We start from the raw sequence: 109462 nt of genomic DNA, 5'->3' as shown, positions 1-109462 counted from the left end.
TATATATATATATATATATATATATATATATTAAGTGGTAGAACATCAAAATTCCAATATGGAGAGGGAGCATATGTTTTGTCGGGCATCACCTAGAAATATATAAGATCATGGAATATTTTTAAAGATTCAAGGGCCACCGATGCTATATATAGTATTTTTTTTCATTTAAAATGAATATATGTAATCGATATATGGTGTGCGTTTGATAATATAATTTAAAGGGTGATTTCAAAATATTTTTTATATAAAATAAATTATTTTAAAATGATATAAAGATTGGGGAATGAGAATAACAGGGAAAAAAAACAAGAAGAAGAAAATAAAAAATGATAATTGAACATAATGATATTATTTTATTATGATTAAGAATGAAATTAAGAGATTTTGAATTTAATTAATGATAATATTTGCTCAAGAGATTTTAAGCTTGATATATATAATGGAAATTTTTATATAAAAATCTCTTTGCAAAAATAAAAAAGAGTGGCTAACATCGATCTTCATTCTCTTCCACTATTGTTCAGACGATTTTTAATGCTTTTTGAATCAATTCTTATTTAAAATTTCAATTTTCACCGTTAATATTGTCGAGATCTTTTTCAAATAGCTAGATCCCTCACGCTTGCTATACTTTCTATAACTATAATGTGCTAATAATGTTGTATTTGTGTTGTCTTGTATTAATGAAATACTATTTTTTATACTTAAAAAAATTAACGATGGTGTGTGTGTGTGTGTGTATATATATATATATATATATATATATATATATATATATATATATATATATATATAAAAGTTACATATGTCCGAAACAACTAAAATTAACATATAATTAAGATAGTGGGCGATGAACTTTTATCAAGCTGTTAAACACGGGAATTACTCTTAAATAATTAACTCATGAGGCTTCTATATAGTCTATTGTATGCAACGATCGAGTACTCTTCTTTATTTTAAAATTTCTGTTCTCAACGGAACCATACTACCAGAACAAGTTTGATAACTTATTGACATAATGCCACTTGAAAAGGAAAAAAATTAAGAAGGAAAGTTGATTGAAGATTCATCACGTCATATAGTTATTAAACTTAAATCTAGTAAATGAGTTGGCTTGATAATTTATCAATTCAAAGCCTGTGTCAAGATGAGTTTATTTTTAAATTAAAATGAGAGTTGATTTAGTTAAATATAGATATTTAATTCGGTTAAAACAAAATAACTTAAATTGTCATGACCAACCTACAATATATATAACTCTTAGACCGCGACTAAAATTATGTTTGTGAGTGAATGCATAGCTAAGTTTTCTATTTCGTGAGACACACCTCTTAGTGAAAGCAACATTTTTCATAAGAGAACATTAAAAATCATAAGAAAAGTGATGTGGTGGAAACTAAAAACAACAATAAACAAAGAAAAAACGTAGAAATTTTAATGAGTGTAAGGGATTGAAGATGTGAACCTCAAGTTTGTAGGTTTTATTTTCTTTAGAATAGCAATCCTTCAGTTCCTTCTTTAAGAGATTTATAAAGTCTTAAATGGATTAGAAATTCTACCACAATTAGAAAACAAAATAAAAATATAAAATTATCGAGTAAAGAAGCGTGAAATTCAAAAATAACAAGAAAAACTACAAAAACAGCATCTGGAAACTCCTATAAATATTTGAGCACGATCCAACGATCGGATTAAAAGTTATGACATTTTTAAGTCGTTATTCTAGTATGACGTGACCAAACTTTTTCTTGAAACTAGATCCATCTCACTCGTCTATAAATATATTTGCTAGGCTATCTATATAATCTGTTTGGAGTAGATCATTATCTAGTTATGGTAGAATCATATATGTATGTATAAAATCACCGGTTATCACAAACACAATTACATTAAAAAAAAATAAAGAGAGAAATATTGGTAGATATAAATCTTCTTGCAATGATAGATCTTATTTTATGATATGGTGTGTGGACATGGATGTCCATTTTTCATTAAAAAAAATACATTTCTTGTTATTTGGATATAATGAGGGTTGAAACTAGAAAATATTAACTGAAAGTGCCATTATAAAAACTATAAAGTTGGAGTGTAAATATTTTATTTTTGAAGGGACTAAATGCATAACTATTGTGAAAAAATAAAAAATTTAAATACTAAAATGAAATTTGTTTAAAACTTTGGGGGTGCCAAGCTACCCCAAAGCTTAATTGCCGTAGGCCACCGCTAGATACAATATTACTCTATAAAATTTAATTACCTGATTAGCACAATCACTCTTGTTAATCAAAACTGCATGCCATCCAAATCATGACATTTGCTTTTATTTATAGCCTGGTTCCAGTGATGATCAATTATTTCTGTATATGTGTGTGTACATACATAGCAAGTGACTCAATCCCAGCCCAGGATTTCCCTAATTTGTCCACTGGGATTGGCTACGTACAAATATGGTCTCTTTTAAGAAACATGTCTAAACATCGGGTTGATGAGTAGCAGTGCAGTGATGGAGGAAAAATTTGTCTGCAGATTGCTGCAAGAAAATCGGAAACATCTAGACAAGCTTAGTTCCTGGCTTCCGCTTGGTAGCAGGACATTCTGGGCAGTATTTCCTGCTTGGAGGTCATGGGACTAAAATCTGCCAAGGTAGCAATGTATTGGATACCATGTCTTATCCTCAGATTTTTCTCAATTCTTGCCTCAAATTTATTAAACCTGATCCAGCTCTTAATCTGGCCTAATGTTATTGAGTGGATTAATCATGAAAATTAAAATAAAATTGTTTTAAAGTTTTTTTTTATAAAGTTAAATTGGGTTTTGATTAGGTGAGTCGAATCCAAGTTTTTTTATTTTTGAAACCTGAAATGGGCAAGAGTCGGCCGGCTAAGTTCCAAGCCAGCCTTCTACCCGGGCTAAGTTTAATAATTGTATATATAAAAAAACAAATAGAAATGAAAAAAAAGAAGAAGAGGAAGCTTTTGGACTTGGAATTTGTTTACGGGCAAGTGCTGCTGCACATATTGCTTTCATTTTTGGGGCAATGTTCTTCGTTCCATATCTCTAAAAATCTAGGCGCTTGGCAGCCTAAGATTCCAGAGCAGCTGTGAGCTTTAGTCATCTCAACAAAGGCAGAGATGATGTGTTGCCAAAATGTTCCCAAAATATTCACGTACCTTCTTATTAAGCAGACTTCCCTCTTTTCTCTTATTTGAGATTAACCTTATCAAGCAATAAGCCTGCTCACATTGGTAATTTTTTTCATTAAACTTTTGCCGCCCAGGCGGGGCATTGATTTGGACTTCTGCTTTCTAAACTACATGTGTAGGGATAATTAATTAAAAGAGCACATTGATGCTTTATGCTACTACAGGGACCTAAATTAGCTTTAGTTGATTTTCAGTTTCAACTAAACTTTAGTTGATTGAAATGATTAAGCATGATTCCTGCTGTCGACATATATATATATATATATATATATATATATATATATATATATATATATATATATATATAAACACACACAAACACACACAAGTAGTCAAAATAAAGCACTGAAAAATCTTATCATGCAGAAAGGGAAAAAAGGCTTTGATAGATAAAGGAGGGAACAAGCATCAAGTTCCTAGAGCTGGTATTAATTGCATAAATATTTCACATCATAGAAAATCCAAGACTTGACATTAAAAACTTTTCCTGACCATCTCTAAGTTTAAAAAACGCTGAATATTTCCATGGTATCAGGTAAAATTCTCTTAAGTTAGCCTTTTAGAATATACTTTGTTAAGAGCAATTTGTTTTTCCCTATCCCAAGCATAACATATATTACATTAAGCCGCCCAACTTTTACCCATGCACATTTTTAGTGACTCGAGATGAAAAAAGTGGAATCAAAGTTCTTGTCAAGCCCACCTTAATTGTACAGGCATATATGCCCTAATGAGAGCATGTATATATACCTCAGACAATACATAGAATAGAGAGATTTCCAATCAAAATCTCCCTTCCCACTATTCTAGTACTTGTCTGTAATTGTTACTTGCATGGCATGGCAAGTTCAACTAGTAATTATGTGGCACCGACAAGCCACTACAAGCTAGGATAAGCTTGCCATCATTCTAGGCTGGAATCGAAACCTTCGAAATTAAGAACTTCCAGCATGTAATTAAAAGGGCAAGTACTTCGAGACTCTTTAGCTACGATGATATTGCCCCTCAACCAATCAACTCATTCTCTGGAATTTAACTCATCTTGCATTATTTCACTCATTAACATATTAAAGTTTCATTCTTCCAAAATAAAATGTCTTTTTTATTATTTGATGATAGAAAATATATTCAAATTAGTTTATACATTAATCAAAAAAATAAAACAAGTTCAGATTGGAAACATGGTGTAGCCTACCTCAACAAAGTTCACCAATGCAGAAGGTTGGACATATATATATATATATATATATATATATATATATATATATATATATATATATTGGAGAGGGGTGGGGGGCGTAAAAAGGATGGATTTTTGTAGCAAGCTCGAGAACACCAGCTGTCAATATAACTTGTGAAAATCACTGAAGTATGGGATGTCCAGCCCTTTCATTTTTTATTTTTATAATAAAAACTCACTTTTTTTTTATTTGTTTCTTGACTTCTTAAAATATAATAGAAAAATTACATATTTTTGTAAAAACATTCAAATAATAATTCCAGTAGTAAATGTATAAAAAATAGCATTTTTTTATTTTTTCTAATTATTATTAATTTTTTTAACTGAGACTAATAAAAATATGACATGTGTCGCTCCTTGCCTTTAAAAATAAAAATAAAATTAAGTTAACCATGAACAAAGGGACTTTTACTGCCTAACAAAACAAATTATAAGAACTAACTATCCAAAATAAAACCACAAGATGTCTTTATCAAAAAAGCGAGACCACACGAGCCTCTTCTCTTATCAAGCCATAGGCGTGCGGGATTCTGTGGTTTGGGCCAACTGAGACAGAATTACCTCTGTAAAAAAGATCACATGTAAAGTTGAAGCCCAAATAAAACCCATTGGGCTATTTAGAAATTGGGTTGATTTGTAGAATCCAGCCCAGCTTATTTTTCTCAGGTGTTTTTCCTTTAACTAGCGGTCTCTTAAGAGAAACCCACAAAATCACCGTTTTTATGCTAGTGACAGGGGCGAGGGAGAGAGAGAGGACCAGGTTAAGGCGTTGAACTCAACTGCTCAAGCGCACCGCAAGCTACTCTTTCTAGTCTTTTTTAACACACCAACGGCGGCTCTGTATTTCTCCGGTCAGGCTCCTCCGCTTCTTGGTTTTAGACAAGCTTGACACTTTTCTGTGCAACATTTTTAATACTTCGTGGCACAAGCTAAGAACTCCTTTTGGTGCAGCCATCTTCAGCTTGCTGCCACATCCTTGCCTATAACAGGATGGTGTTATGATACCTTAAAAAAAAATTGATTAAATTTTTTTTTAAAAAATAAAAAAATAACCGGATGGTGACATGATTTTGATCCCGTCATGCTTGAATTGACCGGATCAATGTATTAACTTGGTTATTTGACTGGAATTATTTTTTTTCATTTTGACCAGGGGGCCCCGAATCAACCCTCTTGCCCGGTTAAGTTTTTAAACAATGTCTCCATCCACCCAAGTTTTTCCAGACTGAATTGATGCCACTTCTTCCCATCTGCAAATGAATAGATGTGATAAATAATAATAAAAAAAAAAACAGTGCTTGCTGAGATGCATAGCAGAATAGGACATCAAATAGCGAATGTCTCAAAAATGGATAATATATTATACATCACCTACCCAGTAAAGAACTCCTGAGTGGTGCCCTAGGACTGACTGATCTGGTCATGCGCAGATCTTTATTTTCTTCTAGTGCCGCACAACGTTTCTCTGGCCAGGAGTTCATTAAATAACGAAGAAAACTTGTACTAATCTACAAGTGTATTTGCCTCTCAAACAGACAAAATCATCTGAAAGGCACACCTGAAAAGAAAAACTAGACAGAAAATTCATATATTTTCTGGGAAATGTTAGTATAGCATGGTTATAGTACTCGGGGCAGGTATTATCGGCTTGAAATTTGTTTCTCGAGTTAATTAAGTTTAACATGCGGATTACATCAATTAATTTAATTTTTATTGATTAAATTACGTTGTTTTATTTTTAAAATAAAAAACCTTTTATTTTTTTATACAAATTCAAAATGATAGCAACTTGATAAAAAATTAATTTAAAATAAAACTCAATCAAACTCTAAGTAATGATTACTAAATTAATCTACTAGATCTAGTGGGGTACTTCTATAATTGTTAAAGGCAAGTCATACATCTAATTCTCCATTTTTCTTGAAAATGTAAAGGCCACGCAATAATATCTTTCCCGTTGAAACAAATAAAAGTGAGGGTTGATGTCGGCAATTAAATTTGACTTTCATAGTATCTTTGTCCCGTATTGTGGACTTCCTCCATGGAAGTCACCTCCCGGCACTAGATATTTTTTTTCTCGTTTTTTGGATAAGGGTAATGATTTTTTTGCTTACACAAAAATAAAATAAAATAAAAATATTCCAAAGGATTCAACGACGTCGTATTCTCGACTCTCTCCTAGCGATCAAATGACCGCCATAAATCGATAAAGGAAAAACCCGTACCAGTCGTTTCAAGGAAAGAAAGCCAGCCGGAAAGAGCGAGCGAGAGAGTGATGCAATAAATATAATAATGACAATAGAACAAAATAAAAAATAATAATAAAAAAAAGACATCCTAAGTACCTTAACATTTTTCCCATTTTAAATCCTCCAACGAACAATTATTGTCTTTTACTTTCTCTTTACTAAGTCTGTCTGATTCTGATCTCTACCAGATAACGAATCTTGATGCGCTGCAGAAAATCTCAACCATCGTTGACAAAATCACACACACCTACCAGAGATCCAACTCTCACAGCTTCATTAAACCCACCAAGGATCCGTATCCGTGCAAATTATGGCGCGAAAGTGATTAGTGAAGGAGCTGGAACTGTTCAAAATGGGAGAACTTCTTAGTGGTGTTTGAGGGTCAATTTGGAAAGAAATTTGCTTTGTTTCTGCAGAGATTGAGCTGCTTTTGAGGGAGAATTTGAGCTTTGAGATTTTTTTTAATGTGAGCTCTGATGTGGCTTAGCGAATTGTGAAGGAAATTTTTTTCTTCTTTTTTGGACAAGGAAGATCACATAACACCAATAAAGGTAAGTCCTTTTTTAAATGCTCCCTTTTTGTAACTTTAGAATTATTCAAGTTTAGACTTTTTTCTCATGATTTTTCTGATAGTGTTATCGGCAAAGTAAAAATTTAATTGCTCAATAGCTTTGGCGTTTCTAGATAGAGAGTTAGAAACCCATCTTTCTTTGCTGGTGCTTTTGGACCGAAATGATAAGAAGTTGATTTTTTTTGGTGCATTGAATGCTTATCTTTGTAATTGATCTTTACCTGATATTGCGGTTATGCAAAGTGCCCTTATTTTTTTTATGAAGACAGCCTCAATACTCACAAGTTGGGTTAAAATATAATGGCCCATTTTTGGCCTCTGAAGGAATCCCTGTAGTTGAGAATGTTTTTAGTGTTTTTTGAGCGACTCTGGTTGAATTGAATGAATGTATTGCAGGGAATGGCAACACCAGTTGAGCCACCAAATGGGGTTAGGAATCAGGGGAAGCATTACTATTCAATGTGGCAAACTTTGTTTGAGATCGATACAAAGTATGTGCCGATCAAGCCTATAGGTCGAGGGGCTTATGGTATTGTGTGCTCTTCTGTGAATAGAGAAACCACTGAGAAAGTTGCGATTAAAAAGATACACAACGCTTTTGAGAACCGTGTTGATGCGCTGAGAACTTTAAGGGAATTGAAGCTTCTTCGGCATCTTCTACATGAGAATGTGATTGGTTTGAAAGATGTGATGATGCCCATACAAAGGAGAAGCTTTAAGGATGTTTATTTGGTTTATGAACTCATGGATACAGATCTGCATCAAATTATCAAGTCTTCTCAAGCACTTACTAATGAGCACTGCCAATACTTCCTATTTCAGGTATACAAGTACCGTCTAGTAGTGGAACACGTTTTTCTTGTAGTTTAGGTTAGAGTTTGAAAAAAAAAAAGGGGTTAATAAATGCTTTACAGTCTATTATTATAGGTTTGTGGTATTGCAAATCACTTGATGAATTTTTTTTCTAAAAAGCTTGAGTTACCTGGATTTGGGTAAAATTTGCATGCGATTATTTAATAGCTGCAGCAAATGTGGAGTTTTAAGAATTTTCTTTTATGGCCTCTCTCTTCATTATGCCTTGGCTTTGGCCTGTGGAAATTATCTCTGGTCAGATGTAAGCTTTGTATTTTACAACTGGGAAAGGGTATTAGTATGCTTCAATGCATGTTGTTCTTGGTTTAATATCTATCTGTCAACATCATAATTATCCTGCTTACGTTATGTTTTAGCTTATGGGAGTAACAATTAACTCAGTGGTTAGATGTATGTTCACCTGTCGCAACTCAGTATAGAGTGTACTGGGTATTTCTTAACATTTCTCGAGTAGATGTTCTATGTGCTGTGTTTCCTTATTGCCCTTGTGATATTTCACTTAAATGAAGATTTGAATGCTATCCATAGTGCCAGTTTTAATTTTTAAGATATCAATCTTTGAATTTTCTTGGCCGAATACTTTAATCTTGTACAATTGATCGTTATTTTCAGGAGGCTTGCACTTTTAGTGCCTAGGTTCAAACGTTCAGGACCATAGGAGGTCCTACAATATCGTTTCATGTTTCTCATGGTATTGTTATTTTGTTATATTTGGAGAAATCATTATTTTGTCTTGATAACTTTAAGAGGTGACCGCTTGTGTAGTTAGTCCTGTTCCTGCAGTAATGTCTGGCATTAGAGTCCAAGGAATTTGATTTCATGCTGCAAAAATGTGGAATGTTTAAACATTAGCATTTCACTTTGTGTTTCGCCTTCAAAAGTTTTTTTCTACTTCTGGCTTGAATCACCACGCTTTTGTATTATTAGTTTTTTACTGTTTAAATACCTCCCTATTCTTTAGGCTTTTGATTTTCATTTCACGGTGACATATTTTGTGGGCATTCAAATGGTTTGTTTTCTAGGGTCTTTTAGTCTTTATGATTCTCACTTCTCTATGCAGTTGCTTCGTGGTCTGAAATATCTTCACTCAGCAAATATTCTGCATCGTGACTTAAAGCCTGGGAACCTTCTCATTAATGCGAACTGTGAGCTAAAGATCGGTGATTTTGGGCTGGCACGTACTAGCAATGGCAAGAACCAATTCATGACTGAGTATGTTGTCACTCGATGGTATCGAGCTCCAGAGCTCCTTCTCTGCTGTGATAACTATGGGACATCAATTGATGTCTGGTCTGTAGGATGCATCTTTGCGGAGCTTCTTGGTCGGAAGCCTATCTTTCCTGGCACAGAATGTCTCAATCAGCTTAAACTTATCATCAGCATCCTTGGAAGTCAGAGGGAGGAGGATCTTGAATTTATTGATAACCCGAAGGCAAAGAAATATATCAAGTCACTTCCTTATTCTCCTGGGACTCCCCTTTCCTGCCTTTATCCTAATGCACATCCTTTGGCAATTGATCTGCTACAAAAAATGCTTGTTTTTGACCCATCAAAAAGGATTACTGTTACCGGAGCACTGGAACACCCTTACATGTCTCTGCTATATGATCCCAGCAGCAACCCTCCAGCACAGGTCCCAATTGATCTTGACATAGATGAGGAATTAGGGGAAGAGATGATACGAGAGATGATGTGGAAGGAGATGCTTCATTACCATCCTGAAGCCGCGGCAGTCAACGGCGAGGTGCGCTCCTAATCTTGTCTGTTAATTCTGCAGGCCTAAGAGGGTTATTTTTGCTTACACCGAGTTTTTGGTTTGTTGTACTAGCTCTTTTGTTTATGTTCTGTTTCCCTTGTTTTAATAATCTTGAAGAAGCACGCACAAGCCAGCCCCGCTGCCCTGGCATGATATGACTAATTTTTGTTTTAAGAACGTGCTTATGAGCTTGAGCTCTGAAAGGTAGGTGGCCCTTTCAGCTTGTATATAGGTGTGTCTTTGTACGATTCTGGGAAAACTTCATTTGTAAATTTAGTAACTGAAGGTAATTGCGACCTGGTTTCACGAGTGAGAAATCTCACTGCAAGTGTGAACAACTAGTTCTAGCTCGCTCTTTATCCATGTAATAAGCAAACATGTACGAGTAATAAGTTGGTGCGTGACAGCACCTCTTAACATCTTTTTCCTCCTGTCTGCATATTTACTCTTTGTACCACTTTTTTTTCTCAGTTATTGGCTTGAATTTTTATCTCTTTTATCGGTGCTCTCCTAGTGGAGGTCTCCTTTTGAGTCCCATTTTTATCAATGAAAGAAACCTCAAAAAAGGGCAAAAGGTGTGCTCGAATTAAAGGCGATGAGCAGGGGCTTCGATGAACCTTGTTTCAGGCCAGCTGGATGATTTAAGGCCCAAGTCTTGAACCTATTATTGGGCTTCTGTTGTTAATCCGGCGGGTGGGAGTCGGACCTTTTCTTCCTCTCCTCTGGATCAAGGCCTCAAAGGCTCGATTTTTCAGGCCTGTGTTTTCGGAGAAGTTAGCGCCTCTGTATTCCCCCTGCGATTCGGCTATTAGGGTCTTTTACGCAGATTCTAGATGGCATAAACACTTGCAATAGAACACCTTAGAAATGTATATCGCTTTAGTCATGTGAATTTTAAGACAGGCTTCAGTCCTACATGTTATTGGGTCATAAATTGAAAATGTTAATCCTAATGATCCTGTTTTAGGTTTTTTTTTTAAATAAAACAAATCATGTTTTGAACGCCCGGTGAACTTTGAATTGATTTTAAAAAAAAAATTGTTCCAGTTCAGGAGTAGGACCGGTTGGATACTAGAGGTCAATTTGCCGGCCGGCGAGGTTTATTTACTGTGACTGGATTTTGTGGTTTCAAGGCTTCCAAATCAATGCATATATAAAACCGCCTTTCATTTTAATACCTTTAAATCGGCATCACCAGCACTTTTTTTCACCTGCTTGGCACTAGTTTTGCTAAATGCCAGATTCACCAGCTGGGTACCTTTCAAGCTTCAACCATCCACCAAACGTCTTTTTGAGAGGGGCCATCTTTGTCGACCACTTGAATGAAAACTCATCTGAGACGCTGATGACTGATGAGATTTGGGGCGTGCCATGCCACAGTAAATAAACGCAATCATTCATCTGTTGATCGATTCACGCGTGATCAACTAGGAACTAAAAAAATAATAAAAGTAAATTTTGTATTAAAATTTAATTAGAAAAATATTGAGGTATATACTGAAATTGTATAATTTACATGATTTTTAAAATTCAATAACTAAAATGTATTTTTTACAAAATTTATGGTACGCCATCCATTTTTGATATCTTTTTTATTATGATTTCTTTTTTTCAACCTCAATTTTTTATAAAAAATCAAAATCAATTAGTCTTAATTAATTAGTACTAAATAGTAGGATTTGAGTGCCAAATTAAAAGAAGAAAAACTTTTACACAATTCATCCACGACAACATATGATAAAATAAAAAATGGAACCATGTACAGTAAAAAAAAAACCCACATAATTTAGAGTTATACTTAACACGCTGTTAGCTTTATGTCATATTTAACACGCTATATTTATTCAAATGGTATGTAGAAGTTATAGGTGCCATGTGAGTGTGACCACCTTCAGCACCGAGCCACCGACTCTTGACTGCTATACTCACTGGCCACTCCAGTACCACTTTAAGTGAACAGGGCTCGTACCAATTTAAGTGAACAGGGCTCGTACCAATTTAAATGCTAACTGCGGTAGCTTTTAATTATTGTTTCAGAATACAAGAGGAATAGAGTATTTCTTCCTGCACATAAATTTATTCAAAAATATTAAAAAAATAAATTATTTTTATTTTTATTTTTATTTTTTTAATTTAATATATTTCTGTCTTTTATATATTTGTTCCATCTTTTACCGTATTTATTATCCAAATGCAACCCATAACATGGTCCTTTAAAATTTTGTCAAGAAATCTTACATACCGTGAGGATTTTCGAACGAAAAACAACGGCATCTGTTCCAATCTTATCTCACTTTTTGGTCATTTATTATGTGTTTGAACGTGATTTATTTATTACAAAGTTTTCATGTCTGCTAGTCTCTAATTTTTTTTGTTAATCATGATTATCTAAAATTAATGACGATATAAATCTTTCAATAATTCTTATGTTTATAACATTTAAATTAATGATTTTTGAAAAGCAAACTCAGATCTCATCAGTTATTAATCTTTACTTAATAAGGTGATGGATATTTATGTAATTTTAAATAGTGAGTTTTTTATAAATTATATTGGAGTTTTTCCCTCAAGCTAGTTAAAATATATTTTTTTTATTAGAATGAGGGCAGTTTAAATTTCTAACCATTTAGTCATTAGAACTATAATATTAGGTTAAAAAATCCTTTTAACTAAAAAAAACTCTTTAAGTAAAACCAAGTAAATAATTTATAGTATTATATAACACAATGTGAATGCAAATAATTGATAGATTTGGCAGAAAGAGATAAGCTTCTTGGATGACTGCAAAAAGAAATGCATATATATGTATAGTGGGTACGTACGTACGTTCAAGTTTGTGGGATTCTTCGTCAGCTAATTCCAAGCCTTTTCTGCTACCGTACATGCAAATATATAATTTTACAGTAGACAATCACGCATGATTTGCGAGATAGAGCAGCCAATTTTGGATTAACTTTGTTAAAGCTTTCAAGATTTGATTGATAGATTGCCATTACAATGGAAAATGCATGAATCTTGAGTCATCGTTGAATTATTTCCTTTTTGTCTTCCACTGAAACTGTTTAAATGCTTGGAATGTGATTATTCTTGACAATATTAGTTTAAATTTAAATCCAACTCTCTCTCTCTCTCTTTTAATATATATATATATATATATATAAGCACGGGAGAGATACTACAAACTGAAATCAAATCATGATCTTGAATAAAATAACCAAACAGATAGAATTTGAAAACGTTGTTATCTTTTTTCTTTTTTAGAAATTGTATTTCAAATTTAAAATAGCGATGGAGGTTTCCTTCACACCAAAATCAGGGTTTTAAAGTAATTTGACACAAAAACCTATACGTTACTTTTTCCTTGTATTTATATATTCTGTAAGAAATTTTAATTGAAACGTTGAGCAATTTTTTTTTTAAGTAGCATCATAGAATATGGCTTTGGTCGATCGGGGGCATATTGGTTGGTGTATCCATTTTGGGAGAGAACAATTTAAATTGGATAATCGGAGAAGAAAGATTAAAATACCATCTTCTTGCTTTAAGATGTTGGGTTAAAATCATATTTTACCAATAAAAATATTAAATTAATATTTTTATGTAATTAAACAGAGTTGACATATATCAAGTCTTAATTTAAATTGAATATTTACACACATATATCAAGTTTATGTAATTATGTTTATGAGTAGGAGAAAATTATATGAAATGGGTTCATCTAAACCGAAATTCTCTGATTAGTTTAAGGAGAGAATGTTCCGGGTTAATTATTCTCTTAATTTAAAGTTTAGAGCTTGCGTGAATAGGCAGAGCTTGATTATTATTTTTTGGGTGAAATCTAGAGCTTGATTATATATACATACATATATGGCGAGTATTATCATCTTTAATTAAATTTAAATTTTATGCTGAATCGCAAAGTTATCCTCTGTTATGGGCACTAGATAAAATCGACCTAAAAAATGGGTACAAAGGGTACGTATTTTTTTCCTTCGATAAGTAAATAAAGATGGGGATAGGGTACAAGAGCACTTGTCTTGTAAAAAACCTGTATTCAATTGTGTATGTGTGTGTTGTTTTTTTATCTTTTATTTTAAATATTTTTTTAATGATTGATATTTTAAAATAAATTTATTGTTGAATTTATATTCTGATTATTTATATTTAAATATGTATAAAAGTTATGGCAAATTTTAATAGTTATATGTACTTAAAATAGTAATAGTGAACATAAAGAAATGTAATTTTTATTTATTGATAAAGACTCTTCGAACCCGTCGCAAACCTTATGAGTAAATTTTTTTCCTCCCAGCCTGATGAACGCAATTAATATGAGGTGGGTATGGAGGAGCTATAGATAGCTAGCATGTTTAAATACGTTTCATAATTGCCATCCCCACCAACTAGGAGCTTTTCTCACTAAAATCTATTATGTACAAACATGAATATTAATTACACAAACAAGAAAATAAATAAATTTCTATAGCAAAATTATTTTTGATGCTCCTAGCTAGTCTTCAAAGTGAAGGCAAATATAGCAAAAAAATGTCGCGAGGAATCAATATAGGTGCCGAGGAACCCTAGCTAGTCATAGCTAGGGTGGGCACTACGTGCGTACACCAAACAAAGTGATGGTCACTTTAACACTGTTCTTCCATGTACAAGCAAGTTCTTGGGGAGGAAACGCTGTCTGCTTTTGAAGATATATGATGTGATTTTTTGAAAATTTGAAAGCCGTACGAGGATAAAGGTGGAAACTGATGGGGGCTTTTGCCATGCACGCTAAGGCTAAACTTAAAGCATCAAGAGTGTGTGGGTGTGCGAGATATTAAAATTGACGATAGGAAGGGACTGAAGAGTACTCGTGATCAAGACTTGCACTATCCACAAACACAAATGCTTGGCCTAGCATTTTAATTTTTATAATTTTGATGAATTTTTTTTTAACAATATCAATTCAGTTTTAGCGTTGGATTTGGAGTAAAATTGGTTAAATGGAGGGGATTAATCTAATCTCCCATATTATAGAAGGTGCTTCAACTCAAATAAAGGAAGTAACAAAAGAAATCGAAGTTCAAAAGAATTGGGAAAAGTAAAAGCTGATAACACTTGTTTTTCAAGCCCCCTTTTGCAAAAGCTGAAATAAATGGTCACTGGTGATCTGACCAGCTGGCCCTACCAAACCGACCATCATGGTTACAATTTCATGAGCTCCATCGATCTCCTGCTCCCCAACCGCAGCATTCTTGGAATCAAAATAACTTTGAAGAAAACTAGGAAAAGTAAAGTGTGATAAATCTTACGTACGTAGAATTATGCATGGTATTTGGCGCATTTCACGGGCTGTCTTTTCTTACTCCTTTAATTTAAACCACGAAATTTGTTGTTACTTTTGAACCATCACCAATTGAATGCAGATGATGTACAATGAATTCAACTCTAGAAGCAGCAGCAACAATGAAGAAAAGATAGAGGCTGCTATATATTATTATGTGAGGGCCATACAGACAAAAAAAAAGGAGGAGATAAAAGAAAGATGAGATAAGAAGTAGCACCGATGATAATGATAGAGAAAGAACAAAAGTAAAATCAACAAAGGATTTTTGTGGGGCTGTTAAATATTCAACTGCCTGTTGATTTTTCATGTTTAAAAATGCATTCCAGAAGTTGGGATGTAACTTCGTGAATGAGTGAGCTAGGTATTCATGGAAATGGGAATATTCGTTTGGTACCACAAGATTCTAGCCACGTATAAGATGGTGGTCTACCTCAGAGCTATTGTCATGGGTCATGAGTGGGGCTGCTGTTAACTGGCAAACCCTTTTCTTGTGATGGGAAATTGGAGTTGTTTCCTGAAAATCGAGATTTGAGCAAGAAGGGGAGCTGTGCGCAGTAGTTTGGACATAAAAGGCTTCCGCCTTACCAATATCTATATAGAGTTTTCTTCATTTTTTTCTATTGAAGATAAAAATCAAATTAATTAGTCTTCCAATTATCTATTGACTCTCAATATAGTTCCCAAACAAAAAGTTCTCTAAATATGCATTTTAGATTGAAAATATATTTAAAAAAAGTTATGGACTCATCCATGCATGTTGAAAATTAAGATATATGATGGACTCAATTGAGGAATTATGAAAAACAGGGGATTCAAACGAGGAAATTTCTAGTTTGGAGATCAATTGAAAAATAGATAGTTTGGGGATCAGTTTTAGGTTTCCTCTTACTCGAATTACACATGAGCAAAATAAGCAGTAGAAAAGGAAATTTCCTCAGTGGAGGCAAAAGCTCTGTCAATCTCCATACTTGATGGAAAGACTAAATAAATGGGATGCCAAGGGCCAACTAAAGTTGACGTATTAAAGTTTTCCTTGGTCTAGTCTTTGTGCTTTTCAGGAGTAAGAAGTACAATTTTGAATTCTTTAACCTTTCCGACACATGTTGAGCACTTGAGTTTGAACCAAGTTTGGATTCTAACCACATACCTTTGAAAGGACTCTCTGCTTCACCATAGCTTTCATTACTTAATAAATTCTGTAATATCAATAACTTGGTCGAGCAGCTTAATTAAACTCTCGGTGCTTCTAATTTCTTCATTAAGAAAAATCACCATTCTCCTTCTAATATCAAGATTAGCTTAATTCATATGCGCAAGGTAGCTAAGCAACTGACTGGGATCTTTCAAGTTTACAAACCCTGATATCACGACCAACAGAAAGAACAGAACTTTTAAAAGGTTTCCTACCCCAGCATGGAGACTTGCCAAAGTAACCTTAGTGCCTTGCCTCCGAACTAACCCATCAAGAATATCCACCCATGTGTTGTTCTATCTTTAGTTTTCGGACCAAGTTGCCAACAGTGCGACTTTACTTTCAGGCACAAATCTTGCAGTTCTTCTGTGTTGTTCTATCTTAAAAGGGCACATTCCAAATCACCAAGAGAAATACCTAGTAAAGCATTCCCCAAACTTTATGCTACTTCAACAATTATTGAGGAGGATATTGATATTTTCAGTAACCCAATTCGATCCCAATGTCTCTCTCAATTATATATATACAGTGTTTGGACGTTCATAGTGCTATACAGTAAGATCTAAATGTTGTGTACGACGTCGTTCTCTAATGCAATTTTTGTTTTGCCTGACCCTTCTATAACATGGGGTCTATTCTAGCAGGACGTTTCGATAGGTAGGATGCTATTTCACTTTCCATGATTCCATTGGTAAGCCTGTTTTCCAAAGCCACGATCAAATTCTGGTGCTTACAAGGGGAGGTCATTATCAAGATAAAAGTGATCGATCCGACAGGAGTTAAAACGATCCAATATGCAAGTTGTAAGAATAGACATGATACAAGTTACAAAGAAGAATCATAGTTGTTCGAAGGGAGATTTCATAGTCCGGAATAATTTTATATTTCAGGATAAACTCTCTAACTAATCAATTAATTTTCAACTTATTCTATATTGCTTGGCAAGATTAAAAATCTCAAGCATAGATTTGTAGACTTAGATTGTACTCTAATGTGGTCCAATTAGATGATATTTATATTTGTTTTTTATTTATTTTGTACTGAACTCTTTTGCAATTTTGGTAATGTGGCTCTAGCTTTCATATTAATACATCATTAAAAACAAATCATAGTAAGATCAGATGAGATCGTCATCATTGATGCCTTTTCTTCCTTCCCTTTTACTTTAGTGATGGCAGCTGCGCAAGTTTATTGCCCGTCTCTTTTCTTATGTTGGAAGCGAAGAAAGAAAAATCTATCAATACAAGTTAAAAGGTTAGGCCCTCACTCCTTACCAAAAGCATGAAAGATGTTAATATTACCCAATAGAACACCCTGTTCTCCCTTTAATCTGCTTATGAAGGACTTGTGAATGCTTTCACTTTATTGAGGTCAGTTCATCACAAACCCACCAAGTTTCCATGTCCCCCTTTATTGCTCCCTCCTTGAACGGTAAGCCATAATCGTGTACAGCATTTTTATCTTACATGTCCTTAAATTCTCTCTTCCACTTTTGTTCTCTCTTTCACATGCCCCTCTTGATTTGGAACTTCGTAATCACATTACATCTCAGTTCCTTCTTCGCCAAAGCCCTATGTTAAGATGTTAAGACTTGAGTCCCAATTAAAAATATCGTACTCAAGAGCTTGAGAGTCGCAGTGGAAGATTTGGGAAATTGGAGGATTCTTCGTATTCTCTCCTCGTGTGATCCAAATCTCATTAGCATCCAGTTGAAGAAAAAAAATGTTCAATAGAATTGTAGCATGCTTTTTTTATGCGCTAGAGAGTTTAGGTTGACAAATCTTGAAAGTTTGGCATGGAGTTAGGCCTGCTATATACCAACAACAGGAGCACATTTAAGCTCAAATTGACAAAAGGCTCCATTCAAAATAGGGGGCACACTTTAGACAAGACCTATATCCCCATTCCTAATTAGATAATAATCATAACTTAGCCACTGGATCAGAATTATAACCTGGGTACTTTAGACAGAACGAAGAGCCCCAGTGAAAATCTTGCAATAATTGCTTTGTCTGCTAGGCAGATATACAGATTAAGCACCAGTGATGATACGAAGTCTTGCAATCATTAATTTACAACCAACCAGTTCCTTTTAGAAGTCATATTTCATGAGAGGATGAAGAAGTACAAGTGTTTGACTAATAAATCATCATTCGCCAATGCCATTTAATTATGTGCCATTCTATGCTGGCTTGCGTGTCGGACGCTACCTTAATTTGGGGTTACAGCATAACTCTTTAGGTTCTGATCCTGTCAAGTGGCTTGAGCAGCAGCCTGAATGGATAAGCATGAGGGGATCAAGAGACCTTTTCTTTGTTTCGGGTAGGATTGCTTGGGATTTTCGAAGACAAAGTACTGATTGTGACTCTGATTGGGGTAGCAAAGCTTATGACCTTGCCTGAATCTATGAACCTGACAGCGTTGTCAACTGAAACAACCTCACGGAGCAATGAATTTGCAATACCATATCCCACATATTTGTTGAGCCGTGAGATAGCAGTTGAAGATTGTATTCTGTTACAGTTGGTTATAACCAACAGGAATCTTGTATAGATAATACCCAGCTAAGCTCATGTATAAATAGCAACGATTACAAGCAAATAAATAAACTGAATCAGAAATCATTCACTTACCCATTGTTTCTCTTCTCTATTCCTCTCTTCATTATTCTTCTCTGCAAATCTTCTTATTACTTCAACCATATTCTCTGTCACTTCTCAACATATGGTATCAGAGCCATATCACTAAAATCAAATAAAGAACATCAAGAAACTGAGTTTTCTTGAAAAAGAAAAGCAAAGCAGAAAAGATCAATCAATGGCAACATAATCAAACAATTTTGTGCAAGCAGCAATACCAAGATTTGATGGTCATTATGACCATTGGTCTATGCTTATGGAGAACTTTCTTAAGTCCAAAGAATACTGGAGTCTAATAGAAAAAGGGATTGGTGCAGCAAGAGGAGAAGGAGTGCAATCAGCAGCACAACAGAAAGTAATTGAAGAAGAAAAATTGAAGGATTTAAAGGTCAAGAACTACCTATTTCAAGCCATTGACAGAACCATCATTGAAACTATACTCAACAAGGAGACTTCAAAGGCCATCTGGGATTCCATGAAACTGAAATATCAAGGATCCACCAAAGTGAGACGTGCCCAGTTACAAGCACTTAGAAGAGAATTTGAAGTTCTTGGCATGAAAGAAGGGGAAAAAGTTGATGAGTACTTTACAAGAACATTAACTATTGCAAACAAAATGCAAGTGCATGGAGAAAGTATGAAGCAGAATGTAATTGTTGAGAAAATTTTAAGGTCAATGACCTCAAAATTCAATTATGTTGCCTGTTCTATTGAAGAATCTAATGATTCTTCAACCATGTCAATAGATGAACTTCAAAGCAGTCTCCTAGTTCATGAACAGAGGATGCAAGGTCAGAAAGAAGAAGAGCAGGCTTTAAACATTACTAATTCAGAGAAAATAGGAAGAAGAATTGAATACAGAACTGAAGGGAAGGAAAGATTTCGTGGTGGTTTCAGGGAAAGGGGTCGAGGAAGGGGAAGACAGCCCTACAACAAAGCCTTGATCCAGTGCTACAACTACCAAAAACTAGGACATTTTCAATATGAATGTCCTGTTAGAAACAGAAATGACAGGAATGCATATTTTGCAGAAGTAGATGAGGAAGAAGAGATGTTATTAATGGCCTACAAAGATGAAGGGGATCGTGAAGAAGCAAAAGAAGAAGTTGTATGGATTCTTGACTCAGGTTGCAGCAATCACATGTGCAGCAACAAGGAATGGTTTTTTGAATTTGATGACAAGTTTAGAAGAACTGTAAAGCTTGGAGACAATTCAAAAATGATGGCTATGGGAAAGGGACATATCAAGCTAAACATCAAAGGAATTACACAGGTATTCACAGAGGTATACTTCATACCTGAATTAAAGAACAACCTCCTGAGCATAGGCCAGCTGCAAGAAAAACAGTTAGCAATTCTTATCAAAGATGACAAATGTAGGGTTTATCACCCTAAGAAAGGTTTGATTATGCAATCTCAAATGTCATCTAACAGAATATTTCCCATACTTGCTACTGTGATAACTCCTATGGCTAGTTGTCTACAAGCAACATCTGAAGATGTCACTAATCTATGGCACTGTCGAAATGGGCATCTAAGCCTCAAGGGGCTGAAAACCTTGGTTTCAATGGAGATGGTCAAGGGTTTACCTGCACTGAATGACTCATTAAAAGTCTGTCAAGATTGCATAAAAGGAAAGCAGCATAGAGAGACATTGCCAAAGAAAAGTCTGTGGAGAGCATCCAAGAAACTACAACTTGTCCATGCAGATATTTGTGGACCCATTTCACCACAATCAAACAGTGGGAAAAGGTACATAATCATTTTTATAGATGATTATAGTAGAAAAACTTGGGCATATTTTCTATTACACAAATCTGAAGCACTGTCTATATTCAATAAATATAAAGTGAGTGTGGAAAAAGAAAGTGGTGAAAGAATCAGTTGTTTAAGAACTGACAGAGGGGGAGAGTTCACCTCAAGTGAATTCAATGATTTTTGCAGCACACATGGAATCAAGAGACAACTTACCACAGCATACACCCCAAAGCAGAATGGGGTTGCAGAGAGAAAGAATCGCACCATAATGAATATGGTGCGCAACATGTTATCAGGGAAGGAATTACCAAAGCAATTCTGGGCAGAGGCTGTAAATTGGTCCATCTATGTGATAAATAGAAGCCCCACCACAGCTGTTCTCAATACTACTCCTGAAGAAGCTTGGAGTAACATGAAGCCTAGTGTTGAGTGTTTCCGTGTGTTTGGATGTGTGGCTTATGCTCACATACCTGACAATCAACGCAAGAAGTTAGATGACAAAAGTTTCAAATGTGTGTGGTTAGGAGTAAGTGAAGAGTCTAAAGGGTACAGACTTTATGATCCTGTGGGAAAGAAAATCATCACTAGCAGAGATGTAGTATGTGTGGAAAATGAAAAGTGGGAGTGGGACAGAAGTGCAGAAGAGTTGAAGCATAAAGAGTTAGAATGGGCAGACATTAATGAGGAAGAAGACAGTGAGATCAGTGGAGGTTTTGAAGGTGTAAACAATCATCCTGAACATGTTGATGGTGTGCACAATGATAACTCATCAAGTAGTCTTGTAGATAGTCTACCTGATGGAATATCACAGAATGACAAGCAAGAAAGGTGCAGAAGAAAACCAACCTGGTTAACAGATTATGTGACTGATGAAGCACTATCTGAAGGAGAAGAAGAGGGAGGACATAATCTTGCAATGCTCATCTCTATAGAGGACCCTGTCACATTTGAAGAAGCAGTCAAAAGTGAAAAGTGGAGAACAGCAATGGATACAGAGATAAAGGCCATTGAAAAGAACAATACATGGGAATTAACTGTCCTACCAGCTGAAGCAAAACCTATAGGAGTGAAGTGGGTATTCAAGACCAAATTAAATGAAGAGGGAAAGGTGGACAAGCACAAGGCAAGGCTTGTGGCAAAGGGGTACTCCCAAAGACAAGGAATTGACTATAATGAAGTATTCGCACCAGTAGCTAGGTGGGATACAATCAGAACTATCCTAGCATTGGCAGCTCACAAAGGCTGGTATGTTTATCAGCTGGATGTTAAGAGTGCTTTTTTGCATGGAGAGCTAGCTGAAGCCATATTTGTTGAACAACCACAAGGATTTGAGAAACAAGGAGAGGAGCATAAGGTGTACAGACTGAAAAGAGCATTATATGGACTCAAGCAAGCCCCTAGGGCTTGGTACAGCAGAATTGAGACTTACTTTGTCAAAGAGGGCTTTGAAAAATGCTTCTGTGAACATACATTATTCACAAAAACCAGTGACAAAGGCAGTATGCTAATTGTAAGTCTATATGTGGATGATCTTATCTTTACAGGAAATAGTGAATGCATGTTTAAAGGCTTCAAAGACTCAATGATGAGAGAGTTTGACATGTCTGATCTTGGAAGAATGAAGTACTTTTTAGGTGTGGAAGTCATACAAAATGCAGAACTGATATTCATCTGTCAAAAGAAGTATGCTAGAGAGGTGTTGGGAAGATTTGGAATGGAACATAGTAATGCAGTGCAGAATCCAATTGTCCAGGATACAAACTTACAAAGAATGAAGAAAATGCAAAGGGTGTAAATACTATAAAATATAAGCAATTAGTTGGCAGTTTGCTATATTTGACAGCCACTAGACCCGATCTTATGTATGCAGTTGGGTTAGTCAGTAGATATATGGAAAGACCCACTGAAATGCACCTTCAAGCTGTCAAAAGGATACTAAGGTATCTCAGGGGAACTACAGAATTTGGGATTATATACAGAAAAGGGGATGAAGGAAAACTAAGAGCATATGCAGATAGTGATTATGCTGGGGATGTTGATGACAGAAAGAGTACATCTGGGTTTGTGTTTATGCTTGGTACAGGAGTTGTTTCTTGGTCCAGTAAGAAACAACCCGTGGTGACATTATCTACAACAGAGGCAGAGTTTATAGCTGCCGCATCCTGTGCTTGTCAAGGAGTTTGGTTAAGAAGAATTCTGGGCAATATTGGTCTTGAACAAGTGACTAGTACAGTGATCTATTGTGATAATAATTCTGCTATAAAACTTTCAAAAAACCCAGTACTACATGGTCGAAGCAAACACATAGATGTCAGATTTCACTTCCTAAGGGATCTTACAAGAGATGGGGTTGTGGAACTAGTATACTGCAACACACAAGAGCAAATTGCAGATATCATGACGAAACCACTAAAGCTGGAAGCTTTCTTAAAGCTAAGGGACAAATTAGGCATGGGTATGATGCAAAAATTGAACTAATCGACAAATTAGTTCAAGGGAGGATGTTGAGCCGTGAGATAGCAGTTGAAGATTGTATTCTGTTACAGTTGGTTATAACCAACGGGAATCTTGTATAGATAATACCCAGCTAAGCTCATGTATAAATAGCAACGATTACAAGCAAATAAATAAACTGAATCAGAAATCATTCACTTACCCATTGTTTCTCTTCTCTATTCCTCTCTTCATTATTCTTCTCTGCAAATCTTCTTATTACTTCAACCATATTCTCTGTCTCTTCTCAACAATATTTCCATCCTTCAAGTGACAATGAGGTATTCCAGTGGCAAAACAGAACGCAGAGCCATAACAGGCGCTCCTTGTTTGCTTTCGCAGGTGCCCCGAGACCTAGTGCGAATGGTTCTACACGAAAGGAGATTATTCCAGTAAGTGGGGCCAGTCAAAGGGAACAATCAAGATCATCGTACTAGTCAATAAAAGAATAATATCGGTGCCCAAGTATGATGGAAAGATATGGAAATTGACGTAACCCTACTAAATAATATCATTTATTTGATTAAATTAAAGTCTAAATATAAGATAGTGTTTGTTTATTTTTTTGAGATAGAAAAGAGGAGATAGTTAAGAAAATAATATGTTAAAAATAAATTTATTTTATAAATTTATTTTTATCTCTTTAAGTAAATGTTTTTATTTTTTATATATATTTCTCATTTCTACCATGATAAATTGAAAACCTAAAGAACTAAAAGAGGAAGAATGACACCCTAAATTTCTCGATGGAAATACATGAGGGGTTAAGGGTGGAAGAAATTTCAATTTCCAATCGAGGAACTTAGCAACGCCGAGATATCTATTCTTACTCTTCACGGTTCAGTTTTATGGACTATGCGCCGGCGATTTTTCTTGTGTGGACCGAATTGCACCTCATTTTAACGACAACTTCTGTTTTGAAATTATTTTTTTTGAGTTGGATCAAAAACATTCTTTACTTTGAAAATAAAGTGCCCACAATCAAATCAATTGCATGAAAAATTGTATTTCATTTGTACAAATTGGGATATTAATCTAGTTTGATGCCATATAATAACACTTGTGGTTGGTCTTGATCAAAATCAAGGTAGGTGTTGCTTTATGTAGTGTACTATCTTCTAGCTCTCACAAGACGTCGAATGAAAACATGCCTTAATTAATATGAGCTGACTTAATTTGACTTTTGATTGGGGATACAGTATATGGATTGTTGTGACTTGGGACGTGTTTTTTTAGTAGTGATCACGTAATCGGCAATGTCTCACCATGGATCTCTTTGGATGATACGTGAAGCAAGTAACAAATCATTTTTAAGCATTCGTTTCAATTTATTGCAAGAAAGTTTTATACACACACACACACCTGAAATCCAGTGTACGTAGAAGATCTACAGAAACCTATATGAGAAGGAATATATTTCTATGAAATTGGTTTAAAAAAATAGCTATATATTCGATATTTCTTTTCTTAGAATAAGATTTGAATGATATTACGAAGAGGGTAATTCTCCATCATGCAATCAATGATTTGCATAACTTTCAAATGAATGTGAATATCTATGTGGTAGGGCCACAGTAGTGTTGCATATTAGACCCATGAACTAGCTAGCCGAAATTTTGACATTAGTGTTGTCAAATCTACAACATGGATAATGCTAATAAATCCCATTAAACTCATCAAAAATCTTATCAAATTGATATGCTAGAACAATGTGGTCTATAAAATTATTAAATAAATTTAATCCAGTACATCATTCAAATAATCAATGAATAATAGCATGACATTTACTTAAAGGTGAGTAGATTCTATATGATATTGATGTACAAAATCCATTCGTCTATCACCCTTTTGTCCCCATTTTATGGCACTTTGTAACTTTTCAAATGTAAATTCAACATTTTTTTTACTAACATTTTATTTTATTTTATTTTATACTGGATAAGAATTTTACAATGGTTATAAAAATAAAAACTTTAATCCTCCTAAAACTCAATCTTTGAAATTTTAATTACTAAAATAAATTATAAAAAAGTTGACGTAAGTTAATTTCTATTGGATTTTCAAAAACGATCGATGAATATAAATAAAAATGGAATGGATGAAGCGTGTATTTTGACCTAATATATATATAGCTGAGTTTTTAAAATAAGCTTATCTAACAATTTATGGGTATCGTGATCGATGCTCTTAGGTTAATTTATTTATTTATTTATATTACTTCTTATTGGGGAGTGTTTTACGTTTTACGTGTGAAATTTACACATAGTTTGCAGAATTGATGATTGCTTGGGAAGTTTGGAGGGTTGTGGCAAGGAGGAACCAAAGGGCAACAATTAATTTTTGAAACCCGGTTCAGCCCAGTGGATTGACCTAAAATCCGGTTGATCCGGGACTAGAATCAAACCGGGTTAAAAAAAAATAAAAAAAAGAAAAAACTCGACATAACTCCGTTACAAACCTAATTACAACCCGTTGATTTTTATTTTTTATTAAAATAATATTATTTTAATTTTTTAAAAAATTAATCTTTAATAATCCGGTTAAAGTTCAGAATCCAAACCATAAATTGAGTTGTATCTGAAAACTATGATGGAGACGGTGAAAGTAGCCACTTCGACAGTACTGGATCCGGTAGTAAACTATTGGTCTCGTGACGCCCTAATCAAATCTCGTGTCTCCCACCATGGCTGCTATTTTAATCTTTTAAAATCCTATTTGCCTACAAAAAGGTTAGGTAACAGTAGTCTTCTGTAAATTAGGAGGATGGTTCGTCCCTTTTGAATTACTTATTTTGCCTGGTGAATTTTTTATTTTTTTAAGTTTCAAATCAATATTTTTTATTATTTTGATTTATGAATTTAAATTTTTTTAAAAAAATATTATTTAATATACTTTTAAATAAAAAATACTTTGAAAAATATCTTCCACCATGATCTTAAACATGACTTTATTCAAAATCAAGAATATAACCTATTAGAAATATATTATTCGATTAAAAACTCATTGATTTAAAAATAATATATAATTTCATTATTATTTTAAAAAAAGAAATAAGGTAAAACCAAGTTAATCCATCTTCTAGATTATCTGAAGGTAAAGTGTTGCATGTCCCACTAGCAATACCTAAAGCATTAAGAGGATTTAATAAAATATTCATCATCAACACTACCTAATTTTAATCCTAGTTTTGTTTAAAGACTGTCTATGCCCTTTAACCAATAGTAAAAAGGGATTTGATACATTGAAAACCTAACTCCAATCCAGTATTATCTAAATTCTGCTCAGGACTGACCGTGCTAAATGATTTATTCAAGTTTTTTTTTTTTTGACCAATAATATGAGGACTTTGCACATTTACCCATTATTTAATGTGGTTCTTATATTTTTATTTTCATTAAATCCATCTTTTAACTCTTAGTCCACTAAGATTGTGGTCCTTCCATCACTAATACTTTTATTGCTCAGAGAATCTAAATAAAAAATGATGGGGGATTACATCCTCTACGGACTAGTATTATAAGAACAGTTTTATGAAATTTTAAAGGTATAATTTAATTTGTAAGCTTCTAAATTTATTTTTTTAGAGATTATTAGTTTAAGTTTTATAAGCCTCAAGGTCATTAGAGATTTACATGATCGTTAATTTTAAAATTTATAAGATTAGTTGAGATACACGTAAGCTGGTCCGGACACCTATGTTAATATAAAAAAAAATTAAAAAAATAAAAGTTGAAGGGTGACGTTAAAAAATGTCAAAATGTCACGATTAGAAGGATCAAATATACAATCAACCCTTTTATTTTACAAAAGAGCTGATGGGTAAATAAATGTATTACGAGCTAGTTGGTGTCACCAATATTCATATTGGGAGTTCATATTGTCGAATTCTATTACAACTTTTAGACCTTCAGTCGGAGCTAAAAAGGAGTAAAGGACTATCTACCATCTAGGTATGGCTGAGGTCTGCAGTGTCCCCCACTGGAAGATCCAGGACTTTGATTTCCCTGAGTTGTGTCACCATTAGTGGGGTTAAAAAGCTTGCTGAAGAGCTCAGTATCAGGCCCGTTTGGTACTCTGATTGAAAAGTGTTTTTTTTAAGAGATTATTTTTTTATTTTAAACTATTTTAATATATTAACATCAAAAATGCTTTCAAAAACGATAACTATTAAAAAAAATCAAAACTAATTATAAGTTTCTCGGTGGGTATACATCCCTGTCAACCTGCAAAAATTAAAATTTGCTTGTTCAAAGAATGAAATATCTCCTCACGACTTTTTTCTAAGAACTTCGGGAGATTCATTATGATTTGAACCAGCAGATTTATAGATCCTTCTCCAATTCATCAATCGCTACTGTGGTTGTATTCAAACTCAGACTACCGAGGATTCTTAAGAAAAGAAAAAAACCAAACTGCTGGCAACTAAGATAAATCTTCGTGATAATAAAATTAAGTAAAACAATGAGTATTGTAGTCTGATTAAATTTATATTACCCATTATAAAATTATTAAAAGGCTGTTGGTTTACGCGATTATAACTGCGTTTTACATGAACCACAGATATTAAATATTTGGTAATGCATAACCTCAGTTTCCTATTTAGTCTAGTACCCTTTAAATTTAAGTAAAATTGCAGGTTTGCAGATAGCAGCTCTCATATGCTTTTTGCAAACTTGCAGAACAATACAATGGAGAGTTTTACTTTTCATCAAAGCTAATGTATTGAATAGGGTTGATCCAGATAAAAAAATCAATTTTTATTTTTTTTAATTGTGTTTTATTTAAAAAATTAGAAGAAAATCGCTTGATGACGTAGCATTTACAGAATTTGATCACAATCCTAATTTTATTCTTGCAGGGTCCGGCCCAGTTAAAAAAAATCAGTTTTTATTTTTATTTTTTATTGTGTTTTATTTAAAAAATTAGAAGGTGATCGTTTGACGATGTAGCATTTGTAAATGATATTTTTACCTGGTGTTGTTGTGCGTTTAAGAAACCATAAAAAATATAGTCCTTGTTGGATAGATTTCGTACGTAATGAAATTGCCCGTAGTGTAATGGAATAATAAAAAATATTTGATATCAATATTATTTATTTCATGATGTAATAACAGTAGTTAAATCTATAATATTTAAATTAAAACCATGTATATATATATATATATATATTATTTTATAACTTCAATTTGAAAAGTATTCTTTTAATTAAACGCATTAAATTATTTTTTGTTCAATCTCAATTTCAATCACAATTTTAACTAAACATATATTTTTTAAAACTAATCTTAATTAAAAATATTTTTCATAATTTTTTTTTTCAAACCATAGTTCTCGAATATAAGTAGATCAACCTGAAAAAAACCTGACGACTGCGGCACTATAGGCCCGGGAAAAGACGCCCGCCCCTTTCACCATGTCTTAGCTCCAGTGCTTTTATAATATATTAAAAAAAAAGCTAAAAAAGTGTCGTGTTTTCATTTTAGATTGGTCTTTGTTCCATGTTGATTTTAATAGCGGAATGATGATTTCACTCTTAAAAAAACTCCTAGATTGTTGTTTTTTTAAGGATAGAAAGCTATTTTTATTTGATTTAGTTGTCATTTAAGAATTGTTTTGGGGTTTTATTTTATTTTTTTCTCATATTGATGCACATTGAAATAACTTCGACATCATTAAAAGTAAAAAAATCATGCATATCAGGACAGCTGCCTTTTCGGATATTTAACCTTTTGATTTACAATCAAATTGCAAATCTACACTGCGTCAAACATTCTAAGAAAGAATTTGAAAACATGGTGGTATTCATGTTTTTTTAAAAAAATATTTTTTTATATTTTGGATTATTTTGATGTGCTGATTTCAAAAATAATTTTAAAAAAATAAAAAATATATATTATTTTGATGCATTTCAGCATTGAAAGCACTTTGAAAAGCAACCGTAACCACGCTCTCAAACAATCCCTAAACCATTAGGCCATGTTTTTATCAATCATCAAGATCTTGCATTTGGATCCATGAAATCGATCAATTTAATTCGAGCTAGCTTTTCACGCGGTTTAATTAAAAACTCAAGTTAAACAAAAAGTCAAGTCGTGAGTTTAAAGATCAACCACTTTAGCCAGGTTTAATAACACCGTAAAAAATTCTTCGCGATCCTAGTATTCTTTTTTTAAGTTTAATTGTTTTTTCTGCTCGTGGTGAAGCACAGGCCAATGGACTGGTATGTATGCGTGTGCGCATGTGTGTCTATATATATAAAATTCATCCATCTTTATACATAAAAAACAAAATGAAATAAGTTTTAAAATGCATTTATATTATGCCATGTATTTTCTGTAGAGATGTTCAGGATGTATATTTTTGTTATGATAAATATGTAAAGGGATATTGAAGAGTACAACAAGTAATGCATAAAATATTTATTGGTAGATTTAAATTATAAATCTCTATAATCTTTTAAACTCTAAATATGTTACTTTTCATGTAGTATTTTAATCAAACTCGATCACAAAACTCATCTAAAAACAAGGGTAGTTCGTTCCCAAGGTTGATTTTTTTTTTTATGTAGTTAAATATAGTTAAATAATGATTATATTCATAAAGTTGCTAATAACAATTTTAATTACCTTTTACTCATGCAAATCCCATGTGATTGTGGAGCCATTTCAACACAAGTACTCCTTTTCTTTTCTTTTCTTTTTTATTGCAAAGAGTTACAAGGAGTCGTGGGAGAGGTCTTTTAGGCGACATATTGGGAATGTGGAGCCATGTGAGGACATACACCGCATTGTTAATATTTTTCAATAAGATGTAAAAGCATAAAAAAATAAGAAATCTACCTCTAATGCTAAATCAGCCCATGTCAGCGCTTCCTTTGAGTTGTTTAAAAATTTATGATATTGCCCCTGAGGTTTTGGTACAGTGGGGGAAGGGATTTGTTCTTTTTTTTATATATATATTCAGGTTTGATTTTTTTTTATGCATGCTTGTTGTTGCCGCGATGTTTTATCTATTTATTAGGTTTGTAGTGTATTCAGTGGACCCGAAAAATAGTCATGGTGCGTGTAAGTTAGCTCGAATATCCCGGGTTATCAAAAAAAATTATATATATTTAAAAAATCAAGAATAATTAAAAATTTACTCTTGATATGTATCGAGATAATATATTTTTAAAGAAATAATTTATTATTTTTCAATTTTAGTTTGAGTATAAATTTTTTTAAAATTCAATTTTAATCAATAAAAAGAAATTTAATATTTGATACAAGGTCAAAAAAATCTATAAGATTTGGATTAAACATTTTTATAGATACAAGATCTGTTAGTATTTTTTTTTGAAAATATAACAACAAGATTATAATTGTATAGTCGAATTACTAATTAAATAACTAATTATATATGAATAATTAAATAACTAAATTCTATATCATTTCTATAGCGCAGGACATAATTTATTTTATTATTGTATGGATGTGATAACTGTGTACTTAAACTAATTTAAATCTTAGATTTAATCTCGGCCACACGCAAACACTAACTTCAAAGATTTCCCTAAAGAAAGAAAAGAAAAGAAAAGAAAAGAAAATCCCAAGTATATAAACTCCATCTCTTTTACGCGCAAGGTCCGAATCACCCTCGAACAAATTAGAAACCCCACCTCCATCCCCAAGATTCCCCTGCTGCGTCCAGATAGGCAGGCACCCCTTGTCAAAGAGAAACTGTACTTGGGCGGTTGTGTGGTGAAATTTTAGTAAAAAGGATCCAAAAGAAAACAAAAAATAATAAATGGTACAGTCCGTACTGTCAAGAAATGTTTTTGTTCGAGAAATTCAGGATACAGATCTTGATTTGCTCCAGTTTTTAGTTAAATTAAATTAAATAATAATTTACTAAAACTTGGATTAATTATAGTTTGGTTTTTTTAGATAAAAGGAATTAAAATAATATTATTTTAGTAAAAAATTAAAAAAATAAATATGTTGATAATTAAATTTTGATCTGGTCAAACTCAATTTGATCCAGAAGTCATTGAATCAATTTAATTTTTTTTCTTTATTATTTTCAATTCAAACTAGTTTAGATTTACAATTTACCTGTCAAGCCGATTTAAATTTTAAAACAATAAATTAGACCAGATTTTTAATAATTTCAATGAACTTGTAAACCATGTGGTACAAACTCAAACAAGTTAACAAAAAATAAAAAATAAAAAATAAAATGAGACCGTCGTAATAAAACCAATATTATAATTACCCAAACCCCCTTCCAAATCAATTCCTATGTCATTCATGACAACCATGCTCCACCCTACATTTCTGATCAACCTCCTCCGCCAACAACTCACTCTCATTGGAGATTCCTATGCTAATAATATGCTCTGTACTTTTTCTCATTTTTTTTTAAATTTTTTTTCTATTTTTCCTTGTATCTCCTTCGCCTCCTTTCTTTCTATAAATTGACTTCTACATTCCATCAAAAACCTCTTCTCTTCTCCTCTCTTTCCCCTTTAGTTATCAGGATTTCTTGTTTTTCTGCTCTCTTTGTGCTCTGAGGTTCTGCTGGTTTTGCATCAGCAAGTAGTTAAGCTATTCTTTCTCTGTTTTCTGTTCCTCTCTTGTAGGTTTGTCTCTTTTTTGAGTCCTGGTTTCTGAGTTTTCGAGTCCGAAACAGAAACCCCAGAAGGTCAAAATCTTGAAACCCCAGGAATTTTTATTTCTTGCCGTTACTCTGCCAAAAATAAATCTTGTTTTGTCAAAATCTTGATGCTGCAGTTTTGGATCTTAATGTTTGAGGTTCATGTCTCCAGTAGTCAGTGAAATCCTCCGGTCAGGGTTTATGATCAATTCCTCTCTCAGACGCAGAACCCATCTTGTCCAATCTTTCTCAGTTGTGTTCCTTTACTGGTTCTATGTTTTTTCATAAGTGATCTCTCAATTCTGCCAGAATTATATTATATAGTAATTAGTTAGAATATTTATATACAATTATCTTAACTCTCTTCCTGTGTCTTTGAAATCTATAAGGTTGGAATTCTCCGTACTATAAAGATCTCATTTTTATCGAGGTTTATTGTTGGTGGTAGTGTTTTTGGTGCAAAATATATAGTCTTTCTGTATCTATATGGCATCCTCTAGTGGGAATTCCTCAGGTTCCACTCAGCTGCAAAACTCGGGCTCTGAAGAGCAGGTGATGTTGGTGGATCAAAGGAAAAGGAAGAGAATGCTGTCAAATAGAGAATCTGCAAGGAGATCCAGGATGAGAAAACAGAAGTACTTGGGTGATCTAATGGCTCAAGTGGCACAGCTAAGGACGGACAATAACCAAATCCTTACAACCATCAATGTCACAACACAGCACTTCTTGAACGTTGAGGCTGAGAATTCTATTTTAAGGGCACAAATGATGGAACTGAACCATAGACTTGATTCTCTCAATGAGATCCTCAATTATATCAACACAAGCAATGGGATTTTTGAAATTGATCATCATGAGGATCTCCAAACTAGTGCAGATCATGGCTTCGTGAATCCATTAAATTTGATCTATCTTAACCAACCCATCATGGCATCACCAGATTTGTTTCAGTATTGATTATCACCATCTCCATGGGTTGGAAATTGGTCAATTTATGGTTTGTCTTCTTCAGGGTCTCAATGATTGGAGAGGAAAAGGGAGGGCCATCTTCCTCTTTTTTTCTCCTTCTCAATTATATGATGTTGAATACTGGGTTAACTAGGGCCTAGAATGAAATAATACTATGATATTAACGAGAAATTGGTGCGCATTGAAAAGAAAAATGTATCTAATTTAGGGAAAATGTGATTAGTGTTCTGGTTTGTAATAGGTCACTATAAGTATGGTGTGCAAGGCCTTGGATTTGTGTATCTATGTGCTCTGTCTTCTGCTAAATGGTAAATTAATGGTATAATTTCTCATTACTGGTGTGGGCTTCATCATTTATTTTATATTTCTCAAGAACAATGACTTGCGCTGTGTTTTTCTTGGCTTGGCTGTACATGTGATAAAAACATTTGCCAAGAGACAACCATAAATGTCACCAAGCGATGGTTTACCATATTCGCACGCAACACTAGCATGTCAAGCACGTTTTTATGGACCAGAAAGAAATCTACGACTGCTCCCCCTCCTATTCCTTGAAAAGCCAGAAGCAAGCGTGAAATCCATTTAGGCTAGCTGGCTAAGCAGGCCAAGTATATATTTTAGGTGAATTATTGACCGATTAATCACTTGTTCAAACTTTTTATACTGTAAATCATACTTCAACAACCACTTAATCCAATGATAAATATCTTAAACTTAAATGTTATTAGTGTCTCTCGTTTTCAAGGAGCCTGTAGCTTGCTTGAGTCTCTCTTCTATAAAAGGAAAAAAAAACCAATCTTTTATAAAAGAATTCATGCAAAACCCTGTAAGGAGTCGACACGTACACGTCCACAGAATAATCGATAGGAATTTTATACATGGTCGATTAGAATAAGGGAGGCTGCATGAGATCACATTCCAATAATTTTAAACAAGATATCAGCAAAATCCTGTCTCCACAACCAAACACCCCCATAACAATTTCAGAGCCTCTAAAACGTTGAAGTTAGAATAAATTATCAAAGACAGACAATACTGTAAGGAGAAAGAAATAAAAAAGAATAAGCTGCCTCATGGATCTCCTCACCTTTCTTGTTAATTAAGAGATTTATCGTCAATTGCTTCACTTTGGTTCGATGTATTTCGATTAAGGTTTTGACATATGATTGCATGTTTGAACTCCAAGTTTCCAGCTACCAATATAATATCGTTGATGTAGAGATATTTTGCTGTAGCACACATATATTCCATCAAAATAAAATTGATTTATTTTTTTAATTAATTCAATTGTATAAAATTGGAGATGGCTTCATGAAAACTGAAGAAAATCTTCAATAATAGCACCATCCTCTCTTCTTCTTTTTTTTTGTATAAAGTCGACTAACGAACCCAAGATTTTCTGCTGCATGCAAAAGTAGAAGGGTATGAATAGTGGGCTACGCGCATCAATGCCAAATCATGAATAAAGAGGAAAACAGGACAATACATACCAAATTTAGCCACCAACAGCCATGGATAGTGTGAAAAAGCTGGTGGGGTGTCAAAGCCACTGTAAGCACATTCAACCAATCCGGTATTATTTTGAGATTTTTTTTTAAGCACGGCTAGTCGCAACCACAGAAATTCTTAGCATACAATAAAAATACAGATTAGAATACAAAGAAATTGATCTGGAGGAAATATAAAATAAAACATTAACCCTTGTAATGTCGTTGCTTAACGCTGACCGATGACCATTATTCAAGTCTAGCTTAGTACGCTGGCATATCCCTTTAATCAGTTCATGCCATAAGTCTTCCCTGCGATTATTGAGATATAATTACAGAACTTATCTAGATTTTATGTTGTAATGAGGAGATAAATGCATTGATGCAAGAATCTATAAACACTCAAGCCCCACCGTACTTGACCCAGAGCTGGGTTCTGTAAGTAAGAAATCAGCTTTTGATCTTTCTACTTAAGTTTTCTGCCAGCACCTGGATTTTATATTCTATATATTTTGTCTTAGGCGATGCAGAAAGTAAATTGCACATGAAAGAAAAGCATTTTATTTAGATTCCGTTTAGAAATATGCTGTTTCCTAGTAAAAATGCTTTTCATCAGAAAACCGAGAGTGCACTTCATGTGCAACCTCAGAACCCAGTACGAATACTTGGTTTAAATGACAAAAATATGCTTTAATTCAGATTTTTGTTTTTATTTTCCTGTGCAAAAAGAACAAATCATGCAACAATGGAGGTAAAGGCAATACCCAAGCAATTCTTAAAAATGGGTCAATGAAGTGGTTGAACGTAGGTACGCAGATGATTTTGTACTGGAGGAGGGGAGGTGGGGAGGGATTTAAATAAAAAAAAAAAAAGAGGAAGCAGAGGATGCCTTTTCCATGCTTGGCTCTATGATTGCATGATGGGTAAAGAAAGGCTTAGAAAATGACAAAAATTCTAATTAGGAGAAAGGTGATTAAGCATGTGGAAAGCCACTAATCTAAAAGCCTGCCCTGATTATGAGTGATTGATGTCGTTTTCCATGCCTTAGTTTAGTGTCGAGGCTGTACTTTTAAATGGCTTTATGTTGTGACCAAAAGCTACAAGAGACACTGATACAGAGTTCTTTTAGTAGTTATTAGAGAGTGCTGTTTAGTCAGTAGCGAAACCAATTAGCTTCTTTCACGATGTTTTAGGCCATCAATAAGCGAAAGTCGAAATATATTCACAAATAAATTCCTTAAATTTATATCCAGAATAATAATGTACAACAAATGCACCCAAAATGAACTAAGTGATTAACCATACTTGAAATTTTAACCGGGGTGAATTCAATTCACCCATAACTAACTCGGGTCTTGTGTCGAGCATCCTATTTTAATTGAAAAGCAAAATTATTTGCTATTAAAATGTTATTGGCTTCACTTTAAACAAATCAATTTTGATTAATCTTAATTTTTTTTATATAGGAATACCGATTAATCTTAACAAGTAACAAGCAAAGTTAACAAAGTAAAATTCTTAACACATCTAAAACTAGCACATATAGACTACGCCCTTGAACCAGTAAAATTGTGGGAAGGCTTAACATAATTTCCTCGCTCTTTCCGACTGTGGACATGCCAAAGACGAACGACTGGCTCGGCCAAACGCTTCAATATATTTAACTAAGCTAGTGGTCTATAAAATGGCCTGCAGGGTGATGGGAGACTACAATGACATGCACATATAAATGTAATAAAATAAGCCAAAATGATTTGAGTGCAAAGAAAAACCATGCTAATCGATCCAAATAATAGTAGGTTATGAGTCGTCATCTCGAATCAGAGACACCCAAGTTGGGTTCCCTTGTCGAAGAACATTGCTTGAGTTGGGCATAATCTCTTGTATTATTGGACAATGAGATTTGCCCACTTGCACTTCCTGTTTGGTTTGTTGGCTCAGTTCACTCTTATTACAAGATGTGACGCCTGAGAATGAGCATGATGTGTATGATCCAATCATGCAAAATGCTCTCGAATTTGGTTCCATCTTGACTCGGACAATACTCTCTTCTTGTTCGGGTCAGAGGAAATTTAGTTTTGCCTTCGCGTGTCATGCTGGACGGATGTAAAAAATCCTTGTAGATTCAGACGAAAATAATAAAAAGTATTTTTTTTTCCATGGGAGACAAATAGTGAGAGAAATATTCATTTCAAGACACAATTAATACTTACTGCTGTTGACACATGTCCTTTGAAGACAGTGTTTTTATTGTAGTAGTGAATGTATTTTAGAGTAGTTCTTACTTGGACATTAATTAAAATAATATATTATTTTTATATTTTTATATTTTTTTTATTTATATTATTGTATTAAAACGATGTAAAATTATATTAAAAAAATTAAAAAGCCCAGCCCAATCACTTAAAAAAACGCAGCCTAAGTTATGGTATATATGGGCTAATCCAATAGTGTATTGAATTATATCGGTCTATGGATGGGATTTAAGCAAAGCGAGAGGGCTCAAAACCCAGGTTTGCGTTTTCTAGGACAAACGGATGATTTGGCCGAAAGATTTGCCTTGTATTAAATCATTGACTCCAATTTTGACTATAAAAAAAATATTTAGATATTATTAATATTTTTATAGTGAGGAAAAAAAAATAATCTGTGTGGTGTTAACTTGATATAACCTGGTTGACTTTATTGGTTCAAAAAAAATTCAAACAACCTGTAAAAAACATCTTGAGTTTGACTAAAAAAACTCAAGATAACATCTTTTGATAATATTAAGATAATAACATATTAGATTGACTTGGATCAATATAAATTAACATGTCAAATCTATAACCTCTTAGAAAACAAATTAAAATAAATTATAAAGTTTAATTTCCAATCAACTCAATGTTGAAGGAAAAGATTTAAAAAAATCAATTAAAAAATAACTTAAAAAAACAATCTGAGTTAACTTGTCAAATTCATGATTTGGATCATAAGATCAAAATAACTCAATGAAAAGAAAATTGTAACAAAATATAAAGTTCAATTCCCAATTAGTTCAATATTAAATGATGAGACTAAAAAATAAAATCAATTAAAAATATATATAAAAAAAATGACCCACGTCAATTCACCAAACCTATAACCTAGGTCATGAGACCGAGATAGCCTCATAGAAATAAAATATAAAAAAAACAACTTAATTTAACCGATGATAAAATATCAAAACTCACGACCCTAATCATGACATCAAGATATCCCTATAGAAAACAAATTAAAACAGATTATGAAACTCAATTTCCAACTAACCCAACATTGAATGATAAAATTGCAAAAAAAATCAATTAAAAAAAACACAAAAAAAACTCAACCCAGGTTAACCTGTTAAGCACTGTTCTCAGGTCATAAGATCAAAATAACCTAATAAAAAGCAAATAAAACAAATTAATAAGCCTAATTCCCAATTAATTCAATATCAAAATATAAAATTAAATAAAAAAATTCAAGTCAACCGGATTAATACGTCAAACTCATGATCTGTGTAATGAGAGTGGAGTGATATAATAAAAAAACAAATTACTATTAAAAAATAAAATTAAAAAAATATTGATTAAATAAATTAAAGGAAAAAAAAACATGTGACTTTATCAATTTGACGTAGGTGGTCACCAAATTGAAGTCACTAATATCCTCCGTGCCAACCTATGATTGTTAGGGTTAAGCAATGAGGCATCAGCCAAAGAGACTTCCCAGCGTGGAGTGGCAGTTTTTAACTTTAAAAAGTCTTGCCAGAGCAGCGTTTATAGATCAGATGAGATCAAATCAATATTTATGTAAAAAGTGGGCGAGATTAAATCAATGCGGTGGGGTGGATTGGCCCAGCTATAAAAAAAATTCCCGGACGGTGTATAAAGATGGGAAAACGATTGAGCCTGGTTGCAGGATAAGCGCTATACTGACCATCGTCGATGGCCTTAATCATGCCAGTCTCTCTGGGCATGAAATGTAAGCAGAATGCCAGCAAGACAGAATTTCCCTGTCCTGAAATTAATCTCCGGATGCGGACACGTGAAATGGAAGTACAGTGCCAGCAAGACAGTGTTTGAGAAGGATCTGGGGAAACACATTTTTTACTCGTATCAAGTTACCAGCATTCCACGGTCGCTATGGGCCTATGATCACTGAGCAATTCCACAGGCAGCAATTCAAGTAGTAGGATCAGGATGAGTGAGGAAGATGCTATTACCATTCAAGATTCAAATAATAAATTCATACAACACAACTAACAGCATCAACGGGTAACAACCATCTGTCTGAGAATCCTGCTCTAGCACAAAACCAAGTAATCAGACCACAACATTTACACAAGGTTGTCTCATATAAACTGATTTATATCTGCTCAAAACGCTTCTGGTTCAAAACAAGGGGTAAATAAAGAGAAACACAAGGGGGGAAGCGAACACAAATTTTTGTTCTCTTGCTTTTCTGGATTAATCGTATGGGATTTGAATGTATGCCGCATCACAAGCAAAAGGGACATCAGCGTACATGCCAGCAAGAGCACACCGTATGCACTCTAGGACTGTAAAAAGATAAGCAAATGCCACGGCTGTCCAGAAGTGCATGCCCAATTTACCCCAATAAACAGCAAGTGGCATCCATCGGCTCACAGTACCAATCACCTGGAGAGCAATCTCCAATAGCATGCCCATTACCACGTGAAATCTGAAAAAGTGAGGCCACTCCTTTCTTCTTACTACTCCAAGATATGCAACAAAGAAATATGCCATCAAGAACCAGCTTGGTAACCTCCCAATGGCTCCAAGGAATGGGTAGGTCAAGAATTCAAAGTCTTCAAGGAAGGGATGTAGATGATATGCCGTCTCAGCATACATCCATGTTTCATGAAGAGGCATCAAATAGGGCAGGCATGCTAAAGTCCTCCACCACCATCTTGGCTTCTTGGTCATTGGAGGAAAGCGAAAACTGTATGGGACATCTTTTGATGCTCGAGGACATGAACAGGATCTACGCTGCCGAGGAAATGTGGGAATATAGTGTGAAAATCCACAATAATCTCCACTTAAGAGTGGTGTTGATGCAGCCGAAAGGTGCAAGGAAGGCAAACCTACCGTGAAAAAAAATACAAAATCAGTACAAATACAACAAAAGTTTTGAGATGGAATCAAAGTGAGAAGAGGCAAGTTGAAAACTTATTTAGTTAAGGTGAGATTTCTCATGTGCCTACTTAATCAAAAGTTACCATACATTGTTGCCTTGACAAAACCCAACAGTTTTGCCCCTTTTGCTTTCCTCCAAAAAACACATGACAAAAGAATTTGACAGAGGATACATAAAACTACCTCTAGATGACCAGGATTTAGACTCCAAATGTTGTTCCAATGAAGCCCTGCTGCTCAACAATGCAGCCCTTGCAGTTGTACAAGGAGCATGGGCAGAAACCATGATACCAGGCATTGTTTTACATGTTCTAGTGTTACTAAATGCAGATCCGGAAGGCATGGCACACCCATTTAGAATCATTGCCAAGTACCTGGCTGGAGACAGCAGGGACAAGAACTCAGAAACATAAAAAAAATGTCATCCATACACTCCACTATCAAACATAACAATGAAAGCTAGGTGACAAAATACATATAAATCCTCCAATTTTCAGAATCCTCTGGCTACAAAATATAATATTGTAACCTTGTAAGGTCCTATCAGTTGCAATTGTAATTGAGAAAGCATGATCCATTAGTTTGAAACAATGATCGAGAACATTTATAACCATAAAAATGATGAATGATAAGCAGAATAAAGCAAAACTTATATCTCTCAGTGTCCAATAACGTCAATCTTCCCTGTTCTAAAAAGTTGTCCACATCATCCACTCATCAAAACACATGTAAAAGAAGTATTTAACCTTTGACAAGATCAATCTTCCCTTACCTGAATAAATCAGAACAGTCATCTTAACCCACCCACTCACCCACGAAACAAACATATAAAAAAAATAACCCGAAAACAAGAAAGATGCTAGCACCAGAGACCAATTCCGAGAGTTTGGATCCAATGCTCATTTCAACAAACCAGATAATTGACTCTAGAATGCAAAAGAGCAATCACGAAAGAAATTCCATACATTTTGCTTTATTGTATGCTTCAGCAACCAAAACCAAAAATCTGAATCAAGTTGGAAATAAAAATCAGCGAGCACCAGGCCGGAGTACAGTATGGGCAGAGGGAGTTTCCAGTGGAGCGGTGACATGCATAAAGATCGGAAAGCACTCTGCTGGAGAGCGAATCCAAATGCTCCATCATCCAACAAAATCTTTCAGCTATACCACAGCCTCCTAAGTTGAAGCCTTGGATGCATAGCACATTGTCATTTTATCAAACAGAAAGAGAACACTTCAAACTATAACCGAGAACACTTCAAACTATAACCACAAAACGCATTCCGACTGATTAATTAAATCCACTTGACGCTAATCAAGATTCCTCATTCCAATCAATAGACATGTCCACTCCATCACCAAAACAACAACATTGAAGTGAAAAAAAAAATTACAGCTAACATAACAGAGAAATTACAAATTTTTAACCTACCAAAAACGAGAAATGCTTAAGAAACAAGAGACTATTTCTCATCTCCAGCAGCAACTAAAACGAAATGTAACCCCAAAAAAATTAAAAATTACTCAAAGCATGCAATCGGAGCCAATGTCTGGAGTTAATTTCTAGAAAAATCCTTTACCTTGAATTGAAATTTGAGCCACTTGAAATGGTGCTGTGATATCAGTAGGGTTTGCTGCTATCCCTTGGTGGTTTCATCGTTTCCTATCTTATCCTCGGTGAAGCAGCTGAAGTGTTATTTATTTGCTGATGATTGTAGTTCAACGACGGTAAATATGTATTTAACCTTTTTACCGGATCTGTAATTTTGTATGGGCCAAGGCCTTAATCTCGTATCGGGCCATTAAGCTGGGTTTAGCAATTTAAGACAGGCCGAAAGCCCATTGAATTGTAACTAGCAATTCCGCTGTTTTGGGTATCTTTCTAGCTCCGTTATTTTTCTGGGCTGTCCTTATATGTAGACCAAGCCCAGCTCAGTGTAACAAACTAGATTGTTAACAGAACATCTAATTTTTTAATTTGATTCTTGTGTAACAAATTGTAGTGGGAAGATTAAATTAAAAGTGCCAGTATCGTAATGCATAACACTAAGAAAATGTGTTGGCCACTCTAAGAATTTTTACCTTTTCACTTGAGTCCATAAGTTCTTTTTTGTTTCCTGTTTCTGAATTCAAGAGAGGAGAGAGAAGCATATGGAAAAAAGACAAAGAAAAAGACTGCTTTTCAATGACAAGATTTGTGTTAGCAAGTTTCATTTTGAGAATGGGAGTTTATGGTGGTGTTTTTTTAATATTTATCTCGCCTAAAAAAAAGTTAGATGTTTGGTTTAGATTCTTCCCATTCGGTTGATTAATTTGTGTGTTTTTAAGTGATTGGGGGTATTTTAGGGCATATAGGTGATTTATTAAGATTTTTATTTTATTTTTAAAGTTTTTGAGTTGTTTTTAGATGAAAATAACCTGTAAATTGAAATTCCTTTAATTTCCTTATCAATACAATGGTGGTCGATTTTGGACTAGCGTCTAATAGATGATAAGACATCTAACACTATAGACAACCTATCATCCATTTTTTATATATATAAAAGGAGCGGATGACATATCACTTATCCATTAGGTATATTTATTTTTGAAAGAAGAGAGGATAACACATCATCTGCTCTTGAGAAAAAAAAAAAGGTGGCACGTCTTGACTATTTGATTAAAGCTAGACATGTTGGCCTAGCTCATTAGTGTTTGTCCTTTTATCGTGGTTTAAAATAAATATCTTGATACCTAGTTGATGTTCAATTTTACATGCATATATTTTTATTATTATATAATTAAGTAAAAATATATTTTTTATAAAAGTTATTAAACTTAGTAGAGTTTATATTGATTTTTTAAAAAAAAAAACCAGATTAAATTTTTTACTGGACATCTAGATTACCTTTGAATTTGTCAAGTTGACTAGGATATGATGCTAAAACAATCCTAACATGATTTAATTTTAACTTGAGTTAAGCTAAAAATCAATAGTTATGTGATACCTAAATATTTTTTTAAATTTCAAAAAACTTTTGGTTATAATATACTCTCGGTCTCACATTTATACGTGTACTAGAGCGGTTGCAATGAAACAAAAGAAAGTTAAAATAGGGGCTGTATTGAAGGAGAAGATGACTGAAACACTAGTAACTAACAAGTTAGTACGTACAGTCATTCAGACACATAATCCGAACAAAAAACCAAGGCAGCTGACTGGCAGCCTAATTACACAATCACATTTTGCACCCATTATGCAAATATTACCATATGTGATACAAACAGGGCAGCTCGCCTATCCATACAAAAGCCATTAAAACATGCCAAACACAACACGAAGCACTATATATACAGACCAGCATACGCACAAACAGCACAGGATATATAAGAGGACACGTGAGAAATATTAAAAGTGATACAAAAAGGCATTACATGAGAATTATAGCAAGTTTAACGTCTCAAATAAAGTTTATATGCGCACTGCTTGTTCCGGCATTCATAAACTCAAAATAATCATCATCACCAGCAGCAGCATCACCATCGTCTTCCTCATCAAAACCTCCAGCAATACCTACATTGATACGTGTATTCGCAGGGAGCTCACCATAGGCCTTCAGAAGCCTAGCTTCATAGGTCCAGTACTTCAATATAACGTCAGCCTTGTCATCCTGGTAGTCGCGGAGACCAACGAGAATTATATCACCAGCATCAATCCAGACCTTCCTGTGCATCTTCCCTCGAATATGGCAAAGACGCTTGGTCCCATCAAAACACATAGCGTCGCAACGACCATTTCCGAGCATGCGAAGCACTTGGGCATACTCCTGTCCTTCTTCCTTAAAAATAAGCTTCCGCTTCTCGACAACAGCTTCGTTCTTTCCTCTCTTCCTATTCTTTCCTCCCTTTCCCTTGTTCTTCGGCATGGTTTCTGATTCTATATATTCCCCACATTCCAATAACAAATACCCAATCAGTTATCTGATAATTTGCAAGGAAAAAAAACATTTCTATAAATTGAAAACCTATCTCTCACTTTATTTTAAAATGATTTTTTTATATATAAATTATTAAAACACACAATAAAAACATTGGACCTAGAAAAAATGAAATAAAGAAAACTAAACAGCAATCGAAAAATAGAATCAAGGGCAGATCGGGAAAATAACAAAAATAAAAAAATGGAAATCAAGAACAAGAATCTAAATTCAAGAGCGTGTTAGTAGTGGGAAATGAGCAGGAATTAAAAGACCTAAAATCGCTTGTGGGCTAGTTGAATGAGATCGGACACATTAAGAAAAATAGAAGGGGAGATAAAAGAAGATACGTACCTGAGCTGTGGTGCTAAGGTAAAGAGGAGCGAAGAAGCTGATAGAGAGAAAAAGAAATCAATCAGTGGATTCTTTCTTAGCTTCTTCTTGACCTTGACTCTCTTTCGCAGCAAAAATATTTATTTAGAAACTAGCTTATTGGATAAAAAATTGGCAAATAGTACATTCTAAAAGGTTGCCCCACTCGAAGTGAGTGGCGTAAACTTTAAAGAAAGTCGGAAGACCTCTAGCTCACAGTCCAATTCTACATGTAGATAAGAGGGGGAAAGTTGCTTAATACGAAAGAAAGAAGTTCTTTTTCGACGGCCTCTGCCTTCTCCAATCCTGAAGCTGTGGCTTTAAAGATGGTCACCCTTTCTTATGAGAGAAGTAAGAAGTTTCAAGCGATAGCAAGGAGCCTCAGGGAATAGGATCTCTTTCTACGTAGTTGAGTTTGATTTTTTTTTAAAAAAATAATAAATAAATAACTAAATTGGAATTTTTTTTAAAAAAAACCCAAACTGATTTAAATCGACTGGTTTCGATTCGGTTTGGTTTTTTAATATGAAAACCGGTTTGACTAGGTTTTTTTGGTTTGACTCGGTTTTTTCTGGTTTGGCTCGGTTTTTTTGATCTGGCTCGGTTTTTTTCGGTTTCAGTTTAGTTCGGTTCAGTTTTTTTGGTTTTAGGTTTATATAACCGAAACCGAACCGAATCAACAAGTTTTTTTTAAATTTTAATCAATTTAATCGATTTTTTTTCACGATTTAATTTTTTTAATTATCTTGATTTTTTGGTTTTTTTAATTACTCCTGTAATTCTACGTTTACAAAGAGCAAGCGATCGGAACGAGTAAAGGGAGGTCTGGGGTTAAATTCTAGAAAAAAAATTTACCTAGAATTGAAATTTGAGCCACTTGAAAGGATATGTGATTTTTATGGGCCAAGACCTTAGTATCGTATTGGGCCATGAAGCTGAGTTTAGCCATTTAAGACAGGGAAAAGCCCATTCAATTGTAACTAGCAATTCTGAGTTTTGGGTATCTTTCCAGCTCAATTATTTTAGTGGGCTGTCCTTGTATGTAGATCAAGTCCAGCCCAGTATAATAAACAAGATTATATCTTACGTCATGAAGAAGAAAGTCAAGAAGTTTTTAGGAAGGAAGAGACGGGTTTGACCCATAATTTGTTTTTTTGACCATGTACTCTATGAAAATGATAACGACTGATTTTTCCTTAGATTGTAGCCTTTTCCTCTCTTCTTCTTCTTCTTTTTTTTTTTTTTTCTCATGAAAAAATATTAGTTCCGAAAATCACATCATAATTCCAAATTTAAAAGGAAATAACGGCTTGATAAAAAAGAAAAGGGAAATGATGGGGCATGATTTCAAAGTTCAGATGACGTTCACTTCATCATTAGCTGAATTAATCCATTATTTGATGTTTGAAGGAGATGAGATCTCATCGATTGTCTTGCCATTGTTTCTTAAAGCAAGCATAGCTGCAAAACCTTGACAGATGCACGTGGGTTAACAAGGAAATTGACCGAGTTTAAGTTAACTCAGATTTAAAAAAAATTAAAAAAAATAATTAGTCTTTTTTTAAAAATAATTTGACTACATTGTCAAATCTCAATACTTAACCAATTAATTAATTAATTATATTAAAATTAATTTTTTGAACACTTTTCTTTCCATGAAGGCAAGGGAAATAGAGAAGCAAGTAGGCTATGATATATTTGGAAATGTAATAGTGATTTTTTTAAAAAATATATTTTGTTTAAAAAGATATTAAAAAGATATTTTTTTATTTTTTTTTAACATCAATATATTAAAATAATTTTAAAAATTTTAAAAATATAATTTTTCAAATCAATTTTTCATAAAATACCAAACAGCAACCAGAACACGTAGTGCGCACACCGCGTGGTACAGAAGAAAGCAAAAGCACAAAAGTCTCCCATTATCTATATTTACTGTTTCACCCTTCATAAGTACACCACCCAAAAGTGAACAAACATCATACGTGGCTCAATTCCCCATACTGACTTCGCTATAATTCGGTCACCCTCACTTGCTCGCACATCATTTCCGTTCTTTAACACTGTCATTCAACGCCTCTTCCTTCCCCGCCGGAAACCAAACGAAGCAGAAGACCACTGTCTCACGCCGTTAATTAATTTCATACACAGGTAACACATAGCATCTTATAATTCCTCTTTCTTTTTTCTCCTTGTTCTTCTCCCCTTCTCTCATCACTCTCCCTCTCACCTGACCGGCACTGTGAAGGAGAATACGGCGAAGCTTTTTCCGCATCGATAACTCCCTGTTAGGATACCTTCCTTCTATCATTTATTGTGATTAGCTGGTTTTTGTTCCTTAAACAAAACAGTTCATAAACCCTAGTTTTTTTCAGATTCGGATTTAGCGAGTTGATTTTTTTGGATTTTCTGTGTTGTATTTTTCGTTTATTTTTATAGTTTTATTCCATGAAATTCCATGTTCTGGCTCTCCGCTTGCCTGCGCAGTGTGTCTGGGTGTATTATGATTTTGAAAAGGATAGTTATGTTTATTTATTTCGAGGAAATAGGGAGTTAACTAGCAGTAGCTTCCTGATTTTTTTCGAAATAATGATGAAAAATTTGTTTAGCTTGCAGATTTAGGCAGAAATTGATCTGTTTGTTGAATATTGTAATGTGTGGAATTGCTTAATGGACCTGCAAGTAATTGATTAATTCAGAGACATTTATTATATGAAATGGACGAGAAATGAATCCTTCTATGTGTTTTTAAGGCTGAAATGTGTTTTTAGTGTATGATTTTGAATGTCTGATTGTTTGGAAATTTATGTTTTAATATGCTTTGGGTTATGGAATTGTGAATGAATATGTATGGCTTTGATTTGTGGTAGCGTGACTCTCCATGTAGAGGCATGGTTTGAGGTTGGTATTTGATTATTTATTTCTGCTTTTGAATTGATTTGGGATTAGTACATTTTGATGATAAGTGCGCATGTTTTTCTAACAGGAATTCTAGCGGTTCTTTTCTGCTTTAAGCTTCTATTCAAGGTTTGCTTTTTCTGGGGAGTTAGATAGTCTCTGTGATACTGTGAACATGGGAGCAGCTTGTTGTGTAGCTGCAAGTGATAAAGATTTCCCCAGCACAACTGGATGTCAAGCATTGCATAGGAGTTCCGGATGTTCCCCAACGTTGAGTTTTCGTTGGGACAACCGAAGGCGTGTGGCCGGTGAAATTGAGGATTTGTCATGTCAAATGTCGTGTGGAGTCAGTAGAGATGTTAGTGTGGAGATGAAGGGGACTTTAGGTTCAGATAGAGGTAATCTTTCAGATGGTTTAAGCCCGCTTGAGAGTTTTGGAACACCTATATCTCTGAAATCACCGGTTCATGAAGGAATGGGTGTGATCCTGACGGCTCAACCTTCAGGTAAAGGTTTGCTATTTTGTGCTTGTTTTGTTTGTTCTTCTTTTAGGTGAACATCTTTTTCAAAGCTGATGTTCCATTCTAATCTGTGTGCCAAATTGTTCCAGAAATCCACGTGTGCACTTTGATTTGAACAGAAAAAAGTGACCTATTTCATTTGCTAAGCGATAGGATCTTGAATTCTTAAGCACTTCCCTCCTATTCACAGAAAAAAAAGGAGTCTGACAGTGCTAGTCAATCATGTCAAAACAGTGGAAAATTTAGACATCCCCGACCACGTCTATCTGCATCTTATTCAAGTTTTTTAGCTGCTGATCTTCATAATGTACTTCTGACATTTATGGTTTTCAATCTCATTATATATTTTCTTTACTTCTAATTGCTTTGTAGCACCTGCACTAGACATTTTCTTTAGCTGATTTTTGGAATCAAGTTTCTAGTCCATGTAAACTCTGTGCTATTTTTGGGTACATTGATATTTTACTAGTAGGGCACAGAAACTTTCAATTCATCCCTGGATTGGCAGATCCACCTGCTGTTTGCTGTTAGTGGACTTCAGTTATAGTGATGCTGTGATGGAGTTCCCTCTACTTGTTTACTTCTTTTTTCTTGCGCATTGCTGCAAGTATAACAGTTTTTGGGACTGTGTTCTTTTCCTGCTTGCCTTTGAGGTGGTGTCTTATAACACTTTCATTTTCTTGGTGCAGATCTATCCACGGAAAGCAATTACCCTATGGGGGTGAGTTTGAACCAATAGAGATGCAAAATTAGTTTGAGGATGCTTTTGTTTATGTATCCCTGCTGATTGCTTAATGTTTTAATTTTATTTCAGGTGAAGAGCTTGGCGGAATCACCTGATATTGCAGACTTGCCATTACCAAAGATTTCATATTCTGTACATTCATCATTTTCAACACCTACTACTGATCCTTTACCAACATGTGGTCATCCGCATCCTCCTAACTCAACCCCATCTAGACGGGCTCGCCGCTCACCTGGGCACCGGTTATTAAGACAGGTTTCTGATAGTAGAATCCTGGGATTAAAATCACCAAATAACTGTTCTTTGTCTGAAGGAAGGTCATCATTTGTACTCTCCACTTGCAGCCATGACTTAACATTGGGATCCCATGGTGGATCTTCTGACGGGTGGTCCATGAGAACCTTTTCTGAACTTGTAGCCTCTTCACAAAGAGGGAGGTGGTCTTTTGACAGTGAGCACTTTGGCTCTGGCTTTGGAAAAACAAGTGGATGTAGCAGCAGGTTCTCGTGTTCTCCCTCCTTAGATCTGCAAACTTGTGGAGCTTGCTCAAAGTTCTTGACTGAGAAATCTGTGTGGAGCAGCCAGAGAATCATCAGCACCAATGACCTCCCAGTGGTTGCTGTGCTGCCATGTGGGCATGTATACCATGCCGAGTGCTTGGAGGCTACAACTCTGGAGGTTGACAAGCATGATCCCGCATGCCCAATATGTGAGGGAGGAGAGAAGCAAATTTTGAAGATGTCTAAAAAAGCTCTGAGAACTGAAGCAGAATTAAAAGCAAAAAGCCTTAAGATATCAAGAAACCGAGTCATTGATAGTTACCATGATAGCGATTCTGATGATTTTTATCAACAAAAGAATGCCATGAAAGACAGAGAAGCTGCAAAGATGGATCCCGGCTCTGGTGCAGCAAGCTCCTCCGTGAAGCCATTCTTGAGACGGCGCTTCACATTTGGGTCTAAATGGAGTCGAACCCTTTCAGAGAAAAAAGGGTTCTGGGCAAGACATGGCAAAGATTGACTTGACTAGTTTGAGGTGAGAATTTTTAACTCATTTTTTCAGCTGCCATGCTAGTACGCCATAAGTTTTTTTTTATAAAATAGTCCATCTTTGCTAACAAGTAAAGTTTTCTGCCTCTCCCTTTTTCTTTTTTTCTTTTTATATAATTTATATCTCTTCTTTTTTTTCCCAGTTCTCCGTAAATGCTGGAGATGTGATTATCATGTAGGATTGAAGGAGAGGGCTGTGACTCAACTCAGGCCTTGAGCGCATTCTTTCCGTTTACTCTTTGTTTGCCTATCGAAAATCTGTCCCTCCTCTCTCGGCCTCACTTAAGTTTTTTAGTTTTCTAAAAAAAGAAAAGAGGAAAATAGGTTTCAGATAAATCCATTTACAGGCGTAGTCTAGGAATCATCCGCCTGATCTCCGAAGCCCTTAATTTTGCTATCCATGGGCTGGACTGAATTTTGACAATGTTCTGCACTTTTGTATTCTATTAATCAATGCTAAGAAAATGTCTCTCTCGTGCACGATGGGTGTCTTTCTTCCCACTGTTGTCTGCCTTTGGTTTAATAATGCAGTAGTTGAGAATTCTATTATATGTGAAGGTGCTGCACAGAAGTGGCTAAGAGACCACCCATACAAGCAATGCGCCTCCCAGCAGCGAAATGTAAATGATAGGCGATTGATTTTGGGTATCAATTTCGAGAAGATCCACGGAAAGGGCTTAAAAGGTGTATTGATGTCTTCCCAGTTTACTTTTCGGAATGATATAGTTAATATTAAGTAGGTACAAATTAATTTTACTCATTTGACACCAATCATCAAGGTTGATATTATCAGGGAAATTATGAATGTATAGCCCTAGACATCTGAATCACCTGTGAATTTATTAAACCATTCTTAAAAGGTTGAAAGAGAGTGATGCTTGATACAATTAATCATTTTTTCATAATTCAACACCAATACAATCAGTGGTGATAATTTCATGCGACTGTCTGGTCATTTTTTTTAATCGTGTGTCCCTTAGTTTAAAAGTTCTTCATGCAAATCATTACTAAAACATAAAGCACCAATCTTGTTTCGCGGAGGTTAATTAAATTGCAATGAATGCCCGCGACGAAGTTGATGTGAAGAGAAGCCAGTGTGAATGCAGTTTTTATTAGGTATTATAAATTACTGAGCTGGTTAGAGAAAAGCATCCGTTGTCGTCCAGCGGTTAGGATATCTGGCTTTCACCCAGGAGACCCGGGTTCGATTCCCGGCAACGGAATTTTTATCTTTTTTTCAACAAAAAAAATATAGAAAAAAAAGAAGTGAGAAAATGTCAGAAGTGGGATTTGAACCCACGCCCTCTCACGAGGACCAGAACTTGAGTCTGGCGCCTTAGACCACTCGGCCATCCTGACGTCCGATGGTTGGTCAGAGATATCATTGAACTTGATTTAGTTATTTTGTTTTAATATATTCACCACATTCTGGATAATTTTGCTTTATTGAAGAATATCGCCGGTCTGGTTCTCCTTCTTGATACCGTCATGACCAAATTATTCGCAAAGAAGAACGACCTGCGAGATGGATCTATTCATTTTCTGGTCCCAAAATAATAACTCTAAAAAACCTTAATATGTATTTTGATCCGAACTCAACATTCCAAATGATTATGCACCGGAAACATAAAAAGATCACAATCAGTTCCCTTATAATTTGGCTGTCAAATGGTCCAGCACCAAGAAGATCAACTAATGATTGGACGCTCCACCTCCACGAGTGTTGTTCACTCTTTATTGACACAAAACATGAGCTGATACAAAGAACAAATATACTTCCTCACACAGCCTCTCTGACTATAACCTGTGCTCCTTTCAGTTTCGGATATCAACAACATTGTGACTCACAAAATTCATGGACTACAGTGAAATGGGTTTTCCATTTGCTCAATAATACTTAGCAATCCTGATCTATAACTTGGATGGAGAAGCCTCACTCCTAGTTCTCTCTTCATACGCATATTGGAAACCCGTTTATCTCCTCTTGAATCATCCTTCTTGGTAGGTGATGCAGCACTAGCAGAATTAGAGCTCCATTTAGTGTGGCCTGGCCACTTCTTCTTGATCAAGTCCTCTGCATATGTAAACACCTCTTCACGAGGAGCTGGGTCATCATCCACAATATTGTAAATTCCCCTGAAAAAGGGAGATTCAGTGGAATCTAGATGCACTTCAGACAACCAACAAAAATATTAAATTCCTGGAGTTAAACGGAGAGATTGATAAACACTGGTAAAATGACATAGGGTTCAATGAGCACATGGCATACCTACAAGGATATGTCATATTTTTTTTAAGGTTCGGTTTAAGTTGGGGGTTTTACTTTCAATGTGGCAGACTTACTTCCTCTCACAAATCTAATGAATTATGTGCAAGAAACTCGATAAAAGAATTATTTTTATAAATGCCCACCTGGAGGATGGCGTGTAAATACTAGCCTTGAGTGCTTGACAAATGTCCTCAACATGAACTCTGGCAGTGTATTGCCTCGATTTTCTCATCTTCTGACCTTCTGACTGTGGCTCTTGCTTGATTATTGTATCGACAGCGCTGCCAAAATTTGTTTCCAACTTAGCCGCACCACACCATATTTAGCAGGTAAATATTAACAGTTAACTACCAACTAACCAAAAAGAAGTGCATGCTTTCTCCCGGGGAAAAAAAAAACAAAGTGATATATTAACACCTATCGCTCCTAATAATAAAGGGATGTTGCTAGCACTCAACGTTGGGGTTAATTAGCGTAGGCATCTTATTCTTGAAGAGAAAAGTGAGAACTTGGAATAGAGAAGTGATACGGATACTCTTCAATGGCAGCTGTGGGTCAGCACAAACAAATATGGCATATAGAGATGCTGATTACAACCTTCTTCCAGGACCATAGATACCTCCAAGACGAAATACTTGAGTGGAAAACCCCAGGCTTTGGCCCAGATTTAGCCATCCTTCCTCAGCATCTAACCTCAATTTAGCTAGCTCACTTGTAGGGCTGGTTCGATAACTGTCACATGATAATGCAAGTAATTAGTGGCATGCAAGCTATATTTCTTACACAGCAGTGCATAAGGGTCCTCTGCTTACTCCTCATCCACCCAAGCACCATCACAATGACCATATACACCTGCGAGCAAAATGAAGTATCACCAAGTCAAACCCAACTATTTTGCAAGGATGGAAGAGGTTGGAACTTGCCAAAAAATTCAGATGATGGGAATTAAAAACCCAAGTCTTTGTCTTCTCCCTAACAATTCATGAAGACATTCAAGCCTATATAATGCAGCCTTTCAGCAGTAATTCTCCCTAAATCTCTATTTCCTTGGAAACATAATGAATGAAACAACCATTTGTTGAAATGCAGCTGCCTTTGCATCTAATGTTAAAGGAAGATTATTATATATATCAACTTATGTTTCACTTACCACACTCGATCTATATAAAAAAATAGATGATAAAGTTCTCAAAATAATCAATGCTGGAATATATATTCACATATATATGCAAGTAAAAGAACACAAACAAGCATTTGACTTTCATCCATACATGCATTTATGAATTATAATACCAAAATACGTACTGGTAGATGACAAGTAACAAAGCCATTGAAGATTTCCGTCCAACAGCGTACTTCTTAAAAGTTCTTCATGCTGAAGCATCTTAACAATGACAAGAAATCAATAGCATAGAATCAAACATTTCATGTTTAGGGAGCATTCAAGCAATATCAAACATAGAATTCAACTAGGCAGTTCACATACCGGATCACCAGCGCACCCAACAGGAGGGATTGAGACCAGGAGGTGCGTGTAACATTTCAAAGCATTTAGAGTGCTCAATCTGAAAATAAATAAATAAATAATGAAGAGCAAAATTTCAACAACTTTTGAAGCAAGAAATCTCAACATTAATAACAATTCCACATAATGACTTAGACAGCTAATTCATGACAAGAAATCTTCACTCAAGAAATAAATAATCCCAGCAGTAAAAAAAAAAAATTAATAAGTTTTTTTCTCCAATCACTCCATTTTAAATAAAAGTCAACAAAAAATTAAAGAAAATAAAAAATAAAGCAAAAACACACTCTGGCTGATTTGCATCAAGAAGGTGAACATGAAATCCCTTCTCCTCAAGATGTTTCTTCTTCGTTTTGCTCGTGCAAGTTCCAGTAACTAACCTGAGAAAATATCCAATACGACAACGTTTTTGTTAAGTGATTTAATAAAAAATCAACCGTGCTTCAAAACTCGGAGAATTAGGAGTTACCAGCCTTCTTTTTGAAGGGACTGTGCAAAGAATTGACACACAAATCCCATGCCGAGAATGAACATCCGATTCTGAGATTCGGATTCCGATTTATCCGTTAGGGAATGTGAACTGGTTGTAAAAGCAGCTACACGAGGCAAAAACGTTGACGTTTTTTTTGAGTTTGAAGGAAAACTACCGGCTTGTAGAGGAAAGCGTGCCGGTATTTTTATCTCCATAGCGGATTGTGAGAAATCGGGTGTAATTTGGAGTGCCGGATCAGTTTTGGTCGCGGGGAAGCTGGGCATAGGAGTTGGAGTTAGTACGGACAATGACAAATCTAAAGTTTAAGGATCATGGTGGTAATGGGCTTAGATTGGGCTTTATCACAGTCACGTTAATCTGTTACCTGGGCTGGGATTGATATGAGCCTGTTACAGTATAATCTATTAGAGTAAAGCCCATTCTGCATGGCACTTATTTTGTTGTTCATGGAAAAGGGAATACTTCAATCATGCAATTGCTTCTCAAAATATTGCACCATTGGGTTTTGAAGATTGAGAGATTCCTAAACATCAAGAAATTTAATTGTAGGCATATCGAAATATTAAAGAACTAATAATATTAATTTTACCATATAATTTTATTTTAAATTATTTTTTTAAAAAAATATTGAATTATGGTAGATTCAATTTTCTAGACTCACTTTATCTTAAGTTTAATTGACCTCCAAACTCAAATCTTTTCGGTTTGGCTTGTTTATTAAACCCAGACTATTTTGGGTTTGACTACATCAAGTTCAAATTTTTATTCATTTTATACATTTTATATGATTATTTTTTTTATTTAAAAAGTTTTTAACCAAATATTTTGACTCATCACAATGTTTGATTAACTAACAATTAGCTCGATTAATGGGAGAAATCTTAGAGTATTTAAGTAATAATGATTAATACTCGATCCATTGAACCATTTTAAGAAAAAAAAAAGAATTGTCTTATAAGAATATTTTTTATAAAAGTTCGATTTTTTTTTATTTCTATCTCTCCTAATTCTCTTTCCTTGTATCCTTGTCAGTATATTTTTCTTTTATAAGTAACTATTTGAATAATCAATAATTGTTTTTATTATTCAATTTTTTATTTATTATTGGATGACATTTCTCGTTTCCTTTTTATTCTCAAACTATTGGTTGTGGAGGTGTGAGTAAAAGAAATAATAAAATCAACTTCAATTATAGATATTTTAAATTGAAAAAACTATAGAAACTAAAAAAAAAAAAAAACATTCCAAAATGTGCTGTTTCAAGCGACATATTAATTTGTATAGTGAAATGTTTTTTTTTTCCTTATCATATTTGTTTTTTGATCGAGATTAGATTTACTCTTCAAATTTGATAAAAAATAACTAGTTATAATAGGATGGAAACTCTAGTAGATTTTAGTAGTATTTATTACTGTAATAATGATTATTTTTTAAAATATTTTTCAAGTAATTATAGATTCATTAAAATAATATTTTTTTATATTTTTAAAAATTTATTTTTGGCATAAACATATTAAAACAATACTAAAACACCAAATAAAAATTTAATTCAAAATGAAAAACAAAAAACAAAACACGGGGATCCATACAAACAAAAGCTACCTGTATTTTTCAGCGTATTTATCAAATTTGAACCTTGATGTACAAGGAGAAAACATTTCCTAATATCAGGTCTGCTATCTCAATTTCAGTGTACTTGCTAATTGATCCTAGTTACCAGTAAGGGTTGTGTCGTGGGTTTTCACTTATCGGGGCAAGTGCCACTAACAACTAATAAGTCCTCAATTGAGCTGAAAATTAAGTTCAGGATCATTTATATGTGGGATTTGCTATTCACTCACGGATTATGTAAGTTGATTACAATATTACCACTCTAATCCATTTCTCCACCAAATTTTTCTTGACTTAAAATTTATGATTTTCTTTATTCAATGAAAAATATGAGATTTTTATTGATATTTTTTTATAACATATAAAAAACATGTTTTTTCACTCACTCAAATAAATTTTAGAATTTACACGAGCAAATAAAGCATCAAGATTTAAATAAACCTTTTCATAAAACTTGCAATCCTCATGACTTGTAACAGATCGTTGCCAAAATATTTTTCTCTGATTTTGAAAGAGGCTTTGATTGGAGAAACAAATGAGAAGAGAAAAAGCGATCAGAACGCTGATTTCTGCTTAGAGTAAGGACTATGTACCCTCCAATTTATAAAACCTGCCCTATCGAGTCAATTGGAGGTATCTAGTAACTTCAAAATGATTCGCAAAAACTCGATCTCAACTCAGATGTGAAAATAGGTTTTCAATTTTTTTTTCCCTCTGATTGAAAAGATGGTAAAGATGACTTTTGAGTTGTTTTTAACTGAAAATAGCTACAGAATACACTTACCGAGTAAAATACCGAAGAACGTGACTTTTCCAGGACTACCTGTCGTCTGCTTCCCTCTTTCTCTGTTTTTCCTAGCTTGAGGATGGGCCTGGTTGCCTTGCCTCATCGTGTCCTCCTCGCCATTTTTTTTCTGTTGAGGTAGTGTATTTGCTGGGTGTCAGTTGAAGGCCAGGCTAAATTTCAACCAAAATAGCAATGGATAAATGAAGCTTCACATATGCCAAGGTTAAATTTCAACCAAAATAAATAACCCATGATGTACTTCGAGACTAAAAACCAATATAAGATACATGATTTGATTGGAAAAATAAAAATTTGCCATTACAAATGTCCTATAAATATAAGACACCAAATTCTCGACTCATCGACTACAACTCCGTGGCTTGTAGTTGTAGGCAAGGTTCGAATCTAGTCTTTGCCAAAATCAGCATTGTAGTGCGCGGTAGACTCGAGTTTCTTTGCTTCATTAAGTTTTCGTACGGCCTGCAATAAATTTCCACCAGCATATAACTGAGCACATATATTTGGAAAGAAAAATGCACAACAACATTCTGTGTGTACTAAAATTTACCTTCATAAAATCTTCATGGATGACATAATCACGTTCTGCACGGATTGCTGACATTCCAGCTTCCGTGCAGACATTACGAAGATCAGCTCCATTAAAACCCTGAGATATATGCAACAATCATTTAAGCGAACGATATATGCATGTAACAACCGAAGTCACCACTAACTCACCTCTGCAAGTTTCACAACAGCCTCATAATCAATATCCCCATGCTTGGCAATCCCAGCAGCATGGATCTTAAGGATTTCCATTCTTGACTGTTCATTTGGTAGTGGAATCTCTATTTTTCTGTCTAATCTTCCTGGACGAAGAAGTGCAGGGTCAAGAACATCAGGGCGGTTTGTGGCCATTATCATTTTAACCTACAACACACAATTGAACACTCAATTTCCCCAATTATTCAGTGGCTGCAAACTTAAACATCTAAACATGTATATAGAAAACTAGTAGATGAAAGTGGCTGGCAAAAGATGCAGCGCTAACACACGCAACAGAGATATGATATAGATATAAGCTAACACATGCATTTACATGAGATTTATTTTAAATCTCCAAATTATCAGACATTAAGTTTACTGAAGTCCAAGGCCCACAAATTTCAACAGGGAATTAGAGCAAAATTAAGGGTCATGAAGAGGATGATGCAGTAGCCTAGTCACATGCAAACACAATGTTCATATCTGCTAACTTCCCCAACAATAACAAGCCAACGGCAAGAGTTTACTAAACCAGAGAAGATTCAGAAGACAGTGCATGGTGCAGAAGATCCCAAACAAACCCACTGTATGTATTTGAAAATAATGAAGAATAGAAAAACCACACCCATAATGCAATGTTGATATTACTCACTTCCCCCAAAACAACAAGCTAACAGCAAGAGTTTACCAAACCAGACAGGATTCAGAAGGCAGTGCACAGTGTAGAAGATCCCAAGCAAACCCACTATACACATTTGAAAATAATGACAAATAGAAAAACCACACCCATCTTTTCACAAAAGTGCCTCCCAAAGGAATTTTTTTTGTTTAGTATCAACTCACAAAGTGGTATTAGATTATAAACCAAATTTACCTTCCCAAGCTGATCAAATCCATCAAGTTGATTAAGCAACTCCATCAATGTTCTTTGAATTTCACGATCAGCACTTGTTCCCTCACTAAAACGGCGTCCACCAATTGCATCTATCTCGTCCATGAAAATGATGCAGGGCTTCAGAGACAAAAAGCAAATTGTATATTTAATGGAGGTATAAATTAGTCAGAATAAAAAAAAATTCATGGAACTAAGACTCTTACTTGATGATCACGTGCATACCCAAACATTTCTCGGATCAACCTAGCACTTTCTCCAATGTATTTGTCAATGATGGCACTTGAAACAACCTTAATCCAGTTTGAAAGGGCAGCATGTTAACCACAGGGGGCAATTCCAAGCAATAGAACATAAAAAAGGAAAAAAAAAAAAGGGGGCTGAATAGATGAAACAGGATCTGACCTTTAAAAAGTTGGCATCTATGTTGCTTGCAATAGCCCTAGCCAGCAATGTCTTCCCAGTACCAGGAGGTCCATAAAGAAGGACACCCTGAAAGAAAGTGAGCAAGAAGTTAAGATGAAATATAATCTAACTTTATTCATACTGGCATAAATATTACCGCTGATACTTTATATGTATATCACAAGGGAAAAGAAGGGGAAAACATAAAATGAGACCTTTGGAGGCTTAATCCCCACTCTAATGAAAAGCTCAGGGTTCATCAAAGGTAGCTCAATAGATTCCCTCAATTCTCTAATCTGATCAGATAAACCACCCACAGCTGAGTAGCTCACATTACCAGGATCTTCATGCAGCATGTTATAAACAACTGGGTCAACCTGTCAGCCCCAAACACACACAACATCAAACATCATTCACGACACTATAAATTCTGGCATAAAAACATGTTCTGAAACTCCACAATGACTTACTTCACGTGGAAGAGCTCGCATGATCGTAAGTGTTGTCATATCAAGAACCACTCTAGTTCCTGAAGTCAGTTTTTCCTTATCCACCTTACTACGGCAGCCTACCACATACCTCGGCCCGCTGCTCGCTTTGACAATCACTGAATTTAAAAGAAATAAATCAAACAAATGCCTATAAATATCAACCATATATATAGAGCAAGAACAGAAGATTAAGGGGGGGAAAGAAACATACAGCGTTCATTGTCAAGAGGTCGAAGAACTTCTCCTATAATCTGACCAACACTTTGAAGAGACTTCAAATCATCTTCTGTTTTGTTAAATTCTTTTTTTGCAGCTTTCAAATTCTCCCTCGCTGCAAAATAGACACGCATTATCCATACTATTATAGCTTATGATTTGATACGAAATTCACAAAAAAAAAAAATTATCCTAATTTCTGCAGGCAAATTGGATTGAAACAAAAATAAAATAAGAAATTTGGTGATTAATACAAAAAAAGATGATAATAATAATAATAATAAAGAGAAAAGGCCGATTAAGAAATCAGATTAGATCTTTGATTAAAGTAATTAAAGAAATGATTTGAAGTAAACTAAGTAGTAAAGGAGGGAGTGACTGACTAGATCGAACTCTGGATTCGAGCTCTTTGTGGTTGAGTAACTTCTTGCGATAATCCGCCTCTGCAGTACGACGTCGCGCTGCGTCTTCTCCATCGTTGCTTATCGTTGCCATTCTTCTTTCTTGTTAATGGAGCTGAGAATTTACCTTCTCTTTGTCGAGGAAGAGAACCGCTGCAACTGACTTGAAGCTAGGGTCGCCTGATTTTATACTTCAATTTTAATTTGCCGTATGCTGGCTGATAAACGACGTCGTTGTAATCTGTAGCTTTGCTGCTACTTCGGCGCAGGCTTATTGATAGTTTTAGTGGTGTTGAAATATATTAAAATAATATGTTTTTAAAAAAGTATTTTTATATTATTATAAATACATCAAAATAGTTTTAAAATATTAAAAAAAATTAATTTTAAATTTTTTTTCAAAATATAAAAATAAACCGTGATTATCCAACATAAAACGCTGTACAGGCTTAACAAATAAATGAGTATGGGTTAAAATAAAATAGAATAAGTCATTTATCTAGTTGACTTGATTGAAAATTCTATTAATTTATAATTTAATAGAATAGGATAAAATACAATTAGTGATTTTTTTAATAATATTATTTTAATTTTTTAAAAAAGTTAATAAAAAAGATTAATCCTTTTAACATATGATCGATATCAAATTAAAATTAAAATTTTATAACTATGATTAAGAGTGATGTTAAGAATTTTTGTTTTTTTAAAAAATTGATCCTTATTGATATAAAAATTATTTAAATTATTTTTCATATTTAAATAAAAAAATAATGATGACAAGTTATTTTTTTTAGCAAATTAAGAATGACTAAAAATTATTATTTTAAATTTATGAAAGAAATCAAAGGAGAGAGCAAAGATTTTAAGTGCTTAAAAAATAATTAGTCATATTCTTTTTATTACTTCATGAGTCTACCTTAACAATATATATATATATAAAATAAAATGAAACTCGTGACCTACTAAAAAAATAATAAGAATATTTTTACTTAAAATTTCTTTCTTTTACTTATATCTATTTTTTTAAGTAAATCAGAGAATAGCTAATAAAATCATCAATTACTTCCTAAACACAATAAAATTTGTTCAGAGAGCAACTTGATTTTAATCAATTAAAATAAATTTTAATATCTATGGAAATTAAGTTTTGGAATACATATGATACAAAGGAAAACTTTCCACCAAAAAATTGATACAAGGAAAAGCAAAATCATTAGATTGTTTTTTTAAATATTTTTTGTTTGTAAATGTAATAAAATAATATTTTTATTATTTTTTATATAAATAGATTAAAACGATAAAAAAAACACAAAAAAAATTAAATTTTTTAAAAATTACAATTGCGGTAATTGAACCGCAATGTCAAACATAGCCTAGCCTATGACTTGGCCTTCTGCAACACCTTTTTTAGCACAAAAGATATTCGCTGTGACATATGGTGTTCCAAGAATATGTCTTTCACCCTCTCATATCCCTTCTTTCCCATTGTCAATCTTCTTTCAACATGTGTGGCTAACTTCAAAATGTTATTTGCAAGAGGAATCACGCCTTCTTTTCCAATAGGATGCAACAAGCCTGTGGTGCCGTTCACGACAATCTCCATAGTGCCTCCAGCTGCAGTGCCCTGGAAAATTGCAATAAAAACGAGTAAGAAAATTAACACCTAGATTGAAACAGAACACAGGAAAAGAAAGCAAAAATCGGTAGGTTTTGGGGCAGTATATTTGCATAGACTGAAAGACTCACCAACACAGGCAGCTGAAAGGCCATTGCTTCAATGGTAATCCTCCCAAAGCACTCTCCTCTAGCCTACATTAATAATAACTTCAAATTTCAGCAAGAAAGCTAGTGCTTAGCAGAATAACTTTTATCCACAAAGGGGAAAACTGACCAAAATAATGTGTGAGATGAAATTTGACCAAAAGAATCAAGGCATCAATGGCAGAGCAAAACTACTTTTAGATTATCAATTTCATCCTTTTTTTCCCTTTACTTATTGTATTTAACTTTCACAAGACTAGTTTTCTGCATCAACATATTCAGACAAGAGGGCATTGAGTGTAGAGATGTATGCACAAGGACCTGTTCAAAGAAGAACCAAAGGACTATTTCTAAATGGAGAGTTTAGTAATAAGAAATGGTCCTCTACGAAAAAGCTTAGGCAGTTTAAGAGTTTCCTGGAATCTCGTGTGATGCTTTAATTGATCAAGTGCTCATAGATTTTTTTTTAAAATTCAATAGCGCCTTTTTGTCCTTTTTCCAAAGATGAAATAACAAGAACATTGATAAAAACACAATGTTGCTTCCAATGAGAATTCAGAAGTTAAATCTGCAGAACAAACCTGAGAGTTCTGCACAAGAACATCAATCGCAGCCAAATATGGAGCAACAGTCAGGGTTTTATTTACAAAGTGAACACGGTCTTGAATCTTCTTCTCCAAAACAAAATTACGCAGCTCTGTTTCAAACTTCGTCTGAGCATTCATGTCACTTCCCACAATTACTGCATGCACTGATGGCACCTGCTGCTTCTTCTCTTGCATCAGATGGAGGCTCTCATAGAAAGAATGAAGAAAGAGGTCCTGCCCTTTCCCACGCGAAACACCTGCAACAACAAGGTTTCTAATGTTCATTAAACAAAAAATTTCACGATGAACATTCGCTAGAATGGATAGTGGAAATTGAAAACTTGAACAGACAGTTCTCTCTTTCACTGGCTGATGGAACAACATAGGTCAAGAAAGTTATTTCATCAGCAGGGAGAACATACTATTTATGATGGCAAAGAGTAGATCATCATCCCTCACCCCAAGAGACTCTCGAACATGCTCACGAAGCACCCTCTTGGCTACACTATCTTCAGCCACTTCCATAAGGTCCTTGCTATTTCCAAGGTGGACAACATATGTTTCAGGCATTTTAATCCTAAAACCAAAGATACGTACAATTTTTTTTTTCAGATGGAAAAAAAGCACAGAGCAAAGTAAAATCCAAATAGACTCCAATGTGAGCCATAATATACACTCTACTAAACTGATGTGATTCATACACTTGCATACCCTAATCGCTCTCGAGTCCTGTTCTTCCAGTATTCTGCTGTCGTATGCGAATCAATCATAGCACCTGCAACAAAAGGGAGGTGCTTAACATACTCTAATTTGAAGTAATGCCCTCTCATTTCATGAATCCACCACAGAACCTTCGGAAGAACTTGCTTCACATTCTCCTTCAAAACACCTTCCAGCCACTTCCCAGCAACAGCAGTATTTAAAACAACCAAGTCAGCTTTCATCGCTGTATCTATCGCTTTCTGACTTTTTGCAGAAAAAACCTAAAAATTTTAAAGCCAAATTATCCATTTCAACTATCCGTTAAAATTTTAATAATTTAATTCACATCTACCAAAAAAAGAATTACCTGCACTCCGCGGTCCAACATTTTACGCTCTAAGCTGTAAATAACACCATCATCAGCTTGGGCCGGTTTCTGATTGGTGACCCAAACCACTTCGGCTCCAACTCCTCTTAATAAAAACGCGAGCTCCATCAACAACAGAGGTCCGCCTTCAATTTTATTTTAAATCTCCACTTAGTACATTTTTCTTCTCTGAAATAAACAGAAACGAAAAGAAAAGGAAGAAGAAATTGATTACCAGAAAGAGAGAGCTCGTGAGAGACAAGGAGAACGAGCTTTGATTTCATGAAACCAAGAGGATTCGGTCCTGAACTTGATGTTTGCGAAGCTGATTGAATCTGAGCTTGGAAATGGTCAGTAGAGTTACAGGAATTGAATGCGGATCTCGTGAAGAAGAAGAATGTCAGTGTTAAGAGAGTGAACAGAGCCAGAATCATCAGTGTCCATCTCTTCTTCTGCATTGTATTCCACGCGGTTGCTTGTTTTCCCATTTTACTATTGCTTCGCTCGCCGTTTTGTGGATTTTAATTCTCTGGTTTGATGCAGTTTTCGAAATCGGAGTCGACGCGGATCAAATTAGGAATCAAAAATCAAAATCTTGTGTTCCACTTCGTTGGATGGAGTGTTCACTGGTTTGTTTACGATCCGTTGAGATGTTTGGCATGTCGTTGGTTCCACATTGTCCAGCCCAGACGACAATTATACTGGGCGACCGACGATTTTAAATAATAGGAGATGAGGCGGTAGTTATAGATTCAGTGCATATGCTATATCAAATTTCTATGTGAGTCCCTCTAGTTTACTTTTGTTTGTTTGAGTACTCGTACTTTTGTTAGAAACTTTAATTAGATACCTTTTTTTTTTATTATTGATGTGGAAATACTTTAGAAGGGATTTTTATATAAAAAAAATATATAAATTAAAATATAAGAAATTATAGAAAATACATAACTATTTAAATGTAGCAAAATAACAAAATTCTGATTATCTCTTATAAATATCAACATCCTGACTATTGTTCCTTTTGTCATGCACTGCTAGTGTTCTTTCATTATAATTATTTTGCTTCTTTTCACTTAGTATTTATTTAATTAGTTAATGGGCTTGCAACTTAATTAACTCTCATACTTTTCCTTTTCAAAAAATCTAAAATTAGAATCTCTTTTTTTAATAATTTAATAAAGTATATTTTATATAAATCATGGATTAGGGAATTGACTTGTTGAGTTGGGTTAACTTAAATCTATTATTTTTATCTAGAAATGATAAGAATTTAATTATTTTTAATTTTTTAGTATTGATCTAATCAAGTATAAATTAAGTTTGATCAGGTTAATCAGATCATAAATAAAAAAATTAAATCTGATAAATTTCAAAATTTATTCATATAAAATTTAGTTTAAATTAAGTTGAATTGAATTCAACTATGCTATGAAATGTCATTTTAAATAATATTTTGAAGAGAGGAAAATGACTGAGTTTAGAAAGTGAAAAAATAAAAAAGCACTCGTTTATATTTAGAAGAGAAATTAACTCGAATAAATAAAATCAGGACAAGTACTCAAGTAGCATCTATTATTGCAACACTTCAATTCATATCAGATACCGGATTCCACCATAATTAAAAGCTTAATACAATACATAATGCTCTTCACCAGGTTACATAATTACTCATTTTAATTAACAAGGCGACAGTTCTTCCTAACTTCACCATTAAAACCAGTAAGAGGACTAATGCTTCCCATCTTAACCATAGACTTGGCAAAATGCTCAAAGAACCGGCCCTCATCCTCAGCATATCTCTTAACCAACTGAACTGTCTTGCCAACTTTTCCTGTATAAAGCACTTCATCAGAAGTGAGAAGCCCTTTGCCCCGAAGTAAGAGCTTGAAGTAAGTGTTGTCAAATTTTGCTGGAGAGGCCAAGTCCAAGGGAGAAATGTTATTGTCTCCTCCAGATTTTGGACACACTGACTTCAAATCTAAGAAATAGTTTTTCTCTATAGTATGATCTGGCTGGTTGTTTCCATTTTGGTTGTATAGCCTCTGCTTGAAGGTCACACACCTCGCCACCCCAATTGTATGCCCTCCTGAAACATGGCAGTTTTCAAATTAATAATCAAATGATCCATCTGTGTTATAATGTGGTGTGACAAATATTAACATACGCAGAAGGATGTGTTGTGTTCAAACCTGAGAGAGCAACAAGGTCAACATCATTAAGGCCTTGACGCTTGAAAAATGATATGAGGTTTTGAATGGTGGAGTTGGGTGCAGGGATGTTGTTGTTTGAGCCACTCAGACTCGCAGTCTTTGAGTCCCTTCTTCCTAATGGGAGTTCCCAATTAGGCCCGCCGCTCTGAATCAAAACACCAACCGGTTTTTTGTTAGCAAAAAAATGGGTTAATAAATGGCATAAGGTGCCAAGAATTCAGAATTCAGAAGGTAGAATTTGGTTTTGGATTTTGCTTACTAGCACAGTTGAGCCACGAGCTGCCAAGGCGAGAATGTCTGCGCAGGAGACAGTTTGAGGGCATGCTTCTTCCAACTTAGCCTTGATTTCATCAATGACTTCAAATCCTCTGAGGGAATTCTTGTTTGGTCCAGAATTCTTCTCACTCACTATCTTTGCACTATCGTCCAACAATACCGATGCATCACAACCCTGAAGATCAATAACATGACAATTTAATCAAGCAATACGTTGCTTATAAGTCTGCTCAAGGCCATATGATGTGATCAATTCAAAGAAATGGTTACAGAATATGCGAAGAACAAAGATAAAATGCAGAGAAGATGAAGAAAAATACAAAACTAGGTGTATGACCTGCACAAAGCAATCATGAAAATGAAGCCTTAGCAAAGAGGCAGCCATCCTGGGGTCCTTTGCAATAGCTTTTCTTAACACTGACATGACAATGTCATTAGCTTGAGGACATGAATACTGATAGAATCCAGTGAACAGACCAGAGGAGCCACCACCAAAAGGACCACCCTTTCCACCCCAGCCCAAACCAGGATGAGCTAGGCTCGTTGTTGATGAGAGGAGAACAATCATGAAAATGAAACTAAAACTCGCTTTAGAGAAAGCCATGGATAAGAGGATTACTATAGTTCAGTGTAGACAGTGATGGGCTCTCTCTGTTTGCCATCTCTGCTACTTATATCTGCAACTCAAACGCGTCCCTTACCAAATCCTTCTATAACACCTAATATGGATAGATATGACCATGTCTTTCTTGTTTGTATGCCGCTTTCGGCATAGAAGAGTACATACATGTGCTTGTTGATGAATTTGGTTGTGTAAGTGTTTCTGGTAGTACCTGCTCCAAGACAAGATCACAAGAGTATCTCTGAGCCTGCCTCTTTCAACTTGCGGTTTCACCATGTCATGAGGTTAATCAGTGACGCCACTCAAAAAATTCACGCATATATTTGTTATTTATTTTCCCTCCTTCTAGTGCACTTGTTAAAAAAATCATATCATGACCATAGTTTTGCGGGGAAAAAAATAAAAATAATATAATGTTGATTAATTTTTTTTAAAAAAAAAACAGTTATTGAGTTAATGATTAGATTTTGACTATCCAATCAATTTTATTTTTATTTTTTCAACTCGAACTCCAAGGTAATTATATCCCAAGGATACCAGCTAGTCTGGATTTTAAAACAATTAATATGATGAGCTTGGTTTTTTTTTTTAATTTTAAAAATATTTTATTTTTTATATATTAAATTTTATTTTTTTAATGTTTTATATATTGATATAACAAAATTAAAAAAATTATTTTAATATATTTCTAAATAAAAAATGCTTTGTTTCACATTATCAAATATAACTCACTAACTTATTCAATATTGATTTTCGAATTTCTTGGGCTAAACGATTCAAGTAGTCATGGCTAAGCCCCTGGGCCCTGGCCCTCGGGTTACAGAAACACCATTGCAGAAAAATGACACCCACAGGTTTCTCAATTCCTTCTCGAAACTTATCACCTACTATTAGTGGATTAACTTGTGCTTTGTAGAACTACGACGTTTTGACCTCTTCCAACGCAGTTCCCTTCGTAGCCTTTTCCTTTCTCATGGTCGTGGCATGTCCAATCCACCCATCATGTTCCAAAAGCATGCTTAGCCCTTATGCTAAGAGCTTATGCTGCGATACAAAGACGCGGATTTCCGTTGCAGTCAAGGGTGAGTTCTGTACAGTCCGATCTAGTGACTGTCATGAAAAAAAGTATGGATCACCGTTACCTCACCGTTATTTCGTCAGTAATTACATCAACCCAAACTCAAATTAATTATTCTCATTAAAATGATTATATATATATATATATATATATATATATATATTTTTTTTTTTTGTAGAAAACATTAACCTGATCAGGTTTATCGAATCAACTAAATTATTAAAATTTAATTAGATCAAATAAGTTTAATTACGTCAATGACTCATTCAATTCAACTAAAAACCTAACCTAAATTAGAGATGGTTCACCGTTCATATTAACAGTATCTTCAACTCAAATCTTTTAATGTTATTTACAATTTATAACAATAGGGTTATAAATGGGTAGAATTCTTGTTTGCTAGAACCGTTAACTTAAGCAAAATAGCAATGATAAAGGTTAATGCGGGAAGTAAGAAACACAAAAATCCCTTTTCAAATTTGTTAGGCTGGGAAATACTGAAGCTTCGTGATATAATCATTCGCTAGAAGCTTTCATTACAAGGATGGATTGTAAAAGAAAATCTATCTACAACAATAGGTGATCTCTCTCCCCCTTAGAAAATAGAAAGAAATGACTGTAAGTTGGATGATACATGTATACATGATAATGAACAGTATGGATAGTACTTACAGTTCTACAAAATCATCCAACAAGGCTTATGAGTTACGATGCACACAACTGTCTCATAGGAGTTAGCAACCTTGCAAAACGAAGCGGGACGTGCGCCTTGATCAATGTCCCACTTTCTGTGTATTCCTATTCAGGATTAGGGGGGGGGGGGGGGGGAAGGTTACAAAAAACTAATGAGAGAACATTGGTTCTCAATAGAAGAAAATGAAAACGATCTAGAAAATACTCACTGTTCTCTCTACCATTCCAACTTGATGTATGGTACTGAGAAGCTCCCCTTTGTCAAAAGGAACCAAAGCTTCTACCCATACCATAGAATCCTACGACAAAAGAAAATTGTTGAGGCTTTCAAGTGCAACCGAAACTCCAGTGCAGTTAGCAAGAATGAACAGAGTAATCTGTTTCAGTAAACAACAGGGTTTTTTCACCAACTTGATACCTTCATTTTTTCCTGAACTGCATTGCAGAATTCTTCTAACCCATCGCCATTCAAAGCAGACACACAAACAACATCTTGTTTTCTCTCTGCTTCCAACTTTAGTTTTTTAGGATCACTGACCCTGTCAACCTGCCATAAGCAGCAGTGGCTATGATGCTATCCATACAGAGTTAAGATTGCAGGAAAAAGTTTTGGACTTGTTTCTAGTTGTAAATCATCGGAAAAGAGTCCACAGGGAAAAAAAACATCACAGCACTACTGTGAAGATTAATAGATGTAGAGGTGAACAAGTTTCTAGTGAATGTAATCAGAATCACCAGGAAATATCTTAAAATACCTTGTTCCAAACCATCAGCCTTGGAATTGATGATACATCCAGTTCCGACAAAACTTCATCCACTGCATGTACCTGTTGCTCCACCAGTGGATGGCTGAACTTGATAGTTGTATGGTATAAGATAATGGCAATGATAATCAGGAACAAATTCAATTGATCATTTGGTCAATATCATACCTGATGTCAACCACATGTACCAATAGCGATGACTCTGATATCTCCTCCAATGTTGCCCTGAAAGCAGCAACCTGTTGGAAGCAATTCATTTGCAGACTAGTCAAAACTCTTGAGCTCCATTGCAACTTGAGATCTATAATATAAAATTCATCCTAACTCTCTTCTTTGTTGGTTAAGCCAATAAAACCATTAGACCCTTGAGCTGTGCATGAAAAATGGGAAGGGAGATGATCACGGAGCTTCACATCAAAGCAGTGAAGGGCTTACAAGAGTAGTTGGGAGCTTTTGGATGAAACCAACAGTATCTGTCAGAAGGAACTCGTTCCCGTTCTTTATCTGGAAGCAACCAAACAGCAATGTGAGTACATGCTGCCAGTTTCAATAGGCCAGGTTGCCAAAAACATTGTAATATAAATTCCTATTGATTGGTAAAATATAAAGAAATCCATTGTGTAACTACAATCTCAAGTTGGCTTCATAAACACAAAAGTTTCCAACACAAAGTGGAAAGCAATATTTGTTTAGTTCGGCACATGCATAATTATACAAAATAGATTATACCTAAGCGGCTAAGCCAATTCATAAGTAAGACTTTTCTTTCCTTATATTTTCCTAACTTGTTGGACTGACCTGAACCCTTCTTGTAGTCGGATCAAGTGTCGCAAATAGCCGATCCTCGGCAAGAACATCTGCTCCAGTTAATTGATTCAAAAGTGTACTCTTTCCAGCATTTGTGTAACCAACCTAAATACAGTCAAATGCATGACATAACTATATGTTAGGGCCAGCACTCTGTTGTTTTCTTTCTGTTTTGGATTAGTAGAGAAAGGATAGATAATAGAATGTTTGTGTTTACTTACCAAAGATACTACAGGGACAGGAACAGAGGTACGCCTATTCCTGTACTGCTTTCTATGTTTTCTAACAGATTCTAGCTCTTTTTTAAGAACACCAATCTAGCAAAGCAAATGAGACAGAAAATCATGCCAAATCAACTTCATGTAAATCATCACTTTTGATTACAAAGTACATAAGACAAATTCAGCAAATCAATTACCATTACTAAATCCAAATATCACAGAAATAGAATCACTTCACATTGCGGAATAGGATGTTCTATAGGAAATAATGATACATCAAGGGAAAAAAAACTCAGTGCAAGAAAAATTACATACTTGAGTTCGGAGGATGCGCTTATCTACTTCAATTTGTTTCTCTCCCATACCCTTCACCCTGCCTCCAGCTTGGCGCTCAAGGTGAGACCACATTCTAGTTAGTCGAGGTAACTGGTATTCCATTTGAGCCAGTGCAACCTTGAAAGACCACATAATTTTCAGTGTTAGTGCATACACAGTTTTTGCTTTCCAAGTTATGAGGACTGACTGTCATGTTTAACCTCTTTCTTAAAACTTGATGACAACATTTACTTAAATATGTGTTAAGAGCTCCAAAATGCTACAGCAACAAAATCATCAGCATGTTCACATGGATAATCAGAAATGTATTACTAGACACGAAGTGCAACAGTAATCATGCCTGCAAAGATGCTTCATGTGTTGCTGCTCGCTGGTTGAATATATCCAGGATAAGGGCAGTGCGGTCACAAACTCTAACATCTCCACCAAAAATCTTTTCCAAGTTACGCAGTTGTCTACAAGATCAACAAAACAAAACTTCACACGTAGAGCTTTATTGCAAAATACAGCATAGATGAAGTTAATTAAACAATGACAATAAACTATTTCTAGATTAATCATGACAATCACAAAGAGTTCAAGAACCACACAGAATCGACATCGCCAACAATCATCTCATCAAAGAGCAATCCAAACAAAGACCATTTGCATAGACAAGTCAAAGGAAATCATAACCTTACCCCGGAGAAAGTTCATCGTCAAATATTACAGTCTCAGCACCTAGTCCATGTATCGCACTCTTAATTTCCGCCACCTTGCCTGATCCAATGTAAGTCCTCGGGTTCGGAGAAGCTAGTCTAAACACAACCAGAAAAACCAGCAATCCAATATTTTCATCGAAATTTCACAAATTCATAAAAAAAATTAAAAAAAACATGTCACTTACTTCTGATAAGTAGAACCAACAACTGCAACTCCAGCAGTATCAGCAAGCTGTCCCAATTCTTCAAGGGACTCCTCTATCCCAAAAGCATCAACCGTATTGCCTTTTCGCTCAACTCCAACCAGATAAGCTTTCTCCTCGTAAACCTAAAAAAAAAACAGTTACTATATTAAGACAACAGCTACTAAATTATTTAAAAAAAGGAAAAAAAAAGACTTAAAAAATAACCTCTCTTCCATTTCGAAGCTGGAACCTATTTTCAAAGCTGTCCTCTTCTTCTTTCTTCTTCTTCTTCACTGGGGTTTTATCTTCTGATTTGGTGCTGGCCACTCCATTGAAAACTCCATGGACTTCTTCTTCTTTTGCTTCTATGGTCTCAATTACTGGGTTTTGTACAAGAACGTTGTCAGGGGACACTACTTCAGTTCCTTGAGGGAGGACATGGGCCGTGAGTTTTAAGGAATAGGTTACGCTAGAAGTGAGAATTAGAGGGGATTTTGGTTTTTTAAGTTTAGGGAAATAGGGTTCGTGAATTGATGGATGCCAGGGTCGTGTTAGAGAGCAGTGGGATACAATCATGGTGTAGTAGTGCTTACAGTTGCCTTCTGGTAACAAGTCTCGGCTCTGGAATTGGATAGTTCGACTTTTTTGCTATTTGGTGTTTTTTATTTTTATTTTATTAATGTATGGATATATTAGTTACTGTATATTGTTTTGGGAAACATCAATTTAGTTCCGAAAGTGTGTATTTATTCTCAATCGGATCCTAGACATTTAAGTTTTATTATCAGGTCTCAAAACCTTCCCAAATTTGACAATTGGGTCAATCTGTCAAGACTTTTCATTTATTGTGCATGTGATTTGTAATAAAAAGATATAATTATAAATAAATCTGATGGAAAAGTTAATGAACTCTTATTAAAGGATGTAATTGAGAATATTCTAAAATACTTGAGTTCAAATCAATAAAATTATAAGTTTGGAATCCAATTACAAACGAGTATATATATACCGATTAGGGAATCCAATTTAGAAGAAGATTTTTTTAATTACTTTAAATGAAAAAAAATTGAGAAAAATGGTGGGATATTTTTTTAGGTTTATATTACATGGTAATCACCTGTGGTGTTTTTCATAAACTAGGAAGAACAAGTTCCATGATATGTATCATCTATTCGTGCTTCGTCTCCTGGCAATTGACCTGCAGATCGATGAGCATATGCACAAAACAATTTGCACCGCCAGGGACACCGCCGCGAATACCCTTGTCTTGTGAGAGTAGCACCGGTCTCCCTTGACCAAGATGGCAATGGGGATAGCAACATCACTCAGGCAACCAATGACCACTGCAATGACCAAAACGCATAAAAATGGCGTCGAAAGAATAGCCCAAGCTGGCGAGTCCATGCTTGTCTCTTCACTAAACAAAGACGTTTAATCTCTCTATTTTCGCTAAAGTTTAAGACTTCTCCCTTATAAAACTTCAGCCCAGTCGGTGTGTTTATATACAAATTTATTTCGATTCAATGAGGGCCTTCTGATTTGATCATGCGTCTAATTAAATCTCTCCATGCAATATATTTTCCCAGATTTGTTCTTGTCATGCTTAAAGATACGGGAGATCTCACTTTTTTTCTCAAACAAATTACAATAACCCTTTTGAAATTACGAACCACACAAAAAGTTTTTCTTAAAAAAATAATACAGAAACCCATTTTTTAAATCCAAGATTGTATTGTTAAAGGGGTGATTTTGAAAACATAAAATACATTTCAATACAAATGAAAACTTATATTAAACCTTCAAACTTCTTCACGATCTTAGTAATTTCATGATCTTAAAAAGAATTATTGCAATCTGTTTAGTTCTTAATGCTTTAGAGCAACCCATTAATGGACCAAGATAATGCAGATCTGCCAAATCACCCGCGTGTTGGATCAATACAAAATGCTGCTAGCTTATAAATCAGATGCGCTGATGTTTAACAGGGCAACAATTTCTTTCCTGGACAATGATTCAATTTTGCCTTTGCTTAGCGTGTTACTTGATTATCCTAGGTGTGGTTGTACCTCTAGATGTGTTAGTGTTGAAAACTGGCTCTTCAGATCACGGCTGCGTTTCAAAAATGGAAGAAGTAATGGCGATACTTAGTCTGGTTTGGATCGGCCCCTTAGCCCTTATTGTTGCCTGTATTTCTTCTCTGTTCAAAGAGGAAGAAAGTCATTAGAGCACAGGAATATGTCTTGTAATGGAAAAAACGACAGATAAATGAACAAATGAGTTTGCACTACTCTCCTCTCTCTCTCTTCACCTCTCAATTATGCCCATGTAAACAGTTAGAGAGAGTGATCTGCAACGAAAATGGGCTTCTGATGGTGAATGATTATCCTCGATTTATTGGCATATTGTTTGTTTTTTGGATATAAATATTGATTAATTGAAGCTGTGTCTTGTTCCACTCTTTCTTTCCAAGCTTTTAATTTGTTGCGTTTTACCCCTTTCCTGACTGCGAAAAAACAATTTCAACTTGAAAATTTTAATGGTGAGTTAGGTTTAGTGATGTCTTTTAACAAATAACCTTCTGAAACAGGTGGAAATCCAAAGAAACAACTTAAAAAAGAAGTCTGTAGCCTGGATTCCAGCGATCAAAGGATTGCATGAAAAACAAGCAGGAGTGTTTTAAACTCAAGAACATATTTTTTAACCATGTATCGACTGAAAAACACCTATAAAATAATAAAAATAAATTCAAGTGAACCCGCTTACGCTCTTAAGCAACTTAAAAATCTGTTAAAAATAAAATTAACATGAAACCAAAAACAACCTCTGTCAAGTGTTAGATTTACTTTTTCATGCAATTTTAAAATAACAGAACTATTTAATAAAATTCATTTCATCTACTAAAATTTATTTATACCAAAATCAATTATTTTAATAGTTGATATTGAAATTAATATCAACCGGGATTTTTTTCTTTTTATCACCAAAATTCAACAATTCTTTCTACTTTCTCAGACCAATCTAAATTTTAGCGACTACAAAGTTGCATAAAAATCAAGTCAAGAGTGATTGGTATTCAAAAACCTATTTTTCAATCATGTTTCAAATAAAAAAACTCTTAATAAAAAATCTAAAAACCTAAGTGTACCTATTTATACCCTCAATTAACTTAAAAATCAGTTCAAAATAAAAAATGATTTGAAATCCAAAAACTTCCTGGTATAAGATTTTTTTTCATGCAATTTTAAAATTACAAAAACACCTCAATTAAACTCATTTTATTTAATAGGACAAATTAATACAAAAAACAATAATTCTAATGGTCGAAATCAGTATTAACAAGTTTTTTTTCTCTACCCTCAAAACTCAATGATCATTTTTCTCCTTTCAAATTAAAAACTAAAAAAATATGGAAAATGAATCTTTGGACTAAGATTGATTTTTAGAAAACATAGGACCAATAATCTTAACCCTGAAGAGTGTAGTTCAATTAATTAGACCTTAGGTTTGTTTCCAAGAAGTTATTAGTTCGAGTCTCATAAGCCTCAGGATTACTAAAATCTTACATGATTGTTAACTTTAAGACTCGTGAAATTAATTGAGACCCATACAAGTTAATCGAGATATCTACATCAATTAAAAAAAAACAATGGCTGAGCATATCAAAACATTGGTAACGATCAATTAATTCATGCATATTAAATTCAAAATTTATTTATTTTATTTAATTTTCATGGTATTCTAAAATAAGCCCATTTGGAGTAATAAATATATAAATTCAGAATTCAGTTGACAACCTTCCGGCTGGGAAATATTTGTTGGGCTACCATGGGCGTTGGGTTACGAACCAATTATTATTAACATTGGCGACCACCTGCTCGGCCCTCTACCATCCTGCCTACGTTAGTTGTCACGTGACTCGCGGGATTTCCCCGACTCGACAAAATTTTAATGGGTCTTGTTTGGGAGTCTTTTCAGCACATCCATATATTTATTATAAATACAGCAGTTATCAGATCCCATTCGAAAGTTCACCCGCTGCGGAGATGGATTCTGGGTTACGTAGATTAACTTGAATTATTTAAAAAAAAATTTAAAAATTTAAAAATTTAATATTTTATATAAAAAATTAAAAAATAATTCATATAAATAATAAAGTTTAAAAAATTATTTTATTTTTTTATTTTATATTAAAAAAACATAATTTTTTTCTTGCAAATATAAAGTATATATATTAAAAAATTTCAAATTTCACATTAAAAAAATAATTTTTTTGTGAATATAAAGTATATATACTAAAGCGTTTTGAATTTCACATTAAAAAAATAATTTTTTATATATTTATATAGTGAACTTTTAAATGAGTTAATAACCAATTAAAAAACATAAAAAAATAGGTCTCTGGTTAGAAGAAAAAAAACATTTGAAAAAAAATGGGTTTCAATCGGGTTTTTCTGGGTTGCCCGGGTCACAGGTCAACCGGGTTTTGCTTATGCCGGTTTTTTGCCTTGTCCGAACCGGTCCAACTACTAGGTTGACCTAATAGGCTGATTTAGATTTAATAACTATGATAAATACTAGTTGAATTGATAATTTTTTATTTTTATATATACTTTTTAATTCACGTTCGTTTTTTTTTCTTGTTAAATTGAGAATGTCAAATGAATTCATCCAGTGAACCTGGGAAATTAATTTATTAGTTTTCTATTATATTTACTTAGAAATTAACGACATTAGTAATGTCATTGTTGTACACCGGTGAAGGAGCGTCTCCATGAGAGAGAGAGGTCGTATGGATTTTAGTTTTGGTAAAATAGTGGATGGATAGAAATAAATTATGAAAACCACCTTAAATGTGTTTTTCCAATCAATATAAACTCAAAGAAAGTGAATAAAAATAAAAATAAAAATAAAAACTTGTTAGATAGTTCTCCGTATAAAAATATCACGCATTCAATCATGGGATTTTTTTTTTAAGCTGAGTTAATTATAAACCAGTCCCTTTAGTTCATCGAAACAAATTAATTAATCCATCTACTATGAAAAATTATGCAACAGTCCTTTCACCGTTAAATTACTAGCAAATTAATATGTCGGTTTTAACATTTATACACAAGATACCATTTGATGCATGAACAGTGACTGACTGACAGCAGTTATTTATGAATAGTATTGAAAATATAAGGATTTGATTGTAAAATATATATTATGAAATTATAAGGACTTAATTGAAACATTTGTGAAACTATAGAGATCGAATATAACTTTTGCTAAAAATCTCAACAGCTACTAAGAAGCATCAACCCTTAAACTCATCTAGTAGATGATTCAATAGTAAAAACTTGGAACTAAAAGATTTTTTTTTTATGGTTTCAGGTTCAAGTCACGTGGTTACTAATATTAATGGCCACTGAAGACTTACATGGTCGTTAATTTCAGAACCTGTGCGGATTAGTCGAGGTACGCACAAACTGCCCGAACACTTCACGTGAATAATAAAAAGAACACCCTTAATCATCATCGAACCAATCGTTTTTATCTTTTAAGACCACCAAAACGTTAAAAAAAATCTTAAAACTTAATTTAAATTAAAAAATTCAAAATTTTAATGTCCATGTCCAAAAATTTAGATGTCTTAAAACATGAAGTAGTTTTAGGTCCAAATTTAGTATTAATAAACTCTTGAAGATGAGGAGTTTCATTTCATTGTGATTTTGACTCTGGTTATGGTTGTACAACGAAGTGCTAATAATCTCTCTCTTCTCTTTTCGCTTTTATCTTTGATTTGTTGATGGATTGTTGTTATAATGGTAGAGCAGAGAGAAGAGTGAGGAAGGGAAGGGGAGAGAGAGAGGATGAGGAAAAGCAGGAGAGACAGGGAGAGATGAGGGAAGAGAAGTAGCTAGGCAAGAAGAAAAACTTGATGAAATATATATAAAAAGTATTTTTGAAAAATAAATTATTAAACTGATGATATTTTATCGGTTTATTAGAGGTAGAAAAACTGTGGTTGTGGCTTTTGAAAAAAATATAAATTGCAGGTTCTGAAAAATAATACACGGAAAAAACTTTGATGTTTGCTTTTAAATTATTATCAAACATTTAAAATATTTAGTTATTGATTTCTAAACGAGTACTGAGTGATCGAAACTATAAGGGTATATTATTAAAGTAGTCTCTTGTAACACTTTTTTAGTTTACATGCATATGGACATATAATTTAGCAATACAAATTTATTGGTGACATATAATTTTCAATGTCACTCGCAGAAACATAAAAAAGGAATGTGAAGGTTTTTGTATCATAATATACCTTTAGAACTTTTTTAAGAAGTCTAATGAAAGCAAAAAAAAAAAAAAAAAAAAAGTATTCCAAGAGAAGAAAGAAAGAAAAACAGGTACAGCACTGGCGTGTATTTTTGCAGTAGCCGTTAGCCGCCACTGGCGTGTAAAAGCAGACACGTGTAAGCTTGACAAATTGTCACTTTCACCCACCCTGCTACTCAAACCACAGATAACACAAACAAGCTACCCTTTTTTATTTTATTTTCTCTCTCTTAAAAATTAAAAAAAAAAAGAGAGAGAATATATTTTAGACATTCTTGAGGTGTTGCCGTGTTTGGTTCAGGAGGTCAACGGGTTCTGTTAGAAAACAAAACAAATAAAGAAAAGACTTTGCTCTTAAGTTAGGTTTCATTTTTATCATTTCTCGGTATAGAAAAAAGCTAAACAGGAAATATCAATATGAAAATAAAAAATAAAAAATAAAACGTTTAAGACGCTCCACTACAGCTCCACAGCTCTATGATTTTAGGTCTACCAACTGGTGGTTATGGCTTGAAACTCTCTTAAGCAATGAAACACAAACAACCACCTTAACCATTGATTATCTTGTTGAAGAACTTTCTAGCTTGTTTTGCAGACATTGTTTAGATAAATGTTTTTTTTCTTTGTTTTACACGTGAAAAACTTAGAACGATATGACAGACATATATTCTTAAACATTTCAGTTTCTTGTTGAAATAAAATATTAATAGTAGTTGTTGTCCATGTTTAAAAAACAACACTATAACTGCTGGATTCCAGTTATTATATATAATACAAGCAATTTAATTGGGTTGGTGTTATTGCACCAATCATAAGGAGGTTTGTTCTTTCTTAGAATAATTTCTCTTGGAATTGGTTTCTTGTGTTTATTGAGCTCTCTCTGTTCCCCGCCAAAGGAGCATCGTTTTGAGAGTTATCAGGTTTTTTGCTGGACCCTTTTGCACTTTCTTTGCCTTTTGAGTTGTTAGTGGTGTTATTGATGCAGTGTTTGTCTGTGGTAGGTGTTTTTTGGATAGTTGATGGTGTTTGTGAATTGAGTGTAACTGGTGATGATGATCAAGGGAAGCTAATAGATAACACAGTCATGAAAGTTTTGCTCTTTAATTTTGGTATTATTAAGCATCTTTTTGTAATTTATAGAAAAAAAAAGATGGTGTTTAATTTGGGGTTCTCTATATTATGTGTGTCGTGATTGACTTTTGATTTTTCTTGTGATCACACCGTTCTTTTGCTTTCACGATGATGCTGATGATGGTCACAAGGACCGGGGTGTTTGATTATTGGGATGTGTCAATCACTGTGGTTATTGCTTGTTGGTGTTCTAACTTGATGTGGGCTATTCTAAGATATCAAGATATTGATAGCAATATTACTTTTATGTGATTTTTCACCTTTGAACATGACTTTGATCTTGCATAAACCTCGAAATAGTCCTCGAAATCGTAATGATAGCAGAGATAATAAATATGGTTTTCTGAGTGAATAAGGATGCATGGCTGTGCACTGTGTGCTATGAATAATTTCTGTTTATTTTATTTGAATTAGTTGAAAGCGATTCTGAAAAATCAAGCTCTTGAAGCAGTTGTAAAGTCTGAGAATCTGAAACATATCTTGATGGCTTTGTCAATTCTTTTCTCTTTAGCTGTTGGAATTTGCTAGCTCATCCACATTTCGTGGGGCAATCACCTACTGTTTGCTGTTCCCTTGTGCGTCATTCGATTGATGGAAGGACATTGGGGGTGATGCTCTCCATCTGAGGTTTGAGAGACAGAAAAATTTGATGGCTACCTATTACCCAACTTCAAGCAGGCAGAACAACAATTTGCAAACTTTGCTTACAGGGGACCAGAAACTTGCTTCTTATTCTGATCTGCCTTCCGATCTTAGTAGCATGAAAAGTTATACGAACCACACTCCAGCTGCTGGGTCATACTCGGACATATTGTATGGGGGTTCCTTGTCTTCTCAAAATGGTGCTGAATTCTCATCCAGTGGAGCTAGAAATGAGATAGTATTCATTCCACCTATAAGTACCACGATGAATTTACAATCTGTTGGTGGGCAGTTGAATACAGCAGCAGGTAACCTGGTTGGTGACTCTGTTAGTGGAGATTCCCAGGCTGTTCCACCAAGGATGCACCTTGGCATTCCAGACTGTGAGCAGAATTTCCAGTCTCAAGGATTACCACTGAGGCTTGGCATGCAGGTGCAATCTGCAGTTTCTATGCCTTCACTTCAGTATCAGTATCTAAACCAAAATTTCCCTTCATCTCTGAGTTCACATCTGCTTGTGCCAGAGAAGTGGACTTTACCCTGCGAAGGTGATGAAAGCAATCAAAGCAAGGAGTTGAGAGAATTTGAAGGATTGCCTGGATTTGCCGGAAGCAGCCATAACTCTATCAAAACAGAGTCTTCACACGATCCTCAGTACATAGTTGGCCTCAGAGATATGCATGCTGAAATGAATATGTATGGATTATCTGGTTATGCTAACACGCTCTTGAACTCCAGATACCTCAAGTCAGTGCAACACTTGCTCGATGAGGTGGTTAATGTAAAAAAGGCTTTGAAGCAGCCTCAATCCAACAAATGTTTCGATGACTCCAAGGAGAGTGATAGGAGGCCGAGTAGCTGTTCTATGCTTCCCTCATCAAATGAGAAGCCACCGGATCCTACTGAGTCTACTGCCGACTCCACTCCTGAGCTATCGCCTGTAGAACGGCAGGACTTACAGGACAAAAAGTCTAAGCTTCTGTCCATGCTGGAAGAGGTAGGTTCAATTCGTCCATACTTGTGCTAATTCTATGCTCCATTCATTTTTTATCCAATGCTTGCATGATTTTGTAATGGAATCCCTGGATTATTATCAAAGATCTCTGATTAAATGTATTGAGTACATAGTCTAAAAGGATTTACTGACAAAATATATAACCGAAATTAGCATTTTCATTAAAATGTTTTGGAGCCGTACATGCTCTCGAGGGGAGAAATCCTTTTTATGTTGAGCTTCATTAAATATTTTAGATCAGAAATGGTAGCATGTGAGAGAAGTTTCTAAGGCAAAGACACGGTGTTTCATGTAACTGGTTTGGTAGCTGGTATGATTCAGCTGGAGATGCGAGAGGGAAAATGAAGGATAGCAAGATAACTTACATCAAGTTCATAATAGCTCCTCCTTGATTCCTTTGTTTTGTGAATGATTTGTGTTTACGCTTTATGGCTTTCTATATCCTCAGCCATCATATGGACGGAGCTGTTGTCTCTATGAACTTTTACTTTACTAAGGTTCATGACCTTTGTTGAAAGGTTTCTTGTACGTTTCTGTAGGTAGACAGAAAATACAAACAGTATTACCATCAAATGCAAATTGTGGTGTTATATTTTGACACGGTGGCTGGTCATGGGGCAGCTAAATCATATACAGCACTCGCCCTCCAAACAATTTCTCGTCACTTTCGCTGTTTGCGCGATGCAATCAGTGGCCAAATAGAAGTTATCATGAAAAGGCTTGGGGAGCAAGGTACTTCACCAAATGGTCAAGGAGGTATACCACGTCTCCGTTATGTAGATCATCAGACCAGACAACAGAGGGCTCTCCAGCAGCTTGGTGTGATGCGACATGCTTGGAGGCCTCAAAGGGGGCTCCCTGAGAGTTCTGTTTCAGTCCTTCGAGCTTGGCTCTTTGAGCATTTCCTTCATCCGTATGTTACTGGATACTTGCTTTCCAAATAATATTTGTTCATTTTGAAAAAGGATATCTCATTAATTCTTTCTGAATTTGATTGTTTCACCAGCTACCCGAGTGATTCAGAGAAAATCATGTTAGCAAGGCAGGCAGGCTTGACCAGAAGCCAGGTAGAGATCCTGTTATCTAGCAGATTAAACTTCTGTAAATATAAATTTCAAGTGCTTCAAATATTTTCTTTTTAGGAAACTTTAGTGGAGGGTCTCTTTGTGAGAGTGGTCATTCTTTAACCCACTCTGATATGAACCCTTCTTTCTCTTATCTTATCTTATGGCACGATCAATTTCCTATGCAAATCAGGTCGCGAACTGGTTTATAAATGCGCGGGTGCGTCTTTGGAAGCCCATGGTCGAGGACATGTACAAAGAAGAATTTGGTGATTCAGAGACAAACTCCAAATCTTCTTTGGACGAAACAACCAAAGCCCATGGAGATAAATCAGGCAATCACTTGACATCTGAGAATAGGCTACGTGAGTTGTATGAGAGTGTGACATCTACAGCTGCTGATATTTCCCAGCCAGGGCAAGCCCATGACATAAAATCTAGTCATATTCTTGAATTAGAAATGAAAGAACCTATGGCGAAAACAGTCCTTGAGAATGGTTCTCAGGGACCCAATGTGGCAGAATCTGATATTATGAAATTTCCACGGGACCGAAGGTTGAATATAGATGATGACCATAACTTCTGTCCACATGGGAATATTCCGTGTGGCCAAAATGGTGATGGAAATCTTATGTCTGCTGCTGCTACATATGATGTATCACACTTGAATGGATATGCAGTAGGCAGCCAGATGTCTCTTGCATTGGGATTGCAAAGTAACGACAGTGATTCATTTCCCACGTTTGATGGGGCCCATATGAGAGGTAACACTATATCAGCTTCCTCGGTGGGGCATAATGAGGTGGATTATCACTGTATGGATACAGGAAAGCAACAAGACAGGATTGCCAAATCCCATCGGTTACATGATTTTGTGGTTTAAGAGAATCCTTCTAGCTTTACGAGGGAGTTTCATCAATCCTGCCAAGAGAAGGATTGATGGAGTTTTGGATAACATAAAGCAGAAGAAAACAAGCTCAGTGATATTGGTTTGCTATTCATTCAAGCCCCGTGCTCCTTCTCTTGGTTTGAATGGAAGAAAATCAACACCCTTACAGTCACAGACATAGATGTAACATAAGGGCATGGTGCCTGCTTGTAATATACGTACAGATTACAGGGATTGTAGACATATCTGTGCATATACAATAAGATTTTTGTGATCTTTTGTACTCTTAAGGAATTTCTACAAGCTCTCCCTAATTGTGACACTGATGTATCATTTCATTCCTAATTCTGAAATAAATGTGATTTGTGAATTAGTTCGAGTTTCTGTGAGATGTTTTAATGGATGTAAATCCTTACAACATCTGTCGATAACTTTGCTCTCTTTTCGTATTTTTCGTTATATTGTTGCAGAATGGTATCATGCAAAGCATCCTTTCACCCCAAACCTGAAGTTTTGCTTAACCAAATTTCACCAACATAAAAATTAAATGAACTTTCTCTGCTCTTTCCTTCTCGTTTCGCGTCTTGTCTTGATCTCAGGCAGCTAATTTACTCGGTTGTGGTCCCGAAATCCAAATCTATGCTTGCTGCTATCTGGTTTCTTGGATTCTGTCGTCTTATTCCTCTAGTCTTTTTGATGCAGACGGAAAGTAAAAATAACGAACCAAGACAAAAAATTTAATGAGTGAAAGGGTTTCAGATGTAAATTTTAAATTCACATGTTTTGTTTTTTCTAAAATAACAATTCTCAAGTCCTCTTTTAGAAGATTTATAAAGTTTTAAATATACCAAAATCCTACCTCAAATAAAAAACAAAATAAAAATTGAAAATTATAAAGAAAAGAAATATAAAATCTAAAAATAACAATGAAAATCATAAAAATTATAAAATCCGAGGCCACGGGACGAGATTTTCAGAATTAAAAAAAATAAGCTTAGAAAACACCTATAAAAATTTGAGCGTAATTCAATAATCAGATTAAAAGTTATAATTTTTTTAAACTATTATTTTGGTCTAGCGTGACCAGATCTTCTCTTGAGCTTTAACTTTTTCCACTAATTTATAAATGTATCTCATAAATCATTTATATAATTTGTTTGTTGTAGATCTTCGTTTAATTATAACAGATTTATACTTAATTGTTTAAAATCACCCGTATTGCTAGTATAATAATTACTTCACTTTTTCAGTCGTTTAATTTATTTTTTAATGAACATATGTTGGTGGTTAATTTATATACACTGCTTCCTTCCCATGTCCTTTACCCTGTATCTTTTTGTCTGCTGGTCCACTATCTTACATGCTTCCTTTTTAATTCTGATAGATGCTTGAACCTAATTGCCATACCATGTGTTTTTAGCATATCGCTTTCCTCAAAGAGCTTGAGAGTGCCATTATTCGAAGTACCATATACCAATACCTATCACTCCATTAAACCATGAACCACGTCTCTTTACTATGGATACGCTCACTTTCTACGCGCAAGTTTCTGTTTCTCGTTATTTAGATTTCTGGGCTCACCACCCTTCATCTGATCTATTTTTTCAGGCCATTATGGCCACCAACTAATCAGTTAAATTTTAAAACTAGGCACTTCAAAAATTGGGTTTATTAATTCCTGCGTGTGGCAATGGCCTACACAAGTGCTGTAAAGCTGACAGAATTTATACTTTTAAATTTGCTGGAATAATTCAGATAATGCAGACACTTTAATCTTACGAGTGTGGGCCTTTCAGTTCCAAGGTAAACAACAATGTTAGGAAACCAGAGAGCGACAACTGGAGGAGGCCAAAGGAACAAAGATAGCAATCATTAATAAAGCATCCAAAGGACTATCCCAAAGAATACACCGAGAACCAGTCTTATCAGCACATGGAAATCTATATCAGACAATAATATAAATTATACATAGGTTGAGGTAATTTTATGATATGATATAGAATCGAATCTCACCATCCCATTATCTCTAATTAAAACTATAATTTCAATAGAAAGTAGCGTGCATTTATGCAAATTTAAAGCCTAAAGATAGCACAAGTTTTTGGATAGAGAGAACACAGATGTAATTTTTATTTCTTACTTGCTCTTGAAAGATTGTGATATTCAGATTCAGTGTCCTTTCAACATCTCTATGATTGTAGCACCTAACAGGAAGAAGCTAGATATTCCTATATGGTCACAGTCTCAGAAACAGACAATCTTAAAACTGTGAGTGTGCAAAAGATAGCCAACTTTTTCTCTTTTACAGATGACAACAGTCCAGTGAACAGAACAATTGTTACATATCAAAGAACTCTCTTCCTTGTGACATGCTACAGAGAGATAATTACACTATTTTTAGCTGACAGTACTTTTGAGTCTCCCAAAGAAATGTAAGTGCAAGCATTAAAGCTGAAGGATTGATGCATTTGCTTTTGGGTTTGTACACGAAATTAGGGGTGGGGGACCATCTCCTGCCATCAGCTTCTGCATCTTTACTCACCCAAGTAGCTTCTCTTCGAGGGTTGTCTCTTAGCATTATAGCTTTCAGGTGCTTACATTTAGACCTGCTCATTTTTCAGAGAGAGAGAGAGGGTCCTCACTTTCTTCTGGGAATTGTTATGCTCTAAGCAAAAGAATATAGGCGCTCACAGATTGTTGCATTTATAGCCCTAGACTTCTGGAATTCAATTTTTTTATGCTTATCACAGTTAACAGAACATTTTAGACTTCAGGGTAGGAGTTAGTTGGCAAAGACTAATTAAGATGTTGGTTTGACTTGTTTCTTATGTTCTCCCTTTCCTGTGCTGTGCTTTTACCAGTTCTTATTTCGTATTCCCCCCCCCCAAGGGTTCCACATATTGGAACTCTTAGAAAAATCTCTCTCTGTGTGTGTCTCTCTCCGTCTCTCCCCCTATTCCAATTATGTTCTGAAGAGTTCTTTCAGAAATTTGTTTTACTTACAGTTCTGGCTTCAATTCTGCTGCTTCATAATCGCACTCAACTGGGTTTCTTTCGGTTTGGTATTATTGGATTTTTTATTTGCCTGTAGTGATGCGCTTTATGATTGTGAACTTCATTTGGTTGTGACCTCTTGCCATGCCTATTAATGCAGCAACTCTTTATGGCTCTTGATTCCAGTTGCTTTAAGTGCAAGTTAGGACAGAATGCCACTTCAGAGCTGCAAGTCATAACTTGTGTGACCTTCTTCTTAATGATCCACCAACTTGTCTGTCTTCTTGTTATCCAGTTATAAATGCATGAGAAACCCAAGTTTTGCTTTCTTCCAAGCTTGATATTGCCTTTTTTTGGCTTGCCAAGCCATTATTTAGGAATCAAACCTGGTAGTTTGAGTTCTGATTCTTTCTTCGTTTATACCATATTAACAAATCATGTTTTAGAATCTTCTCTTAAGTCGCAAATTAATACCTTTGTGCCTTCGCACTTTAATGGTACCTATGGGTTCACAAGACTCACCCCCAAATTCAGCTTCTGGCATGCTACGCCAATTCATTATCTCAGACTCCATTGCTAGTCAAAACCAATTTCAAAGTCAGAATTTCAGCGTTTTCGGTCCAGACTTGCGAGGCAGCAACACATTTTCTCAGTCTCATGGTGTATTGCCAAGCATAAAGTCTCTCGAGGAAAGAATGTCTAGGTCAATAGACCTAGTCCAAGTTCCCTCGGCAGTTCAAGAATCTGAGATTAGCCATACCAGACACTTAATGGATCTTCTTGGAGCGGCAAATGAGACTAATCATCAAGCTCAAAGGTTATCACTGTCTCTTGGTTCTCAGATGCTTGTTCCCCAATTTCAGTACAGGCAGAGATCCTTTAATTCGGATCTCATGAGTCCTAGTTACTTGGTTCCTAGAGAAGAAGCAAGGGAAGCATATAATCTTGGAGGTGAACAAGTAAACGACGACTATTCTCTCACTGGTAGTGGATTTCCTCAATCATCAACCTCATTAAGTAGACCTTCTACTTCTTACGAAACTGAATCTTTTGCGGTTGCTATAGGGAATTCAAGGTATTTAAAGCCTGCTCAGTCCCTGCTAGAAGAAATTGTGCATGTAAGTTGCCAGGCAGTTGAAATTAGCAATGAAAAGTATGTTGGGAAATTATTTCCTTGTGGCCAAAGAGGATCACTAAGACTTTCTTCTGAATTAAAAGTAGAACTGTGGGGTATTGGACTTGTTCAAGCCGAGAAACATGAACTCCAGCTTAAAATTGCAAAGCTTATAGCATTGTTGAAGGAGGTAAGTCCAAAACTCCACACTGTATTAAGTTTATATGTTCTGTGTCAGCAGGCTAACTTTGATCGCGTCCGAACTCGAAAACTGATGAGATATTTTGTTGATTTCAGGTTGAGGGAAGATATGAGAAATACTACCATCAAATGGAAGAAGTGGTATCATCATTTGAGGAAATAGCTGGTTTAGGAGCGGCCAAATCCTACACAGCTCTTGCGCTCCAAGCCATGTCCAAGCATTTCTGCAACTTGAGAGATGCCATAGTGTCCCAAATCGATGAGACAAAAAGAAAATTCTCTCGAGATTTACCAAAAATCAGCACAGAATTGTCACAACTTAGCTTGGTTGATAAAGAGACCAAACATAACCGGATATCTCTTCAACAGCTTGGAATGATGCAAAGCCAAAGGCAAGCATGGAGACCCATCAGAGGGTTGCCAGAGACTTCTGTAACCATCCTTCGCTCTTGGCTTTTTGAACACTTCTTGCACCCGTAAGTGCTAGCGAAACTCTATGGTGATCATACTCTTACTAAAACTGTGATTTACCCACTCATTTGTCACACACAGGTATCCAAATGATTATGAGAAACTAATGTTAGCATCGCAGGCAGGCTTGACAAAGAATCAAGTAAGTTTTTAATCTCTCATTAACATGTTACCTTTCTTTATAGTTTAGCTTGACACCGATAAAGTTGTGGGCAATTCATTGTTGTTTTAGGTATCAAACTGGTTTATAAATGCTCGAGTCCGGCTATGGAAGCCTATGATAGAAGAAATGTACAAAGAGGAGTTTGCAGATCACTCAGAGGACTGAAGGAAAAGGTTGATAGCTAAGTCAATTCCTTCTTCAAGCTGTGTTTCGTTGTATCTTTTATGCAATAGGAAATTAACATCCTCTTTAATCATTCATCCTTGAAAATCCGAGAACAGTCTAGACCTGTGATTTTCAGGAAAAAAACAAATTGCCATGGGAGCAGATCCTACGCAACTAATTAGCTGTTTCAACCTTTGATGTTTATTTCTATCACTGTTTAAAAAATTTGGTGAGAGCAACATGTCCAAGCTAGCAAATGCTAAGCAGCTTGATAGGCATCGATTACTGCAGTGCTAGGACACCTAGGAATCTTGTCAGTATCATACGTGATGGCAAATGCATGAATGTAACCTGGACTATTTGGGATCACTCTCAAGACTGAAACGGATAAAACACTGGCATTAGTAAAAACAAAAAAAAGTTGTCACATCTTGTTATCGGCTTGTCTTCTTTCCAATAAAACGTTCCCAATATATATATTCGAACTTCTATTATCTATTGTAAAACCTGGACCACTCTTTAGCTGATTCAGGTTTACACCGATCGAAATTGAGAAGAAATAAGGGACAGAATTTATCTGCCCTAACCATTCAAAAATTCAAGCTGATAAAGTAATTCGATCGACCGATATAACTCGATAAAAACCCCATCAAAAACCCTCCTGTTTTTTCTTAGAAAAACAAGATTTTTGTCAGAAACAAGTTTTTTTAACTTTTTTTTAAAATTTTTCTTGACACATAACTCGGCTTGCACCAGTTCAGGTTTCAAATCCATGCTTGCGTATCAGACATCTTTGTGAAAAGAAAAAAGAAAAACCATATATAGTAATAAAACCAAACATGCCCTTGCTAACTAAAAACGCAAATTCCTTTCTTTCTTTCCCTTTTCAATTGTCTGCAGATCCAGAAGGCGTTGAGGAGTACTCCCCCATGAGTTGTTCAAGAAACCAAAGCCTATATTGGAGTGGAATTGAATTAGTAGTTAGCGGTGTTCTTTTCATTTTCTTTAGTTGTGATCTTTTTACTTCTGCTGTTAATTCTTTTTAGGAGTTGTAATTAATTTTGTCTCATCCGACATCGCGGCGATTCAAAAAATAATTCTATTATAAAAAAAGAACAGACACTTGACATCTTATTCTTTAAAAAAAAAAAATATCTTGTTTTAAGAGTCGCCACCTAGTATTATGGTCACTAGAAACCCTAACTGGTCAACAGAGATTCTATGGTTTGAGACTGGTTATGTAAAAGGAAAGATATTATCACCCCTTAAACGTTCTGCTTAAGGCAAACTGCATTGCTGTTTTTGTTTTAAATTGCTAAATCTTTAGTGGTTCATGTTCTGATGATTTATTCACAATATTCCTGACTCTGGCGTCAGTGAATATTCAACAACGGATAATTCCAACTCTGGCGTTGGTAATTATTACGTAGTTATAAAATAAATTTGGATCAATATTTTTATTCCTGACTCTGGCGCCAGTAAATATTTGAGCTCGAATAATTCCAACTCTGGCGTTGGTAAAAATTCGTAGTTACAAAAAAAATTAAATCAATATTTTTTATTCCTTACTCTAGCACCAATGAATAAATAAATAAAAATAAATTTATTTTTACGCATGCACATATTTTTTTTATTTTTCTAGCTAAATAAAATAAAATACAACGAATAAAAATAATACAAATTTAAACCTGTATTTTTATTCCTGACTCTGGCGTCAGTTAATAAACCAATAAATTTACATTATTTTTATTCATGCATACATATTTTTTTATTTTTTTTATTTTTTTTTATTTTTTATTTTTTTTTATTTTTTAGAGCTGGGCCAGCTCAGCCCGGCCTTACCCGCAGGCGTGCGTCGCCTACGCCTGCTACAGCAACACCGTAATTAAATTTACAAATGTACAGTGTGGGCGAATTATCTTGCAAAGCTGGAGAGACTTACTTGGAAGCAGGGAGACGGAGACGTGATGGAGGGCTGGCCGGCTGATACTATTTTCTCCTCCTCTGTTTTCCTCTTAGTGTTCCTCTAGTCTTCCTTCTCCCTGCCCTCTTTTCCTTCACTTTTATGGGTTCCTTTGTCTCTTCTGATCTCTCTCCCTCTCTCTACTGTGTTTTATTTCGTCCACTTTGTTTGCGTTCTAGAGATGAAAGCAAAGCTGGGAACGCTGGCTTTTTGCTCTTTCCTTTTCTTAGTCTGTGTTTTCGGTCCTCTGTCTCCTGGGTCTTTTTTCCTGTGTTCTGGCTTTTTTTCTCTGGTTTTTCGTCTGGGTTTCAGTCCAATTCCCCCCCAGTTTTTTCTTTCCTGCAGTCCCCCTGTTCTGCCCTCTTTTTTTTTTTTGTCACGTTTTCTTCTCCAGTTTTTCGTGTTCTCTCTGCTCTCCCTTTTCTCCGTGGCCTCCTCTGTTTCTTTGAGAAGAAACAGAGGAATGCAAGTCTGCTCTTCTTTTTCCCTCACTAATCCCCTCGGTTTTTGCCCCTGCTCAGGACAAAGGAGATGGTAATAAAAGCGTGACGTTTTGCCGGTTGAACGTGAGCTCCCTCTGGTTTCTCTCTGTTTTTTAGTTTCTTCTTCCTCTGTTTTCTTCTTCCTATCCTCGGTTCTTTCCCCCTTTCAGTCCCCAGTTTTTCTTCCTTTCCCCCCCTCCGCATTCTTTGTTTTCTCTGGCTTTATAGCCACATAATTCCACCTTTACCAGGTAATAAATCGACTGTTATTGCAGGAGTAATGGTGGCGGTGGGCCGCTGAGGCGCCGAAGAAGATGAACGGTGTTGAGAAACGGCACCCTTTTTTTGTGTTTTGATCCTTCACATTTTGCATTTTTGCATTTCAGTCCTTGGGTAAATTTTAATTGAACCCCTGCATCTCAGCGCCATTTACACATTGGTCCTTGGGTTTTAATTTCTTTCAAATGTGATAAGAATCAGCCCTATACTTTGATAATTTTTCAATTAAGTCCTTGATTTCATTAATTTAATTAAATCCAAGTCCAATTAAGTCTCAAAACTTATCAATTCTCCAATTAAACCCTTAATTGGATTAATTAAATTAATTACAAGCTTAATTAAGTCTCAAAACTTATTAATTCTCCAATTAAACCCCTGATTGGATTAATTAGATTAATTCCAAAGTTTAATTAAACCTCAAAACTTCCAATCATGTTGCCTTTAACCCAAATTCTAATTCATTCTTTATTTATTTCATTTTACTTGTTTTTCATTATTATTTTTTTTATCCTTTTCAGTAAATAAAATAATAATAATAATTAAAATAAAAGGATCAAAAATTAGGTTATGACAAATTTGTACACATTTTGTGGCAGAATGTAGTTGAATTTTCGTTGTCTTAGAATGATATTGAAATTAATCTATTATGTTGAATTGGTGATGAAAAATACGAGTTTTTTTCTTGATTTTTTAAATTCAAGCTTTAAAATTAATGTCTGATAAGATTTATTAAATCTTTTTAAATGTGTTGAATCAATGAATCAATGTGAAGAATGCGTTTTTAATATTTTTCAGAAAAAAAAATAATTGTCTGCAAGTTGATTAAAAAATATAGTTAAGTTAAAATATATATATATATATATATATATAACAATTAACATTGGGATAAACAATAATAATAAAAGGATCAAAATAACATATAACTCAGAACTAGAGGCCCAAATACACCATTATCCCATAATACTCCACGATGCAAGGCAGATTTTATGAATTTCCCCAACTTTTATAAAACGACAACACCCCAAGAGCCCAGACATACAGTCCTCTCTCCCTCGCTCTCTGTGCGCGAAAGAAAACAAGAAAGAAACCATGACAAGCAGCTCCGCTTCGTCACGCAAGGTCTCTCTATCAACCTGTACCCTCTCGACAATCTCCGCATATGCTTATTTTATGCCGTAATTTCTATTTTTTTGTGATCTTTGACTTTGTGTTCATTTTTAATTTTGTTGACTTCATTCTTGCGTAGGCTTTAAGCAAGATCGCTTGCAACAGACTGCAAAAAGAGCTTACAGAATGGCAACTCAGTCCTCCTTCAGGTTTCAAGCATAAAGTCACCGATAATCTCCAACGGTACCGTTTTAATCACGATTTTAATTGATATAGCTTTGATTGGGGATTATAAATTTGGTTAATTTGGGATTATTTCTTCTCTAAAAGATGGGTGATTGAAGCGAATGGAGCCGCAGGCACTCTTTATGCAAATGAAACTTATCAGCTTCAAGTCGATTTCCCTGAACATTACCCTATGGAGGCTCCTCAGGCCAGTGATTTCTTTTTTTTTTCTTCTAATATTGTAATTTTTTTTGCGAATTTTGTGATTTTTGCAAATTTATACGAATTAATTATTTGAAAATGAGTGATTAATTATTTTATTTGGTTAAACTGATGACACAGGTGATTTTCGCCCCGCCGGCTCCTCTGCATCCTCACATCTATAGCAACGGACATATCTGTTTAGGTATTACTTAACTCGTAGTAGTAACGTTTATTGACATTTCTCTCCTCCGTGTTAGTTTATTGAATTAAAGCATTTCTTTACCAATAATTAAGTGTTATGATTATTAACTTAGGTATTGCCTAAGCTTTTAGTGCAAATTCCCTTAGGTTTTTGCTCCGATTGCAAGGTCCATGATGCGATTTTAAGATTCTTTGAATAAGTGCTTGCAAAGCATTGTCTCAAGGAGATTTTTAAGCGATGGTGGTTGTCTTAGGTGAGTAGGACAGGGCAGTGCGTGCGTCTTGCTTTTTTGACAAATGAGTTTTGTTAGAAACAATGGTGTGCGATGGTAGCTCGTACCATCATCAATGTATGGAAGGTCGGTTGTGGTGCCTGGAAACAAAATTTACTCTGTCCATGTATTAGTGAATCTGTTAATTAAATGTTAGGTTGGGCAGTAGAAGCTAAAAACAAATGTGAAATATAGAAAGCAAACTTTCAATTTGTTTTCTTCTCTGTTGTATTGCTTTCCATCTCAAAAAATTTATCAGTTCAATGTTATCATTAGCATTATCTTATTAACCAAGTGGACTATATTTGGATTTTTTTCTGGTTGCAAATATTATTTATCCGTGTGAAGTAGGGGTAGGGGTTTGTGCATTACTGCCCAAAGATTCGTTACGCTTTTCCATCTCCAGACGACAATGAAAATAATGTTATTTGACTTTTCATTTGCTTCCTTCTTGGACCAAGTACATAGTCAGCTGTGCCTTGAACAGATAAATTGTAATATTCTTGTCATTTGTTCTTGGTCTTTGCAGATATACTGTATGATTCATGGTCCCCAGCTATGACTGTTAGTTCTATCTGTATCAGCATTCTGTCTATGCTATCCAGCACAACCGTGAAGGTTAGGTTCAATTTTGTTGAGAGTTAAAAGCATTTTTTGTTCACTCTACCTTTTCTGTCAAGACTAGTATATAGCAATGCTCATATACACTGTGATGGTTCGCAGCAACGTCCTGCTGATAATGATCGTTATGTGAAGAACTGTAGGAGTGGACGATCTCCCAAGGAAACAAGATGGTGGTTCCATGATGATAAGGTTTAATTCCATTTTGTATTTGTTGTTTGTGTATAACAACAAGGCTACCAGTCCTATTTCTCGTGGATAGTGTGGAATGGGGCCTGGCAAGGCTTTAAGCCCCCAAGGCCCTGGCAGTTTTCCTTTTTCCTTGCCGTGAATCACGTACCTGATATTTTTACTTTGTATTTGGTGCTCCCCTCATGGGATCGCAGACAATCTATACTAATCAAGGAGAACAAATTATATGGATTCTCCTACTATTACTGTCTTATTAGGAACTAAAAACCAAGTACAGCAAGGTCATTAGATTTCCAACAGAACCTGCATATATTCTAATGACACCTGATGTATATCTTCCCGCAGAAACTATTGTAGATTCTGTGGTATGTATTGTCAAGTTAAAAATTTCATATCGCAGAATGGCATGAACACTTTCAGTTGAATGAACATGGAATTTTTAGCTTGAACGGTTCTGTGTGTCATGGTGATTTTAAGCCTTTTATACATGTGGAAGTAAAGGAATGTTGTTGAGCCTGCTGTCTCTGAATAGCCTAGGCGAAAGGGGTTAGCTTTGTGGTTCAAATCATTGTACAAGGTAGGCTTACCAGTGCGTGGGCAAGAGACTTGTTCACATTTATCAGCGAAGGTGTCTCCTCGCCTGTTGCCTGAAAAAGAAGGCTTGTTGTCAATGTTTAAAGGTTCTCAAAAGCGTCACCTTTCGATCTTCTTATGCTTCAAGTTCTTATGCCTTTGACAAGGCTCGTCACTTGAAAAAGAAAGGCACTCATCAAGCACCGCTAAATAATATTCACTGCGGTTGCCCGCATTTCTAATAATAACGACACTCTTGTCAGTCTAATCATCGTTTTTATTTTTTTAATTTCTATAAATGCTTCAATGAATTATTTTCCCTATACGTTCCGAAAAATTAATTTTTTTGTGATACTCTATTTTCTTGAATTCGAAATGAGATGACAAGAATGTGATATCGCTTTCAAAGATGGATGGCAGATAAGCTCATGCTTAGGCAGAGTGTACATAGCGTACTGTTTTGAGGAAGCCTGCATTATTGCTTCTTCCTTCCAAATTGCAAGTGGGGACAAAGTCTGTGCCCCTAGACATCCTCTTCTCTCTTTCAGAGGGAGTTTGATTTGTTGAGGTTTGGTTATTGTATCAAGTTGCGGCCATAATCAAGTTGCCAAATGGATTATATAAACCTATTATAATTAAGAAGTGGCATGAGATTACGACATTCTAACCTCAGAACTTTGCTTGCTAGAACGATGGAGACACAAATTATAAGTTTCTGGATTCTTTTGTTTCTAGCAATGGTATCTCTTGAATTAAGAGGTGCAAGAACAGCGCTGCTTACACCCAGGTCAATGTCACTAATTCTCTAGATCCTACCGAGCTACTAGGAAATATTAACACCAAGAATAGATATGGTGGATACTATGGAGGAGGAGGTGGCGGTGGAGATAAGTTTTCGATGTGGGGGGGACGTAGCAGTGGGGGATGGGGAGGCAGAGTTGGTGGTGGCGGCTGGTATAAATGGGCTTGTTGTGGTGGGAAAGGGAAGGGAAGAGCACGGAGAAGCATGAACAACCCCCAAAGCATAGGAGGGGAGTCTTCAGCAATGAGGACAACAGGCTTGGAGAGTTTGCGCAATGCATGGGAAGAGGAAGGTGTAGAGGCATGAGGTTGGATTGCCCTCTTCACTGTGGTGGACCTTGCTTCTACGACTGCCATTCTGCCACCATATGTGCAAGGCTCGTTATTTCCTATTTCTCTAGTTAATCCTACTTCTGGCCACTTCTAATCATTAATTTTGCACATGCAAATCATAATGGTGATTTGATGAACTATTGCCTTTTATCTGTGAATATGGATTGATCAGGTACTGATTGGTTTAAGTATGTGCAAGAAATTATGTTCTAGATGTTTGAATGAGTCGTCTTTGATTGGCTTTCGTTTGAAAATACGAGGTTAATATTTATGCAGGCAAAGCATTACCTGTGAGTGGAAATATTTACAGATTTATGTATATGTATCTTGTACAACTAGCAAAAGCATCCGTTGTCGTCCAGCGGTTAGGATATCTGGCTTTCACCCAGGAGACCCGGGTTCGATTCCCGGCAACGGAATTTTTCACTAGCTAGCAGGAAAACCATTCTTTTGTCAAAGACAAATATTAGATGGATGCCATTAATTATGATTAACTAATGGTAAATCTAGCAAGAAAATTCTTATTTTACCACCTAGTTAGAGTATGACCCAAAAACTAATACTCATTAGTTATTGATTATGATATTAATGAAGCTTTCAACACATTAATTTAATATCATTCAAAATTAATAATTATACGTTTATGATTAACGTAAATTTAACCTATCTGTCTAGGTATCTTTCTCCTTTTATTTCAATATTAATCTTGGATTTTTTGATATTTTCATTTTTTATTTAGCCTATGGTTAATTAGGGCAAACTATTTAAACTCTTATTCCGGGATTTGAAACTTGTTAGAAATTTCAAAAATATTATTGTGTTTTTTTTAGGATTAAGGCAGGGCTCTTCGGGTATTAAAATCTGCTAATGTAATCCTATCTGAAGATACAAGGCATTCTCGGAAATTACTTCACCATTATATTATCCGTACTCCACTGGTGAGTTTTTGGCTTTCTGCCTTGCCGTTTTGGATATTTGTTTTGTTGTTAATCGTGCGGTTTAGATTTGCAGCTGAGTTATCATAAATTTAATGTGTCTCAAAGAGAACAGACGGTGTTAAGGAGGATGAAACAGGGCGAGGTTGTAGTGCTGCTGATCAGCGACGCAGGGACACCTGGCATTGGGGGTCCTGATGCAGAATTGGTAAGCATTTTGTAAGTTTTTTAAATAAGTTTCAGCTCCTAGGTTGAAAGAATCCGTTGCGCATGTTTGGTTGATTATGTGGGGTTTAATGGATGCTTGTTTGGAATATGGTTGTCGGCAAAGCTGTGCATGGATGAAAATATTCCGGTTACCCCAATTCCGGGACCTTGTGGTGTTGTTTCCGCGCTTTCTGCTTCAGGCTTGGCTACTAATGAGTATACATTCGGTAATTTTGATGTAATTTTTTATGCTCATATTGTGTGTTGATATATTTCTGATGTTTTGCTAGCAGCAATAAGATCGTCAGAAACTGATTATACGAAGTATTGTGTTAGTTGGATTTCTTCCTAGGCATGGTCCATCCAGGAAAGAGAGGCTGATGGCTTCTGCAAATGAAGCAAGAACACAAATATTCTATGTTCTTCCACACAAGTTTTCTCAGTCTCTCAAAGAATTTTCATCGCTTTTTGGTGTGTCGAGGTATATATGGCATATCCTCATTGTATAGCACTGTTGATTTTACACATCTTTGCTGTACTGTACAGTTCTTTCTCAAGTTCTTGAGGATATGCAAGCTCTTACTAGTTCTAGGGCAACACTAAAAAATGTATTGGTTTTATGTTGTAGGCTATTCCAGTTAGATGTGTATTATTCAGATTAAGCAAATTTCTGTGTGCTAGACTTTCTTTATATTAGTTCCAACCCTTTTCAATGCAGCGGTCCAAGTGATTGCAATTACACCCTGCTATGAGTTCACTTTATGGGGATGATGGGACTTATTGATATTCTGACCTCTGACCTTCACGGATCAAATTAATTCCATTTATTTGTTAAATAGATAAAGATAACGTTATCAAAAACAATAAATGGAAGATGTGAACTGGAATGACAGGCTACATGATTCAAAGTATATGAAATCTGACAAGAACTGGAAAATGATCAAGTAGATTTCTCTATACTTTTAGATTCCATTTTTAACACCTATGGGACGATTTGGAGAAACCCACCTATAGTGAGTATCAGGAGAGTGATGGTGCGGTAAGATAAATGATTTCTTAGTATTGGTTATTGCAGTAAATGTAATTGCATTTCAGGGATGTGTCATGGCTCGAGAAATGACAAAAACACATGAAGACGCAGGTTTTGTTTATTACTTTTTACACAGTTTATCCTGTTCATATAGTGTTTAAAAGTTTGGATAATGATGCTGATTGTGGAAGTTTGAACTAAGATGTGTAATTTCCCCCAATTGCCATGAATAATAAATATCAGACCTCGGAAGATGATGATGCCTTATTAGTTACTTATCAGTTGAATTCCAATTTTTGTGTCCTCCTTGTTCACTGATCAAGATGAGTGTGCCTAATCATCGGCATGGTCTTTCTTTGTTCCCAAAAGCATTGAAACAATTAATCAGCCATGAACTTGTTATAATCAATCATGCGGTCCCTTGTTATGACCATCTCATCATCCTTGATTACCATTTAAGAAATTATTTAGTACTTCAGGTGCATTGCTTCCTTGTTCATATAAAAATGGGACTCACCATGATAACTATTTTTGGGTCCCGTTTTTGTGTGAGGGACGGAGCAATGCATCGTGTGTGGCTAATAATCTCTCCTATTATCATATACTCTTGCTCTGTTCTCCAACTGTGGTTATGATTCGCTTCGGTGTGCATGTGGGCAGTCGAATCGGTGGCTGAAGGAACGACTGTGAAGACAGAAAACAATATATTCGCTGGCATTGAAGAAATTTGGAAAGCAACTTGAAGCTGATGATAATTAATTTAGTTCATGTAACTTGCATTGAAGGAATTTTTTCATCGCCTTATTCGCTTTTTGAGTAGGGATGCCAGTTCTAATCCACTTCTGCATTCTCCCCTTGCTTCCAGAAGTCAGCAAGTGTACAATTATTGAAGCAAATCGAAGAAAATGTTTTTTCCTCTAAGAAGTTGAGAGCGGGCAAGGTGAACCACCCAGAGGTTACTGCCGGCATGCTATTAAGGTCCCAGGGCAAGTCCTTTTTAGCCGAGAGGAATGAGGAAGCGGTGAACAAGAACTTAAACATGATGGCGCTCCCTCCATATTGGCCAACTTTTGAGCGAGATTTCTTACTTATATCGGGTTTTTGTTTACCTGCTAGCCTGTCTTGTATCATGGAATCGCTTTCATTGTTTACTAGGCTTCGTTTTGGTGGTAGATGGTATGCCTTTTATGGGTTCACTACCAGCATGTTTTTTTTTTATACACTTCATTGTATAAAACTTGACCGATTGATCACCAAGTTGAATGGATCTGATCTCGTGGGATAATAGCCCATCAGTATGGAGTGCTGGATTGAAAAAAAAAAATAAAAAAAATCCAATTTTCAATCACCGATGACATATACTTTCTTCCTCCTTTCACTCTTGATTAGAGTTGATCGGTGCATGGTACAACAATAGGGTCACAGTGATCATGGATAACAAAATGATGATGGAACCTTTGTCCATTACAAAGTTGTCCAGAACTAAAAGAAGATATCACTGGGTCAATAGGGTCACAGTGAAGTGGGCTGGATCACGGAACTGGAACCAGCTGTGAGCTTGTAAGCACAAGCTCCAGAGAAGGGGATCGACATCACTGGGAGCCGCTACCTAGCATGATATGTGCTGTCCATGATCCCTGGACCCAATCTTTATCAGCTCAAATCTCCACCCACAGATTTTCATTGCCTGGAATGACAAATTACTCACGACCACCACCACTGTAAGAAAAACCCTCTTCGAAAACCCACAATATTCCTTTTCTTTTCTTGCTATATACTAAAATAAATTAAATCCAGACCACTGATACTGCTGAATGCTATTAATCCAGCGTCACTGATTAAACAAGACTATATGTACAAGATTATTAACTTCTAGAGGTTAATATACTATGTTGTGTAGCATAAGTAGACTATCGTGTGTCATGATCACCATGGGGACACCGTCCTAGTAGAAGAAGGAAAGGAGGGATTGAATATACGCTGGCCAGTTGCTAAAATATGCCGGGGATCAAATTCCATTTTCCTTCGAGAAAATTGGTCCCATTTATCTCCAAAGTGGTCCATCCATTCCTCTTGTGTAGTATAGTGAGGTAAATACTGTTTCACCTTGATCCCTGCATCATCGCAGAATCTGAGGATCTTATGGTTCTGATTTGTCAGGTACTCCAAGGACTGAGTCTCTTCACCATTATCCAACGCTGATCTTAACAATGCCACTAGATAAAACACATCCTCATCTGGGGTCACAACTGAGCTCCTTTGGTCCCACCTACACAAGATCAAGAACACCAACACTAAAGTTAAGAAAGATCATTCGCATTTAGCAAACAAGAAATAATTAAGACAGGACATCAAAGTTGGATCTTTCTCGATCGAGAGAGTTCACAACGCAGGGATTCGATGGATTTGAAGAAACCAGTGGGGCCTTTTCGGAACTCAATTGGACAGTATATATAAACTTTATCTTGGTGCAAATATTGATGTCGATCAATCATGTTTTAGTTCTATTTGTTCATCAAAGGGCATGGTAGGAGTTTTGGAAGTGGACATGATACCATCTTCTAATGGAGGACCCATGAAGTAGATCGCCTGACAGGAGAATCTGTCATTTGGATGATCACTACCGTCAATTTGTTGGTTTCCAGTCAACAAAAGAGAAAAGTGTTTGTCAATCCTAGCTGGCCCTTTAATACAAAATATTTCATCTGTTGTGCTGGCTCTTTTGCATGCGGGCCACGTGTATCCATATGATTCAGAGGACCACCATACTCATCTATCCTACCTGATTTTTTTCTCTGCATCTATCCCTCCTCTTCGTCTTTTCATTATCATATATATCATCTCTTTCAAGTCCTAATTAAGTAAGAACTCGTTTTATAATTAGCTAACAACTTATTATTGGAACAAGAAAGTATTATTGCAGTAATGCCTTGAATTATTGAAGGTTGATAGCTACCCGCCAACGTGAAGAGGTAATCTCTAGCTTAACTCTTGCTTACCATTATAACTTGTTTTGTTCTTGTATTATTGGCAGGCAAGAGGGTTCCAGGCATGCCTGCTTGTCCACTAAATTTAAATGTACGTATACATGTGTTCGAAGCGTATAAAAGTACATAATTTATACGTGCCAGTGCTTAATTACGTGTACGGTTGGATGACAACAACATGAGGACACTTGATGAGAGGTATACATTAATATCTCCATGTTGCATGCATGCATGCAGTCTCAAGTGAAAAGGATAAAGATGAGATGGATGTATCATGCCTTTTACTATAAAGTAAGAATTACTTACTTGCTTTTGTTCATAGGGTAAATTAGAATGGGTCCACTTGTCTTGTTATTTCCTAAAATGCCCTTAAAAACACCTCTGTCGAGGTCAGCCATCCTTGATTTGGGAACAAAAAGGTTGAGCCAAGGGTGTGGCACCTCCCAAAGTCCCTTGGCTCTTAGCTTTAACTCGGCCTTGTGGACACGATCCAAGAAATCAATGTAGGGCAAATCTGTTGTGAAGACTGATGATGGTATAAAATTCAATCGTTTCATCAAAGCCTCCATTTCCTGCACACAGTGGAACCAATCACCAATTAATTGTAATTTGTTGGTGCCATTATAAGTACACTAGAGAAATATAATCAAAGTAGACAACAAAAATTAAAGCTGCTGCTGCTGCTGCTAGCTAGACATAGTTGCTTCTGTCGGATAAGTTTGAATCCAATTAATTAATACTTAATAAACTCTGGAAAGGAGAGATTGATTAGAAGAGAATAATTTGGTGGGTGACCGGCTTATAGATTTAGTAATACTTAGGATCGAATGGGACGATAGATTACACTAGATCTCCCATGTTTTCTTGTACGTGTCTTGTAGTATTTTTATATTAGCTAGTACGTATACAAATATTTGCTAACTAATCACAATCATATAATCTAGGAATCGTGGGGAAACCTTGTGGGCAGCACATTGTTAAAAGTAGAGAAAATGTGTGGGTACGTACAATAATACAAAAGAATAACAACGATGATAGTAGAAGGTTCTAACTTATTGTAAAATTAAATAAATTAATTGGATTAGCGTGCATTTCGAAACAAATTTGAATGAGCAGAGACATTAGTAGTTTCAATGTTAAGAAACCTGGACAGTCTCGATGAATTTACTTGTAACCTGGTTTATTGATGTTATGGACTCGGTTCTGATTGAGAAAAAATAAAATAAAAACCGACAAGAAGTTAAAACCCCATCAAAAAACCTTTTTTTTATATAAAAAATAAAATCAAAGCATCATTGTCTTGATACTTTTTTTAAAAAAAAAAACAGGTTAACCCTATAATTCATCATCCAAGCCTTACCCCTCAACAACCTCTCAATTCCGGTCTTAAAACAGTAGGTAGTTTTCTAAATCATTTTTTAGCTGTTCTAGAAAGTCTTAACAGCATCGTTAGCACCTGCAGAAAATAAAAACGCATCCTTCATGAGGGATGAAGGGAAAAATCCAATCAAATGCATGGTTTTCGGCTAATTGCTCTAAAACAGCTCGATCGCAAGGTATTCGTCGAGTGCACTCGGCAGAAGTATTAATTATTCGTAACATAGATATAGGGTTGTCCAGCCAGTACCATCTTTGGAGAAAAACATTATAAATATTGTAATACTACATTATTATTCACATTTTCATTCTCTTGATTATGCTATGCATTTAAATAATTCAGTCATAGGGCCACTTGAGACGAGGTCAGGTGTCAAGGCAGGCAGCAGGACGACCGGATTATTATTAAGTTCTTATTAATATTTTTACGAAAAAAGCCATAGTTTTATAACCACTTTAGACAGTTTACCATAGTTATGATGGTTAAAACCAATACATCCACTTTCTGTGGACGAATTAAAGGGGTTTTACCTGATCAATGGTATCCGCAGTGGCTTCATCGTAATTCTTGGTGATCTCTAAGCAGTACAGCACACCCCCATTAGCCCCGATGGAGCTAATCTTAACAGGATTACGAGGGGAAAAGAAAGAGGACCTCCAATTGTTAATGAGCCCTTCATCAACAATGACAAATCCTTCAACATAATCGAATTTCTGGCTATAAGGGTTTCCATGCAAGGAAATGAGGTACTCTTGGTCCCCGGTGAAAGTCGAGAAGTTGGAGTACAGTACTCTAATCCACCTCACCTACAATAATAAAACAAACAGAACATGAAAAAGAAAGAAAAGAATAAGTTAGCGGCAAAAGCAAGACGTCAACAACTTTGCCAGCTTTAGAACAGCCGTTTGATTGGGTTAAAAAGCTTGCATGGACCCAACCTTAACTCATGGGTCATGAATAATGATGCGCTTTTCGTTTTATCATTAACTAATACTAGGAAATTTATGCGAAGTTACGAGCCCCACCGTGGAATGAACCAAAATCTGTTACCAACGAGTGAAAACATTATTCGCAACAAGGGGGGGAGAGAGACATACCCTTTGAGGAGCTGGTTCAAGTGCAATTCTAGCCCTTGTGATGATTCCAAACTGTCCTAGACCACCAAGAACAGCATGGAACAGCTCTGAATTTTTTTCTTCTGAGCATGTCGAGAGCTCACCTTTGCCTGACATCCAGTAGCTGAATATTAATTAAATCAATATAAAACCAATCCATTTCCCAATATATACAATTAAAGCAGGAAAAAGATAGAAACAGACAATTCGATACACAAAAAATTATAAACACTTTCAGATGACCAAAAAACAGTCATGTGTCACCGAGTGTCAAAAAATATATATATAATTGTTAATGAAAAGAACAGAAAACCCAGAACTAAATTGTGATGAAAATAATTTACTATTCAAAAAAACAAGAAATAGAGAAAAACCAGCCATGCAAGAAATGTCATGAATATTATTATATGACCAACCTGTAACAACGTCAAGCTCATAGACATTGCTAATTTGAGGTCCATGATTAAAAGCCTGCCCGCTGATTCCACCATTTGATAAGGTACCGCCTACTGAAAGATACAGATAATCTGTCCATGATTTCGGTGCTAGGCCATGCTCTAATGTACTCCTTAACACATCTATCCACAGCTCCCCTCCCCACACGTCTACGTGCTTCTCCTTTATCGATACTTGTGGCTTATCCAGCTTCCTCAATCCAAGCCGACTCCCTCTCGAGCCCCCACTCATTTCAATCACCACCCCGTTACTTGTCTGCGCCTGGCCGTTTATGGAATGCCCATGTCCCCTAGCCGAGACAGTGAATCCATGAGACGATATGTAAGCCGCTCGAACAAGCCGGGCAATGTCATCGGCGGAACCGGGGTGCAAGACTGCCATCGGCTCGGCTCGGGTGAGCAAGCCGAAGTCAAGCGACGCCGTTTCGACATCAAACTGGTCGACGCTAAGTTGACCGTCAACCCCAAGAAGGAGTAGTTCCGATGGGTCAACGGTCAACCCTACCGTCACAATTAGACGACAGATGGCAAATGTTAAAAGAAGCTTAGTAGTCATTTTAAGTTTTCTTGCTTTCTTGCTTTGGTCGTCTTGAATGTATGTAGGAGCAAAGAATCCTTTATAAAGAAAAAATCAAGAAAGTGGTGGCTTATAGAAGAAGGTATAAGCGGCGGAAGTGGTGGTGGTAATGGAGGTGGTGGTGGGTCTTAATTTATAAGGGTAAGAGGTAAAGGTAGAGAACAAAATCTGGTGACAGTCTTTGTGGTGGTGGAGGCTATCGAGGGGCTAACGTAAGATAGATAGCGCTTTAAAGATTTTCCACGCAAAACATGAAAATCCAGATTCCCTGCTAATCTTCTCTACACTCTTTTTGCACGTTGCACAGAAAATAACACAAGTGAATTAAACGAGGAAATCAAGAAAAAAAAATCAACGACAAAATATTTTTGCAGCAGCAGAAAATAAATTAATTTATTTTGTGTGTTGGGTTACCAGAGAGAGAGAGAGCGAGAGAGAGACTGAGTCTGACTAACGTGTCTTTGGGTCGTTTGTGTGTTGTGTCTAGGATATAAGATACAGGTTCTCAATTTATAGGACATAAATGGGGTGGAGAAAGTTAGAAGGGACACGTGGATGTTCACGTGCGAGAGGTGAGGTGACACGTGTGGAGGAAGAGAGTGAGGCAGGATGTGGGGGCAGGGGGCCAGGTTTTTGAAAAGAGGGCCCAGATATGGATACGGAAGATCTATGCAGGGACGGCTGCAAGGGAGGGTTCACGTGGTTGCAGAGGCTGGACGAATTGTGCAATTAGCTTACAAATTAAATGGAAATGATCAATTAACACAGTACCAAGAAATTTTAGTGAAAGTTTCCATGAAAGACACAATTGCTTTTTTATAAACAATTATCATAAATAAAGGCATGTATTTTTAAAGGAGTCGTGAGCATTGAATTGGGTGTCGGGCGGTCAAAGTTGAACTCCCAAAAAAACACATACATATTTCATTACAACACGCGAGCCAAATTGCAAGGCTGGTTAATACTTAATACAGGCCCTAGTTTTGCCATTTATGGAGATATTATAAGAGTCAAAAATACTACAACGAAAGACGGTCCCAATTCATCAAGTGGATGCTTCTCTGTTAAGAGTCCATGACTGGTCAGCAAAGACTATGAGGATTCTTGGAAGATAAGGTATCTAATCCTCCCAAATTAAGAGACAAGGAAGTTTCTTGTTGTGACTCTATCAGCAAATAGTAGATAAAAAAACTGAATGACAAAAGAGACTAAAGGGCAGTTCGTAGTACAAGATAATGTTACAACTGGGCATGAATCACAACAAGCTTTGAAGAGTTCCAGTAATCAAGGATTACACATTGTCCTTCCACATCCGAAAGATTTAGAAGATCAATCCAAGATATTCTCAGCTACTAACAGTTGTCAACAGACTGTTGATCAAGGCAAATGATAGTTTATTTATAATTGGAATTTGTGGCGTCAATGAATGTCTCTCTTTTAAAAAATAACCATTTAGTTTAAAAACAATAAAAAGAGTTGCTCAACTACAAATATTTTTATTATTATTATTATTATTGGTATGGAGTGAATCGTCCTGTACCTATAAAACCACATACTTCATTCAACACAACAAAATCAAACTCACCAAAACATGTCCAACTTACCCCTCGATGTAGGAAACTTCATCAACCCACATCTTCCCTCGTCAAATTATCCATTATGGAATGAACAAGTCTTAGCTCTAGCATCCCATAAATTTAGATAAGATGAATGAATTACTAATATGTTTATTATAATTAATTGTATTTTATTATTATTTAAAACCAATAAAGAGTGTTCTATGAGTAATAGTGTCAAACATGTTATTAATTACCTAAGCTCTCTAGACGTTCAATATGAATATTCTCTTATAACCAGAGCTATATTAATCAACATTCAGAATTATAAGTTAGTATTTAGAATACCATGAATTTTGATAATCAAATAATTTAAAATGCACATACCTAAAGAAATAAATAGTAGACACCCAATAATTTATCTTTTATTTTTTAGACATGTTTTACATAGTTGATAATATAGATATGCAATCATGGAACCCCCCAACTAAAATTACAAACTACCTAAAAATCATCAAGTAAATGTCAGAAAACACAATAATATTGCATTATTAGCAATACTCGTGAAAATAAGACCACCAAACATGTGTAATATATATGTTTGAGCATATATAATCAACTGGTTTATTGTTGCATCTATTGAAAGGGTTTTAAAATTAATATCCAATCATGCCAACTTGATGCAGTCTCCCCTATAAGCATTGGATGGAGGCACTCATCCTAATAGACAATGACTTAAAGTATTTTTATCAATCGACCTTTCACGGCCTGTTGTGAGGGTTTCATCTATCGAAAAACAGGCCAACAAGGCCACATATTAGAGTATAGGTGTCATCTCACCAACACATAAATAAAAGGTATACGTCTCGCACCTTTATCACTTAACAAATGCTACAATCAATGCATGATCAGGAAGTACACGGTCAGACACTATCATAACAAGATTATCAATCAAATTCATGTATTTTAGAGCTATTATTATTATTTTACATGTAATTCGGTATAATTTATAATTTAACCTAAATCAACACTAACTCTCCCATCACATAATTATGTTAATTCACAATCAATAACAACTAAAAAACATTGATTATTTAACAAAATAAACTAATTATAAACTTAATATATATATAATTAACATAATCCATAATTTAACCTAAATCAACAATAACTATTCAAACACATAATTTTGTTAATTCACAATGAATAACAATATAAAATACTTGATTATTTAACAAAATAACCTAATTATACTTAATTAACAACTTAAATTATATATAATTAATGTAATTTATAATTTAAAACCCTGACATTCAATAAAATCAAATTAACACCAATTAAACACAAATTACATTGAATTAATTGAAAGAAAGTGTTCAATATACCTCTAAATATAGAACATGGATAGTGAGGGTGATTGATAGTTAATGCTTTGGCCGGAAAAATAAAAAGACATCGCGGGCAGAGAAAAAGAGATGTTAGCCGCAAGTAGAGCTAGAGAGAGATATGGATGATGTAGCTATTATGAGTGTTTTTGACGGCAGGAAGAGAGAGATCCAGGTGATGGTTGTGGAGAGAGAGAAGAAGAGAAATGGATTGTAGGGTTAAAATGCACTTCAAAATATGCTAAATTTTTAGTTATTTTTTAAATTTTATTATTTTACTATTTTTTTAACCATGCTAAAAAAACAAGAAAACTCACATAAAAAATCAGCACTAATGTGCCAAAATCAAAAGATCTGGACCTAGGAGCCACTCCATTACACAATCTACAAGACTCAGTCGATGTACAAGAGTTAAGTCTCCATCAGAGGCAATGGACAAATTTGAATGATGTTAAGCAGATTAGTGGGGCAAACGTGGAATTGGCTTTAACGAACCAAAACTCTCAGTGGAAAAGGGGCTTGAGTGTGGTGTTTTGGCGTGCAATATTACAATGACTGGACAGACTGTAACAACTAACAATAAACATGTGGGGGCAAACCTAAGACGAGACCAAAGGTTTGAGATTTGACTCCATCGATGCAAACACATTTACTTCCAGGAAACAGTCGACCCACGATTTTCTTTTTGTCATATGCATCTGCTCCGTTGGTGTGAACGGTTGATTTTCCTAGTCGTGTATTATTTCCTGTGTGCTTCTTCCTCGGAATTGGGTCCGAGTCTTTGGTCATTAGTCTAATCCATGTCTTGCATGCGAAAAATGTTTCCAGTTTATCACAACTCCATGTTTTTTCCCTCACTAAAATGACAAACAAAATAACTAAACTTTTATCTGCCATTTCTGGTTCCAGCAGGAAACCAAACAAATCAAATCAAATCCCAGTTGCATAGAGTGAGAGACAATACATGCCAGGTTTTTTTGAACAATATTTTTAGTGGCTTGAGTAAGGTAGATTATCGTAACCCCAGGAAGCAGGACGGAGGATGAAACTTTTAAGAAATGTTTTTCCGGGAGGGTCAAAACTTAAATTTTACTAATTTTAGCTTTAAATTTTAAATAATTTAAAAAAAAATAAAAAAATAGAGGTATCCGAGTCACTGTCAAACTCTTCTGAGTTCTGACTCCATCCCTATTAGAAAGGAGCCTTGTCCCTCAAAAATCATGTCTAATATCTTGTTTAGATGAAGCATAAAATCTAACCATTTAGATGTTTATCGTAGAACTAGATTTACAATAATATATTATAGAAGATTTACAAAATTTAGAAACTAGATCCAATATTAAAATTTTGGAAGTCCAAGGAAGAACATATTCCCTTGGAGTTCTCTTAGATAATTCTATATATTTTTCTTGAATTTATAAGATATATTTAATTTGCTAATAGAGATTACTACACATGAGGGAAGGCATTATATTTCTCTTTATTTTATTACTTTTTCTTTATTTCTTTCTATTTGAAATTAATTTAATAACTTGTCGTTATGTAAGTCCACGAACAGTACTCTGTGCTGCGTATCTTCAAAAAGATTCAATCTTTTTTGAAGGACGAGAAGAGCTTCGTCAAGTCTTTTTTTTTTTTTTTTTTTTCAATCAAGTGGGCTGCAGTCTCAATTCAACTTTTGTAGCCACTCTTTCCTTAAAAGAGGAGGAGGCAAAGTACTGTTCTCACTCCACATCTATCCATGTTGCTCGGCAGCCTCTCTTCCAGCACGGAAGAAACTTGTTTATGATTTTTTTTTATGAAGATGGCTAGATTGCTTTAATTATATCAATGATACGTCAACTTTCTTTAACGCATTAAATCGGAAGAATTTTAATATCTTAGCCTCAAATCTATTGGCTACAACTGCCGAGGTTGACTGCGACACTTCTCACCTCACTATGTTTGCTTTAATTTGAACTCGCATTTTTAAATATAAAAACAGATTACACAGTTCTTTCAAGAGATTCGCTCTTTAGGGTTGAACGGGAGAGGATTACAAGTTATTTTTTGAAGTTTTTTTATTTAAAAATATATTAAAATAATATTTTTTATTTTTTAAAAATTTATTTTTAATATTAGTATATTAAAATAATCTAAAAATATATAAAAAAAAATATATTCAAAAAAATATGATTAGACAATAATACCAAACAGAATATTATATCAAGTATTGATGATACAATTGATCTACTAATTTGTGACTATTTACATATTAAATAGGTTTCTCAAGCTATGTAGGACATATACTAACATCAAGATCAATGTGCTCATACATTCTTTTTGGGCCGCAGGAAATATACAGTTCTTTAATTGTGAGATAATCATCTGGACCCTGGAATCAAGAACAATGCCTGTTATTGAACTTGTTTGTATTGAATTAAAAAGAGCAACTTTGAGGTGGTTGGAATGTTGTAGCAATCACGGTTTAGATTTACAGCAAGTGGGCAACGCACTCTTCAATTTTATTTTATTTTTTATTGTTTTTTTTTTACGAAGTGCTTATTCTATTCTAATTTCCATGGATATCCCTCAACAAAAACAATATATATATATATATATATATATATATATATATATATTATCATGCATCCCAGCTCTTATCGTGTGAGGAAAGTATAGCAAAAAAGAAAAGAAAAATGTTGCTTGTTTTCTTTTATTACATATAAAAACAATTAAAAACATTTCTCTCATCTTCTTTAAACCAAATGAATTACATTTAATTTCATAGTTTTCCCTTTTCTCCCCTTCACTCTCTTTAATTTCCCTTGTTTCCATTTATCTTTAGATTGTACACACTCTTCATCCTGGAAATTATTATTGGTCTACAAATAACGTAGCCATTTTAAATTTAAAAAGAAAAAAATACTATAATTTAATGTAATGTGTTTATATAGCCTTGTGTCTAATTATAGCACTCGATCCATATTTTAGTATCTCAAGGTCCCGTGTTGAGTCGACGAAAGAAGAGCTAGCTGTCATACATGAATTAGGTGATTTGCTTGATAATTCGGTCACTAGGTCATCGATCGCATGTCAATCAATGAACAAGGTTGAAAATTACTAATTTAAGTTTGTTTTTTATTTTTAAAGTTTTTTTTTAAAAAATATTTATTTTTATCCTTGTTTCAAAATAATTTTTTATATTTTTAAATTATTTTGATGTGTTAATATTAAAAATAAAATTTTAAAAATAAAAAAAATATTGTTTTAATATATTTTTAAATATAAAACATTTTAAAAATAAATCCCTATTACTAAACAGTATATAAAACTTATGCTGGCTAGATTTCGCATGCAAAAGTGGATTGGGTCTTGAATTATTGCATTATTTTTCAAGAAAAATTGGGAATTATGGAGACTTTAAAATCACATCAAAGTCAACTACATGTATAGCTAGCTTGCATAAATTCTTTGAAAAAACAAAATAAGGTTATTTTAATCCGAAATGAGTAGGGATCATGGCTTGATATGTCCCCCTTTCTTTTCTTTAACCCCAACCAAATACCGTAGTTTTTTGCTTTTGGTCGGTTTATATCTTCACCTAATTTCCAAAGCGTGATTCCTCGTGCAAAAGGAAATTTGAACAATGTTTCAATCTTTCTCATCATGATCTTAGTGTATCTCTTTTGTTTTCCCGGCCCTTCGGTATCTACATCTCTTTTCTTTATCATACCATCATTTTGTCTTTCTTTTTAGTTAAAACCCATCTTTTACAGCAAAAGTTCGGCCTTCTTTCTCAATGTGCAAGGCAATATAGGAAGTAGGGACCCTCGCAAACCATCACTTTCTCGACAAAGCTGTTTAGAAGCAAATCTACCCCCACTTTTGTGCTAGTGACTTGGTGTTGAAAGGGAGAACCGGCCTTCTTTTTTCCATGAATACCAATTATTCCCAAGATTAGATTCTTCTTCTTTCGTCCAGTTTATAAGGTAGGCTCTATCACTATAATTTTCTACTAATAAAACCCTAGTCACTCAATGGACTTGATAGGCTTTAGAAAAAGGAGCTTGTGCAATAAATATGAGAATGAAAGTTCGTTCTAATTTCCTTGCTTTTCATTAACGTATCGTACAACTCAGTACAAAGTTTTTAACACTAT

At 35.0% G+C, this 109462-nt stretch overlaps 15 protein-coding genes, 1 long non-coding RNA gene and 3 other non-coding genes across 35 annotated transcripts; 9 read left to right on the top strand and 10 right to left on the bottom strand.

Annotated features, from left to right (window-relative positions):
- Positions 1–6672: 6672 nt before the first annotated feature.
- On the top strand, positions 6673–10317 carry LOC133692417 (mitogen-activated protein kinase homolog NTF3-like). Its single transcript, XM_062113331.1, has 3 exons — positions 6673–7246; positions 7663–8088; positions 9200–10317. The coding sequence occupies exons 2-3, from the start codon at positions 7666–7668 to the stop codon at positions 9893–9895; spliced, it is 1119 nt and encodes a 372-aa protein (XP_061969315.1). The 5' UTR covers positions 6673–7246; positions 7663–7665; the 3' UTR covers positions 9896–10317.
- A 9147-nt stretch (positions 10318–19464) lies between these two features.
- On the bottom strand, positions 19465–23567 carry LOC133691373 (uncharacterized). The gene is made up of 5 exons (XR_009841652.1): positions 23479–23567; positions 21669–21760; positions 21131–21292; positions 20363–20397; positions 19465–19545 (listed from the first exon to the last, which is right to left on the bottom strand). It is a non-coding gene; the product is annotated as an uncharacterized LOC133691373 (long non-coding RNA).
- An 8074-nt stretch (positions 23568–31641) lies between these two features.
- On the top strand, positions 31642–33253 carry LOC133690683 (bZIP transcription factor 11-like). The gene has a single exon (XM_062110929.1). It carries the CDS (start codon positions 32436–32438, stop codon positions 32904–32906), a length of 471 nt encoding a protein of 156 aa, XP_061966913.1. The 5' UTR covers positions 31642–32435; the 3' UTR covers positions 32907–33253.
- Positions 33254–38608: 5355 nt separating this feature from the next.
- LOC133692927 (protein TIC 20-I, chloroplastic-like) lies at positions 38609–41267 on the bottom strand. Of its 4 annotated transcripts, none has more exons than XM_062114105.1 (4): positions 41145–41261; positions 40530–40752; positions 39748–39942; positions 38609–39512 (listed from the first exon to the last, which is right to left on the bottom strand). In XM_062114105.1, exons 3-4 carry the CDS (start codon positions 39926–39928, stop codon positions 38875–38877), a joined length of 819 nt encoding a protein of 272 aa, XP_061970089.1. In that variant the 5' UTR covers positions 39929–39942; positions 40530–40752; positions 41145–41261; the 3' UTR covers positions 38609–38874. The 4 variants fall into 4 exon arrangements, with proteins under 4 accessions (XP_061970089.1, XP_061970087.1, XP_061970088.1 ...); XM_062114103.1 differs by having other exon boundaries at positions 39748–39938; XM_062114104.1 differs by lacking the exon at positions 40530–40752 and having other exon boundaries at positions 41145–41267.
- A 1429-nt stretch (positions 41268–42696) lies between these two features.
- On the bottom strand, positions 42697–44156 carry LOC133691848 (eukaryotic translation initiation factor 1A-like). Its single transcript, XM_062112462.1, has 2 exons — positions 43875–44156; positions 42697–43480 (listed from the first exon to the last, which is right to left on the bottom strand). The coding sequence occupies exon 2, from the start codon at positions 43467–43469 to the stop codon at positions 43005–43007; it is 465 nt and encodes a 154-aa protein (XP_061968446.1). The 5' UTR covers positions 43470–43480; positions 43875–44156; the 3' UTR covers positions 42697–43004.
- A 1708-nt stretch (positions 44157–45864) lies between these two features.
- On the top strand, positions 45865–50010 carry LOC133690465 (uncharacterized). Of its 3 annotated transcripts, none has more exons than XM_062110686.1 (5): positions 45865–46043; positions 46879–47296; positions 48001–48032; positions 48126–49091; positions 49664–50010. In XM_062110686.1, the coding sequence occupies exons 2-4, from the start codon at positions 46966–46968 to the stop codon at positions 49074–49076; spliced, it is 1314 nt and encodes a 437-aa protein (XP_061966670.1). In that variant the 5' UTR covers positions 45865–46043; positions 46879–46965; the 3' UTR covers positions 49077–49091; positions 49664–50010. The 3 variants fall into 3 exon arrangements, with proteins under 3 accessions (XP_061966670.1, XP_061966668.1, XP_061966669.1); XM_062110684.1 differs by lacking the exon at positions 49664–50010 and adding an exon at positions 49249–49585 and having other exon boundaries at positions 45866–46043; XM_062110685.1 differs by lacking the exons at positions 45865–46043; positions 49664–50010 and adding exons at positions 46050–46179; positions 49249–49585.
- Positions 50011–50256: 246 nt separating this feature from the next.
- Positions 50257–50328, top strand: TRNAE-UUC (transfer RNA glutamic acid (anticodon UUC)). Its single transcript has one exon. It is a non-coding gene; the product is annotated as a tRNA-Glu (tRNA).
- A 52-nt stretch (positions 50329–50380) lies between these two features.
- TRNAL-CAA (transfer RNA leucine (anticodon CAA)) lies at positions 50381–50464 on the bottom strand. Its single transcript has one exon. It is a non-coding gene; the product is annotated as a tRNA-Leu (tRNA).
- Positions 50465–50732: 268 nt separating this feature from the next.
- LOC133690934 (uncharacterized) lies at positions 50733–53689 on the bottom strand. 2 transcript variants are annotated; one of them, XM_062111217.1, is made up of 8 exons: positions 53369–53689; positions 53187–53279; positions 52861–52939; positions 52680–52749; positions 52187–52226; positions 51972–52106; positions 51518–51655; positions 50733–51241 (listed from the first exon to the last, which is right to left on the bottom strand). In XM_062111217.1, exons 1-8 carry the CDS (start codon positions 53653–53655, stop codon positions 50959–50961), a joined length of 1125 nt encoding a protein of 374 aa, XP_061967201.1. In that variant the 5' UTR covers positions 53656–53689; the 3' UTR covers positions 50733–50958. The 2 variants fall into 2 exon arrangements, with proteins under 2 accessions (XP_061967201.1, XP_061967200.1); XM_062111216.1 differs by having other exon boundaries at positions 52680–52758; positions 53369–53688.
- Positions 53690–56003: 2314 nt separating this feature from the next.
- Positions 56004–59134, bottom strand: LOC133690621 (26S proteasome regulatory subunit S10B homolog B-like). The gene is made up of 10 exons (XM_062110849.1): positions 58943–59134; positions 58555–58674; positions 58323–58459; positions 58068–58229; positions 57853–57939; positions 57654–57740; positions 57430–57567; positions 56529–56720; positions 56359–56457; positions 56004–56270 (listed from the first exon to the last, which is right to left on the bottom strand). Exons 1-10 carry the CDS (start codon positions 59052–59054, stop codon positions 56196–56198), a joined length of 1209 nt encoding a protein of 402 aa, XP_061966833.1. The 5' UTR covers positions 59055–59134; the 3' UTR covers positions 56004–56195.
- A 1025-nt stretch (positions 59135–60159) lies between these two features.
- Positions 60160–63095, bottom strand: LOC133691311 (uncharacterized). The gene is made up of 7 exons (XM_062111762.1): positions 62613–63095; positions 62378–62523; positions 62020–62291; positions 61731–61885; positions 61303–61565; positions 60707–60769; positions 60160–60584 (listed from the first exon to the last, which is right to left on the bottom strand). Exons 1-7 carry the CDS (start codon positions 62863–62865, stop codon positions 60339–60341), a joined length of 1398 nt encoding a protein of 465 aa, XP_061967746.1. The 5' UTR covers positions 62866–63095; the 3' UTR covers positions 60160–60338.
- An 837-nt stretch (positions 63096–63932) lies between these two features.
- LOC133692764 (peroxidase 9-like) lies at positions 63933–65522 on the bottom strand. Its single transcript, XM_062113896.1, has 4 exons — positions 65201–65522; positions 64847–65038; positions 64567–64732; positions 63933–64463 (listed from the first exon to the last, which is right to left on the bottom strand). The coding sequence occupies exons 1-4, from the start codon at positions 65465–65467 to the stop codon at positions 64051–64053; spliced, it is 1038 nt and encodes a 345-aa protein (XP_061969880.1). The 5' UTR covers positions 65468–65522; the 3' UTR covers positions 63933–64050.
- Positions 65523–66199: 677 nt separating this feature from the next.
- Positions 66200–70949, bottom strand: LOC133690893 (uncharacterized). 2 transcript variants are annotated; one of them, XM_062111168.1, is made up of 14 exons: positions 70496–70949; positions 70271–70413; positions 70065–70181; positions 69725–69839; positions 69364–69501; positions 69049–69144; positions 68819–68932; positions 68456–68524; positions 68189–68259; positions 68012–68105; positions 67675–67803; positions 67466–67555; positions 67236–67361; positions 66200–66595 (listed from the first exon to the last, which is right to left on the bottom strand). In XM_062111168.1, the coding sequence occupies exons 1-13, from the start codon at positions 70844–70846 to the stop codon at positions 67269–67271; spliced, it is 1620 nt and encodes a 539-aa protein (XP_061967152.1). In that variant the 5' UTR covers positions 70847–70949; the 3' UTR covers positions 66200–66595; positions 67236–67268. The 2 variants fall into 2 exon arrangements, with proteins under 2 accessions (XP_061967152.1, XP_061967150.1); XM_062111166.1 differs by lacking the exon at positions 66200–66595 and adding an exon at positions 67058–67157.
- A 6130-nt stretch (positions 70950–77079) lies between these two features.
- LOC133692369 (BEL1-like homeodomain protein 7) lies at positions 77080–81708 on the top strand. Of its 2 annotated transcripts, XM_062113256.1 has the most exons (5): positions 77080–77514; positions 78237–79368; positions 79926–80295; positions 80389–80449; positions 80640–81708. In XM_062113256.1, exons 2-5 carry the CDS (start codon positions 78375–78377, stop codon positions 81327–81329), a joined length of 2115 nt encoding a protein of 704 aa, XP_061969240.1. In that variant the 5' UTR covers positions 77080–77514; positions 78237–78374; the 3' UTR covers positions 81330–81708. The 2 variants fall into 2 exon arrangements, with proteins under 2 accessions (XP_061969240.1, XP_061969241.1); XM_062113257.1 differs by lacking the exon at positions 77080–77514 and having other exon boundaries at positions 77525–79368.
- Positions 81709–83440: 1732 nt separating this feature from the next.
- Positions 83441–87572, top strand: LOC133692371 (BEL1-like homeodomain protein 11). 3 transcript variants are annotated; one of them, XM_062113259.1, is made up of 5 exons: positions 83441–85633; positions 85741–86120; positions 86197–86257; positions 86348–86451; positions 87344–87572. In XM_062113259.1, exons 1-4 carry the CDS (start codon positions 84824–84826, stop codon positions 86441–86443), a joined length of 1347 nt encoding a protein of 448 aa, XP_061969243.1. In that variant the 5' UTR covers positions 83441–84823; the 3' UTR covers positions 86444–86451; positions 87344–87572. The 3 variants fall into 3 exon arrangements, with proteins under 3 accessions (XP_061969243.1, XP_061969242.1, XP_061969244.1); XM_062113260.1 differs by lacking the exon at positions 87344–87572 and having other exon boundaries at positions 83443–85313; positions 85395–85633; positions 86348–86684; XM_062113258.1 differs by lacking the exon at positions 87344–87572 and having other exon boundaries at positions 86348–86684.
- Positions 87573–90128: 2556 nt separating this feature from the next.
- LOC133691437 (probable ubiquitin-conjugating enzyme E2 18) lies at positions 90129–92231 on the top strand. The gene is made up of 6 exons (XM_062111944.1): positions 90129–90286; positions 90414–90517; positions 90605–90707; positions 90842–90905; positions 91706–91794; positions 91900–92231. The coding sequence occupies exons 1-6, from the start codon at positions 90257–90259 to the stop codon at positions 91993–91995; spliced, it is 486 nt and encodes a 161-aa protein (XP_061967928.1). The 5' UTR covers positions 90129–90256; the 3' UTR covers positions 91996–92231.
- A 1812-nt stretch (positions 92232–94043) lies between these two features.
- On the top strand, positions 94044–94115 carry TRNAE-UUC (transfer RNA glutamic acid (anticodon UUC)). Its single transcript has one exon. It is a non-coding gene; the product is annotated as a tRNA-Glu (tRNA).
- A 306-nt stretch (positions 94116–94421) lies between these two features.
- Positions 94422–97166, top strand: LOC133692479 (uncharacterized). 6 transcript variants are annotated; one of them, XM_062113462.1, is made up of 5 exons: positions 94425–94634; positions 94700–94839; positions 94963–95065; positions 95175–95319; positions 96529–97166. In XM_062113462.1, exons 2-5 carry the CDS (start codon positions 94762–94764, stop codon positions 96542–96544), a joined length of 342 nt encoding a protein of 113 aa, XP_061969446.1. In that variant the 5' UTR covers positions 94425–94634; positions 94700–94761; the 3' UTR covers positions 96545–97166. The 6 variants fall into 6 exon arrangements, 4 of the variants coding, with proteins under 4 accessions (XP_061969446.1, XP_061969445.1, XP_061969444.1 ...); XR_009841898.1 differs by lacking the exon at positions 96529–97166 and having other exon boundaries at positions 94422–94634; positions 94963–95076; positions 95175–95577; XM_062113461.1 differs by lacking the exon at positions 96529–97166 and having other exon boundaries at positions 94429–94634; positions 94740–94839; positions 95175–95577.
- Positions 97167–97206: 40 nt separating this feature from the next.
- On the bottom strand, positions 97207–102855 carry LOC133692478 (cytokinin dehydrogenase 5-like). Of its 2 annotated transcripts, XM_062113458.1 has the most exons (6): positions 102795–102855; positions 101765–102668; positions 101331–101458; positions 100764–101039; positions 99162–99427; positions 97207–98137 (listed from the first exon to the last, which is right to left on the bottom strand). In XM_062113458.1, exons 2-6 carry the CDS (start codon positions 102357–102359, stop codon positions 97795–97797), a joined length of 1608 nt encoding a protein of 535 aa, XP_061969442.1. In that variant the 5' UTR covers positions 102360–102668; positions 102795–102855; the 3' UTR covers positions 97207–97794. The 2 variants fall into 2 exon arrangements, with proteins under 2 accessions (XP_061969442.1, XP_061969441.1); XM_062113457.1 differs by having other exon boundaries at positions 101765–102851.
- Positions 102856–109462: the final 6607 nt, after the last annotated feature.

Source organism: Populus nigra, chromosome 4 (genome assembly GCF_951802175.1).
Source record: "Populus nigra chromosome 4, ddPopNigr1.1, whole genome shotgun sequence".
NCBI lineage: Eukaryota > Viridiplantae > Streptophyta > Magnoliopsida > Malpighiales > Salicaceae > Populus > Populus nigra.
Note: the sequence above shows the minus strand (reverse complement) of the source record. Positions and strands in the feature narration are given on the sequence as shown.

Coding starts and splice junctions, on each gene's coding strand:
- LOC133692417 (XM_062113331.1), top strand. CDS start 7,666: ATGGCAACACCAGTTGAGCCACCAAATGGGGTTAGGAATCAGGGGAAG. Junction 8,089..9,199: donor GCCAATACTTCCTATTTCAG/GTATACAAGTAC, acceptor TTCTCTATGCAG/TTGCTTCGTGGTCTGAAATA.
- LOC133690683 (XM_062110929.1), top strand. CDS start 32,436: ATGGCATCCTCTAGTGGGAATTCCTCAGGTTCCACTCAGCTGCAAAAC.
- LOC133692927 (XM_062114103.1), bottom strand. Junction 39,513..39,747: donor TAAATCCTGGTCATCTAGAG/GTAGTTTTATGT, acceptor TTTTCACGGTAG/GTTTGCCTTCCTTGCACCTT.
- LOC133691848 (XM_062112462.1), bottom strand. CDS start 43,469: ATGCCGAAGAACAAGGGAAAGGGAGGAAAGAATAGGAAGAGAGGAAAG.
- LOC133690465 (XM_062110686.1), top strand. CDS start 46,966: ATGGGAGCAGCTTGTTGTGTAGCTGCAAGTGATAAAGATTTCCCCAGC. Junction 47,297..48,000: donor CCTGACGGCTCAACCTTCAG/GTAAAGGTTTGC, acceptor TTCTTGGTGCAG/ATCTATCCACGGAAAGCAAT. Junction 48,033..48,125: donor AAAGCAATTACCCTATGGGG/GTGAGTTTGAAC, acceptor ATTTTATTTCAG/GTGAAGAGCTTGGCGGAATC.
- LOC133690934 (XM_062111216.1), bottom strand. CDS start 53,655: ATGCCCAGCTTCCCCGCGACCAAAACTGATCCGGCACTCCAAATTACA. Junction 53,280..53,368: donor TCCCTTCAAAAAGAAGGCTG/GTAACTCCTAAT, acceptor ATATTTTCTCAG/GTTAGTTACTGGAACTTGCA. Junction 51,656..51,971: donor ATCTATGGTCCTGGAAGAAG/GTTGTAATCAGC, acceptor AAATTTTGGCAG/CGCTGTCGATACAATAATCA.
- LOC133690621 (XM_062110849.1), bottom strand. CDS start 59,054: ATGGCAACGATAAGCAACGATGGAGAAGACGCAGCGCGACGTCGTACT. Junction 58,230..58,322: donor TGCGAGCTCTTCCACGTGAA/GTAAGTCATTGT, acceptor TGGGGCTGACAG/GTTGACCCAGTTGTTTATAA. Junction 56,271..56,358: donor TCCATGAAGATTTTATGAAG/GTAAATTTTAGT, acceptor AATTTATTGCAG/GCCGTACGAAAACTTAATGA.
- LOC133691311 (XM_062111762.1), bottom strand. CDS start 62,865: ATGGGAAAACAAGCAACCGCGTGGAATACAATGCAGAAGAAGAGATGG. Junction 61,886..62,019: donor AGGACTCGAGAGCGATTAGG/GTATGCAAGTGT, acceptor CTTTGGTTTTAG/GATTAAAATGCCTGAAACAT. Junction 61,566..61,730: donor ACTCTTTGCCATCATAAATA/GTATGTTCTCCC, acceptor TTGTTGTTGCAG/GTGTTTCGCGTGGGAAAGGG.
- LOC133692764 (XM_062113896.1), bottom strand. CDS start 65,467: ATGGCTTTCTCTAAAGCGAGTTTTAGTTTCATTTTCATGATTGTTCTC. Junction 64,733..64,846: donor CTCGTGGCTCAACTGTGCTA/GTAAGCAAAATC, acceptor GTTTTGATTCAG/AGCGGCGGGCCTAATTGGGA. Junction 64,464..64,566: donor TGACCTTGTTGCTCTCTCAG/GTTTGAACACAA, acceptor GCCATGTTTCAG/GAGGGCATACAATTGGGGTG.
- LOC133690893 (XM_062111168.1), bottom strand. CDS start 70,846: ATGATTGTATCCCACTGCTCTCTAACACGACCCTGGCATCCATCAATT. Junction 69,840..70,064: donor GACGATGAACTTTCTCCGGG/GTAAGGTTATGA, acceptor TTGATCTTGTAG/ACAACTGCGTAACTTGGAAA. Junction 68,260..68,455: donor AAAAGCTCCCAACTACTCTT/GTAAGCCCTTCA, acceptor TGCTTCCAACAG/GTTGCTGCTTTCAGGGCAAC.
- LOC133692369 (XM_062113256.1), top strand. CDS start 78,375: ATGGCTACCTATTACCCAACTTCAAGCAGGCAGAACAACAATTTGCAA. Junction 79,369..79,925: donor GTCCATGCTGGAAGAGGTAG/GTTCAATTCGTC, acceptor TTCTGTAGGTAG/ACAGAAAATACAAACAGTAT. Junction 80,450..80,639: donor CAGGCTTGACCAGAAGCCAG/GTAGAGATCCTG, acceptor TATGCAAATCAG/GTCGCGAACTGGTTTATAAA.
- LOC133692371 (XM_062113259.1), top strand. CDS start 84,824: ATGGTACCTATGGGTTCACAAGACTCACCCCCAAATTCAGCTTCTGGC. Junction 85,634..85,740: donor TTATAGCATTGTTGAAGGAG/GTAAGTCCAAAA, acceptor TGTTGATTTCAG/GTTGAGGGAAGATATGAGAA. Junction 86,121..86,196: donor TTTGAACACTTCTTGCACCC/GTAAGTGCTAGC, acceptor TGTCACACACAG/GTATCCAAATGATTATGAGA.
- LOC133691437 (XM_062111944.1), top strand. CDS start 90,257: ATGACAAGCAGCTCCGCTTCGTCACGCAAG. Junction 90,518..90,604: donor GTCACCGATAATCTCCAACG/GTACCGTTTTAA, acceptor CTTCTCTAAAAG/ATGGGTGATTGAAGCGAATG. Junction 91,795..91,899: donor TATCCAGCACAACCGTGAAG/GTTAGGTTCAAT, acceptor GATGGTTCGCAG/CAACGTCCTGCTGATAATGA.
- LOC133692479 (XM_062113461.1), top strand. CDS start 94,762: ATGAAACAGGGCGAGGTTGTAGTGCTGCTGATCAGCGACGCAGGGACA. Junction 94,840..94,962: donor GGGGTCCTGATGCAGAATTG/GTAAGCATTTTG, acceptor TTGTCGGCAAAG/CTGTGCATGGATGAAAATAT. Junction 95,066..95,174: donor TACTAATGAGTATACATTCG/GTAATTTTGATG, acceptor GTATTGTGTTAG/TTGGATTTCTTCCTAGGCAT.
- LOC133692478 (XM_062113458.1), bottom strand. CDS start 102,359: ATGACTACTAAGCTTCTTTTAACATTTGCCATCTGTCGTCTAATTGTG. Junction 101,459..101,764: donor TGAGCTTGACGTTGTTACAG/GTTGGTCATATA, acceptor ACTGGATGTCAG/GCAAAGGTGAGCTCTCGACA. Junction 98,138..99,161: donor TACCCTATGAACAAAAGCAA/GTAAGTAATTCT, acceptor GATCTTGTGTAG/GTGGGACCAAAGGAGCTCAG.